At 37.0% G+C, this 141219-nt stretch overlaps 14 protein-coding genes, 1 non-coding gene and 3 pseudogenes across 22 annotated transcripts; 15 read left to right on the top strand and 3 right to left on the bottom strand.

Annotated features, from left to right (window-relative positions):
* Positions 1 to 231, top strand: part of LOC106455037 — a 3101-nt pseudogene extending 2870 nt beyond the window's left edge.
* A 7791-nt stretch (positions 232 to 8022) lies between these two features.
* Positions 8023 to 15262, top strand: LOC106451717 (ATP-dependent DNA helicase Q-like 4A). Of its 4 annotated transcripts, XM_048766329.1 has the most exons (27): positions 8078 to 8279; positions 8498 to 8579; positions 8720 to 8808; positions 8896 to 9063; positions 9409 to 9466; positions 9659 to 10072; positions 10233 to 10406; positions 10483 to 10613; positions 10856 to 11222; positions 11299 to 11430; positions 11510 to 11596; positions 11687 to 11814; positions 11996 to 12116; positions 12192 to 12343; positions 12431 to 12566; positions 12655 to 12778; positions 12849 to 12919; positions 13003 to 13071; positions 13156 to 13278; positions 13359 to 13517; positions 13597 to 13677; positions 13785 to 13946; positions 14064 to 14119; positions 14237 to 14333; positions 14405 to 14499; positions 14580 to 14657; positions 14779 to 15262. In XM_048766329.1, the coding sequence occupies exons 4-27, from the start codon at positions 9053 to 9055 to the stop codon at positions 15128 to 15130; spliced, it is 3378 nt and encodes a 1125-aa protein (XP_048622286.1). In that variant the 5' UTR covers positions 8078 to 8279; positions 8498 to 8579; positions 8720 to 8808; positions 8896 to 9052; the 3' UTR covers positions 15131 to 15262. The 4 variants fall into 4 exon arrangements, with proteins under 4 accessions (XP_048622285.1, XP_048622284.1, XP_048622286.1 ...); XM_048766328.1 differs by lacking the exon at positions 8498 to 8579 and having other exon boundaries at positions 8023 to 8279; positions 8720 to 8813; positions 8899 to 9063; XM_048766327.1 differs by lacking the exon at positions 8498 to 8579 and having other exon boundaries at positions 8023 to 8279; positions 8720 to 8813.
* A 232-nt stretch (positions 15263 to 15494) lies between these two features.
* LOC111198275 lies at positions 15495 to 18604 on the top strand (annotated as a pseudogene).
* Positions 18605 to 22275: 3671 nt separating this feature from the next.
* Positions 22276 to 24213, top strand: LOC106455038. Of its 2 annotated transcripts, none has more exons than XM_048766332.1 (5): positions 22276 to 22908; positions 23029 to 23241; positions 23336 to 23461; positions 23561 to 23752; positions 23859 to 24213. In XM_048766332.1, exons 1-5 carry the CDS (start codon positions 22729 to 22731, stop codon positions 24051 to 24053), a joined length of 906 nt encoding a protein of 301 aa, XP_048622289.1. In that variant the 5' UTR covers positions 22276 to 22728; the 3' UTR covers positions 24054 to 24213. The 2 variants fall into 2 exon arrangements, with proteins under 2 accessions (XP_048622289.1, XP_048622288.1); XM_048766331.1 differs by having other exon boundaries at positions 23029 to 23247.
* Positions 24214 to 24725: 512 nt separating this feature from the next.
* LOC106403582 (branchpoint-bridging protein) lies at positions 24726 to 25698 on the top strand. The gene is made up of 3 exons (XM_013844396.3): positions 24726 to 24749; positions 24821 to 24896; positions 24990 to 25698. Exons 1-3 carry the CDS (start codon positions 24726 to 24728, stop codon positions 25409 to 25411), a joined length of 522 nt encoding a protein of 173 aa, XP_013699850.1. The 3' UTR covers positions 25412 to 25698.
* Positions 25699 to 25913: 215 nt separating this feature from the next.
* LOC106403580 (probable LRR receptor-like serine/threonine-protein kinase At1g51820) lies at positions 25914 to 35336 on the bottom strand. Of its 2 annotated transcripts, XM_013893686.3 has the most exons (14): positions 35098 to 35336; positions 29504 to 29823; positions 29295 to 29443; positions 28546 to 29021; positions 28281 to 28425; positions 28133 to 28204; positions 27955 to 28026; positions 27784 to 27855; positions 27512 to 27693; positions 27194 to 27432; positions 26963 to 27089; positions 26803 to 26868; positions 26526 to 26715; positions 25914 to 26437 (listed from the first exon to the last, which is right to left on the bottom strand). In XM_013893686.3, exons 1-14 carry the CDS (start codon positions 35168 to 35170, stop codon positions 26029 to 26031), a joined length of 2592 nt encoding a protein of 863 aa, XP_013749140.1. In that variant the 5' UTR covers positions 35171 to 35336; the 3' UTR covers positions 25914 to 26028. The 2 variants fall into 2 exon arrangements, with proteins under 2 accessions (XP_013749140.1, XP_013749139.1); XM_013893685.3 differs by having other exon boundaries at positions 29295 to 29823.
* Positions 35337 to 49161: 13825 nt separating this feature from the next.
* LOC106453806 lies at positions 49162 to 49751 on the top strand. Its single transcript, XM_013896011.1, has 2 exons — positions 49162 to 49302; positions 49350 to 49751. Exons 1-2 carry the CDS (start codon positions 49162 to 49164, stop codon positions 49749 to 49751), a joined length of 543 nt encoding a protein of 180 aa, XP_013751465.1.
* Positions 49752 to 53116: 3365 nt separating this feature from the next.
* LOC125592136 lies at positions 53117 to 53223 on the bottom strand. Its single transcript, XR_007327985.1, has one exon. It is a non-coding gene; the product is annotated as a small nucleolar RNA R71 (small nucleolar RNA).
* An 11011-nt stretch (positions 53224 to 64234) lies between these two features.
* Positions 64235 to 66605, top strand: LOC106412974. Its single transcript, XM_022714207.1, has 4 exons — positions 64235 to 65081; positions 65191 to 65426; positions 65621 to 65782; positions 65850 to 66605. The coding sequence occupies exons 1-4, from the start codon at positions 64235 to 64237 to the stop codon at positions 66603 to 66605; spliced, it is 2001 nt and encodes a 666-aa protein (XP_022569928.1).
* A 69-nt stretch (positions 66606 to 66674) lies between these two features.
* LOC111212635 lies at positions 66675 to 67271 on the top strand. The gene is made up of 2 exons (XM_022714208.1): positions 66675 to 66796; positions 66887 to 67271. The coding sequence occupies exons 1-2, from the start codon at positions 66675 to 66677 to the stop codon at positions 67269 to 67271; spliced, it is 507 nt and encodes a 168-aa protein (XP_022569929.1).
* A 206-nt stretch (positions 67272 to 67477) lies between these two features.
* LOC106413826 (eukaryotic translation initiation factor 3 subunit H) lies at positions 67478 to 70012 on the top strand. The gene is made up of 12 exons (XM_013854568.3): positions 67478 to 67662; positions 67748 to 67827; positions 67914 to 68030; positions 68106 to 68209; positions 68285 to 68348; positions 68498 to 68634; positions 68710 to 68758; positions 68899 to 68970; positions 69061 to 69162; positions 69257 to 69324; positions 69516 to 69668; positions 69747 to 70012. The coding sequence occupies exons 1-12, from the start codon at positions 67653 to 67655 to the stop codon at positions 69802 to 69804; spliced, it is 1014 nt and encodes a 337-aa protein (XP_013710022.1). The 5' UTR covers positions 67478 to 67652; the 3' UTR covers positions 69805 to 70012.
* A 247-nt stretch (positions 70013 to 70259) lies between these two features.
* On the top strand, positions 70260 to 81303 carry LOC111208541. 3 transcript variants are annotated; one of them, XR_007327792.1, is made up of 15 exons: positions 70260 to 70927; positions 71055 to 71253; positions 71621 to 71720; positions 72655 to 72711; positions 72903 to 72999; positions 73091 to 73173; positions 73267 to 73328; positions 73411 to 73507; positions 73618 to 73891; positions 74541 to 74780; positions 74877 to 75403; positions 75483 to 75652; positions 75727 to 75798; positions 80373 to 80786; positions 80921 to 81303. XR_007327792.1 is itself a non-coding variant. In XM_048766326.1 (9 exons), exons 2-9 carry the CDS (start codon positions 71108 to 71110, stop codon positions 73672 to 73674), a joined length of 699 nt encoding a protein of 232 aa, XP_048622283.1. In that variant the 5' UTR covers positions 70260 to 70927; positions 71055 to 71107; the 3' UTR covers positions 73675 to 74161. The 3 variants fall into 3 exon arrangements, 1 of the variants encoding a protein (XP_048622283.1); XR_007327791.1 differs by having other exon boundaries at positions 80373 to 81303; XM_048766326.1 differs by lacking the exons at positions 74541 to 74780; positions 74877 to 75403; positions 75483 to 75652; ... (1 more) ...; positions 80373 to 80786; positions 80921 to 81303 and having other exon boundaries at positions 73618 to 74161.
* A 3463-nt stretch (positions 81304 to 84766) lies between these two features.
* On the top strand, positions 84767 to 85887 carry LOC106415112 (annotated as a pseudogene).
* A 7814-nt stretch (positions 85888 to 93701) lies between these two features.
* LOC106415012 (alpha-glucan water dikinase 1, chloroplastic) lies at positions 93702 to 102375 on the top strand. Its single transcript, XM_013855607.3, has 34 exons — positions 93702 to 93956; positions 94068 to 94245; positions 94377 to 94632; positions 94723 to 94764; positions 94868 to 94968; positions 95045 to 95123; positions 95220 to 95311; positions 95384 to 95537; positions 95622 to 96017; positions 96126 to 96233; positions 96317 to 96412; positions 96501 to 96641; positions 96732 to 96820; positions 96999 to 97133; positions 97253 to 97415; positions 97566 to 97655; positions 97744 to 97929; positions 98004 to 98066; positions 98147 to 98209; positions 98307 to 98366; positions 98459 to 98611; positions 98729 to 98812; positions 99004 to 99180; positions 99263 to 99369; positions 99444 to 99657; positions 99747 to 99850; positions 99932 to 100067; positions 100176 to 100301; positions 100526 to 100636; positions 100734 to 100832; positions 100917 to 101090; positions 101590 to 101682; positions 101775 to 101890; positions 101982 to 102375. Exons 3-34 carry the CDS (start codon positions 94399 to 94401, stop codon positions 102184 to 102186), a joined length of 4191 nt encoding a protein of 1396 aa, XP_013711061.2. The 5' UTR covers positions 93702 to 93956; positions 94068 to 94245; positions 94377 to 94398; the 3' UTR covers positions 102187 to 102375.
* Positions 102376 to 108212: 5837 nt separating this feature from the next.
* On the bottom strand, positions 108213 to 108821 carry LOC125591945. Its single transcript, XM_048766877.1, has 3 exons — positions 108560 to 108821; positions 108335 to 108448; positions 108213 to 108226 (listed from the first exon to the last, which is right to left on the bottom strand). The coding sequence occupies exons 1-3, from the start codon at positions 108819 to 108821 to the stop codon at positions 108213 to 108215; spliced, it is 390 nt and encodes a 129-aa protein (XP_048622834.1).
* A 7379-nt stretch (positions 108822 to 116200) lies between these two features.
* On the top strand, positions 116201 to 118871 carry LOC111206328. The gene is made up of 6 exons (XM_048766876.1): positions 116201 to 116261; positions 116381 to 116424; positions 116698 to 116859; positions 117496 to 117663; positions 117810 to 117863; positions 118225 to 118871. Exons 1-6 carry the CDS (start codon positions 116201 to 116203, stop codon positions 118435 to 118437), a joined length of 702 nt encoding a protein of 233 aa, XP_048622833.1. The 3' UTR covers positions 118438 to 118871.
* A 1077-nt stretch (positions 118872 to 119948) lies between these two features.
* LOC125591689 lies at positions 119949 to 120590 on the top strand. The gene has a single exon (XM_048766325.1). It carries the CDS (start codon positions 119949 to 119951, stop codon positions 120588 to 120590), a length of 642 nt encoding a protein of 213 aa, XP_048622282.1.
* A 6972-nt stretch (positions 120591 to 127562) lies between these two features.
* On the top strand, positions 127563 to 130188 carry LOC106362428 (lipase-like). Its single transcript, XM_013802321.3, has 8 exons — positions 127563 to 128099; positions 128267 to 128361; positions 128427 to 128530; positions 128627 to 128727; positions 128813 to 128916; positions 129002 to 129439; positions 129635 to 129766; positions 129843 to 130188. The coding sequence occupies exons 1-8, from the start codon at positions 127857 to 127859 to the stop codon at positions 130018 to 130020; spliced, it is 1395 nt and encodes a 464-aa protein (XP_013657775.2). The 5' UTR covers positions 127563 to 127856; the 3' UTR covers positions 130021 to 130188.
* The last annotated feature ends 11031 nt before the right edge of the window (positions 130189 to 141219 follow it).

Genomic DNA, 141219 nt, shown 5'->3' with positions numbered 1-141219 from the left:
ATTGGAGGTTTTGGCTGGGGAGATGAAGAAGGGAAAGAAGACGAAGAGGTGGATGAAGAGGAGGTGGTGGAGGACGAGGAAGATGAGTATGACAAGACTGTAAAGCAAGTACACGCTAGTGGAGAAGTGAAAATCACTTGATTTTTCTTTGTGTTAAAAAAAAAGTTATCGTTGTTATAAAAGTAATGGGAAAGTCTATCTTTATTCATAACATAGATGTTCTTTATATAGGAGATTACACCGTCATAGATAGATGGAAAGATTATAAATCATAATCTCTTGGTTATGAGCCATCCACAATCTGGTTCATAACACTCCCCTTGGATGCCATAACCATTTAGAGCTTGTAATGTGCTTTAATGTTGCCTCATTAAACCCTTACCAGGAAAACCCAATTAGGACAAAACCATGGTGAAGGAAAAAGAGTATAACACACATTACTCCCCTTGATTTGGACATTACTAAAGGTCCCTTGGACCTCTCCAATTTTCTGCAATCCGTGGGTGATGAAAATCTTGGGCAGAATATGCTTCGTCCTCGAACATGATAGTTGGTTCTTCTTTACCATCGGCCATGCCACAATCTGATCGAACATATTGAGTCATCGACCTCAAATACACACACACACGAAATCTTGGATGATGTTGATGTGATATACGTGTATCACCATGTGTAAAACATAACATGTCTGAAAACAAATCAACAAAACCAAATAACCCCTCTTTGGGCTGGTTAGTATAAAATAAACCAAAAACAAAGGCTTCTTCATCGTCCTTCTTATGGACCACTCAGATCAGTGTCTAAAACAAGACTTTTGCATCGTCCATCTCAGGACTAAATGAACTTCTTTATCGTCCACCTTTGGACTGAATGGATCAGTGTCCAAAACAAGTGATTTCACGCCCATGTACTAGATAATGGGTGAGACTAGTCCATATTAAATCTCTTGAGTACCCTTTTCTGTATATACTATTTGATGCACAAGGATTTCATTGTTAATGTACTCAAGCTGTAATCCCAAACAAAACTTTGTTTTCCAAGATCTTTCATCTCAAACTCTTTCTTGAGATATTCAACTGTTTGGGAAATTGTATCCAGAGGTTCCTAAGATATTCAGATCATATACTTTGATGATTATCAATATTGTTATCGAGAACTTGTTGTACTTTCAGCTCAATACCCTCTAGTACTTTCATTATCCAGTGGACCATATAAATATGCACTCACTATATCAACTTGCTGCAAGTCTAATTTTCTCTCTTATATAGCCAGACTTATGAGAAATCTAAAAGTAGTTGCATCCACCACATGGGAGTATGTCTCCTCATAATCTATTACTGGTCTTTGTGAGAATCCTTGTGCAACATCATCTTTATATCTCACAATTTCTATTCCTCACAAGACCCATTTATATCCACTGGTTTTAACATTATATGACGTCTTAATCATATGACCAAATACACCTTTCTTCCTTAAACTATTTAACCCCACGTTTCCATTCAATCTAATATGTTCTACGAGTGTGCACTCTTATATTGACGTGGGTTCATGATCCTCGCTTATATTCATTAATTCAAGTGCTACCTTGTATGCAAATAAATCATCTTATGTCGACATTCCTTATTGGTTCCATTATGTTCCAAACATGATATAATCGATTGAGATTCATTATTATCAGGACCTTTAATACTTTGCAGCTTGGCGTCCCAAGCTACATTGTTTGGTACATGTACCTTAGAGCCGGCCGGCCTTATCTCCATGTCTGGGATGGTTTCCTTAGTAACCTCGGATTTGGATTTTGATTATCATTCTCTGCACCTTTCTTTTGTTTCCGAGGATTCTTATCTTTTGGAACCTATTTGGTCTACCACGTTTCATACGTTGTCTAGGCTCTGTAGCAACTTGACTGTGTCTCTTCTTGGACATCAAATTCGTTGGTGCTTTACAAGCTGGTTTATATATGACTTAGTCATTCTTTTTCGGGTCAGCAAATGTGTCTGGCATTTGATTAGCTAGCTTTGTAAATGTATAATCTTTGGACGTCTATTTCACATTCTTTAGTCTGAGGATCTTGCTAAGACATTGATGGTTGATTCCATTCTATTTCTTTTACCATTCTTTTACCAGCTTTATTATTATTTTTTCTCCTCCTGGTCTTAAAATAATCCGTGTACCTGGCCTCAAATATAATCACCCATAGTTGGCTCAAAGTACTTTATTATTGTGGGATAATCATATCCAACATATATCTTCATCCTCCTTTTGAGGTCCCATCTTAGTTCTCTGTGGTGGAGCAATTAGTACATAGACAACACATCCAAATGTCTTATGATGGGGTATGTTTGGCTCTTGACCCGTTAATAATTGTGATAGGGGATATCTATGCTCACTAAATGGCCTGATGCGTATTAACTTAGGTGCATGTAAATTTCGTGTGGTCCAAGCTGTGAATGGGAGTTTTGACCTCATAAGTTATGGTCTATCCGTTCTTGGTATGGACATGTATCACAGAATTGTCCACACTTACCCCCATGGACATACCATAATCATTTAAATGCTTGGCACATGTATTCACCAGTATTATCTAAACATATAGTCTTTATTATGAAAAAGGGGCTCGTAGCCGTTTTACTGGTGATGGCCTAATGAGTTTCCCTTGTATACATGCTACACACGTGAGATTCTTTGGGATAACTCTTCTTATCTTTTAATGTGTGTCTTTTGAATATCAATTTTCGCATCATGTTTGGACCAGGATGACCAATCCGGTCGTGCCATAAAGTGTATATTTTCGCAGGCTTTTAGCCTCTATTATACTGATCTATGCATAGTCTAGGTCAGTAGAGATGCAAGTATAGTCTTTAGGACTTATTATGGCCTTGGGCGATTTTATACATATATCTGAAGGAAGTCTTTGTTTCCTTCGCCCATTGTTTCAATATGGAAACCATTCATTCTTATATCTTTAAAACTCAATATGCTGCTCTTGCTCTTAGAGCTGGGTGAATATAAGGCATCACTGATTTCTAGATGCATACCATTAGGCAATAATATATTAGCTTAGCCATAGCTTTCTTTCAGACTGGTGATACCTGCTTTAGTACTTATATTGGCGTTTTTCAGTGTATTCATATAGAAAAATCATTCATTCAGTTAATCTAAGCAAACAATGTAATAGAAATAAATTCAAGGAGATAAAAATCAGAGAAATCATACAAGCAAAGCAATCACACAAGTTTGATGTCGAAATCAGATTATCAACTTGATTCTTTTAGGCAATAATAAGTCTCATATTCCATAATATCATCTTGATCATGTTCGAAATTATTTTCACCATCTTTATAGACCAAGTGGGTTTCATGATTCTTCCTTTTTAGACTCTCTTTGGGAGTCCTTCATATCTTAGCCCAATGGTTCCCATTCCATATCTATTGGACACTGATTGGGTCGAGCTTTGTGGTTTAAAGGATATACCATGGCCACTACCTTGACCATGGCTCAAATTGGGTTGATACCTACGGCCTCTGCCATAGTGATTCCCACGGCCAAATGTGTTATAGTGGTCATGGCCACATCCTTTCCACCCTCCACGGCCATGACCGCGTGTTCTATCATTCTGGACGTGGTTACCTTTTTTTTTTCTGCGGCCTTATTGGTATCAGATAATAGGGTTAATCCAGAAGGTCTCAATTCACTGTTTCTCATCAGTAATCCATTATTTTGCCCAGTTAGCAATAGACTCATCCACAGACTTATAGTCCTGGATTATGGGATTCTTCCAATCAAATAGGGCATTTGGTAATAACATCGTTCTTTGGTGATCATATCTCGATTTTTAACTCTGTCCAAAGGTCTAGAGGATTCTCTATAGTCAGATACTGATCTTTGAGACTCTTAATAAGATGATGGCTGATAATTAATATTGCCATGTATCAATCCTTCTCATTGGCATTATTGCCTTCTATGATACATTCACCAAGTCTTTTTGACTTTATGATAATCTTTGTATCCAATGCCCACCGTAAATAATTATCTCCAAAGAGATTTAGGGCAGCAAAATCCAGGTTGATTTTCGACATCTTCATATATCACTCAATATTTAGGTATTATTTTAATGCGGCCTTACTCATAAAAATAATCAATTCGGATTTTAATCTTGTGAGGACAATGAGACTATCAATCTTAAAGACATTTAATCAATCAGTCAATTTCTAGCAAGTCTCAGCAGTACTATTTCTATGTGCTCATAATATTATGGTTTATCAAGACTAGCAAAAACGGATTCAATTAATCATGCAGTTAGGGTTTAACAATCAATAGATTTTAGCAAGACTAGTAAAAAATTTTATTAATCACTCAATCAGTTTCAAGGCTGATTTTAGCAATACTATAATATAGATTTCAAGCATGAATTTCAATGAATCAATTTCAAGGCTGATTTTAGCAATACTAGAATATAGATTTCAAGCATGAATTTCAATGAATCAGTTTCAAGGCTGATTGGTATTTAGCATAAACCATGTGTAAATAATTTATCTAGTATCTGAATTTATCAAACCTCAAAAACATATAATCAAATCAATCAATTTAATCGAACTTAGCATACAATCTTAAACCTCAAGACATTACATTTTATCATGAATCTATCAACCTAGCATACGGATTCTCAATTCTTAAAGACATCCAAATCAGATCAATATAACCTATCATACGGATTATTTAGGGTTTCTATTTAAAACAAATCAGATTACAAAACTATCAATCCTAGCAGATGATATTAAACATCAAGAATCATGCAATCAGATCATTCGAATTTTAAACAAGTAAACCTCAATCAATCTATCAACCTATCGGATTTTATAAGCAAAACAAGCTAGCAACCTATCGGATTCAATCAATGTTTTAACATGCTGGTCGGTTTAAATTTTTTTTAAATCAGATGAACAATTAACCAAGCAGGATAAGAAAATAAATCTATAAATTTAATGGTCAAAAAATTCTAGCAACATAGCATCAGATTCAATCAGATTTAAAACCTCAATGATCAAAACCGAAAACAGTTTTGATTTCAAAATATTCGATTAAGGTTTTAATATGTGATTTGATAATTACTAAGTGTTTTCATGCACCATGTGCAGTGATAAATTTTTTAAAAGTTAAATTATATTTAAAATAAAATTTATTAATATTATATATTTTATTATTTTTCACTAATATTTAATATAAAGTTGATTATTTAAGCATAAAATTAAGAAAAATATAATTTTGTTTATTTTAAATTACATTTAATAATATATATGTAATATATTTAAAATTTGAATCTTAGATAATTTTTTTTCTATTTATTTTGGTTAAATGTATTAAATCAACTTGTATACAATTACTAAAAATCATATAAAAATTGTATAGTTATTAAAAATTATAACTAAACAATATTTATAAAATTTGTAGATATCTAAAAGAGACTAATGAAATTACGATTAACAATTTATTAATTTTTTAAAAAAGATGTAGAAAATTGTGAAAATATAAGTAATAAAATTGTATAATTATAAAAATACAATTAAATAATGTATTTCGAAATTTATAATGCATATTTCAATATATTTATTTTAGTGATGATTTATGAATTATTACCATATTTTAAGAAGTTTAACAAAAATATAAATCGACATTAAATGTAATGTATTAGTTATTGTCATATTCTATAAAATGTACCAAAAATATATGTCAGTAATAAATGTGATTGTCATTGTCATATTAACTATAAGCCATGTCATCAATCTTGTTAGCCGTGTCATCATTTTTTTGTGTAAAAATGATTGTATATATAACTTGTGGCAAAATCACTTCGCAAATATAGTTTAGGGGATAATATAATTAATTCTAATACTTATATTATTTAGGGTTTATAGATATAGGGTTAGGGTTTATCGGATTTTAACTTGTAAAAACCGTTTTGGGGTTTTAATCACGTAGGAACATGATTTAGGGTTTGGGGTATCGAACTTTCAGAGCTTCAATTTACTCAATTAGGATTTTTGATCTATTACGGTTTTGATTCATAAAGATTAGGGTTTTAGAGTTTCATTCTTTATCAATCAATCCATGTTCGATTATGGGTTCTTAGGTTTTGAATTACCTTTTAACCTTAGATGATTGTTGAATCGGACCACCAAAGAAGTTGAGCCGCGAGCTGGACACAAACTGGAATGGATCGAGTCGCTTCTATCGGATCGCGGACGTCCTTTGTTGCTTGATCGGGAACGCCTTGATCATCAGACGCGAGCTATTTGATGCTGTCGCGAGCGAGGAAGAGGTCGCGTGCTGGAGCTACCCTCGGATCGCGAACGTCTGAGCTAGGATCAGGAACGCTTTGGGCTGAAGCTGATCGGGGACGCGAGCTGGAACAGATGCGGGACCAAGAGACGCGATCGGGGTTTAGGGTTCGTCGGATCGCCGGCTAGGGTTAGGGTTTTAGGATTTTTCGATTTGGGTATTAGCTTAGGAATTTAAAGTTTCGTGCTGATAACGTGTTATAAAAGTAATGGGAAAGTCTATCTTTATTTATAACATAGAGGTTACTTATATATGAGATTACACCGTCATAGATAAATGGAAAGATTACAAATCATAATCTCTTAGTTATGAGCCATCCACGATCTAGTTCATAACAATCGTTGGTTCGTTGAAAAAACTAGAAGTCTCAGTTTTTGTGTTTGCCTTGGTGCATTGTGACTTCGAAATAAATATTTTGTAAATTATTATTTTAAAATTTTTTGGGAGAGGATTCGTCTATTTAGGGTCCGAATGGTAACTGCGGTTTTGATAATATAAGCAGTGCGAAATTAGAGTGCGGTACGGTGCAACTGCGGTTCATGCGGTTTGCGGGACAAGTGCGGATTTCATAAAAAAAATAGTGCGGGTTTGATAAAAAAAATAGTGCGGTTTTGATAAAAGTAGTGATGTTATGATAAAAGATAATGTAAGATAAACATATTAATATAATTAAAATTTTAATTTGTTTACTCTGTAATAATATCATAATATTTTTTAAAAAAACTGTAACCTGATATAAATAATATATTATACAATATATATATATTTTACATTTGAATTTAGAAATTAGTGATTAGAATTTATAGTTAAGTATTATAATGTAGGTTAGGTTTATGCATGGACAAAAAAAATGGGAATTGTTAAGTATTATAGTGTATGTTAGGTTTATGCATTAGAAAAAATGGGAAACAAAGAAATAACCGACACAAAACAGGAATGAAACCTTTACATACTCAAACGGTTCCTATATTATATATTTGAAATAATCGAACGGAAATCGAATCGAGAACCAAAAATATACCCGAATATATAAATAAAGCTGGATCACCTGTTTTACCGAATTTAACCGAATTATTTACCAATTTAACCGAGATATTACGTGTGTAAACTCTATTAAAATAAATAGTTTATACTAAAAATTATTAAAAAGATAATTTATAATAATTTTTTAATTAACATTTATGATACTAGATTACTAGATTAATTTGAATGAATATTTATTAATCTATATATAACATTATTTAATATATATGTTATATAAGTTATATAGATACAAATCATACTTTCAAAATACTTACAATGTTTTCTAAAGAAAAGAAAAGAAAAATGTTTTTCATGGACAAATAAGAAAAAGTGTTATAAATGTAACTATTACGTAAAATATAACTAAAAACATAATACTAGAAAGAAAATAATTTATTAATTACCATACAAAAGGCGTTTTTTTTAACCGCATGTTCTCGTCTGTGGACTGAAGTTGTAGTGCGTTTTTTAAATTTCATGTGTATTTGGTTGCCTCGAAGAACGTAAGCGGATTTGTAGTGCGTTTTTCTTAAAACCGTCTTTTTTAGTTTGTTAATTGTGATCGGTGACTGGAGTGTGGTTTTGTAAAATACGCACTCAATTCCGCAATTTATATGTTACCATTCATTACCTTAATTTATACATTTTCGTATTTGTTCCTTCCTAATCTCAATTTACCACCGTTATTTGTTTCCGAAAATGAAGAATCAAATATACGAATTGAAAACAATATTCAAAATTCAAAAATAATTTATTATCCTCTTTTCATTTGGGAACATGAGAGGGAAACTATCCCGCCATTAGCAAAACTGCATAAACTATCAAGCTCAATCGGCGGCGACTTTTGTATCCGACTTTCTCCGCCGGAGTGATACCGTGCCGCTGTAGAAGCAAATACCCCCAATTGATTCTCAAATGTATGTCCTTGGGTTTTCTCATTTCGCAATCAATTCTCAATTCTAGGGTTTTTCGTTTCGCAATCGTTCCTCACACAACACCGATGCAAAATTTCGCTGTGGTTATAACTACTTGCTGATTAGTTTTTCGATTTGGGTTTTCGTTGTTTGTTAGTAAAGTGAATCACTTTGGAGCTATGGGCTCGTTTTTTATTCACTTCGATTTCCTGTTTCTGTAGTGTTTCACCGTTTTTTCAACTGCTGAAATTGGTGGGTGAAGACTAGCGGATCCGTCTTTTGTCTCGCTTGAGTTTGTGTTTGGTATAGTATTCTTAGCTAAAAGTTTGCAGATTTGTGTTAAATTAGATTCGTAGTTAGTCAATTATGTGATAAATGTGCATTCTTTTTCGGCTTGTGTTTTATTAATCTGAATGCAACTTCTTATATGTTTCTTCATTAAGTGACGAAGTTGCGGTTGTCAAGGGAAGATTAAACTTTGGTGGAACATCTGCAGCATGTTTAAGAAAAACCTATGATTAATTCAAATCAAGTAAGGTAAGGATGATGTTCCAATATTTTCTGGTAGTTTCTTTCTTTTTGTTTGCTCTTCGTTATTCACTGCTAGAAAATTTGGCAGTAGGAGTCATCTCCCTGAAGTTGAGAAACCTAAAGGTCCTCAAACCAATTGGTCAGATCATGCAAATGCGCTCGAAGATCCATCTTCCAGGACTAAGCATTTGAGCTCCGGTTTCCTTTATGCAATAGAAAGTCAAAAGCCTAGAAAAAGCAGAGATATGGCGGCGAGGTATTATCGCTATATTCTTTTGTGAATAACCATCTTCTGCATTGTTCTTTGATTGTCTTTTACTTTGACCCACTACTGTCTGCTGTTTGGATTCGTTGAAGTAGAACTACTGAAAATTAAATATCAAACAAATTCATTGGTTTCAAGGATAGCTTTCCACCACATTGTAATATCTCCCTTTTCCAGCAAAATTGAGTGTGATACCACTATATTTCCCTATGATATCTCTTGTAAAAAATGTCAGCGATGGAAAAATTTGTGTGATTTGTTTAGCTTTCTTCGTGGATCTGTTTAAAACTATCTGATTCAAAAATATTTAACAAGCTTCCTTTTCTCTCTGTGTAGGTCAATTGCGTTTCCTAGTGTGAATGCGCATACTTTGGCGCACCCGCAAATTGCAAAGGTAATATTGTTGAAGAGAAACTGTTGTGGAAGTTATATGTTTATCTTTCTCTCTATCCATTTCTTTGAGTAAATAGTTTATCTCATTGTAGTTTTTATATTTCTCTACTTTCTGATTCAACTTCCCCTTTTTGATAGACCTCTTTTCATGAACTCTACATATATGTTATTTATTGGTATCCTATGTTGGCAGGCTTGGAGTGCTCTTTCAAGTCTCTCATTAAATAAGACCTACCTAAGACCTGGAATTACTCCCCCGGTTGATGATGGTGGCACCAATGGCTCGTATTCTGCAAGAGAGAGATCCACTGTGAAAGTTACATGTAGCACTGATGGTTCTTTTTATTCGAACAATCAACAAAATCAAAGTCAAATGGGTGTACCAGGAACTGGAAGAAACTTTCACAGCTTTCCTCCCCCTGTCCCTGGTGATGGTAAAATATTTGCTGAAAAGTTTCCACGGATAAATGATGAGGCCAGAGAACCAGAAACTAGTTCCGCGCATTTAAATGGTGTGGAGAAACCATTCAGGAGTTCTGCATTCGCAGCTGAGCAGTTGGGATCTGGAGAAGCATGTCTTGATGAGATTGATGATGACATACTTCAGGTAATGGTACCGGTTCAGTTACCACATAATTTTCCCTTATTTAGTACTCTATGCGAAGAAGCTAGTTTTATCAATTTCGTAAAGATCCGGAAGCATCTCTGCGTCACGGATTTGTGTTCAAAATATGTTAACTCAAGCGTGTTAACACTTTGTGATACAGAATATTGATGTCGACCAAATTATGATGGAACACTACCAATCAACAAGTACGCCTCCGCCATCTGTATCTAGTTTGCCATCGAGAGCTCCACCTGTGGATAGAAGTGCTTCCAGAAGAGAAGAAGAGAGTTGTCTGCCTCCTGAACTATGTTCTAACTGCAGTCATGGAATAAAGGTATGGATTCTGTTTTTCTCTCTTTTTAGTTTTTATTATGGTTGTCTCATTTTGTTTGACGTTGGTATCTTCTCAGCTAGGGCTTTGTCCAGAAGCTTCAACCCATTTGGAACAAATGAAGAACATGTTGATTGCAATATCAAATGAACTTCTTGACGATGATACTGATCTGAGTCCTGATCGTATTCAAGAGCTTCGTCAAGAGAGGTTTATATCCCAATCTTTTTTTTTCTGTTTTCTTGGCTGTTAAAATTTTCCGTTCCCTGGAGGCTGTGGTATATTACCCAGCAAAATTTATTGGGAATAGTGCAGCAAAAAGAGATTAGGCTTAAAGAAGTAATAGACAATGCATCTGTTTCTTGAGTCCGAGTATTTAAAGGTGTCGCAACTGTGTGTATGCCTTGAATTTGAGTGAGTTTCTAGTGAATCACAATTTGTGTTGTTGATAGGTTACTGCTGAAGAAGCAAATTCAGCAGCTCGAGGACCATACTCGAGATAAAGAAAAGCACAAGTCTCAGTTTTTGTCATCTACAGCTACTCGTGCTTCACAGTATGAAACACCTAAATCAACAAATCTAAGATTTGATCATCCACAAACTGATTCTCGAGCACATTTTAATGAGCAAGGAAGATATGCATCTGATAGCTGGAACATGCCAAAAGATTCTTCATTTTCTGTAGATAGGTACGGTCTTTCATCTGCTCCTGTAGAGAGAGAACAATACGTTCCGAGGATTATCGAGGTGACGTACACTGAAGGTTCAAACGACCAAAAGTGGAGCAGTCGTGATTTCCCTTGGACGAGAAAATTGGAGGTGATTTGCTGAGTTTCTATCTTTTACTTTGTTCACTTACATTCCATGTGCTCATGTGTTTGCTTGCAACGTTCAGGTCAGTAACAAAAAAGTGTTTGGAAATCACTCGTTTCGACCTAACCAGAGAGAAATCATCAACGCGACAATGAGTGGCTCTGATGTATTTGTGTTGATGCCAACAGGAGGAGGCAAGAGTTTGACGTATCAGGTCATTATACTTGAGACTTTACTTTTTTAATGTCACGTTGTTTTTCTCCAAACTGTTTTCTAACATCTTTGTTTTGCAGCTCCCTGCTCTGATCTGTCAAGGAATAACATTGGTCATTTCTCCACTCGTGTCACTTATTCAAGACCAGATAATGAACTTATTGCAGGTGAACATTTCAGAAACCCCCAGAGATTTCATTTGTATCTTCTGTTTCATTGATAAATTATTCATACAGAGGATCCTTTCTATTTAACAGGCAAATATACCCGCTGCTTCCTTAAGTGCCGGCATGGAATGGTCTGAACAACTGAAGATCTTTCAGGAGCTTTGTTCCGAGCATTCTAAGTACAAATTACTATACGTCACACCCGAAAAAGTGGCACAGTGAGTTGCTACTTCAATTCTATATAACTTTCTCTCTCTCTTTTTTATTTGTTTTGTATCATGGCCATAGGGTTCTTATAATTCTAGATTAGGTTGTGGACAAGTAGTGCAAGGGTCGCCAAAACTCTGAATGCTATTACTGGCAACACGTAGCTAAGCAGTATCTCTTTCTTGATTACAGAAGCGATTCTCTTTTGAGGCATCTAGACAACTTAAACTCTTGTGGTTTGCTTGCTCGATTTGTTATTGATGAAGCTCATTGTGTGAGCCAATGGGGGCATGACTTTCGACCAGACTACCAGGTTAGGCCATTATAAGCTTCAAACAAGGCACTCCCTTGCCTTTTTTACTCACCGAGAATATTGTGGAACATGCAGAGTCTTGGTATTCTGAAGCAGAAGTTTCCCAACATTCCCGTGTTAGCTTTAACAGCTACCGCAACAGCCAGTGTGAAAGAAGACGTTGTACAAGCCCTTGGCCTTGTTAACTGTGTTGTGTTCCGGCAAAGTTTTAATCGCCCAAATCTATTGTAAGTAAAAATACCTAAAAGCTAACATATATATATATATATATATATATATATATTTGAGAATGCTGCTTAACAAGAAATTTTTAGGTATTCCGTTGTTCCAAAGACGAAAAAGTGTCTGGAGGATATTGACAAATTTATAAAGGAAAACCATTTTGATGAATGTGGAATTATATATTGTCTTTCAAGAAATGACTGCGAGAAAGTTGCTCAAAAGTTACAGGTTGGTCATTTGTATATTAAAGCCTTATCATTGTCCTGTGCATACGACAAAATATCATGTTTAAACGTAGAATTGGATACAATTTCAGGAGTTCGGTCATAAAGCAGCATTCTACCATGGAAGCATAGAGCCTACTCAACGTGCTTTAGTACAGAAACAATGGAGCAAGGACGAAGTCAATATAATATGTGCTACTGTGGCCTTTGGAATGGGTACTTCTTTGTGCTTATGTTTGCTTTAATTGATGGAACTTTGCTGCCCATTAACATTGCACATTTACAGGAATCAACAAGCCTGATGTCCGGTTTGTTATTCATCACTCGCTCCCAAAGTCTATAGAAGGCTATCATCAGGTATTGTACATTCAATCATGATAACTTTGTTTAACAAATTGCACACAAAGATACTCACATAAGCTTTCTTTTTTAAAACCAAGGAATGTGGTCGTGCTGGCAGGGATGGCCAGCGAGCATCTTGTGTTTTGTATTACGGTTATGGCGACTATGTAAGTTGCATTATACTAAAGTAGTGTATATATTTTTCATCTTTCTACTCTTGGTTATGTTTATGAAACACAATATTGTTTCAGATACGAGTTAAGCATATGATTAGCCAAGTAGGAGTTGACCAAAGCCCCATGGCAAATGGTTATAATCGTGTAGCGAGTTCAGGGAGGTTACTTGAAACGAACACTGAAAACCTTCTCCGCATGGTACTTAACGTGCAGATTCCTATTATTTGCTTTTAAAGTTATATTTGCTGAAATATTTCTCCGAAATTTTATCGCTTCAGGTTAGATACTGTGAAAATGAGGTGGACTGCCGACGTTTCCTACAGCTAGTCCATTTTGGGGAAAAGTTTGACTCCACAAACTGCAAAAGGACGTGTGATAATTGTTCAAGTAGCCAGAGTTTGATTGACAAAGATGTCACTTTGATTACAAGGCAATTGGTATAGGAACTGTTTAAAGTTCATCATGTATATCTCACTTGTTGAATGTGTTGTTATTGATCACGTGTGCCTTGCGTAGGTTGAACTGGTGAAGCAAACAGGAGAAAGGTTTTCATCATCTCATATTCTTGAAGTCTACAGAGGTTCCTTAAACCAAATGGTATGCACAAATAAAAACAATCTTTAACTCTTTCATGGCTTCTCAATCCTGGCAATCCAATCAGTGTGGCTTGATCTCTTGAAAATAACTCAGTTCGCTGCGTGTAGGTGAAGAAACACAGACACGAGACGTTGCAGTTCCATGGAGCTGGAAAACATTTAACGAAACTTGAAGTCTCCCGTATCTTGCACTATCTCGTAACAGAGGACATTCTTGTGGAAGATGTTAGGAAGAGTGATATGTACGGATCCGTATCATCGTTGCTCAAGGTACTTAAATTGTTAATATTTTCCACTTCGCTTCTCCCTCTCATTAACTGTTAATATATGCACATAACGTCCATTCTTGAAGATGTTAACGTCTGTGTACCTATCTGCTGTATCTAGGTGAATAAATCAAAGGCTGCCTCACTCTTTTCTGGAAGCCAGACTATAATGATGAGGTTTGACTTTGTGCTTGTGATATATCTTTCTAGTAAAAGGTTCACATGAACTAGGATCAAGCAAATCATTGCTTGTTAAAGATAACTTTAGCTAAGACTTCCATGTTCTGTTTGCAGATTCCCTTCTTCTGTAAAAGTATTAAAGCCCTGTAAAGCTGCGCCAACCCCTGCAAAAGCTCCTTTAGTATCAGCAGATGCTCCTCCAGAAGATGTGGTATATCACTTTGTAGTTTAATCTCACTTTGAATTTGCTGAGTGGTTGGTTCATTGATCTTTTCTCTGTAGAATCTCTCCGCCATCATGTACACAGCCTTGAGGAAGCTTCGTACGCTTCTTGTCAAAGAAGCCCCTGACGGTGTCATGGCATATCATATATTTGGGTAATCCTCAAAACCATTCCTCTTCTCGTTTTCCATGATCTTCCAAGTTCTTTACTTAAACCTTTTATTTGTTGTGGCAGCAATGCAACACTTCAGCAGATGAGCAAGAAAATTCCAAGAACCAAAGAGGAACTCCTCGAGATAAATGGCCTTGGGAAGTAAGTTATCTTAGCCTTCAAAACCTGTAGTTGTGATCATTACAAAGGCAATGTGAAAGAAAAAAACATTCAAAAGAGTTTGATGATGACGTTGTGCATTTTTTTTTAATTTTTCTTTCAGGGCCAAAGTATTAAAGTACGGTGAACGGTTGTTGGAAACAATAGAGTCAACGGTGAACGAGTACTATGGAACCAGTAAGAAAGAAGAGTCCATGATTAGTCCGGATTCAGGGAAGAGGAGAAGAGACGAGAACATTAGTCCGAATGTAACCGAGGAGGATGATGATTTCGCAGAGAGCTCAAGCCAGTCTTGCAAGAAAACGGTGAGAAGCAAAAGCAGTGAGGTTCTTCATGGTGAATGTGTAGATGGAGGTGGAGTAGGTATGGTCATGGAGAAGCTAGATTTTGATTTTGATTTTGAAGACGAAGATGGGTCGGAGATACGACCTGAGGGGAGAGTATTACCCTGGTGAAGTAGTAACCATTGTGAAATGTTAAATTTAAATTGCTGTAAACTTCTATGGTCTAGGCGGTGGTGTACCTTAATGTTCAGTAGAATGTTGAATTGTCAGATTATTAAATTATATATCTACACATTTGAAGTAGTTGCATCTTTTACAATTTGTAATCTTGTTATGAGCAATTATTAATCATAATTGTAAAAGCATCATTCATGAGGAAGAGGATGCTTTCGTTTTTTCCTTCACCTGGAGCTTAAGGCAAAAGATAATTTAGGGCGTGATTTGTTTTTAGTTTTACCCAACAGTTTCATCTGTTTCAGACGTTCTTGTTCCTCTTCTGCCTTCTTCTTTGGCATTGCTTCTTCCGTTGCAGCTCCCTATAACGTTCTTCCTCCTTTCTTTGCCTCTCCATTGCTTCTTTTCTCTGAGCTTCTTCTACTTCCTTCCGGTTCTCCTCCTCTATTCTCGACATCTCTTCTCTACCTTGTTTCTCTCCTTCCTGCTGCAAACACCACACAACGCCCTGAAAAAAAAAAAAACAATTTATCAAAGTGCCAAGCATTAGGTTCTTTCAAATGATGAACTATGTGATAAGGACATCATAAGTTTAGCAAAGTGAAGAAGTGAATGACCGTTTCCACCTAGACCTTAATTATACTAAGTCCATATTTATCAAGTTTAAGACTGATCTTCCCTATACTAATGAGCTTCGTTTTTGCTGCATGAGTTTAATAATGATCTTCCTTATACTATCAAGTTTAATACTTAGTCCATATTTATCTGATCCTGTACTAATTAGTAATGAGCTTCGTTTTCCGCTGCATGAAAACACCTAATCCCGCAAATTTCATGCTTCTTTTTAACTTGACTAAATCACGTTTCCTCACACCATGCACGTCTAGCCATGTACATACATATAGACATGCCTAGTTTAGGAAAATACTAATTAATCCTGAATATGGATTTTGCGTTATCTTATTTTTTGTATTTGAACAAAATCAATCTAACGAATTAATAACCGTAGAACTGTATATACCAACGTCTTATTTTGTGACCAAACCTTTATTATTCAAAAATATTAGGTGATTTATCAATTCTTTGCAGTTTGTTTCACAAGTTTAATTTATCACTTTATTTATTTTTATTAGATATTAACTATTAAACATCTCAATATTTGGGAATAAAATAAGAATTTCTTTTAAAATAGATCATAAATCTATCATCAATGACTTATTATAAAACAAAAATTAGAAAATCTAATAAATTATTAAATAACTTAAATTTATTAATAGTATCTATATATATTATCATAAAATTTAATGATGTGATTTGTAGAAACAGATTTCAAAAATATTATTATAACAGTTTTTAGATAACTTTTTTATTTTAAAAATGTTTTTTCTATCTTCAAAGAATGAAATAAAAATTATTATTTAAAGAAAAAAACTTTTTAAAAAATAGTTGCACTAGTCATAATAATCTTATAGAGATACAATACAAGGCAAGAGCAAGCATTAGGAGTTGAATTACTACAAACCAAAAAAAATTATGAAGAAGAAAAACATCACAGCCATTGTTAAAGAACTGAACGTACGCATGAAGAAAGAGCCGATCACTCTCCGATACATTCACATCCTCGTCAGCGTTGTCTTCTTCTCCTCCACCGCATCTCTCCTCTTCCTCGTCTCTCTTAACTTCAACCAACAATTCCAAACATCACTATTCCTCGTCAAAGATTTCTCCTCCAACCCTCTCACTTCTCTTCCTCCTCCTCACAGCTCCGGTAATGACGTGGCGGACGAAGAATTGATGTGGCGAGTGGCGATGGCGTCAGGTGGCGTGGTGATGAATAAGACTAATCCAAAGGTGGCGTTCATGTTTCTGACGAGGTGGAATCTTCCTTTGTCCCCTCTTTGGGAGATGTTCTTCAAAGGGAACGAGGGTTTTTATTCCATTTATGTTCATTCATCGCCGGAGTTCACTGAGGAGCCACTGGAATCTTCAGTGTTTTACAAGAAACGTATACCAAGCAAGGTATGATTAATATATATATCCATTAGTAATGTTTTATTTTTATACTCCGATGTATTACTTTTTTTTTTGCTTTGTAAAACAATTTAAACCACAAATAAATTCAAGAATTTAGATATACAACATTCATCGATATACTTCTTGCTTGGTTGCTTTGTCCTCGTCCACTTTGTCTTCGGTCTCTCCTTTGATGCTTGTATCCACTTCATCTCTCATTTGTGTTTTTCAAAAATGTAACGTTACTTGAATGATTTTGATTGCCTTTTGTTTTCCTGTAAATTAATATTAAATTTTGTTCATTTCTGTAAAACCTCAACTTTCATTTCTTAAAATAATACTAACATTCTTAGAAGAAAAAACATTCATCCATAAATGTATAATATTGTGAAAATTTGCAGGCCGTTGAATGGGGAGAATCATCAATGATTGACGCCGAGAGGCGTCTTTTATCTCACGCGATTCTTGAACCTTCCAACGCACGTTTCGTTCTTCTCCGAGACTTGCATCCCTCTCTTCAACTTCACCACAGTCTACACTTACCTCATGCGCGCCACTTCCTCCTTCCTCGGCTCTTTCGACGATCCAAGGCCCATAGGCCGAGGTCGTTACAACCCTAGAATGTTCCCACATCTATCACTCTCTGATTGGCGGAAAGGAAACCAGTGGTTCGAGATCTCACGTAAAGTCGCTGCCGAGATAGTCTCCGATCATCGGTACTACGCTGTCTTCAAGGAACACTGTCGTCCGCCGTGTTACATGGACGAGCATTATCTTCCGACATTGGTTAACAAGATATGTCCGGAGATGAACTCGAACCGGACAGTGACGTGGGTGGATTGGTCAAGAGGTGGCTCCCATCCAGCGAGGTTTATGAAGGAGGATATACGGGTCGGGTTCTTGGATTGGATCCGGTTCGGGTCGAATTGTAGTTACGATGGTGAGGTGACGAACGTGTGTTTTCTTTTCGCGAGGAAGTTTCATGTGAGTACCCTGGAGCCTCTCATGCAGATTGCTCCATATTTGTATGGAATATAAAAACACTAATCATTTGTATGTTACATATTTGTATTTTTTTTCAACTAATCATTGCTATATAACATTATACTAAACTGATTTATTTAAATTTTTCGCTTCGAACCTGCCATTCTTCCAAACCACATGGACGATGGATAGAAGAGTATAAAAATTTGTTTTAAAATTAATTTAGAGTGCAAAGTAATCAATTTTCTTGGCCTACAAACCAAGTTCTAATATTTTGGGGGATTAATTTGGAGATATGGTAAGTTTATATCAAAATCCGGCTCATGTATGAAACTTTAGGTTATAAAATTAGGAGAATTTGCCAAAACTAACCCACAATTTGATTTTAACCCCAAACCTATACTCAAACTTGAATCAAATGCAAAACTAACCTAAAAGTTTTGTGAAATTACAGTCTAGCCCCTTGTGACCAAACAAAAAAACAGAAACCATTTTTACGAATATAGCCCTAGTAAGTCATTTGAGTCGTCTGAGATGTTGGAAGTCGTCTGGACGACTTTAAAGTAAGTCTTCTGGTGTAGCTGATCTTAAAAATAATTTATAAATTTTTTAAAAAAGATTTTGATAAGCGAAAAATTAAATCATGTAATTATAAACAATTTTAAGTGATATAAATTAAAATATAACAAAATTGAATTGTTATCAACATAGATGAGTGTAGGTAGTGAATCATGGTATTCTTTGGTCTAGGGTTTGGCAACATAGATGAGTGTAGGTAGTGAATCATGGTATTTTTTACCTATACATGTTTATTTTTGTGTATAATAAACACTTTTGAAGTTTAATTTGATTTTATGAAGTGTTTAGTTAGTTAATTAAGTTTAGGGGTTATGTTTAGGGTCTAGACGACTTACATTTCAGTCGTCTGGTGAAGAAATTAAAACAGACGACTTACATGTAAGTCGTCCAAATATTCCCGCCTAAAATTTTTAAAAAAATTATTTTCCCGCTTAAATAATTTAAACCAGACGACTTACTTGTAAGTCGTCTGAGAAGTCTTCTATTTTAGTTTCCCACTAAAAATATTTTAATTTCCCGCTAAAAATATTAAAGTGTTCTGGACGACTTACAAGTAAGTCGTCTGAATCAAAAATATTTAACCTAATTGGATTTTTTGTCTCCCTATATAAAGAAAAATTTACACATTCTCTCTCCTCCTCTCAAATGGCTGCAACAAAAATGTAATGTTCATCACTCTAAAACTCTTCAACCTCTCTCTAATCTCTTTGACTTGAAAACACCAAACTTTATATGAATTTTTCAGTTTTGTTTCATGTCTTTCTTACTAATCTATCTTTTTTTTTTGCAGGTTTTTAATGAGATGGTACTCATCTTCCACTTATTTAAAGGTAGATCTATTAATTTTAGATATGTATTTTTGTGTGTTCTATAAAGGTAGATTTATCTAATCTTCCACTCATTTTCTCTGTTTTTAAGTCATTTGAACGTTTTTGGATATGCAGGTTTTTCAGATCTGGATTTGATATGCAAGATTTTCAAATCTGGAAGACTTCTGGGACGACTTACATGTTAGTCGTCTAAAATATAATGCACTAGACGACTTACAGGAAGTCTTCCAGACGACTTCCATTTCAGTCGTCTGGACTTCCTGGAAGTCGTCTGGACTTCATGGAAGTCTTCTGACGAAGTCTCATTTTCATAATAGATCTGAGCGTTTTGGTAAGTTTTTATGTCTGATTTTTCTTCATTTGGTAACTTCTTGTTGTATAAAGTTCTTACTTTTTTCCCAAACTAAAACTCTTCAAACCCACTCTAGTCTCTTTGACTTGAAAACACCAAACTTTATATGAATTTTTCAGTTTTGTCTCATGTTTTTCTTACTAATCTATCCTTTTTGCAGGTTTTTAATCAGATGGTACTCATCTTCCACTCATTTAAAAGTAGATCTATTAACTTTAGATATGTATTTTTGTGTGTTCTATAAAGGTAGATTTTATCTAATCTTTCACTCATTTTTTCTGTTTTTTAAGCCATTTGAACTTTTTTGGATATGCAGGTTTTTCAGATCTGGATTTGATATGCAGGTTTTTCAGATCTGGAAGACTTCTGGGACGACTTACCTATTAGTCGTCTAAAATATAATGCACTAGACGACTTCCAGGAAGTCTTCCAGACGACTTCCATTTCAGTTGTCTAGACTTCCTGGAAGCCGTCTGGACTTCCTGGAAGTCTTCTGACAAAGTCTTCTTCCATATCAAGTGGAGTCCAAGCTTGTCTTTGTAGAGGAATGATCTATAATAGTTTTGTTTGTGGTCTGTTTTGTAAATTGCATGTCTACTCTTTTAGTTGTGAATTTTTTGTAAAATCAGTAATAATGTTTCCCAAGATGTAATACATGTGCTAACAATGTGTTTACACATTTACAAATCAATGAAATAATAAACTTCAGTAGCCTTTTTTTATCAATAATAAACAAATCAATGAAATAATAAACTTCAGTATCCCGTCTTCCGCTGATCCTCTCACCATTTCTTGCGCATATAACAATGCTCTGTATGAAGTGGTGTAATCAAGTGTCATGCCAAACATGTCTATCACTTGTAACATGAATAGGAGGAAGGTCTGGAGCCATCTATTGTAATGAGTAGGTTAACTCCACAGACTCTGTGTTCATGTCCAGGTTATAATCTTCTTGAGCCATTGCAACAAGATCAGCATGTGTCGAACCTTCACTCAAAATTAACATTCTCGCTCCTTTGAAATGATCAACCACAAAATTCCAACATCCATCTTTCAACAACCATTCTCCATACACTGCATGTAACTGACGCATCATCTGAAAAGGTAAAAAAAAAACACATTAGCAAACTTAGAACAAAGAAAACGAAAATTTATTAAAGATCGAAGCGGACGACTTCAATCTAAGTACTCCTGACGACTAAACTATACGTCGTCTGGTCAACGCAGAGGTTATTTTTGCAATTGACTTTGAAATCTGTTATTTCAGACGACTGAAAAATAAGTCGTCTACTTTTGTTTGGTTAAAAAAAAACTCCAAAAAATCAAGACGACTTACATTTCAGTCGTCATAGGTTAGTTTTGCATTTTACTGGATTATTTCAGAAGTTTGACTTTCCTGGACGACTTACATTTCAGTCGTCTCGTGAAAATTAAAATAATAATATTTTTTAAACTAGACGACTTACAATTAAGTCGTCATAGGTTAGTTTTGCAATTGAAAAAAAAAACTTCAATATTTAATCATACCCAGACGACTTACAATTCAGTCGTCCAGGATTTACGAGGTTTGACCAGAATCTCAGAATAAAATCCTGGATAACTTATATGTAAGTCGTCGGGCGGATGACTGAATTGTAAGTCGTTTGGGTATGATTAAATATTGAAGTTTTTTTTTCAATTGCAAAACTAACCTATGACGACTTAATTGTAAGTCGTCTAGTGTTAATGAAATATTGATATTTCAATTTTCACCAGACGACTGAAATGTAAGTCGTCCGGGAAAGTCAAACTTCTGAAATAATCCAGTCAAATGAAAAACAAACCTATGACGACTGAAATGTAAGTAGTCTAGGTTCTTTGGAGATTTTTTTGTAACCAAACAAAATCAGATGACTTAACTTTCAGTCGTCTCAGAAAACCGATTTCAAAGTCAATTGCAAAAATAACCTCTGCGTTGACCAGACGACTTCCAGGTAAGTCGTTTACAGCCAGATGACTTCCCATGTAAGTCGTCTAACGAACAGATCTGAAAAAAAACTCGATTTCATACCTTAAATTGGTGAGATAACTTTCTTAGCACACATAAGGCTTCTCCAAGCACACAGAATCTTAAACGAAAGTGACCCACCCAGAATCGTTAGCTTCTATGACTCTATGAACCATAAAAAATGTAGAATCAAAATCTTGGGTTTTTTTAGCTCATTGTGGAGAGAAAGTGAGAGATATGTTGTGTTTAGTTCACAAGAATGGAAAAAGAAGAAGGGTAACTCGATTTTGGGAGCATTAAGAGCTTCAAATTGGTTGTTCATGGTGGTTGGGATATTGATGACAATGACAATCTTGTAATTACTTGAAGATGATGAGGGTGAGAGAGTAAAAATGTCATTTTCGAAAGAAAAAAAATTGATGGCATTTTCGTGAATTATATGAACTTGTGGGGTGAATAGGGCAAAACCAATTTCCAAAAAAATGGGAAGTTAGTTTTGTGTTTGACTTTAAGTTGTACGTCAATTCTGCAAAAAGCACTTTGAAAATACAAACTATACATTGTGTAGAAAAGTTTATATCTTTCACTCGTCGTGTAGTGTTTCAAGTGCTGTTTATTTTAGTAATAGATAGCGCAGACGCCCCAACAGCATCTACTTGTTTAATATAAGTTGGCAAGATGGTCAACTATCTTTGCGTGCAAACCAAGTTACAAAAATACTTTTAATTATGTAGTGATGGAGTCTATATCAAAGTACTCTCAACCCTCCCTATTTTCAAACTCAGACAGTTGTAAACACTTTTCTAAAAACTTTTCTTGCAAGATCTAGCTTTATTTCTGCCAAGGCTATATGGAGGTCAAAAAAGCTAATAGAAAGAAAACTAATGGAAATGTAGGACCTCTGGATCTCAATGAACCCAAGAGTAGGAACCAATACAGCTTTTCGAAGTCGATAAAAGAGAATGAGACGATGGTAGAGGAGATGGAACAACAAATGCTTCAACTCCAAAGAAAAATTACAGAGAAAAAGGTATATACATGTTTTTTTTAGAAATCTACCTCTCTATTATCTTATATATATATATAGACCTTGTGGATCAAATTAATGAAGCTGGTGAATAACTTATGTTTTTTTTCTTTTTAAGTACAGATGTATCATGAAAAGGCCATCTCTACACTAAAAAACAACATGCGATTCGGAAGGATTTATAATGAAAAATGGGCACGGATCGAGGATGACCAATACTCTTTCCAATCAGATTGTCTTAAGAAGATGGAGCTAGACAAGATAACTTTTGCTAATAACGCATATCGTGACAAGAAAGCTGTTACATCATTCTCGTCTGGGAAACGAGAGATTAACGTCCATGTTAGAAAATCCTAATTCCTAAATTCCTCTTTTATTGATCATAAAAATGTTATACAAACGAAATCTGATATAAATATATGCTACGCAGAACCTAAACCATCGGATGTTACACGAGGCAAAAAGCATGGATGGTGAGCGAAGCCTCCTCAAGATGCTGAATCCAAGTAAAGATGACGACTCCTATCAGTTTTCTATTAACCAAATTGAAGATCAGGTTAAGTGTGACCACTTGTGTTGTTGTCATTGGTGTGTTTTTCATCTGTTTTTATCTTTCCTATATATGCCTTTTAATCTGTCTATTTCTCTAAAACAGATGTGGAACTTACAAAGGTGGATGAAATGGCCAGAATATTACAATAACCAAGGGACAATGGACAGAGAAGAATGTGAGAGAAAGGTAAAAGAACTTGAATGGGAGAAATATCAAGGATTTTTTAATGCTCCTTGTAAAGCTTCTCTATGGAATTCATTACCTTCTACCAAAGTCTTACGCAACCAGATTCAGGTCTAACCGATTTTAAGCGCATTTAAGTTTCTTGGTTACAGAGGACCGAAATTGATTCGGGTTAGGTAAGTAGGAGTTCTGATTTGCCCATTTTATGTTTTTGTAGGCTATGGAGACAAGAGATGAAGAAAAGAGGAAAATGGTTTTGGTAAGAAGAAAGAAGATAGAGTCCAAAGAAAGAAAGATAAAAAAGGCAGAGAAAGAGATCAAGTCTATGAATAAAATGGTGGAGATGATAAGCAACAGAAAGCAGAGAGCCTTGGAAGCCATTTCACACGAAAAAAAGTTGTGTAGTATTTGAAACTTAAAACCACAGCTCTCTGCTTGTTGACTCTCGCATTGTCAGGACTAAAACTGTTCAATATATTTACATTAAAAAAAACTAATAACTGAACATTGTAATGTTTTCAAAATGTTGATTGAGTAATGAAATCTTTTCACATGTTGATTGATTAATGTAACCTCTGTTCTTATGGTATTATATGAGGTGCCCTAATAATGGCCATTCGTTAAGATTGATTTGCGGCAGGATAGCGTAATCCCCAAGACCGTGAGCTCCCACAAATACTTCATGTTATTTTGTTTTCGATAATTTATAATGTGACTAATAAGGATTGAGCTGGGCTTAATACATTATCGGCTTCCGGTCCTACAATATTTTTTTTAATAAAAAAATGCCGTAATAAAACCAAAACCCTAAAATTTCTAGCTTTTGTAATAACGCTGCTCACATTCATCCATCTTCTCCCAACAGGTCTTCTTCTTCACCCCTGCTTTAATTTCTTTCATCTTTCACTTTTCAATTTTCCTTTGCTTAATTTCATCTTATCAAAACATCGTGGTTCTTCAAAAATTTCGTGAAACTTTGCAATTTTTCTCTGAGAAAGTGAGGTTTGCTACATGTTTCATAATGAATTTATTTATATATCATTTTTATTCTGTACAGAACAAAGAGAGTCTTGTATCTATATCGATGGAATCATCTTCTAAGCACATGGTATACATTGTCACATTAGTGTTATGTATTATGTGTGAATATTGTATCATCGTATATGGTGTTTTACACAGGTAAGTCTCTTGAAGATTGAATCTCCTACGTCCGGATGGGTGAAACCCTTGAAAGATTTGCTCAAAACCATTGATGGTTTCAAACTCTCTTTTGTTTCTCTCCTTTTTAGTTATTATTATCATTTTCTAAATATTAGTATATAGATTTATCATTTTTATATATACACAGGTGTTGCTTTCAAGATAGACAAACGAAGTAAAACGGTATACATATATGGGAAAACCAATCCAGAAATAATACTTGAAAAGATTGCAAAAGCAGGCCAAAAAGCTGAGATTGTATGGAGCGATCACAAACAACGCAAGAAACCTCTAGACAATCAAAGAGGACATCCGATGCAACAATGCAACAATTACCATCAACAGTATTACAATGGTCCTCCTCCTCCCTGGATGTATCAACAACCTCCACCGTATCAAAGTTATGCTCTTCCACCTCCATATCCACTTCAACTTAATCCCCCGCCGCCACTACCAGTACCAAGTGGTCCCCAGCCAAAGGAGCCTGCAGCTAAGAGTTTCCCGCCTACGCCACCTCCGCCTAAGAACTTTACTATGGGTGATTTACATCCAGGATGTGGGATCATGTGAAGCGTAATGGTTTTTTTTTGTTTATCATTCATAATCTAATTAGTCAAAAGAATCATAATGAGTTTTTTTTATCATTCATGAATTTTTTGTGTTCTTTTTAATATATACAAATCTTGTGTTGATTGCTTAAATATACTGCCAGATATAATGGTCAAGTTTCTTGAGATTCCATCGTGTAACCTGCAACTTCAGTAGATAAGATTCCATTGTTTGGGTGTTATAAATAGAGAGCCTTTATAATTTTTTAGTTTCATCCTGTAAGAATAGTTTCAATGATATTATTTTGTTTAGTCTGGTTAGTTAGTTTCTCAATGTTCTTACGTATACTATATATCTTACAGTTTACGTATAAAGCAATATTCATGAAACCTTGCAAAATAATATCATTGAAACTACACATTTCGGTTCAGATATGTTTTGTAACATCTAATCGGGTATTTTTAACATTTCGGACCCGGCTATGTAGCGGTTTTTTGGATCGGATTTTCTTCACGCCTATCAATAATAGAAGCTCGTAGCTCATTAATAAAGGTAACCCAATCAAAGTACGAGTCTGAGGATAGCGTCATCCAAAATAAAAACAGCAAACAGAAATTCATGTGATCACAAAATGTAATCTACCGAGCCGTTGGGCTCACTTCACTACCAAGGATCAAGCTCACTTCTATGGAACTCTTTGAATCCATGTCCCTACCCGCTCCTCCTCTTGAATTTTCATTTGCTAGACACTCGTTTAATCCAATAATAACTTCAGACATGGTAGGTCTTCTCGTTGAAGAAGGATTCACGCAAGACATTGCTAGCTCAAGAGCTTTCCAAACGGAACCAGAATCATAAAGTCCATTTAGACTTGGATCCATAATGCTTGTGATGTCTCCTTCTGTAAGCATTAACCCCACCCATTCTGCTATATGTGGCTTTTCACGGCTTTGGTCCATCACAGGTCGGTTTGTGATGATCTCCAATAGTACAATCCCAAAACTATAAACATCACTCTTCTCTGTCAACCAGTTTGTTCTATAGTATCTGGAAAATGAATTAAGTGGATATATATCTTATCAGTTATCCTTCTCACTGAAGAAAAGTGAGAATCTATTTAAGTGGTTCTACTTACTCAGGATCTAGATATCCAGGAGTACCAGCAACAACTGTTGACACATGAGTTTCACCTTCGGTAGGAAATGACCTTGAAAGCCCAAAATCAGCAAGTTTCGCCTCAAAGTGTTCATTCAACAATATATTTGTTGTTTTGACGTCTCTGTGAACCATTGGCGGTCTGCATCCATTATGCAAATACTCGAGTCCTATATCACAAAATCCAAAAGGTTCATCAACCAGATGAAAATCAAACAGAAAAAAAAACAATAGGAATATTCAATCTAGAAACCAACCATGTGCAGCTTCGATGACTATTTTTAGTCTAGTTCCCCAATTTAAAATAAAGCGGTTACGTGTCCCTGTGTTTTAAATGAAGAGATGGATATATGTCAGAGTCTTATGCTATCACCATAAAACTACAACAATACAAAATCAGTTGTGTTTGCTGCCTACCTGACATATGTTCTTTTAAATCTCCATTGGCCATGTATTCATAAATGAGAGTCAAGTTCTCTCCTTCGTCACAATATCCAACAAGACTGACCAAATTCTTGTGATGAACTCTAAGAAGAAGTTCTACCTAAAAACCAAAATCATAGTTCAAAAGCTTTTGGTATTAATTAATGAGAGTTCAATCGTTGACTATTTTGATTGAAGTAGCAAGTGACGATAGTGAGACTTTACCTCAGCTTTGAATTGCTTATATCCTTGAGATGATGAATGAGAAAGAATCTTAACAGCTACTTGTTCTGTACCGTTCACAAAACCATGATAAACAATTCCAAACCCTCCTTTACCAATGACTCTTTGGAAGTTATTTGTCATCGACATAACTTCTGAGTAAGTAAACCTTCTATTCTTCATCATTATTTCCGGTTGAGATGATCCACTATGTGACGCGTTCATATATGATGGTCTTCGCCCTAAGATTACAAGGCACAATTCTGGTTATGTTTGAGTATTCACATTTAATCTTGAACTTATTTACTGATTGATTGATACCTTCAACTTTTGCTGCCTTTTTCTTTTTGAGAACTAGGAATATGAAGATTGCAACTACAAGAACGGCTAGTGAGGAAATTGATGCAACCACTGGTACAACAATACTCTTTTTCGTATGTCCATTCTCTTCTTTGTTCACACATGAATCAGCTGCGCACAGAAGATGCGGGTTGTTGTCGACACTACAATATGCAAGAGTTGTTAAAGATTGCCAAATACACCATCAGTTAGTGTGATTGGACTCTTTAAGGGAAAAAATAAAAATAGCTTACTTTAACTCCATTCCTTTTTTCTGAAGAAGTGAGGGAGGAACCGAGCCAGTGAAATTATTACCAGTCAAGTCTCTGTTGGAATATATAGAGTCAAAACATAAGTAATCATTTTTAGGAAAAAAAATCTTAACCAAAAAACGTCTATATTGTTAGTGTCCATGAGAGTCTTACATGACCAAGAGTGATTTTATGTAAGCCAGAAATTCAGGTATTTCTCCAGTCAAATTGTTATTTGACAAGTTCCTAAAATTAACACAGAAGAAAAATCGACTCATCAAATATGGTTCTCCAACGGATAAATATTTTTTAAGGCTTGGAGCCTTGGACAGCCGTGCAGAGATATACTTACAATTTTTGAAGGTGAGAGAGATTTTCAATGGCTTGCGTGATGTTCCCGGTTAAATTACTTGAAGATAAGTCTCTGAAGACATGAACTATGAGATGTGTAGTTTGAAATTGACCTGATTAGAAAAAAATATATAGATTTCTTATCTTACAAGGAAGTGATTATTGGTGGCGACGAATTTTTTGAGTTGTCGCAGTTTAGGCCGTCCCACAAAAACTTTTCGGGGACACACGGATCTCCTTGCCAACTTATTCTACTCAATCCATAAGTATCTTGAATACTCTTTATGCCAGCAACTACCATTTTAAAGCTTAATGATATCAAGAATCAACACACAAAATGCAGAAAACATCTGTAGATAAGATCAAAGGTTTAAAATCTACATACTTTTACTACACAAAAAAAAATCTACATACCGTCATCGTCATTTGTCTCCATTTGGGGGAAATCAATCACAGTGAAAATCTCCATAGCATTAAGTAGAGGCGGAAGAGATGAGTTTAACGTCTTCACAAGCTGCAAAAGACATGCCCCTTCATCGCATTGCTGCTCTTCGGCTGTGATGGTTTGGGCTTCTAATGGTATGGGACTATAAGGTCCAGATAGATATTTTCCATTCAGCGTCATATTAAATTCCCTTGTATCGTTGGCCCTTAGAGTCTTAAGTTCTGCAAAGTACATGTAGATGTAAGACTTTGCAGTTGGAGGCTCAACGTCCCATGTCATGTTCAATGCGTCTTTCTCGTTTAGAGGTGTTGCGCCCGTTGCCATTACGCCATGTGGTAATTCATTACTTTTATCAACGTTTACTGTCAGATTCGTTGTTACTTCTGCCCATAACTCCTTATCGAAGTATGAATTCCATGTTCTGTCATAGATATCTTCTGGATACCTGCGACCATTATGCATTTAGACCACGTTACTAACGTAATATATTTCCTCTGTTTGTGTTTTGCATCTTACAAAAAATATAATTAAAAAAAAATTAGACACTGAGGTTCTTATTTGAAAGAAAACCATATAAATACGAAGGCAAACTGAAATTGACAAAACAAGTAAAATAATAAATATTGTGTTTGTTTTTCTTTCAGGAAAGCATATAAAACATAACGCATATAAACAATTATGTTTTATGCAACCTTAAATTTTTGTAATCAATTCTTACCGTATTCCAAAACCGGAATTGCTAAGATACACCCTGAATATAAGGTTCAACGACCCGCCCCTTGGTGTAACATAATCAGTTTTCGGCAATGGTCGTAGCTCCAAGACATTTATGAAAGGTACAGTTGCTCCTGTCCTAACAAGACATACCTGTAACGAATTGGATTTCGTCACATGGATGATCTCCTCTCTAGTATTATTACTACTCACCGTTACCCAAAAAATTGGACCGAAATAAAGGTCGAAGCTCGGGTCGTCATTAGCATTATCGTAATTCCCATATACGAATGTGGCCTTGATCATATAGTTGATGTCCCGGGTCACATTTAGATGGTAGCAGTTTCTTATTCCTTCTGGAAAATATCTGAGTGTCAAAATGGGCTCATCGTAGTCCGGTTCAAATTCTTTGGCGATTCTACCAGTTTTCCCACTGTTAACGAAATCGGTATCTGATGTATATGCTAAACCGGTCGTGGTTGTGTTGTAAGGAGATTCATAAGGGGGTAAACCGCAATCCACATTGATGAATCCTGATAAGATAATAGATGAAACTATTTAATAATCTCAGAAACCCTTGAAAAACACATACATATATATCTACTTCTACTCTATTAAGAATTTAAGATAGTCCTAAAAAAATCTACTGTTTAAAGGTGGTTGGACATATTCATAGGTAACTTAAGAAATTAGACTAAAGATATATCTCGACTATTACAATGTCATATGTTCTATTTTCTTTTTGTAATCCATTATTTATTGTCCTATTTTGTGGGGTTTTAACATTTGTATCTATCTACTCTACTGAAATAGAGTCCTAAAAAATTTTACTCTTTAAAGGTTGTTGGGAATATTCATCATTAACTTAAAAATTAGAATAAAGATACATCTAGACTATTAATATGTCATATGCTCTATTTTCTTTTCGTAATCCATTATTTATTGCCTTATATTTGTGGTTCTTTAAGATTTGTATATATTCTATTAATTTAAAGTCTTGTTTATAAATAAGACTAGGGCCGGCCCAAAAATTTAAAAACAATTTAAACAGTTAGAATGAATGTTTAATATAAATTTGTATCATATAAAAATATACATATTAGTTAAATATTGTACATGTTAATGTATTTGAATACTAAATAGACTATGAAGCTACCAATATTTGCTTTGATTAGGGATATTTGCTTGCTTTGATTAGTGTTAAATGAACTATGTAAATTAAATTGGTTGGTAAGCTGTTAGTACAAAATTATTTGTCATGTCTTGGGATTTTTGCTCTTATACCATCTTTTTTTGCAAAAAAACTCTTATACCATATTTTTTTTGAGGTTGGGACGTTCATCGGGTTTAGTTGTACGTGGTTGTTGTTTTGATTAAGTTATTTAAAGTAGTTTTCTTTTCATGGTTATATACATGCAGGTTTCCTTTTTCTTTATTTGGCCAAATATTGGAAATTATAAATATACCCTACCACTAAAAATATTTCTAAGTATATATAATTTTTTAAAAAATATTATTCAATGTTTATTCCGCCTTGATTAGGACAATAAGTTGAATATATCTTAGACCACAAATCATAAATATTCTCAGTCTTATACATTTTGTTCTTCAAGTTATTGTTACTTTTATTTCCTTTTATACATTTTTCTTAGTATTTATGTATGCATCCATAATATTTTTTAAAAAGGATTTTTTCATTAATTAATGTATTTATTGTAGTTTTAAATATATTATAGTTTTCGTGCACTTGATTAAATTTTTTTGGCGTTGGTGGTATTTGAAGTGGTTGAGAACCTGAATGAATATTTACTTTCATAAAGTTTTTGGTATATGTTTAAAAATAAAAATTTGTAAAGGCTTTTAAATCATATGAATATAATATTCAACACATTACTGTTGAATGTTTATATACTTAAAATTCTGACGTAAGTAATTGCAAATTTGCTGAACTCATAGATTCGTTGCTACTTTATAAATTATCGCAGGATGAGGTGCATAGGGTAAAGATTGCTTTGATGATAATATAACGTCCATATCGTAATGTGTGTTTTTTTTATCTACTATGTATTAAGAAATAATTAACACATTCAATAATATTAAAGAGTAAAAAGCTCTCTCAATTGTTCATAGTATAAGCCCAAAGTTAAACTCAAGCCCAACCAAAGAAATAAAATCCAGAAGACGGACACGTGTCGGCCTGTCAGAGAATGACTTTCCACGTGGCATCACAGGAGGGTCACCAACATAAATATTCTCAGCCTTATACATTTTGTTCTTCAAGTTATTGTTACTTTTATTTCCTTTTATACATTTCTCTTAATATTTATGTATGCATCCATAATATTTTTTAAAAAGGATATTTCATTAACTAATGTATTTATTGTAGTTTTAAATATATTATAGTTTTCGTGCACTTGATTAAATTTTTTGGCGTTGGTGGTATTTGAAGTGGTTGAGAACCTGAATGGATATTTACTTTCATAAAGTTTTTGGTGTATGTTTAAAAATAAAAATTTGTAAAGGCTTTTAAATCATATGAATATAATATTCAACACATTACTGTTGAATGTTTATATACTTAAAATTCTGACGTAAGTAATTGCAAATTTGCTGAACTCATAGATTCGCTGCTACTTTATAAATTATCGCAGGATGAGGTACATAGGGTAAAGATTGCTTTGATGATAATATAACGTCCATATCGTAATGTGTGTTTTTTTTATCTACTATTAAGAAATAATTAACACATTCAATAATATTAAAGAGTAAAAAGCCCTTTCAATTGTTTATAGTATAAACCCAAAGTTAAACTCAAGCCCAACCAAAGAAATAAAACCCAAAAAACGGACACGTGTCGGCCTGTCAGAGAATGACTTTCCACGTGGTATCAGAGGAGGGTCACCAACATATTTATATATATATATATATATATATATATATATATATATATTAGCTAATTTTAGTTTAAAAAGAATACAACTAACATTTATGTTTAATTTAAATCACTCATTAAAGATAAAACTATAATATCAAAATTAGTGTTAGCGTGAATTTTGGACCATTACATTTCATAATATCGTACGCATTAATAATATTTTAGAAATGCAAATGACTTCATAATACATTGATAGTGATTCATTATTTCATGTTTTCAGTTCCCTGGTCTATTATTTAGTCACTTAAGAGTTAAGAAGTATGATCTACTCCATTATTTTAGTCTTCTAAAACGTATGGAATTAAATAGAGTTATATACTGAAACGTTTTCACTTCAAACAATAGTTAAGCTTTTACATTACACATAATTTCATTTTGCTTTATATTATATGTTTAATAGACAATACGAACAAGATAGTATATGTGAATTGGCTTATGATGTCAAATGCTAATTTATTTATTCAACGATATCCTCCTATATGTCCTTTTGATTATGTGTCTTTAATAGGTTAAGTTTTGAAAAATATTAATAATTTGATTGGTTGCTAACATTTATCAGTTATTATTTTAATCAAATCTAAAACTAAAAGATAACTGTAGAATTAATTAATACAAATTACCAAATAACACAAATGATATTACAAATAATGATTTATGATACTAATTGTAGAATTAGAGAAAGAATATATATGCTTTATCAATTTCTTTATTTTTATCAATTAGTTATATATAATTAAATAAAATACTTTTCATTTTTATAGAAATAAATTTAATGGTTATATATTATTATATAAAAGAATTATATTTGTAGGTAAGGAATTATTATAACTTTTAGGGTTGTAAAGCCCACACAAAACCGTTTATAAAAGATCTTTCATGATAAAAGCTTCTGATCATTGTATTGGTCATATTGGAGTTACACGAAAAAATACACTCTTTTTTTTTTCTTGAGAGCTAGAGTATTTTTGGTTTTTCATGTGTTAAACAAAAATATAAAGTAATTCTACAACCAATTATCTGAATTAATTATAATATTTTTTTATGTAAGAAAAAGACTTTTAATGACTAAGGTTTATGTTTTTGAACTATTTCAAATCTCACATATCTTCTAAAAATATATACTGAAATTTTTTGATTATCCAAATATTTGAAATTAAAAATAAATTTTTAAATTTCTAATTATTATTCAAAAATTATAACAGTGTAAAGATAATATATATTTCTTTATATAATATAACTACCCGCAAAATTGCGGGCAAACACCTAGTTGTAAAATAATACGATTGACTACTATATTAAGGCGTAAAGGCATTCATTTGTTGGTGGCTTAAGAGTATTTACTAGCTAGGTGATTCTTTTGTACTCATGCACGTGTATAAATATTTATAAAATAAATATATTATAATAATTGATTAATATTTATTTATAATTTCAAATTAATTTTTAATTTATATGTATAACTTATATTAATAATATTATATTAATTTAATTAGACATAATTTTAGATATGTTAAATTTAGTCGGTTTTGTTGTTTTTTGTTGTCAACATTCGATTTGGTTACCTCTTGGCTATACTGAGTTGTATCTATTTATTTGAATTCAACTATAATATTTTTGTTTTAAATATACTAAAATTTTGATTAATTGCATTTAGGTTGTTTGTCGTCTTAGATATGTAAATATATTTGAATAAGATTCTGTATAATTTAATATATATTAGGCTTAGAATGAGATAAAAGAACTAAGTGTTTGACTCAAAATTACATAAATGGATATAACAATAATATTCTAAAGTCTCATGCATATATATAAATTTACAAAAAAAAACTGAATTATAACAATTGGTTAATGCTTTATTTTTCTACATTAATATGTTTTGAGTCATCTTGTAATTTATATATATAAAATAAAAAAATATTATTATACAATTATATGTTCTTGTGTAGTTAAATCTTTGATTTTGGATAGATTAGTCAAGTAACTCATTTTGTGAGTATCCTAAGTTGCATATATTCTTTCAAATTTAAACGAAAGTATAATTATTTTTTTTTATTTTAATAAAGTCAAATAAAATTAGTAAAATATTTTCGTTACTTTGAAATTATATTTTATGATGTTCAAAGATATGTTTTAAAGGAATATTAATATTTTGTGAACCTTTTTTTTTAATGAAATCATATTATAGATACATATATTTTCGATTTTAAATTTGTTTTAAAAATTTATAAATGCTTCCTTTTTATTATATATTGTTAATTGTAAAAAAACTAAAATTAAACAAAATTAACAATCTAGTAAACTGAAATTACTAAATAAAAAGTTAATAGCACTTAAATGTAATATTTTTTATTCATAAAAAGTACATTTGTAATTAACCGTTCTAAGAATTAATGTGGACGCGACACGTAGAAAATTGACTTTTTAAATAATATTATAAATTTTGATTAATTTTATTAATTGCATTTAGGTTGTTTGTCGTCTTAGAAATGTAAATAAATTTAGTAAGATTATATATAACTTAATATATATTAGGCTTAAAATAAAATAAAAAACGAACTAAAGTGTTTGACTCAAATTACATATGTCAAAATACATATTTTAAAAAACAATTCTGATAAAATTAGTAATAATTCATATAAAACTAGTGTTTAAAATTTAACATTTTAATATGCTGTTAGTTTTTTAAATAAACAAACAAAAAAGTAAAATTTGATCAAATTTACCAATATAAAATTTCAAATTAATATTATATACAGAAAACTAAAATTGATATAAAACATATATCTTTATAAAAAATTTAAAATAACTTTAAAATAAAAACATATCCGCGCGGATGTGCGGATTAAGCTTTTAAACATAATTTTGTACGTACCAGTTGTATCTTGAGCTTGAACAAGATAAATCATCATCACAGCAGTGGCAATGAACACACAGTGTCTCTCCATGTTTTGCCTTAATGTGTGCCAAGGCAAAGATAATGCCTTTTCTGAGATATCAAGCTATGCTTATGAGTTTATATGAGCCACTTCTCAAAAGTCCTAAGTCAACTTCTTATAAGTCTCCGTAGTGAATAGGATACAAAAATAAATTAATTGACGGTGGTGGTACGTTAAAGCAAGTTGAGATAAAAAGACAAGAGTTAAAGATAAGTGGTCCAAAACGCTCTCATTCCTTTTATTTTTTCGAACAACAAGCGCATTCTTTTTTGTAACACAATACTAGATTAATAAAGAAACCCCATCAGCCAAACTAAGCTAAGGGGACTGGGTAGCAGGAATACAATGCCGATTCGGCTAACTCGCACATTCAATAGACATTAAATTGTAAATGCAAAAACTAACTCACAGAGTAAAGCACAGAATACACCAGAGAATATCTCTACAAAGATATGTGTTATTACTAGTATTTTTTTAAATCGAACTTACAAGTATCTCTTTAAACAGAATTCGAACAAGATCAAGATCCTTCTTGACTTGTTCCCCTAGCCTCACACGTCCTAAGACCGAATACAAGATCTCTAGGACCTCTACTCCTTAGCCCTTAGTGTTATTCACTCGTTTCCAAGCTTAGTGAACTCCACTCTTATGCTAAGAATACAATTCTCTCGCCAACCCTAATCCACAGGTCGAATGTGACTATATATACAATACAACCAAGTCGGCTATCCACGCCTATCTACCCAATATTCCCTATCTACCCAAATATGGCAAGTTCCCTAAAACCTCTCCAAAGTCTTTTAGAAAACTTCCATCGTGAGATCTCCCTTCTCCAAGGTGAATCTCTTCAAGCTTGATCCCCAAGAAATATTCGTATCAACTTAGCCTTGATCCGCAATCCATTCTTCTAGTCGCAATCTTCATCTTGACTTGTTCATCCGCACGTACACTTCTCTGTTGCAGACTCTGCTCCATTCGCTGCTGTACTTGCGTCTATATCAGAACGTCCATCTGATCTTTGCATCTACAATCTCCCCCTTTTAGCTTTGGATGTCTCTCAAGTACCTGCACAGATCCGCTCAAACAACCACACATATTCGAACATATATATCATGAATAATACGTGCATAAAAAACTTGAAATTAAGGTTCAAAACATGCGAGTTCAAGAGTTAGAGATAAACATAAAACCAAAACACAAAAAACCAGGAACATTGTTTTATCTCTCACTCCCCAATAATAAAAAACCGAGAAAACTAAAAATTTTCTCCCCCATAATCTAGTTCCCCTGATCATCCTGCTGCTGCGGATTGTCTGTCTCTTCTTCTCCCCCTGCTTGAGAGCATACATAGTTAAAATTCATAAAGATCAGAGTAAATAAATAATTAGATAAAAGTCTTACTTGGAAACAACATGCTTGCAATCTGTCTCACGACGCTAGTCAGAGTCTGCATCGCGGTTGCAAGCTGTTGAATTGCTTCAGAGGCCGTTTCTAGAGCCATCTTTGCCTCTTCAGCATTGATCGGTTGTCCTGGAGCTGCAATCGATCCGAGGTGAATGATCTGGAGCTTTCCAGCAGCTCGTGGAGACTGTCTGTGGAAACCGAAATTCGCACTGTCGATTTCCGTTTAAATTAGGAAACTAGGAAAAACCTAATTTCCCAGAGGTCCCGGAGATCTGTTAATACCACACGCCAAGCAATCAGAACACGAGATAAAAACAACGAAGTATAAAAATCGTAAAAAAAGAGCAAAGAGAAGTCTTATTCCGAGTTTGCGTATCAGCGTTTACAACGAGATATAAGCCTAGGCTCGAGAGCTGTCGGCGAGATTCCTAGTTCTAGCAACCCTAAGACGGCTAAACCTAATTGAGTCACAACTCGAAATAACAAAAACGGAAAGTTGCCTAATTGCTCTAAGTGCTAAGTTTGCTCCGAAAAATCCCTCTCCAAGCCTCTCGCCTAGGACTCCTTATATACTGGCTCCTAGGTCGGTTTACGCTTTTCCTCTTCTGCCCTTAAGCCGTCATAGCATAAAAATGGAGATATTTCATTTTTTCCGATCTTCGTAATTATCTTCAAAATTTCGTATTTATCCGCGGAAACTTGACATTTTACTTTCCTTGCGAACCAAGTGTAAACCGTCATGCGGCTTACGGGCTATTGGTTAAGAAATCGTAAGTTGGGCCTCGAGTCATGTCCTAGGTCCCTTTGGGCCGTCTTCTGACTCGAAGCGTTTATTACGGCTTCTTTCGATAAAGAATGAACTTTCCGTGGTTTTTACCGTATAGTTTGATTGATGACTTAGAATGGCGGGAAACATGAAATGGATTCGCTATGGTCTTCGGGAGATAGCATCGAAGGGTAGACGAGAATGCATGGACTAATGTCGTATCGACGTTATATACTGGCTCCTAGGTCGGTTTACGCTTTTCCTCTTCTGCCCTTAAGCTGTCATAGCATAAAAATGGAGATATTTCATTTTTTCCGATCTTCGTAATTATCTTCAAAATTTCGTATTTATCCGCGGAAACTTGACATTTATCTTTCCTTGCGAACCAAGTGTAAACCGTCATGCGGCTTACGGGCTATTGGTTAAGAAATCGTAAGTTGGGCCTCGAGTCATGTCCTAGGTCCCTTTGGGCCGTCTTCTGACTCGAAGCGTTTATTACGGTTTCTTTCGATAAAGAATGAACTTTCCGTGGTTTTTACCGTATAGTTTGATTGATGACTTAGAATGGCGGGAAACATGAAATGGGTTCGCTACGGTCTTCGGGAGATAGCATCGAAGGGTAGACGAGAATGCATGGACTAATTTCGAAAGTTGCCTAATTGCTCTAAGTGCTAAGTTTGCTCCGAAAAATCCCTCTCCAAGCCTCTCGCCTAGGACTCCTTATATACTGGCTCCTAGGTCGGTTTACGCTTTTCCTCTTCTGCCCTTAAGCCGTCATAGCCAAAAAATGGAGATATTTCATTTTTTCCGATCTTCGTAATTATCTTCAAAATTTCGTATTTATCCGCGGAAACTTGACATTTATCTTTCCTTGCGAACCAAGTGTAAACCGTCATGCGGCTTACGGGCTATTGGTTAAGAAATCGTAATTTGGGCCTCGAGTCATGTCCTAGGTCCCTTTGGGCCGTCTTCTGACTCGAAGCGTTTATTACGGCTTCTTTCGATAAAGAATGAACTTTCCGTGGTTTTTACCGTATAGTTTGATTGATGACTTAGAATGGCGGGAAACATGAAATGGGTTCGCTACGGTCTTCGGGAGATAGCATCGAAGGGTAGACGAGAATGCATGGACTAATGTCGTATCGACGTTTCGGAAGAGCTCGGTCGCTACGTAGCGACCTTTTTTGAGCTCTTGTCCGAAGTCTCGTGTTTCCTCCGCAAATTTTTCGTAAGAAAGAATCTATTTCGAAAAAGTAATTGTCGAAGAAAGTTCTCGTTTTCTTCTTCGGACGTTTTGAATGTTAACTTTGTCGTAACCGTTTTTGACTCCAACACTGTCTCGGTGGCACATACCCAGAAGGAGCAGTCCTCTCAGATCGAGGTGTGCTTGGGGTTGGTCTAGAAGAAGGTGCTGCCATTGATGTTGATGCATTTTTCCCTTTCTTCTTAGCCTGCCTCTGAGCCTTCTTTGCAGCTTCTCGTTCTTCCTCTTGATTCTTGAGATAAATCTCCCCCAGACGAGCATCCTTCTTGTATGGGATTACAGGAGAAAGTTTCTCCCTTGGCTTTCTCTCCAACTTCGAATGAGTTTGAAGGACCCCAAAGATTGTGCGAGGAAGAATCAGCCAGCGCGTATCTTTCTTTCCTCCCTCTTTCTGAAGCACTGCTAGATTCAGGATCTGAGCATAGAACATCTCTCCAACATCAACTCTTATTTCGTGAAACATCTTGTAGATGAGTCGAGCACGATCAGCTGATACAACATTCTTGTGAGAGGATGGCACCTAGTTGTATACTGAGAGGATCACAAGCGCAGCCTTACACGGAGACAGATATCGCGTTGTAAGATTCCTGAGACTCAATGTGCCTTCTGTTAGGAATTCTGCCAAATCATCAATTGTGAGTTCATCAGCCGCCTCATCAGCTTTTACTTCTTCTTCCGATAGAGGCATGAGACTTACGTACTCATTGATCTTGGTTGGAGAGAATTCAAACCTACGGCCTTGAACAGTTACTTCTACCCTCTCCTTGGATGCTCTGGTAATTTCTCCAGGTAGTGCAGCATAGAACTTCTTCACAATTTCTGGAATGTACCCAACCAGACCTGAGACAGTTCTCTCTAGGCGATCTTTCTTGATGATATCAAGAGATCCCCAGGTATCTTCAGCATTCAAATCAACCGATCTTTCTGGTATGATTTCTCTAGAGGAGAAACTCTCATACCTCTGTTCAGCTACAAGATCTGCGTTCACTGATTTCCTTGTTACCCTTGTTGAAGATCCTTCTGCCATAATTGGTGGTGCAGCTATCTGAGTCTCCGCGACAGATGAGGTAGACTTTCTCGCTGTCTTTCTCACAGGGTTGTTTCTTTGAATCGATGTTGGAGCCTTCCTTTTCTTGCTTTTGGCCTGCTTTTTTATGTTGATCAACAGCTCCACATCCTCAACATCAACTTCTTCAACTTCTTCAACGTCTTCTGACTCAGTCTTCTCTGACTCATCTCCTTTTTCCGAGTCGTTCTCAGCGGGAGTCTCAACCTGAGTTGGTTCGATGATTGGTTCTGCATGTTCTTGTTTCTCTGTCATCTGTTCATCCTCGATGTGAGGCTCTGCTGGATCTAAGTCAGCGTCTGATTCTGTGTTGAGGTGCTCAGTTGCAGTTCTGAACACATCAGATCTAGACTGGGATGTTTGACTTCTCTGTGGAGTCGTCTGTTCTTCATCATCGGAATAATCAACAAGACTCAGCAGTGGTGGGTTTGAGGATTTTCCGGCGGCGGAGGTGTTCTTGTTCATCGACATGATTTCTTGAGAGAGAGAGAGAGAGAGAGAGAGTTTTTCTTTATTTTGGGACCTTTAAGCAAAGAGAATTGTGAGAGAAAAAAGTTGGCGTCTAGGGTTTATCAAGGGGTAATCATTTCCTTTTTGGTGCATTACCCCATGATCATTTCCTTTTTGGTGCATTACCCCATGACCTTTTTGGGATATTCGCCATATTTCCCACTCTCTCCAAAATGGAAGTTTTTCAAATTTCAAAAATTTGAAATCTTCCATTTAGGCTCACACGATCTCTCTTCCCTTTTCTCTGATGTCGACACGTATTGCCCACTTATGACTTGATCGGACTGAATCTTCACTGTTCCACTGTGACACTCGATGACATAGATTGGTAACATTTACTCAATGACTTTTGCTGACACAACCACTTAGGCAAATGAACCATTAGTACATTAAACAAGCAAGCAATGATAGAACATGTGTCACACAGGTTAATTTTTAATTTTTAAGTACTCAAACTTTTTGTTTTACCTTTTCCCGTTTGACAACTGTTCGTCGAGTGATCCAGAGGATGACATAGCTTCTGCTACATATGCACTCTTCTGCTCTACTAGATCATCATCTGATCAGCATACTTATTTCATGTCTAGCTTTCGCACAAATATGCCTTTATCATGTCCTGACTCAGTTTTCAACCTTTATTCGTCATGAAAGAGCTGGGAATTGTTACTTCTTTTCTTCTTCTTTTTTTTCTTGTCTTTTCTTTTTCTTTTTCTCTTTTCTTTTGTAAGAGTTTTCTTGTGCTCCCTTTTTGATGATGGGAGACATAAAACATCTTCTTCCCCTTGTTACTTGATTGCTCTCTCGATGCGAAACCTGTACTTTTTGAGATTATGACGGCATATTTGGCAGCTCTTTTCCACTACTCGCTTCTGATGTAAGACAAAATCTGAACTTTTGGTGCCTCTGCATCAGCTCTTCTGTTATCCCATGTACACTTTCACAAACTTGTTACATCTCACAAACCCCAATGGAGTTTCGAAGAGTAACAAAACGGTTAAGATCTAAAGGTTTAGTGAAAAGATCAGCTAGTTGTAATTTTGTGATAACGTGTTCAATCACTACCTGTTGTTCATCGACTAGTTCCCTGATAAAGTGATGTCGAATGTCAATGTGCTTGGTTCTTGAGTGTTGCACCAGATTCTTTGATATGTCAATTGCACTCTTGTTGTCACAGTAGACCAGAAATGATCCAATATCCATGCCATAGTCAGTAGACATTTGCTTCATCCACATCAGATATGTGCAACAACTCCCTATAGCAATGTACTCCGCCTCTGCGATAGACAATGATACAGAGTTCTGCTTCTTGCTTAACTAGGCAATCATGTTGTTTCCGAGAAAGAAACATCCTCCACTGGTACTCTTTATGTCGTCTACACTTCCTGCCCAATCTGCATCGCAGTATCCAGCAAGATTTCCATTTGATCCCTTTGAGTAGTAGATCCCAAGGTTAGTCGTGCCTTTGACATATCGAATGATTCTCTTAGTTGCCTCCTGATGAGACTTCTTTGGTTTTTCCTGATACCTAGCACATATCCCCACGCTCAGACTTAGATCTGGTCAACTAGCTGTAAGGTATAGTAAGCTCCCGATCATTCCTATGTACAGCTTCGTGTCTACTGGTTCACCCTCCTCATCTTTGCAACTCTTGTTTGTCGAGCTCATCGGAGTTTGTGCCTCCTTACAATGATCTAGTTGAAATCTCTTCAGTAGTGCTTTTGCATAGGTACTTTGTGAGATGAACACACCTTCCTCTGTCTGCTGTATTTGTAACCCGAGGAAATATTTCAACTCTCCCACCATGCTCATCTCAAACTCTTTGATCATGTCTCGAGTGAAACCATCTACAAGTTGTTTAGATGTTCCTCCAAAAATGATGTCATCAACATAGATCTGAACCACCAACATTCTTGTTTTGTTCTTCAGCACAAATAGTGTTTTATCAACACTTCCTCTGATGTAACCTTTGTCAACCAGAAAGTTGGTCAACCTTTCATACCATGCTCGAGGTGCTTGCTTCAACATGTATAGAGCTTTGTTGAGTTTGTATACGTACTCAGGATTAGTTGCGTCTTCAAAACCCTTTGGTTGATGCACATATACTTCTTCAGACAGTATCCCATTCAGAAATGCACTTTTGACATCCATTTGGTTAATTGTGAAGTTCATGATGCATGTCATTCCAATGAACAATCTGATAGACTCCAATCTAGCCACTGGAGCGAATGTTTCTTCAAAATCAACTCCCTCGATTTGCGAATACCCCTGAGCCACTAATCTTGCTTTGTTTCTGACCACAACTCCATTCTCATCAATCTTGTTCTTGAAGATCCACTTAGTCCCAACTATGTGACCATCAGATGACTTCTCCACCAACTCCCACACATCATTTCTGATGAACTGCTCTATTTCCTCCTGCATGGCTTGAATCCAGAACTCATCCGAAAGTGCTTTGGTGTGATCTTTTGGTTCAATGTTTGAGACAAAGCATGTTGAATGCACCATTTCTGAAGTTGATCTTCATACCTGTTGTTCTTCTCCCTTCATTCACATTCCCAATGAGATCGCTAGATGAGTGATTTTTGTGAATGTTTGGAGTGATTGTCTCCTGAGTCAGTTCTGAGGAAGTTGTTGTGTCATTCATTGATTCAGTTGATGGGTCCTTTGATGCATCTGTTGGCGTAGATTTCTTCTGTTCCTCATCGTTTTCCCATTCCACTGCTGTGACATCATCGAACACAAAATTTACTGACTTCATGATCATCACGAACCTCAAGTTGTAGACTCTGAAGTATGCGGTTCTTCCTTTCTACTACTCCATTTTGTTGAGGAGTTCTAGGGACAGCAAATTGTTGAACTATTCCGTGCTGTCCACAGAAATTACTCATGGCTTCATTCTGGAATTCTCCCTCATGATCACTGCGAATCTGCTTCAGTCGTCTCTTCCCATTTGTAACTTGAAGAGCCCAGATCTTGAATCTTTCCAGTGTATCAGACTTTTCACGAATGAATCTGACCCATGTAAACCTTGAGTAGTCATCAACCAGAACTAGAACATACCTCTTCCCTGCTATGCTCTCTATCTGCATAGGACCCATGAGATCCATGTGTACCATTTCAAGCATATAGTTTGACTGAATATCTTGAATCATCTTGTGTTGAACTTTGACCAGCTTTCCTTGATTGCACGGTCCGCATACAGTCTTCTCTGTTTCCTCCAGTTGAGGAATGCCTCTGACTGCACCTTTTCTGATGATGTTGGTCATATGCCTCATGTTCATGTGACCAAGTCTTTGATGCCACAGACTTGTTTCATCATGTGCAACAAAGCACTGTTGTGCACTCTGCCATACATAGCAATTGTTAGCAAATCGTACTCTATGGAGCGTGACTCTGCTTTCCTTATCCATGGCTTTGCACTCTCTCTTTGTAAAGTGAACTATCAACCCTTCATCGCACAATTGACTGATGCTGATTAGGTTTGATTTTAATCCCTTGACTAAGAACACATCCTTCAGAGGTGGTTTGGTTTCAACAGTCATTCCCTTGCCTTTGATTTCTCCTTGGCTTTCATCTCCAAATGTGACTCTACCTCCTTTCAACGGCTTTATCTCTCTGAGATTCTTGCGTGTTCCTGTCATATGACGAGAGCAACCACTGTCGAAGTACCATGGATTTTCATACTTGGATATCAATGCCACTGCTTCTGATACAAGTGTCATGCTGCATCTTGGACCTCTGTGATTAGATCGTTTAGTTGAGTTCACTGTTGTTCGTCCTAAGTCAGATTTTCTGACCCAGACTTGATTTCGTGAGCCATTCCACCAGTACCTTCCTTGTCTCAGAAACTGATTTACTTTTTCCTGAAAGTGATAGCATTTCTTCTTGATGTGACCCGGTTTTCCACAGTAGTAACATCCTCTCTCCTGCTAAATCTCTGATCGTCCCACCTTCTGGAGATTCTTAACTTTCTCAGCACCAGTCTTTGAGGTAGTACCTTCAGTTGTTGTTCTCCCTGTGGAGTTGGAGCTTGGCACAAATTTGATGGGTTCTGTATCACTCTTTTCATACCCAGTGTATCCTAGACCTCGAGAAGTCTGAACCTGTCTTCCCAGACTTAAGATTTTATCAAGTTCCTTGACCCAGTGAGCATTCTGACAGTTTTGTAATGATGTTCCAGCTTGGCATTTAAGTCTGATCATCGAGCCTTCTCGTCTTTCACTCGTTTCTCTAGTACCTCAATATGAACAGCAAGTCGTACATTCTCCTTTTTCAGATTTGAGGTACTTGCCTCCTTCTTTCTTTCATCATCAAGTTTTTTCCTGAGGTTTATCACCGTGTCTTCTAGCCAGCTTTTCTCCTTTTTGAGACATAGATTCTCCTTACCAATCTGTACTACCGTCTGACACAGTTCTTGATAGCTAATTCCATCATCACCATCTGCACTTGACTGATCATCATCAGTATCAGTTTCTCCTTCCACAAACTCTTTGATGCCAATGAATGCTACGAAGTTAGCCAGCTCCTCTTCATCACTGTCTTCTTCTGAGTCTATCTCATCAATTCCGATCATAGATTTTTCACGTCTCCTCTTCTGATCGTTGACACATTCCAGCTGAGTGTGTCCAATTCTTTTGCACTTGTAGCACTTGATTTCTCTCCTTCGAACAGTTGAACAATCAGTTTTGTAATGTCTATACCCCTTGCACTCATGACACTGAATCTCCGCTTTATGATCATTCTTTTCTGACTCAGATGTTCGTTTCTCACCTTCTGCAGCACGTTGTGATGTACTTCCTCTTCTCTGACCTGATTCAGCTCTACGAAGGACTCTGTCAAATCGCCTAACAAGCATACTTACTGGATCATTGTCATCTTCTCTGTCATCTGACTCTTGTGATACTAGTGCAACTCCCTTTCCTTTCTTTCCTCCGTCAATTTCCATTTCATGTGCTCTCAGCTTCCCTACTACTTCATCAAAGCTTATCTCATCTGTGTTCAGTTAAACTGACATAGCTGCCTTGTATGCGGTGTACTTAGATGGTAGACACCTTAGAAACTTCTTGACCAGCTTCTTATCCTTATATTTCTTTCCCAATACCAAGGATTCCTGAGCTATGCCACTGAGCTGTGAGCTGAATTCTTCAACTGATTCACTTTCTCCCATTTTGAGATTTTCAAACTTGGATGCTAGATAATCCAGTCGTGAGCTCTTCACTTTTGACGTTCCTTCGAAGTGAGTTTGCAGTATTTCCCATGCTTCCTTGGCGGTCTCACATCCTTGAATCAGCTCAAAGTGTTTCTTTGTAACACTGGCGTGTATGGCCGAAAGTGCTCTGGAGTTGTACTTTGCCATTTTGAGTTCTGTCTCGGTCCAAAGTTCCTCTTCTTTGTTGGATTCAACACCATTCTCGTCCTTAGCCTTTGGTTCTGACCATCCAGTTGTCACAAATTTCCACGCCATGGCATCAATCCCTCGAATGATAGACCTCATTCGTGACTTCCAAATTCCGTAGTTGGATCCATCCAACATCACCCTTGTGCTTGACACTAGCTCATGATAGTTCTCCATTTCTTCCGTAGGATCTCACATGTTATATAATCGGACGGGTGACTACTCTGATACCACTTGTAAATGCAATAACTAACTCACAGAGTGAAGCACATAGTACATCAGAGAATATCTCTACAAAGATATGTGTTATTACTAGTATTCTTTTAAAGCGAACTTACAAGTATCTCTTTAAACAAAACTCGAACAAGATCAAGACCCTTCTTGACTTGCTCCCCTAGCCTCACACGTCCTAAGATCGAATACACGATCTCTAGGACCTCTACCCCTTAGCCCTTAGTGTTATTCACTCGCTTCCAAGCTTAGTGAACTCCACTCTTATGCTAAGAATACAATTCTCTCGCCAACCCTAATCCACATGTCGAATGTGACTATATATACAATACAGCCAAGTCGGCTATCCACGCCTATGTACCCAATATTCCCTATCTACCCAAATATGGCAAGTTCCCTAAAACCTCTCCAAAGTCTTTTAGAAAACTTCCATTTTGAGATCTCCCTTCTCTAAGGTGAATGTGGGAACCGAAATTCGCACTGTCGATTTCCGTTTAAATAAGGAAACTAGGAAAAACCTAATTTCCCAGAGGTCCCGGATATCTGCTAATACCACACGCCAAGCAATCAGAACACAATAATGACAACGATAAAGTATAAGAAATCGAAAAGAGAGCAAAGTAGATCTTATTCCGAATTCGCGCTTGAGCGTTACAACAATGTAAGAGCCTGGGCTACGAGAGCTGTCGGCGAGATTTCTAGTTCTAAAACCCTAAGACGACAATGACCTAGTTGAGTCACAGCTCGGATAACAAAAACGGAAATATGCCTAATTGCTCTAAGTGCTAAGTTTTCTCTGAAAAAGTCCTCCTCCATGTCTCTCGCCTAGGACCCCTTATATACTGACTCCAAGGTCGGTTTACGCCTTTCCTCTTCTGCCCTTAAGCCGCCATAGCATAAAAATGGAGATATTCCATTTTTTCCGATCTTCGTAATTATCTTCAAAATTTCGTATTTATCCGCGGAAACTTGACATTTATCTTCCCTTGCGGACCAAGCGTAAACCGACATGCGGTTTACGGGCTGTTGGTTAAGAAATCGTAAGTTGGGCCACGAGTCGTGTCTTAGGTCCATTTGGGCCGTCTCTCGACTCGAAGCGTTTATTACGGCTTCTTTCGATAAAGAATGAACTTTCCGCGGTTTTTACAGTAAAGTTTGATTGATAACTTAGAAATGGCGGGGAACGTGAGATGGGTTCGCTACGGTATTCGAGAGATAGCATCGAAGGGTAGACGAGAATGCATGGACTGATGTCGTATCGACCGAGCGGAATGGGCGTTTGGTCGCTATGTAGCGACTGAGCTTTGGCTCGAACTCGGTCGCTACGTAGCGACCGAGCGGAGCACGCGTTTGGTCGCTGCGTAACGATCCTTCTCGAGCTCTTGTCCGATGATTTGCGTTTCTTCCGCAAAGGTTTTTCGTAAAGAAGAATCTATTTCGAAAATATATTTGTCGAAGAATTTTTCTACGTTTTTCTTCTTCGAGGATTTGGACGTTATCTTCTTCGTAACCATTTTTGACCCCAACAGTGAATCTCTTCAAGCTTGCTCCCCAAGAAATCTTTGTATCAACTTAGCCTTGATCCGCAATCCATTCTTCAAGTCGCAATCTTCATCTTGACTTGTTCATCCGCACGTACACTTCTCTGTTGTAGACTCTGTTTCATTCGCTGCTGTACTTGCGTCTGTATCAGAACGTCCATCTGATCTTTGCATCTACATAAATGTTCTCAGCTACAATAGATCTTGGACTCATCTTAGTTAACAACATCTCCAACAAGCATTTAAACATTCAAATTTTGATTTTTTTTTTCTTTAACAAGCTCTCCAATTCTAAGTAGAATTTTAAAAATAAAAATTTATGATATACAATCCGCACGTAATGCTGATAAAACTATAGTTTAAAGTAAGGAGAGACATTGTAATTTTCTCAATTGGTGTCTGGTTCCTCTTACCCCCTCCAATTATCGACCTTTCGTTTTGAACATGTTCCTTTTTGTTGAATGTTGAGTAATTTATAATTAGAAATACAACTATAAAAATACTTTTGGTATTTCATTTTGGAACACTCTGGTCCAACGAAATATGCAGTCCAACACGAACCCCCCAAGAGAGTATGCGTTCATTTAATTTTGGATTTATTTTGTTGGCTGCGTTGACTTCAACTTGACCATGAGGTTTTCGACTTTCGCCTAAAAGTTAACAGCCGTGTTCGTTTGTTAACCGCAAGACGCTCCCGCTGCGGCAAGAAAAAGCACGGTGGTGATGATCAAAATAATAGAATCTGAAGCTAAAGTAACCGCCAATTCCGGAGACACAAAAAACTTGACGCCGGTGCCGCTAGAATTTTCAGCGTCCCTTCTACTGCCCCTGCGTCATCGGTGTTGCGTGTTGTTAATTGCCGCTGCGGTCATGGGTGTTGTGTGTTGACATGATTCCCGTTTAATTTTTGGTCGCTGCCGCTTCGTCTTGCGGCTAAGAAACGAACACGGCTAACATAATACTTTTCGACAGAGATATTATCTTAAATTCTACAGTATAAATATGTATAATGAACTTTTCATTCATTAATTAGTTGGAATCAATAATGTTAACTTGTCAAGTTATGTTCACTTTGCAGAAAATCCAATCCAACAGATAAAAGCAAACCCAAAACACACAATATTTTCTAATGTTACAAAAATCGTTAGACGTCTGCTACGCGTTTTATAGAATTTTATAGAAGATGGTTGTTTAAATGAACACTTTGATCGGTTTTTGTATGTTTTAGACAGATTTAAAAAAAAAATCAATTTAGAGTTAAGTTAAAAACAAAAAAAAAAACGATTCAGAAAAATCGTGTCATGTCTGATTGGCTGTTTTATGCGCTTGTTTTATTATTTAAAACGTGTGGACTGGTTTCAGTGAAAACAAACAACGTGTTGACTGGTTAGTGGTTACTGTTACAGTGTTACCCAAATTATAGGTTATGTATGCAATGACCACACGGCATTAAATGTGTTCAATATATTTTGAGGAATAATATATGGTAACCAGTCAACATGGTATAGGTCGTTGATATTAATGGAAAAAAATGGCTAGGGTTTTCTCTCTGAGACGGCGACTTCCCTAGATCAATATCTACTCACCTAGCTTCATTCAGAGTGGATCTTTGATCCTTCTCTGCTCATTTTTCATCACGGTGTCGATGCTCATAGGGAGAAAGTGTTTCGAAGTGAAGGTTCAGTCTCTCCTAACAACTCGACAATCTCTCCAGATCTACTCTATTCGATAAATCTAGCTCACTAACTTCCTCCATAAATCGGTGCGAAGTTCTCATTAAACCTGTGTGGTTTCCTGCTCTATAAACGCCTCTGCATACAAGGATGTATCGACCGAAGAAGAAGAAAGAGATGTCCTTAATGAAGGAGTTGAAGGAGCGTAATCTTCTCGGCGAAGGAGAACCGGTGGACATCCCAGATCTAGAAAACAATGACCTTATTGAAGAAAATACTATGAGCGTCGTTGTAAGGTGTCCCAACCCGACAGTCCATAAGGTGGGGGACTTGTGAAGGCATTACCCCCGATTTGGGGTCTTGAGGACCGAGTTAAAGGTCGTGGAGTTGGAGACAACAGGGCGCAGTTCATCTTCCAGTGTGATAGAGACCTCAGATTTGTCTTGGAAAGGGGTCTGTGGTTTGTTAATGGCTGGATCGTCTCCATGGATCAGTGGACACCAAGCCCAGGGCCAGACTTCCTCAACCTCATTCCCTTCTGGATAAGGATATGTGGTATTCCGATTCACCTCCTCAAGAAGCAAGCTGTTGAAGGACTCATCTCACCATTGGGAAAAGTGGATAAAGTTGAGCTTCATGCAAAAAACTCAGACTCAGTGGAATATGTTAGAGCACACGCTTGGATTAAGGCTGATGCTCCTCTTCAGTTTCGAAATACTGCAAATTTCAAGACGGGATAAGCAATCTCCACTAAGCTTGAGTATGAAAAACTCTTCAAAGTCTGCTTTACCTGTAAAAGGTTGACGCATGACCGCAACATTTTCCCTCTGAGGATACATGCTAAAGACCAAGCAGTGGCTCTAGAAGAGGGACCAAGTAGAATGAGAAACTCCCACTCTTAGGCAAGTGAAAAAGACAAAGGCAAAGCAGTCATGGTGGAAGGAAAAGAAAAAGACTCCATCTTTGGGTCGCAGAACATCAAGAGACCCCACAAGGACCCCAAAAAGAAGAACATCAAGAGTTTCTCCCCATCGACCTTGAGGTTATGCTAAGAAGAGCAACTCGACACAAGAACTTGTCTGGAGGAAGAAGGAGACTCCTGAAGCTGCTAAAGCAACAGAAGGCGGCAGTTCCAACAGTGTGGGGGACTCTATTCAATCCTCCCTCCGAAAAACGAAATCTCATGAGAAAAAGGCTTCTGAGGAAGACCGATCAGCAGGCTTTTCCTCCAGGAATTTGACTGTTTCACCAACGGTTTTCCAAAGATTAGGCTCCTCACCTCACTCGAGCGAACTAGGTACTGGAAGTAAAGAAAAAAAGGAAGAAGAGGATCGTCAGAAGGAAAAAAAAAACTGATCTAGTGCTTTCTAAGGTGCGAGCCACAGAAGAAGGAATGTCCTCTGTCTTTGCTAGGCTGGGAGACCTCTCACCACCCCCTGAGATCGTTATCTCACGTGAGTCAAGTCAGCAAAAAAGAAGAAGAATAAGCCATCGGGATGACAGAAGACTCTTCCAGTGATGAACGAACCTCAAAAAAGCAAAGGAAGAGGCCAATCTCAGAGCGTTTGGAGGCTCCAAGCGTCTTTCACAGACTCGGTAGAGTATCCTCCAGCTCTGGTGCTCACTCAGAAGGTGAACATACTCATTCTGTCCATGTGACAGCTCACTCTGTCCAAGTGACAGACTATGTCCCAACTCACTCTACTTTGAAAAAGGCTGGTGCAAGTGGATAACTTTTGAAAGAAGGGTTGATGGTTAATACCAACCCTTTGAAATCTCAATGAGAATATTGAGTTGGAACTGTCAGGGGTGGGGAATATCCCTACAGTTCGACATCTAAGGGAAATACGTGGTTAGTATTTCCCGGAGATAATATTCCTCAATGAGACCAAGAATGGAAGAAAATATTTGGAGAATGTGGTTGGGCATCTGGGCTATCATGATCTACATATTGTGGAGCCAACCAGAAAAAGTGGAGGCTTAGCTTTGATGTGGAGGGAAATAGTTGATATTCCGTGTTTTTAACGGTTTTAAACTCGTTTTGGAGCAATTAAATGGTCGGTTTTAATTAATGTTTTGGTCTATTTGATGCGTTTTGGTGTTCTTAAGTGTAATATGCATGTTACTAGATAGCTTGCAAGAAAAGAACGCATTCGGGATTTATTCAGAAGCAAGATGGACCGAACAATGGACCGAATGAGAAGTATTGATCGCACAGGACATAGATCGACCGATCCATTGTCTGTGGATCGACCGATCCAGAGCTAAGCAGAACTTGTCGCAACGGTTTCATGCACTAGATCGACCGATCCGGTCCATGTGGATCGACCGATCCCACGCTCTACGGGCTCCACACGCACCAACGAGCTTTTCACTCCTTTTTACCCACTCCCCTCAATAATGGAAAAAAGGACTCGACTTTTGGGACTCAGAAAAGACCAGAGACGACCAAGAAGGAGATTTACAAGTTCTTGAGAGAGATTTGAGAGTTTTGTAACTTGTTTTGTGTGATTTGTGAAGATTTGTAAAGGAGTTCATCTCAAAACCATTTGGAGAAGATCTTCTGAACCTTTACTCTGTTTTAATACAATCTTATCATGTTTTCTTCATCAAAATCGTGTTGTTCTTGCTTAGTTATGTGTGAGTAGTCATCTAGTTGGGTTTAGGGGTTCTCATAGGGGATTTCTTGATGTTTTGATTCATAAAACGTGTGTAGACTAAGGGATTACGTTTTGGTTCTTCATCTAATGGATTTCTTACTGCTTGAACTGAATTGATCACTTAGTTCATGATATCAGATTGTTTGATGCACCGAAAGTGATTGTTTGAACTTCCGAAAATACTTTAGATGAGCAAAGTGTCCTTAACCCTCGGAAGTTGATGTTATTGCGCTTTGTGAACATATTGAACCTGTTCTTAATGCTTGTTTAGAAATTGAAACTCAGCGGAAGTTAGTGTGGAGATTTCTATAACATAGAGAATTAGCGCTACGGAAGTAGGTTAATTCTAATATCGTGTTTGAGTTCTAGACGGTTCTTAATATATCCCTGTGTCTGCCATTAATTGTATCTTGATTAAAAAGAAATCCCTGAGAATTCCCAATGCCCAACGTTTGTTTTAAAATAGTTTTCAAATCGTTTAAATCATCTTTTTACAGCTTGTTTATGTTTTGTGACACTAAAGAAAATTAAATAAAAAAACATCAAAAATATATCTTCGTTCGCTGTAGCTATTAACTTGTCTGCAACTCTACGTGTGATCATCGGTCCCTGTGGATTCGATCCCGCATTACTACTGCGTACTTTACTGTGCACTTGCAGTTAGATAATCGGGTTAAAACTCGACACATCAAGTTTTTGGCGCCGTTGCCGGGGACCATTTGGTCACCCTAGAGTTAATGATCAGTTTAAGACTATAGCATTTTTATTTTGTCTAATGTTTCTGTCTTTCTCTTTCTGTTTGTGTTTTCAGGTGAATGAGCGGATTTCATACTAGAAGCAAAGGATCATCGAATTTAATACCTTTGGAGTTAGAGCTCGGCCGCCTAGAGAGACAAGTGAAAAAGAAAAGACTTGAGTCCGCTGAAGAGGTTGAAATGGCTGAACACCAAGAAGACCAGTTTCAGGACAACCCGCAAAATCCAATTCCTGTAGATGAACGAGAAGGCAACAATGCTGGTGATAATCAGCAGGCTGGTGTAGCTGCAAGACAACAGGCTGGAGACTATGGCATGCCTAGGATGACGCTTGCACATTATGATACACCAGATGCATTCTATGCCGATCGTTCTGGGATTCGCCCACCTCCCATTGAGAGAAGAGACTTTGAGATCAAGACTGGTCTCATTAATTTGGTGGAGAAAAATCCGTTTCATGGAAACCCGTCTGAGGACCCGATGTATCACTTGGAGCATTTTGAGCGAGTCTGTGACACCAGCAGACATAATGGAGTTCCTCAAGGCGCTTTGAAATGCAGGTTGTTCCCGTTTTCCTTAGCTGATAAAGCTATCAGATGGTTAAAGTCCATCCCTCCAGGATCTCTTACTACATGGGAAGAGACAAGAGCTGCTTTTCTACAGCATTTCTTCACCAAGTCAAGGTCCACATATCTGAGAAGCAGAATTGGAAGCTTTCAGCAGCTTGATTCAGAAAGCTTTCATGAGGCTTGGGAGCGTTTCAAGGAGTACACACAGGACTGCCCTCACCATGGTTACACTGATGTGAGCTTGCTGAACATTTTCTATAATGGAGTTCATGAAGAGAGTCAAGATGCCATGGACACAGCAAGTAATGGTGATTTCATGACCAAGACTGTTGAAGAAGCTTACACCTTGCTGAACAACCTGTCATCCAGCAAAGCAAACCGCAAGTCAAGGTTTGACACCAGCCAGAAGGGTGTTGGTTATGAATCCAAGAAGATAGATGAGCTGAATGCCAAGATTGAGATGCTTCTCAAGAGAGATCAGAAATCTGTGAAATTTGTGGAGGAGCAAGGCTATCGTTCCTCACAAGAAACTGTTGGTGATGATTCAGATGATATGCAAGCTGATGTGAACTACATTGGTGGTCAAGGAAACTACAACAGAGGCTACAATCAGAACCTTGGATGGAGTCAAAATCAGCAAAATAATCTGTCTTACCGGAGCAACAATGTGGAGAATCCACAACATCAGTCCTACCCTCAGGCAGGAAACAGGCAGAACCAGAATCAGAACCAGAGTGTGTTCAACCAAGGATATCAGAACAGAAATCAATATCAGGGGAACAACTCGGGCAACTCAGGATTTCAGCAAAGGCAGCAGTACAACAACTACCAGAATCAAGGGAATGCCTCTTCGTCACAGTCTTCTCAGGATAACGAAATTAAGAAGATGCTGCAAATGGTGCTAGAAGGTCAGAAGAATAGCACTGCAGAGATAAACACCAAGGTGGATAACATGTATGGAGAGCTTAATGGGAAGTTTGAAGCTTTGAACACCCATTTGAAAGTTTTGGAAAAGCAAGTTGCTCAAACCGCCTCCAGCAGCAGAACAGCACCTGGATTTCTACCAGGGAAGTCAGAGACGAATCCCAAGGAGTTTGTGAATGCTGTAACACTTAGGAGTGGAAAAACGATTGAGGGATCGAATAAGAAAAAGATCGACCGATCTCAGGAACAGATCGACCGATCTAAGGGGACGGAGATCGACCGATCCGGTCCATGTGGATCGACCGATCCGGTCCATGTGGATCGACCGATCCGGTCCATGTGGATCGACCGATCCCGTGTCAACGAAGCCAAATTCCTCTGAACCTGAAGAGGTGTATGTGGCGCCTCCTGCTTATGTTCCTAAGGCTCCATACCCATCCAGACCAAGGCAGAAGATCAAAGAACGTGAGTACGAGAAGCTAAAGAACCTTGTTGGGGAGTTACATGTGAGATTGCCATTCGTTGAAGCGGTGAAGATGGTACCTTCTCTTAAAAGGTACATGAAGGAGATTCTTACCGATAAGATGAGCCTAGAGCGTGGTGTGTTGATGCTCAATGAGGAATGTAGCGCAGTTCTACAAAATGTCATGCCTAAAAAGCGTGAAGATCCCGGAGCATTTGTTCTACCATGCCGCATTGGATCACTTACCTTTGAGAGGAGTCTCTGCGATCTGGGTTCAGGAGTGAGCCTAATGCCTTTCTCTGTCTCTGAGAGGCTAGGCATGACGAACTACAAACCTACAAGGATCTCCTTGGTCCTTGCTGACCGATCAGTGCGAAGACCAGTCGGTGTACTAGAAAACATCCCTGTTGGTGTTGGAAAGGGATATGTGCTTACCGATTTTGTAGTTCTGGAGCTGGAAGAGGAACCTAAAGATCCTCTCATTTTGGGCAGACCGTTTTTAGCTACTGCTGGAGCCATGATTGATGTACAGAATGGGCATATAGACTTACGTCTAGGAGACATGGCGATGAGATACAATGTGGAGAAGGTGCTGAAAAATCCGACTATTGATGGACAGACTTTCTGGGTTGATACATTGACTGAACTGGTGGAGGAAATGGATGAAGAGTTGCACACTGATGATCCTCTACAAGTCGCATTGACCCAAAGGGAGAGTGAGTTCGGGTTCATGAACCAAGAAGTGGTTGGATTTTCTGAGATTTTGGATTCAGCCTCACCGATTGAGAAGCATGTCGCCTATGTCAGCCTTGAAGACTCAGGCACCGATAAAACCGTCAAACCGTCATCCTCCCAACCAGATTGGAGTGAGGAGAATGCTCCAAAGGTGGAACTTAAAGCCCTCCCAGCTGGGCTGAGGTATGCATTCTTGGGACCGAATTCCACATATCCTGTTATTATTTGTGCTAACCTGAATAATGTGGAGACCGCTTTGCTTCTTTCAAAATTGCGAAAGTATAGAAAAGCATTGGGGTACTCTTTGGATGATATTACAGGTATTTCTCCAGATCTTTGCATGCACAAGATTCACTTGGAGGATGAGTCAAAGACGTCCATAGAGCACCAGCGAAGACTGAATCCCAAACTGATGGAAGTTGTGAAAAAGGAGATTCTAAAGCTGTTGAGTGCAGGGGTGATCTACCCAATTTCAGACAGCACTTGGGTGAGCCCGGTTCATGTGGTTCCTAAGAAGGGTGGCATCACTGTCATCACAAATGAGAAGGCTGAGCTGATTCCTACCAGAACAGTCACAGGGCATAGGATGTGCATTGACTACAGGAAGCTAAACTCAGCCACAAGGAAGGACCACTTCCCACTTCCTTTCATTGACCAGATGCTGGAAAGACTAGCCAACCACCCCTACTACTGTTTTCTCGATGGCTACTCCGGGTTCTTTCAGATACCCATTCATCCAGAGGACCAAGAGAAGACAACATTCACCTGTCCATACGGTACTTTTGCCTACAGGAGAATGCCCTTCGGATTGTGCAATGCTCCTGCCACTTTCCAGAGATGCATGATGTCGATCTTTACTGATCTTATTGAGGACATTATGGAGGTTTTTATGGACGATTTCTCAGTCTACGGTTCTTCATTTACCGACTGCCTTGCTAATCTGTGCAAGGTGCTGGAAAGATGTGAGGAGAAGAACTTGGTGCTAAATTGGGAGAAGTGCCATTTCATGGTGAAAGATGGCATTGTTTTGGGTCACAGGATATCAGAGCAGGGTATCGAGGTTGACAAAGCAAAGATTGAAGTTATGACCAGCCTACAGCCTCCTAGGACAGTGAGGGATATTCGGAGTTTTCTGGGACATGCCGGTTTCTACAGGAGGTTTATCAAAGACTTCTCTATGATAGCGAGGCCACTCACCCGTCTGCTGTGCAAAGAAGCGAAGTTTGTTTTTGATGCTGACTGCCTCGCTGCGTTTCAGATTCTCAAGAAGTCTCTAGTCAGTGCTCCCATTGTGCAGCCACCAGATTGGGACTTGCCATTTGAAATAATGTGTGACGCAAGTGATTACGCGATTGGAGCTGTTTTGGGGCAGAGAAAAGACAAGAAACTCCATGTGATCTATTATGCCAGCCGAACGCTTGATGATGCTCAAATCAAGTATGCTACCACTGAGAAGGAGTTGCTGGCAGTAGTTTATGCTTTCGAGAAGTTCAGGTCCTATTTGGTGGGCTCGAAAGTAATTGTGCACACAGATCATGCAGCCTTGAAGTACCTGATGACGAAAAAAGATGCTAAACCGAGACTCTTAAGGTGGATCTTACTGCTACAGGAGTTTGATATTGAGATCAGAGACAAGAGAGGAGCAGAAAATGGAGTGGCAGATCATCTTTCCCGAATGAGAGTGGAAGCTGAAACACCACTGGATGATACATTACCCGAGGAGAATGTCTATGTGATCACCTTGCTGGAGGATGAGTATTTGGATCAGGCTGATTGCTGTGTCATGAGACAAATTCAGGATGATCTCCCATGGTTTGCAGACTTTGCAAACTACCTATGTGCTGGAATTGAACCACCGAACCTGAAGGGGTATGAGAGGAAGAAGTTCATGAGAGATGTGAACCACTACTACTGGGATGATCCCTTCCTCTACAAGAGATGCTCAGATGGTTTATTCAGGAGATGTGTTCTGGAGAATGAGATGCAAGGGATTCTTTTCCACTGCCACAGTTCAGAATACGCAGGCCATTTTGCAACATTCAAGACGGTTTCTAAGGTCCTGCAGGCTGGTTACTGGTGGCCTACACTTTTCAGAGACGCCCATGAGTTTGTCTCAAAGTGTGATGCATGTCAGCGGAAGGGCAACATCAGTAAGAGAAATGAGATGCCCCAAAATTTCATCCTTGAAGTTGAAGTTTTTGATGTATGGGGAATTGATTTTATGGGCCCTTTCCCATCTTCTTATGGAAATGAGTACATCCTGGTTGCGGTTGATTATGTCTCCAAGTGGGTGGAAGCAGTAGCCAGCAAGACAAATGACTCTAGTGTTGTCAAGAAAATGTTCAAGACAGTCATTTTTCCAAGATTCGGGATCCCGAGAGTGGTTATTAGTGATGGAGGCTCTCACTTCATCAACAAGACGTTCGATAAACTGCTGAAGAAACATGGAGTAAAGCATAAGGTAGCTACACCTTATCATCCTCAGACAAGTGGGCAGGTTGAAATATCGAACCGAGAAATCAAGGGGATTTTGGAGAAGGCTGTAGGCAAAACAAGGAAAGACTGGGCTGTGAAGCTTGATGACGCCTTATGGGCGTATAGAACCGCCTACAAGACTCCCTTGGGCACCACTCCTTTTAATCTGGTCTATGGAAAGTCTTGTCACCTACCTGTGGAATTGGAGTACAGTGGTTTTTGGGCAACGAAGTTGATGAACTTCGACATTAAAACCGCTGCAGAAAGGAGGATGGTTCAGTTGAACGAGCTGGACGAGATTCGGTTGAACGCCTATGAGAACACCAAAATCTACAAGGAAAGAACTAAGGCGTGGCATGACAGAAAGATAATCCCGAGAGACTTCGCTGCTGGAGACAAAGTCCTTCTGTTCAACTCTAGACTCAAGCTATTTCCTGGAAAGCTTAAGTCTCGTTGGTCCGGACCTTTCACCATCACAGAGGTTAGACCTTATGGAGCTGTTGTCTTGGAAGAGAATGGGAGGAAGTTCACAGTCAATGGGCAGAGGCTAAAACCTTACTTCACAGATGCAAAACCCGAAGAAGAAACCAACATTCCTTTATCGGAACCTGATCTCGCCTAAGGAGAGCAAAATAGTCAGGCTCGCGACTTTAAACAAGCGCTGAGTGGGAGGCAACCCACATGGTTTGATTTTCTTTCTCTTTTGTGATTATGTTTTCTTGTATGAATTGATTTTTGGTTGTGTTTTTAGATGATTTTCAGGCATGTATCACGATCAGGCAGAGATCGATCGATCCTAAAGAAACAGAACGGGCGATCCATGTAAGAGATCGCTCGATCCGGGTGAGGTAGAGCGGTCGATCTCAGGAGAAGATCGGTCGATCTAAGGTAAGTATTGCCCGGTTTGATTTCACTTAATTTAAACCGGAAAACACCCACAAAACACCCAACTCGCGAAAATATCAATCAAAACACATATCATTTCATCTTCCTCTCCTCTCAAACTCTCTCAAACCTCTCAAGAACACCAAATTCGATTTCCATCATCTCTCATCCGATTTTTGTAATTCTTGGTGCTAAACTCATTAGTTTTTCAAGCTCTATCCGTTTCTACCATCAGTTTTCATCAAGACACAGGTATGACTCTCTAATTTTGGAATCTAAAATCGCCCTAGGGTTTGATGTTGGGGAATCTCCGAATTCTAAATGGAATGGCATCTAGGATGGTTTATTTGTGATGATTATACTCATGGGTTACCTTGATTGCCAATTTCGTGGGTTGAATTGAGATTTTAGAGAAATAATTTCCAATGGTCATAATGTTGATAAAAGTTCAAATTAAAACTGAAATTCTAATTGTTTGAATGAAATGCTTGAATATTCATGATGATTAACACTTTGCAGCATGATTTCTTTAAGCAATTATGAATTTGGAACTGAAAAATAAAAATTTTAATTTTGGAGTTTAATTGAAAAACGAAAATTGGAATGGAGTGTGATGTGTTATCTTGAGTTTTGAGAAGAGATGTGTGCTAAATTTTTACATGTTTAGGGGATTGATCAGAATTGATTTTATAAGAGTGTTTTTCTATTTGTCTCTTACTTGGGTTTTGATGAATTAATTTTGCAGATAATGCCTAAGAGACAGAAGAAGCAGGGTGAGCGTGGGAGTTCCTCGGTACAGACTGCTAGGCTCAGCACAAGGGCAATTTCCGAAAGACGGATAGGTCTCATCCTGCGAATCGAGAGATAACCCAGCAGTGGGATATACATGATGATGATTTCTACGAGCAGATGAGGGGAGTGGAAATATGTCCGTCGCGCTTCGCTCACAGAGACACTACAGATGCATTGGGGATAACCGAGGATATTGAAGCCTTGTTCGAGAAGATTGGCCTGGGGAACATCTTCGATCTTCACTGTGATTGCTATGCTGATTTGACCAGGCAGTTCCTCGCATCAGCCCGCCTCTACCATCCTGACGAGGACAACCCGGTAGCTGATAAGGCAATGTTCTCCTTCATTGTGAACAGGCAGTTCCACTCCATGACCATCTTTCAGCTGTGCGACGTCTTTGGGTTCGGGAAAGGACGTCAATCTTGTGTTCCTGACTTCCCGGAACACAATGATTTCTGGAAATTCATCGCTTCAGGAAACTTCATCTCTCGAGAGGCCAAGCAAGCTAGAATTCGTAGCCCTGTTCTGCGATATGCAGTGAGAGTGATCAGCAGTGTTATCTATGGAAAGACAGAACCCGCTGCAGTGACAAAAGATGAGCTAGCTCTTCTGTTCATCGGGGCTGGACACCTATGGCCTCAGGGCGCAGACATTACCTATGTTAGCGGGAAGGACATAAACATAGGAGCTGTGATCGCGGAGAAGCTTGCGTACTTCAAAGTTTCAGACACGAAGAGATGTGGGTTTGGAGCGGTTATCACACGGATCTTAAGGCAATGTGGAGTGTTTCTTCCACCTTTTGACAGAGTGGTGGATAAGAAGGGGATGCATCAGAACTTTTTCGACATGAGAGCACTCATTAGCAGCCACTACCTCACCGGCCCTTGGCGAGGTAGCATCGACAAGTCAGCCCCTCATATCTACCAGTTCCATGACCCACAAGGGAGAGAGCAATTTGTCAAACTACCCTATACCGCCATCACCGAGCTGACTGATCCAGGTGCTCTCATATTTCTACCACCGCCTGCATTTCTCTGCGCCAGACCCGCGACACTGAAGAAGAAAGGAGTCGCATCATCATCGACACACCAGCAGGCACCACATGATGATATAGAGGAGGAGCCTGAAGATGAGGAAAGTCTTTTCCCCACGGATTTCACTCCGTATATGCTGCCACCAGCACCTCCCGCTACTGCATCCGCTGCTGAGATCAACGCTTGGTCCATCAAGAGCCATCAAACCAACAACTCCATACTGCTGAAGATGTGGAAGGGAATCTGCAACATTAAGAAGGGATGCGCATCACAGCCAGCTGTTTCTGGAGATAGCGATGACGACTCAGGCGCTCACGACACCGCTGCTGGACCTGAGGCAGCGGAGGACTCTGATGATGATGGAGCATTGGAGAGGCGCTCGAAGAGGCGCACTGACCGCAACGCCTGATCGGTAATCTCTCTTGGAATTATTTTCACACCGAGACGGTGTGAAGTAAGTCTGGGGGAGGATGCTACTTATGTACCATATTGCTATTATTTCTTTTATTTTCTTAGTTTATCGGATTTGCTTGTGTTTTAAAAAACTCTCTACGTATTTTTATCAGACCCTGTGATGATTATTAGACTATTTCCTTGTGTGTTGTGCATTACATTTCATATTGGCCATTTTTCAGGACTGTTAGCGCAGACAAACCGAGGAACCACTTGACCAAAAACCTCTCCTTAAATCTTTTATACAGTCTCGGTGAATTGTAATCGACTCAACTATTTTTGACCATTAATGAATTTAATTTCTTTTGATCAGGAATCAACATCAGGAAACGGTACACCATATACACATTCAGGATTTTCTTTACCACATTTTACCACTCTTTAATAATCCTGAATGGCCAGACTCATCAATAGTTTGGTACCACACCTACACCTTACCCTTTTATTTCATCTCCATGCATTCTTACACACTGATCATATGTGCATACATGTGCAAAAACAATGGAGAGATTAGGGTAGACATGGTTCATCCGACTGCTTAGGTAGGATCGGAACATTTAGGTGGTTAGACACGGACCTGTGTGTCTAGAGGTGTAAATAGAAAAATTGGGTGTTGTAAGTGTGTGATTGCATCGCAGTGTATATATTCGATTTCGGTTTGTATAAGTTTTCGTTCTGAAATATAAAAAAAAAAAAAAAAAAAAGTTCATGTTTATATCTCATTCAGTAGATTTGATTTAGACATTTTATTTTTATTTTGTGTACCAGAGATGATGCGTTGTTTAAATTTGGGGTTAGAGTTTGAGATTTGTTGGGTTTTGATCATTTGAGACTTGAGCAGTTCGAAAACGTCGTTATCAATATACTCGGTTTCTCCAGCGATTTTGCATAATGTTTTGCATTTTTTGTTATCGCTGATACCCACAAACACTTGAGCCTCACCTAATTAAACACTAAAACAGCCTCCCAAACACCGAGCCCGTTATACCTGATGGAGATATCTTTGGTGGAAAGGTCACGCCCTTTTTAATGAATGTAAAGAGTTGATTACTTGAAACTGAGACTTGCAGGTCTGAAATATGGAAAGGTTTGCGCGGTCTTGGTGGGGATTTGGAATGAATGCCTTGACAGTCTCTGATTTAAGTGGTTAGCGAAATCACAAGGTAAGGTCTACTGAGGGTTAGTGAGCTCCCAAATTTTAATCCTCTTTACTTGAGGACAAGCAAAGATTCAAGTCTGGGGGAGTTGATATTCCGTGTTTTTAACGGTTTTAAACTCGTTTTGGAGCAATTAAATGGTCGGTTTTAATTAATGTTTTGGTCTATTTGATGCGTTTTGGTGTTCTTAAGTGTAATATGCAGGTTACTAGATAGCTTGCAAGAAAAGAACGCATTCGGGATTTATTCAGAAGCAAGATGGACCGAACAATGGACCGAATGAGAAGTATTGATCGCACAGGACATAGATCGACCGATCCATTGTCTGTGGATCGACCGATCCAGAGCTAAGAAGAAAAGCAGAACTTGTCGCAACGGTTTCATGCACTAGATCGACCGATCCGGTCCATGTGGATCGACCGATCCCACGCTCTACGGGCTCCACACGCACCAACGAGCTTTTCACTCCTTTTTACCCACTCCCCTCAATAATGGAAAAAAGGACTCGACTTTTGGGACTCAGAAAAGACCAGAGACGACCAAGAAGGAGATTTACAAGTTCTTGAGAGAGATTTGAGAGTTTTGTAACTTGTTTTGTGTGATTTGTGAAGATTTGTAAAGGAGTTCATCTCAAAACCATTTGGAGAAGATCTTCTGAACCTTTACTCTGTTTTAATACAATCTTATCATGTTTTCTTCATCAAAATCGTGTTGTTCTTGCTTAGTTATGTGTGAGTAGTCATCTAGTTGGGTTTAGGGGTTCTCATAGGGGATTTCTTGATGTTTTGATTCATAAAACGTGTGTAGACTAAGGGATTACGTTTTGGTTCTTCATCTAATGGATTTCTTACTGCTTGAACTGAATTGATCACTTAGTTCATGATATCAGATTGTTTGATGCACCGAAAGTGATTGTTTGAACTTCCGAAAATACTTTAGATGAGCAAAGTGTCCTTAACCCTCGGAAGTTGATGTTATTGCGCTTTGTGAACATATTGAACCTGTTCTTAATGCTTGTTTAGAAATTGAAACTCAGCGGAAGTTAGTGTGGAGATTTCTATAACATAGAGAATTAGCGCTACGGAAGTAGGTTAATTCTAATATCGTGTTTGAGTTCTAGACGGCTCTTAATATATCCCTGTGTCTGCCATTAATTGTATCTTGATTAAAAAGAAATCCCTGAGAATTCTCAATGCCCAACGTTTGTTTTAAAATAGTTTTCAAATCGTTTAAATCATCTTTTTACAGCTTGTTTATGTTTTGTGACACTAAAGAAAATTAAATAAAAAAACATCAAAAATATATCTTCGTTCGCTGTAGCTATTAACTTGTCTGCAACTCTACGTGTGATCATCGGTCCCTGTGGATTCGATCCCGCATTACTACTGCGTACTTTACTGTGCACTTGCAGTTAGATAATCGGGTTAAAACTCGACACATCAACAGTGGAAGTCAAAATCCTCCAGTCGAATAAAAGAATGATAGATGCTCTTGTGCGCTGGGAAGACAAATAATTCTTCTTTACATGAGTCTATAGAGAACCAGTTAAGAACAATAGAAATGGAGTTTGGGAGAGGCTTATGAGGATTGGTGTAGCAAGAAACGGCCCGTGGATTTTGTCTGGTGATTTCAACGAGTTAGTTGACCTGCAAGAAAAGCTGGGAGGCAACAAGAGGACAGTTGAGGATAGTAAAGACTTTATCCAAATGCTGAAGGCCTGTGGAGTGTGGGAAATAAAACATATTGGCTATCAATTCTCATGGTATGGTCAAAGGAACAATGAGCTAGTCCAATGTCGGCTGGACATGTCAGTTGCAAATTAAGAGTGGATGAAAATGTTTGGCAGTGCCTCTGCAACTTATCTACATCGTGTTAGCTCAGACCACAGCCCTCTTATCACTTGTGCGATCGAGAATCATAATAAAGTCTAGTCCTCCTTCAAATACGACTAGAGGCTTATTGCCAAAGAAGAGTTTAAAGAGGAAATAGCCTCTAAATGGAGGGAAGCTAGAAAAGGATAAAGATCAACGGTCATGGACCTGATTAAGGATTGTCGCAAATCAATCTCACAGTGAAAAAAGAGGAACATACCAAACTCGGCGATACGCATTAGAGAGCTCCATCATCTGATTGATATGGTAACCAGAAGCAGTCCCCTCAACCTTGAAGAGCTGCATAGGCTAAAGAGTGAGTTGAACCGAGAGTACAAAAATGAGGAAGCCTACTGAAGATTGAAGAGTAGAGTCCTATAACTGCGGAATGGGGATAGAAACACCAGATTCTACCATGCTGCCACGAAAAATAGAAGAGCAAGTAATAGAATGCAAAAGCTTATTGATGAACAAAGAAGAGTGTGGCTGGTTCAAAAGGATCTGGGACGAGTGGCAGAGGAGTATTTCAAGAGATTATTCTCCTCAGAAGATGTGGGAGTGACAATAGAGGATGCTGAGATAAGTTTGGACTCCTTTCCAAAGATCTTGCATGAGCAAAATGAAGCACTCGTAGCACCGGTCTCTCGGGAAGAACTCTACAAAGCTGTCATGGACATAAACCTGCACAAGTGCCCTGGGCCAGACGGTATGAGCGGTTTCTTCTATCATCAGTTCTGGGACGTGATTGGAGAGGATGTATATCGTATGGTGGATCTATTCTTTCGCACTGGAGAGTTAGAAGCGGAGATCAACAAGAAAAATATTTGTCTTATACCAAAGAAAGTGAGTGCCAATGAAATGAAAGATTTCCGCCCAATCAACCTGAGCAACGTGGTCTACAAAATCATCGCAAAGATCATGGCTAAGCGTCTGCGGAAAGTCCTACCAGGATTAATCTTGGAATCACAGGCTGCTTTTGTTCATGACAGAATCATTCATGATAACATTCTTCTCGCACGTGAGATGTTGCACGCTCTTCGGTCCTCCAACAAAATTTCAGAAGATTTCATTGCCCTCAAGACGGATATCTCCAAGGCCTTTGATAGAGTGGAATGGACGTTTCTAGAGCGAGCTCTCAAGTCTCTTGGATTTGCACCAGCATGGATAAGCTTGATAATGACGTGTGTCTCCTCTGTCACTTATCAAGTTCTTATTAATGGCCAAGCTTATGGAAGCATAAAACCCACAAGGGGGATTAGACAAGGAGATCCTTTGTCTCTCTATCTCTTCATCATATGTACAGAGCTGCTTGTGAAGATGTTGAAGAAGGCGGAAGCTGAAAAAAAGATTACAGGACTTCAAGTAGCTCGAAAAGCTCCCCATGTCTCACATTTGTTTTTTTGCAGATGACAATATGTTTTACTGTAAGAAGAGTGATGAAGAGATCGATCATTTGGTAGCTATTCTGCGAAAGTACAGCTTGGCTACGGGGCAGAGAATTAATTACCAGAAATCCAACGTTTATTTTGGCAAGAACATACCAGAGGAGAGGAGACTACAAATCAAAGCCAAAACAAACATCTCCCAAGATGGAGGAAGCAGTATTTACTTAGGCCTACCAGAATCATTTGGACCATCTAAGGTCAACACTCTTTTCTTCATCAAGGATTTAGTGCAGAGCAAAGTGTTTGGGTGGCAAAATAAGTTCTTGTCTCCTGCCGGAAGGAAGTGCTGCTTAAAGCAGTTGCTATGGCACAACCAAACTTCTCAATGTCTTGCTTCTTACTGCCCAAGACTACCTATCAGCAAATTGAAACAGTGATGGCTGAATTCTAGTGGAGAAACTCTGGTGAATCCAAAGAAATGCATTGGAAGAGCTGGCAGCACTTGTGTAAACCGAAAAGCGAGGAAGGTTTGGGTTTTAAGGAGCTTGAAGCTTTCAATCTGGCTATGTTAGGAAAGCAAGTATGGAGAATGCTTACTAAATCGGAGACGCTGGTACAAAGGTCTTCAAAGCTAGATACTTTAAGAAAACCACCATACTAAACGCTGATCTTGGGTCCAGACCATCCTACGCTTGGAGAAGCCTCCATGCAGCCCTGAGGTTAATCAAGAAGGGTGCGAGAGTGGTCATTGGGAACGGCGACAACACGCTTGGGAGGATCCTTGGCTTGCTGACAATCCCGCTAGGCCCCTCTTATCCTCAAGATGGATCCCTTCACAGCAGAGACCTCAGCTGGCTAATTGTACTAAAACCAGCGACCTTATGCTTCAGGATAGAAGAAAGTGGAATGAAGATCTTATAAGAGAAGTGCTGAGTGAGGAAGACTGGAGGGAGATCCAGAAAATTAGACCCGGAGGACCAGCCTGCAAGGACTCCTACTGTTGGGACTTTACACGCTCGGGACACTACACGGTGAACTCTGGTTACTGGGTAGCAGCAAACCTTTTAAAAGCAAAGGAAGTTGAAGAAATACTTCAGCCAAGCCTAGATGGTCTGTTCCAGGCGGTTTGGAAGGCAGATACCAGTCCCAAAATTCACCACTTTATGTGGAGGAGCCTTAGCGACGCGTTATCACTGGGAGGAGTGATGAAACATCGACACTTAACACGAGATGGCTCGTGTCCTAGATGTCAGGCGGATGATGAATCAATAAACCACATCCTCTTCAATTATCATTATGCTAGGATTGTGTGGGCTCTGTCTTCTATTCCAGTGCCACCAGGAGGAGAATGGTCTGATTCCTATTTTGAAAATGTTGATAGGCTGCTTAGTATGGCTTCCGCAAATCTGCAGATCAACAATAACAGAAGAATATGACCATGGTTATTGTGGAGGCTATGGAAGAGTAGAAATGCTTTTTGTTTTCAAGGAATTGATTATTAGGCGATGAGCCTGGTGATTAAAGCACATGAGGACATGGAGGAATGGAACAGTCGGGAGGATCAAGAGGCTAAACCTATCAACGCAGGTCCTGGTGTGAAAGAGGTCGGAAAATGGCAAGCACCACCGTAAGACTGGTTGAAATGCAACAGTGATGGAGTTTGGGAAACATCAAATGAACACTGTGGTCTTGAGTGGGTACTAAGGGATCATAACAGGTCTGTGTTATGGATGGGAGCGAGAAGGTTAACTCGATTGAGATCACCTATTGAGGCGGAGGCTGAAGCACTTAGGTGGGCCATCATTTCCTTGGTGCGTCTCAACTACGAGAACATCATTTTCGAATCAGACTGCAAAGAGTTGATACATGCCCTGCAGGAAAAAAATTATCGCCCCAGCATACGAGCTTATACAGATGATATTCACCATATGCTGGACAAGATAAGGGCTCATCGAGTGATCTTTAAGAGTAAACAAACAAATAAAGTTGCAGATAGAGTAGCAAAGGAGGCATTCACATATGGGAGTAACTCCTCCGTTTTGTTTTCTATTATGCCATCTTGGATCAAATCTTATGTTGAGGCTGATAAGCGTATTATGTAATCAAACCTTGGTTTAATAATTAATATGAATGTTGAGTATATAAAAAAAAAAAAAAATATATATATATATATATATATATATATATATATATATATGGTATAGGCCTTTTACAAGTAAATAACATTATAGCTCCGTGGCCTGGGCCCATCCTTAATCTGTTCGTAACAGACGTAAAAACATTTAGGGTCCATCACGAATAAAATCTTAATTTCGAGGACTATTTTGTAAGTTTAGTTTACCCTATCAAAAAAACCACACACAGTCTCTTTCTCTCGCTCATCTCCGCCACCGGGAAACAAGTACCACGTCGTCAGGGTTTCACGGCGGAGAGTATCAGTACCTGATCGGAGAAGCGTCATCATCTCCTAAGTAGATTATTCAATGGCAACCAGTCAGTACACTTTCCCTTCTTCACGTGCATATATTTATCGCATCTGTATTTGACGATTTCTCTCAATCTCGTACTCTCTCCGCAGTGGCTAGGTCGTTTCTGCAGGCGATATCTAAGGACGAGGCGGTGGCTCCTCCGCTCAGAGTTGTTCAGATCGAAGGACTGGTAATGCCATCCTCATCCTCATACTCATCTCTCCTATTGCGAATTTTAGATTGCTGAGGGTTTTGGTATGTGTGTATATATGATAGGCTGTGTTAAAGATAATCAAACATTGCAAGGAGTTTGCTCCAACGCTCGTCACAGGGCAGCTTCTTGGACTTGATGTTGGTAGTGTGCTTGAAGTCACCAATTGTTTTCCTTTTCCAGTAAGTTTGAAGAATGCACATTGTGATATGAAGGTTATAGCTTGTCGAGTCTCTGATTTGATTTTATGAGACTAGGTGAGAGATGACGATGAAGAGATTGAAGCTGATGGTGCTAACTATCAGCTTGAGATGATGAGGTGTTTGAGGGAGGTTAATGTTGACAACAACACTGTTGGCTGGTAGGTTTCATTGTGAAGTTTTTCTGATTTGTTTTTGTGTGGAATAATAATAAGATTTGTATAATTTTTGTTCAGGTATCAATCCACAGTACTTGGATCTTATCAGACTGTAGAACTGATTGAGACCTTCATGAACTACCCAGGTACACTCCAGACTCCTTTTGGTCAATTACTTGATTGGAAACTGAGTCATTAGAAATATTTGCTGAATTTTTGTTTGCAATTCTGTTACAAATCCCTCTGTAAGATCATGAAATGAGCTTTTAGAAATGATTTCTTCTGCATCTACAGGAGAACATCAAGAGGTGTGTGTGTATTATATACGATCCCTCTAAAGCTGACTTAGGCGCCTTAGCTTTGAAGGCTTTGAAGCTTTCTGATTCCTTTATGGAGTTGTACAGGGGGGGAAACTTTACAGGCGAGAAGTATGTATCCTGATCTATTAGTAACTTAGGTTTTATGAGCCAAGTGAGATTATTGTAATCACTTTGTTTTAACAGGTTGAGAGAGAAAAATTTCTCCTGGATGGATATTTTTGAGGAAATACCTGTAAGTCCTTAGGGCATTTCTCTTCTATGTTGACGTCTTACTAACTATTCTTATAAATAACTATGTTAGAACTATTAGCGAATCATAGCTTACTTTGGAAAAATGGTTTGGTTTAATTGTCGATTACTTTGTTCTGACAGATCAAAGTTTCAAACTCTGCGCTCGTCAGTGCCTTTATGACCGAACTGGAGACTGATGCACCTGTCTCACAGGTACGACGTTTGTATTTGGATTGAGATTATCACTTTCTGTCAGTGTTCCAAGTTTTGGCCCTTAATTCTTTGAGATTTTCTCTTTTCTAGGGTGATTATGATCGTCTGCACTCATCAACAACTCCTTTCCTTGAGAACAATATGGAGTTTTTGATTAAATGCATGGATGATTTATCTATGGAACAGCAAAAGGTATCTTATTGCGATATCCTATTTATTCTTCGCTGTTGTTCAGTCCTCACCCTCAGAACTATCTTTAATGTAATATCTTATTTTATTTTTACAGTTTCAATATTACTACCGGAACCTGTCTCGTCAGCAAGCGCAACAACAAGCCTGGCTCCAAAAGAGAAGGTAGGTCACTTTGATGATCGGGTTCTGGTTCGATTTGTTCTGCTTACTCGTTTTTATACTGGATGGTGATACAGTTTTAATCACATGTGTTAGTGTCAAGAGTAGTGAATGACCTGTATATAACATTTGTCTTGGGCTTTTGCTTCTCTTGTTAATGTGCCAAGTAAATAACTGAGATGTTTGGTTGATAGGACGGAGAACATGGCTCGCAAATCAGCTGGAGAAGAGCCTTTACCGGAGGAGGATCCTTCAAACCCAATATTTAAGCCGATCCCTGAACCATCGAGGCTAGAGAGCTTCCTCATCACAAACCAAGTCTCAAACTTCTGTGGCCAAATCAACGGGTATGTTCCCTTGTTAACGCTTTACAACCATTTCAAGCTTTGTAAGAGACTGAAAACGAGTCGACCCATTGCTTGCAGAGTGGCTGGCCAGAACTTCAGCAGGCTCTACCTCACCAAGGCTTTGCACGATAATTGAGTACAATACTACTACCCAAGTTCTTTTTTTTTTAGTCGAGAAAGTGAAATATTTGGTGATAGAACGGATCCTGTATTTTTTTTTCCTGGAAGTTTTTTTCTTGTGAAATTAAAAAAATACTAGCCATATGAAAACATCATTCAACTCGTATGCATGGCTAATTGAGATGTTGAAAGATTTACTTGGAATCGAACTTCTGATTGGTACATATTTGTTTCTTAAAAAATAAAAAAAAGATACTATAGAACACACAAAACAGCAAGAAACGCATTAATATAAACTATTGTCTGATAAGCTGAAGATTCAGGATTTATTTTGACAAAGATTACACATAAAAACCAACACAATAATTAACACTGTTTAGAATATTTAGCTAAACCTTTTTGTGTGTATTATAAATGCCACTCAGATGTTATGGGGACTCTAATGACCACCACCACTAATAGAAGAAAATTTCATCTTTTGATGCTGGTTACAATGGAATAGTGAGCACTTTATTTTTAACAGATATGCAAAGATCTTGAATCAAATCTAGATTGATATGTAGAATCTAGATACTGATGCCTATATATCTCTAAAGCTACAAGGTCATTGGTCTATACTATTTTTTCTACTTATAGAAGTTTTACACTTCTATAAAAGCAAACAATTATATAAAAAAGAAAACCCATAAACCCAAAAGTGTTATAAATTGGGTTGAAAGAGAGTTTTAATTAACTTGTCTATTTTTTCATCACCAATAAAGCAAAGATAAATAAAATAAAAAGGCAGCAAAGGCATATATGAATACAACAAAACCAAAGTGCTGCACAAACAGAACCAAACAAGAACCAACACTTTGCTCCTACTTACTACTAAACTAAACTCCTCTCTCTCTCTCTCTCTCTCTCTCTCCTCGACTTTCTTCCATCGGGGTTCGCAATTTGCTGCGCCACTCTCTTAGCTTCTTTGCACATCGCTTCTTCTAATCTTCGTTCCTGCTGCTCGCCGGAGCATCTTGTGTCGTTTCCCAAAACCTAGTTGCACTCTTGTCGGTTGCATCTCAGATTGTGACACAACCGGTGCAGATCAGGGCTCTTATTGAGAATATCTATACCTTCCAGAGTGCTCTATCAACTCCAAGGTGAATTAACTCATCTCATGCTCCTCCAGCTGTTTTCCTTTTCAGGGCTTACTTTATCACTCTTGGTTTTCGTTTGCTTGAGTTTTGAAATGGCTAAAGTCCGACATCTTTGGGGGCATCCTTGTAGGTCGTAGCTCGAAGCAGTTTCAATAAAATATCCCTCTCTTAAGGATTATTTCAATGGAGAATCACTCTTTGCCGCCAAGCACTAGCACCACGTCCCTTGTGTTTCCATCTTTAGTGGCTGGAGGAGTCAAACCTGAAGCTGCTTTGGTCATGGATTGGTCAGTTGAGGAGCAGTATGTATTAGAGAACGGCCTTGCAAAGTAGGTATCCTCTTCTCCAACGTTTTGTGTGTTTGGATATTTTCCTTCCATTTGCTATTTCTTTAATCTTCAAATGCAATGTTTATTGTAAAGTCTTTACCTTTTTCGTACTATGATCCAAATTTTTCAAAACAATTTGAGAAGTTGTTTTATGATAAGTAGTGGGCACGTTATATTCTTCTCAATGATGGACTATTAAAAGTATGTTCCTTTGGAAATATAAAGTATTGCCTTTGTACTTCCATGTAATGTAAAACAAATACATACTTGTTATACTCATTAGCCATGTAGGTTACATGTCTAGAGTCTGTAGGTTGTTGCTTTGTTGGTTTTCATGCATGACATCTTTATTTTTTTCCGTTTGTAGGTTGAAAGATGAACCCAAGATCTCAAAGTATGTAAAGATCGCTGCAGCTCTACCAGATAAAACTGTAAGGGATGTAGCACTGAGGTGCAGATGGATGGCGGTAAGCTTCCTAATGCTCTCATGGTTTTGGTTATGTTTCCTTGAGCTGTGTGCATCTTCTTGTTGTTCAATGTGCTTTTTTGCTTATGTGAAGTAGAATTTATCACTGTAAGAGTCTAGACTTCTACCAAGGATAATTTTTACTGCTATAGAACTACTTTGCAGTTTCTAGTATTCTTTTTTTCTCAAATGGGATTTGGTTGTCAACTTGTCATGGAAGTAGTGATCCGAGGGATATTTCTATCACTGTTGTAAAAAAGCATATGCTGAATATGATTGAATCAGCACGATGATGCAACTTTGCATATGTGCTTTGCGGTAAAGATAAAGTCCTAGCAAAAAAAGCTATAGGTTTTATTGATGAAAAGACACCCTGCCATGCCATGTCCTAAAGATTGTGTAAAAGATGAGCAAAAAAAGAGAAATGACAAGTTTTGCTGACGCTATAGACCTGTCTTTATATTAGCTTTGGAGTCCATGATTGTGAAAGGGAATTGTTGGAAAAGGTAATAATAGGCCTAAAGTTTTTTGAAAAAATGATTTCTGAAAAGATATTGCTTTATGGGTGATGGCAGGGATCCCTATACTTTTTGGAGCCTAGGAAATTTCATGTTGGCATCTTTGATTAGAAGTTATTTAAAATTATTATTTTGCCCAATACATATGGCTGCATCATTCTACTAAATGTTTGCATAATAAAGTGAAACAAAATGAGTTGATAAAATATAATGTTTTGTCATCATTATATGGCCATCTCCGTCATGCATCTGTCCTGTGAGTCTTCAGTCATATGTTTGATGCAAGCAAACAATAAGTTTCTCTCCTCCTTTTTCTTCTATTCATTAGTGCTTGTTTGCCTTTTTTTAATCTTTTCATTAGATATATATCATTAATCTAAACGTGTTGGCTTAAGACGGGCATATCTATTCTCACAGAGAAAACGGAGAAAAAGAGAGGAAAACAGTGCTGGGAAGAACATTAGCAATAGAAAGGTATGCTTGCCCACCTAAACCTTTCATGTGTCTAATTTACTATCTAATAACTTTTTAGCATCAGTATCTAAAGTGTTTGGATGTTTATATTGGGATAAAGTCTATTATGTATTGTTTGGTTTGATATGTGTTTGGTTTGCTTTTGTTTTAACTTTGTTTTAAAAAAAAACCATGTGCTTCTTTATGGTAAGGTGGTGGATACATCCCCAGAACTGAACATGCTAGCCAATTTGCCACAACAAAATGCTTTATATGCCAACTACCACAGTACACACATGCCTTTTGAAGGTTTAGTGCTCTTCTCCTGTGTGTTTGTGGTCTTAAATAGAAAAAGATCAGTATTATTAGTTGGTTACCTTTATTGTACTCTTCGTCTCAGATATAAGCGATGCAGTATTGGATCTTGTACAGCAAAACGCTCAAGCTTTTAGTCAAATTTCATACAACCTCTCTGCATTCAAGGTAATTTAGAGAAGATTGATCCTGTTTAGTCACGTTTCCTTGTTGTCCCTTTGTAATGGAACTCACACACATATCTTAACTTTGTGTATACAGCTGCAGGATAACATCAGTCTCCTTTATCAGGCAAGAAATAACATCAGCGCCATTCTCAATGAGTATGTGCATCTAATATAAGTAAACATCAGTTTTCACAATTGAGACGTGTCATTGCCAATGACTCTTTCTTTCTGCGTGCAGCATGAAGGAGATGCCTGGTATCATGAGTCGGATGCCGCCTCTACCTGTTTCAATTAACGATGATCTTGCAAGCCGTTTATTGCCGAGTACAACACAGGTAAAACAAATGAGTCGAAATGAGTCAAAACCAGGAATCTTTAGTGTCCTTTAGTTTAACACTCTCAGCATTTCTCTTGATGTTGTGGATTCTTTTTACTTGTCTCGCAGCCAATATCGTACACCATGCAACCAAACATCCACATGAAGCAAGAGCCGAGAAGTTGATTGAGGAAAAATGGATTTTGACCAATGCTATAAAGAAAATAGCACAAGTACTTGGTTAAGTGGCAATGTTTCCGTGATGATCGACATGACATAGACACACAAGGGTTTATCAACTGCAGACACTGCTCCAGAACAAAGACGAGATCTGACACTCGGCACTGGTAGAACAGTTGAGCTCTCGGGTAGTTTGACTGAGAAGACTGAACTACAAGCAAAGGTAAAAAAAACTCTTTGGCCTTCAGTAGAAACATATGATTCCTTTGAAAGTCATAACAGAGTTCCGGCATGGGTTGATGGAGCGCTGATGTAATCTTGTTGATGCTTAAATTAGTATAGTGAACATTAAGTTCTTTTGAGTTCTTGAAAGGCTGCTTTTGTGTAATACACATAAATAGTCCTTGCCTTGTTGCACTCAATATGAGACCTTCGGTCCTAAAGAGAGACTTCCTTAAAAAAAGTTTTTATATTCCCGAATCTGTATTTTATATTGGACCGGGTCTGCTATTTAACCTCACAATCTCAGTATGGTGGCCGGGTCTCATCTGGGCCACCTTGTTTTACTTTGGTATCCTAAACTCTTAAAAAATTATTTAATCCACTAAAAACAAGTCAAACCTACGATTTATTTACATTTAATTACACTAACCAAATAAAAAGAGATTAAACGCAAAACGCTCATCACCAACAATTTAAAAAAAAAAACAAAAACTTCATGCAGAAAACTTCTTCGGTTGATTTTTTCTCAGCTAAACTGAACATATTTAAATAAAATAAATGGCGGGCCGCGACACTTTGCAGCTACATGTTTGTGGCTGTCGTGGTATCTGTCGCCGTATTAATCTTTATTTTCTTCGGTCAAGTTGCAGAGGCATCACGTATGATGAACTTGTGTTCTCACACGGCATATCCATCTCTCTGCCAACCTTTGGTGAAGCGCATCACGAATCCAAGCCGAGCCACACACCGAACCATCCAAGCCTTGGAGTCTAAGACCAAGCTGGCTCTAGCTGATGCGGCTTGTGAAGGATGTAGATTGATCGTTTTGAGCTAGTCAGATTAACCTAGTCTAGTACACAAGGGATTTAACGAGTTCCTGGCCTCGACCAGTACGTGTGGGATCTCTTGCCAACAAACTTCACTAGAATCAAATAGGAGTTTACAAGCACTAATAGATCTCTCTGTCTGCTATGTCTCAATCTCAGGTGTTCAAGCACAACCTCAAGATAGAGCTGCAGCCAACAACAACAAGAAATAAAACGTAAGAGAACCCTAGGAGCTACAACATGTATTTATATGACTTGCTCCTTCGACTTGTTCTCTACGTTTGCGAGTGGGCCTTTATGCACCGAAGCCCATCACTCTATTCTGTTGCTTGTGATCTGTTGCTTGTAGCAGGCTGGATAGTATGGGTTTGGGCCGAGTCACTTAGCTCACAATCTCCACTTTGACTCACCAAACCCTGACGGGAAAGACGCCATGGCAGCTCCTTTCTCTATCGCAATCTTCAAACAGCCTCCGACACCTTCGTTCCTCGGCTTTTGTCGATCGTTCCTATCCAGATCAACCGGAGAACCAGCTTCGTTCCCCTGATCAATTACCGTCGATCTCCCTCCTTCTTCTATGTGCTCTAGTGAAGCTCCGAACATCCGCCTCCAATGGCGTGTGCTCATCTTTTCATCAATTAACTTTTCGTTTAGCCACTCCGTATAGAATCTGCTTCCAATCACAGGTACAATCAGTTTCAGAACCTTATTGCGCATTTCGATCTGCACAACTGAATTTCTAGCTTTTTATTCTTTTATGCGTAGATCCAAAATTGAGTCCAAACATCAAGAAGTAGCTTCTCGTCTCTTCTATACGACCGCTCAACTCAAGTCGTAAAATCTCCAGAGCTTTGTTCAATGGTGTCTTCTTCAGTCGAGTCTGAGAAACAACCCGGTCCTTGAACCATATCTGTCTACAACTCCAATTGATTCGTGTAAGACACCGTGTCTTACCTTTATTTAACTTTTGCTGTGTGTTCTGCATTAACACAAGTTCCTCTTTCTTTAGAATTCATCAAGAGAACCTCTCAGCCAAGTCAATCTCCAGTGACTAAGCTCCAAGCTTCTGATAATCCGACAGGTAAAGCATTCCTGCTAGATATATTACCCGTCTTCCTTTCCTTAGATTCCATCCGAGAACCCTGTAACTGTGATAGGTCCAACCTTCACTTACTTATTCTCTTGACTGCATAACCATGAATATTTCCACTAGAGTAGCAAATTCCGGTTAAGAAACTTCGTACATTGTGTAGATGTTTTTTTTTTTTCACCGTACTGTCTCTGAATCTTGTTGATTAGTTCTAGCTTGTCTTCTCAAAAAAAACGTCACGAACTAACTCAAACTCTTCTATCCCTTTTGTTGTATTCAAACTGCTTCCTTGTTCAGTTACGGCCACATAACCAATGAGCCTCAACCACTGACCAAACACTTCAAGATAACAACTTTCCAAACAGATTTATTACTTGATTCCGTTCTCCTTCGATCAATAAATTGATCTGACGATTTCCATCTTCTGTCCTTATCTGCGAGGTTCTCAAACGTCATCAAAACGGAACCTGCAAGGACCACTATCTCCTTAGGCGATTTTCAGAAGCTCCAGGCATTCCCGGAACTTATTACCTGGTAAACTTTTTGTCAAAAAATCTGCTGGATTCTTAGATGTATGTATCTTTTCAGCAACAACATCTCCTTGAGCAATTACATCTCGTATGAAATGCAATCGAGTGTCTATATGCTTGGTCCTTTCATGGAAACCTCCATTTTTGGCCAAGTGTATAGCGCTCTGCGAATCACAAAACACTTTAACATTCTCTTGCTGATACCCCAAATCACCGCAAAATCCTTTCAACCATATAGCTTCCTTAACAGCCTCTGTCAAAGCCATATATTCTGATTATGTAGTAGATAAAGCAACTATATGTTGAAGCCCTGATCTCCAGCTTATAGCATTTCCTCCACTTGAAAAACATATCCAGTGACCGATCTTCTCCTATCTAGATCCCTCGCATAGTCAGCATCACAAAAGCTCTCCACTCTGAAGTTAGAGTTCTTAGTAAAATTTAGGCAAAAACTCGACGTTCCTGCTAGATATTTCATAATCCATTTAACAGCTTCCCAGTGGATTCTTCTTGGATTACCCATATATCTACTGACTAAACCCACTGCATATCCCAAGTCGGGCCATGATCCCACCATTGCATACATTAGAGAACCGACTGCGCTTGCATGTGGAATCTCGCTCAACAATTCTTTTTCTGTTCTTAGCTCTTCTTCATTTAGACTTCGTAGCTTATATTGAGCTCCAATTGGTGTGACCACTGCTTTGGCTTCAGACATGTTAAACGTTCTTAGAACTTGTTCCAAGTACTTCTCTGACATAGCTTTACCCATCCGTTCTTTCTATCTCGGATAATATCCATCCCAAGAATTCTACTTGCAGCTCCCAAATCTTTCATCTCAAAACGATTTTTCAGATTCTCTTTCAGCTCTTTGATCTTACATAAATCCTTTGAAGCAATTAGCATATCATCCACGTAGATAAGCAAGTAGATCATATGTGAAACCTCTGATCCTTTTATGTAGACGCATGGGTCATATAAGCTTCTGCGAAAATCTTGAGTCTTCATAAATTCATCAAATTTCTTGTTCCACTGTCTCGGGGATTGTTTTAGTCCATATAAAGCCTTCTTTAACAGACACACTTTCCTTTCCTTCCCCTTCTCCACGAATCCCTCTGGCTGGTTCATGAAAAATTATTCCTCTAACTCTCCGTTCAAGAAGGCAGTCTTAACGTCAAGCTGTTCAAGCTCAAAATCTTCATTTGCTACCAATGAAAGCATGATCCTAATCGAAACATGTTTCACTACTGGTGCAAAAACCTCTGTGTAATCAATACCTTCAACTTGCGAGAAACCCTGAGCAACAAGTCTAGCTTTAAATCTAGGTTCCTCCACGCCTGGTATTCCTTCTTTGAACTTGAAAACCCACTTGCATCCAATGATCTTTTTCTTTTCTGGCTTCTCAACGGTTTGCCATGTACCAGTCTTATCAAGAGAACTCATTTCCTCTTCCATAGCTTTCAGCCACTACTTCCAGTACTTCGACCTCTTAGCCTCTTCAATTGTCTTAGGCTCGTCAATATCTAGGTCTTCCGCTGCGGCTAAAGCATACACGACCAAATCATAGTCATCAAACTTTGATGGTAGTTTGATCTCCCTTCGAACCCTGTCTCTGGCCAGAACATAGTTTTCCAGGTCAACTTGTTCTTCCTGAGTTTCTGAAGCTTCGTTTTCTTTAGGTTTAGAGTCTGACTTGGCTTCAATATCAGAAGTTACTCCACTTTGAGCTGGATTCCCTACACTCGTAATCCTTCCTGGAGGTCCTTGAATTAATTCTGGATTGAATGTAACTCGTTTAACCTTCTTTCCTGGAGCTTCTTCATCTTGTTCTCTACTTTCTTGAACTGTATCTTTCAAGTCTCTGAACAATTCGTCCTCATTAAATATCACATTCCGACTTATGGTACATCTTTCTTCTTCAGGCAACCAGATTCTAAAACCTTTAGTTCCTTGAGGAAATCCCACAAAGCTGCCTTTCACTGCTCTAGGGCTTGTCTTGCTTTGTCTCACGTGTACATAGGATGTACATCCGAATCTCTTCAGATTGCTCAAATCTGGTTTAACTCCTGGCCAAATTTCCTCAGGTAATCTGAAATTTACTGAGGAATTTGGCGATCTATTTATCAAATATACTGCAGTTGATGCAGCCTCAGCCCAAAAGCTTTCCTCCATTCCACTTTCAGACAACATGCACCTAAATTTTTCCATAATGGTTATGTTCATTCTCTCTGACACACCATTTTGTTGTGGTGTGTACGTGCATGTCTTATGTCGCTTAATGCCAGCTTCCTTGCATAGAGTGTCGAACTGTGAATTACAATACTCTAGTCCATTGTCAGTCCTTAAGTACTTAATACTTTTCTTAGTCTGATTTTCAACGCTTGCCTTCCATTCTTTAAACCTTTGAAAAGCACCATCCTTTGTCTTTAAGAAGAATATCCACATCTTTCGAGAATAGTCATCAATGAAGGTGATGAAGTACTGACAGCCTGCTAAGCTTGGTGTTACTGATGGTGATCCCCAAAGATCAAAGTGTATATACTCTAGTGTCTCCTTTGACGTGTGTTTTCCTTTTGGGAAGCTTAGTTTATGAGTTTTTCCAAAAACACAGTTCTCACAAAAACTCAGAGTCTGAATATCCTTCTTAGTTAAGTATCCTTCTTTTACCAACACGTCCATATTCTTCTGACTCATATGACCAAGTCTAGAGTGCCACACTTTCGTCAAATCAGTGTCGAGTTTAGCCACTACAACTTCTGACTTTGAAACTATTTCATCCAAGTAATACAAACCATCCTTGTATTTTCCAGCAAACACCTTCTGATATCCTTTATAAAACTGAATCATTCCATCCTTTCCTTCGTAATGACATCCAGCTTTATCCAAACACCCATATGAGATCAAGTTTTGACTCATAGATGGCATATACCTGAATTCTGAGAGAATAATCACTGAGCCGTCTGAATTCAGAACCTTGATCTTCCCCATGCCTTGAACATCACATTGAGTGTTGTTTCCCATAAACACCTTACCTCCCTTGAACTCTTCTAAGTCGAATAGTAGTTCTTTGTTTGGAGTAATGTGAAAGCTCACTCCTGAATCCAACACCCATTCATCTTTTACATGTTGAACGCTTGCAGTGAGTATCAACGGCTCCTTGAATTCTGTGACTACATTTGCAGAATCCTCCACCTTCAGGCCTTGGCGATCTGGGCAATCTCTCTTCCAGTGTCCATCTTTGCCACGTGAGAAACATCCCTTCTTCTTAAACTTTGATTGGGATTTCCTCTACTCTATGATCTGCCTTTTGCATAGCCACTGTTAGACCTCCTATCAGACCTTCCTCTTTGTCCTACGAATAGACCTTCAGATGCTGTCTTGGCCTTGTTTAACTGTCCTGCTTCCTTTAACTCAACTTCTTTAGAGTATGCAGATTCAGTTACTTCTTCAACAGTGATGGTGTCTTTTCCCTTTCCGTATTTCAGGGAGTGAGCCATCTGCTCATACGCCTTAGGCAGACTGTTAAGCAAGAAGATCGCTTGATCTTCTTCTGAGATATTAACCTGGACGCTTGCTAGGTCTGAGACTAGCTTCAAGAAAACGTCCATATTCTCATCTAAGCTCTTGCTTTCCTCCATCTTGAAACAATAGAATCTCTGCTTCATATAGATTTGGTTTGGCAAAGACTTGGTTTGATAGCTTCTCTCCAAAGCCTTCCACATGTCAAGAGCTGTCTTCTCCTTCATTACTTTCCTAAGAATCTTATCCCCAAGGCTCATAGTCAGGAGACTTCTCACCCTCCTGTTCTTCTCAGCAGCCTTTGGATCCGGCTTAGACTCTTTTTCATTACCCTTATCAGTAGATTCATCCTCCTCATCTTCAGCCTTAGTTGAATCTGATGTAGAAACCTCATCGTCAGTTAGAACCGAGTCAAGTTCCACAAACCAAAATCTCCTGTACCATCAAATTTTTCAACTACAAATTTTCCAGATACTGGTTCCATGTCTGACTTGTCTTGATCTTGTTTTATTTTAGGTAACAATTCAAGGACCTTCAGAACTCAGAACGTGCGATCCGGACTTCCTTACTTCTCGCAAAAAGATAAGTATCAAACTTGCATTCTCTCCTTCTGACTTGTCTAGTAACTGGAACTTTATCAAACCCTGTTTGTAGACTTCTGATATGCTCTTAACCAGCGCTCTGATACCACTTGTGAAGGATATAGATTGATCGTTTTGAGCTAGTCAGATTAACCTAGTCTAGTACACAAGGGATTTAACGAGTTCCTGGCCTCGACCAGTACGTGTGGGATCTCTTGCCCACAAACTTCACTAGAATCAAACAGGAGTTTACAAACACTAATAGATCTCTCTCTGCTATGTCTCAATCTCATGTGTTCAAGCACAACCTCAAGATAGAGCTGCAGCCAACAACAAGAAGAAATAAAACGTAAGAGAATCCTAGGAGCTACAACATGTATTTATATGACTTACTCCTTCGACTTGTTCTCTACGTTTGCGAGTGGGCCTTTGTGCACCGAAGCCCATCACTCTATTCTGTTGTTTTTGATCTGTTGCTTGTAGCGGGCTGGATAGTATGGGTTTGGGCCGAGTCACTTAGCTCACACGGCTAGGTTCAAAAACGGTAACCAAGCGATCGCTACGTGTTACGCGACGCTTAGTGACGTTATAATCTAGCTAGCGCGAGGAAAAGCATAAGGAAACGTGACGTAATGGCGTTGAATATGTTTTTAACTGCGGCTGTGTCTGATTATGGTGCATGTGTCGAAGGGTTTATTATGCGAACCAAGTTAATACGGTTCAGAATGTAGCGGTTGATTTGAGAAAAATTAGTAGTAATTGCTTGACGTTGCCTACTTTGATTTAGATGATTGAATTACAAATTACATTTATTCATTTTTTCTCAAAACAATAGAAAAAAAAAACTAATCGTTCAATTGATGTGATTGATAACCATTCTATTTCTTATTTTGATTACAAGTTGAGAGGTCATGCTCACGTTTGTAGTTCCAGTGAGACCGGACAAATCGATTGAATATCATGTTTATGGTTTAATTCTTTACTAGACTCTGATCAGCGCGGATTTGAATTTTCAGTTTTTAGTTATTTATTTAACAAAATAATGTATTTGTAATATTTGATGTATTATATTCACCAAGTAAATAATTTTTTTGGCATCTTAAACCATCTATTTACGATGAATATTCGATATCATATAAAAAATTGAACAAATTGACGTAATTAGAGAATGGTAGACGATATATAAAAATAATGGTTATTAATGTAAAATATGAAGAAATATTATATTATGACTTAGTATGACATAAAAGATTATAAATTAGTTATACATGTTTAAAGAAAATAAAATGATTTTTAAACTTCTATGAAAAATTTAACATATAAAAAAAGGCGATGAATTAATCATCAAATTGTAAATAATTTCATAATTTTATTAATAATAAATTAATTATAGTCTTTGTTTTTTGTCAAGATAATTATTAAATGTCCATAACATTAATATGTTAAAAGACCATATTATGAAAGCCCATATTGTAACCGTTTTTTTCCGGGAAGTGTAACAAAAAAAATTACATTTAACTCTTCGTTTTGTTTAAGTTTGTGTCGGTAAAAGATTAAAAAAAATCTCTCTATCTTTTTCAATGTTCAATTTGAAGCTTATTATGCGGAAATTATACGCAAATATAGGCAATTAGTTGGAATCTCTATATCTTTATATTTTTATAAATTTTAAATTTATTGTTTCCTCTTCTGCAAGCAAATCAATTACCGAAGTAATAGATCAATTGGTTGGAATCAAATCTATTCTTATAATTAGTGTAATTATGGTTACAGTTTCTATATTTAATAGGTACATTAAAGATACGACATTGAAGATATTCTGTTCTGATTAATAGAAGATATTGGATTTTGAGTTTGTATTTATTGATTTGTTTTTGTATAAAGCTTAGAAAATTAATTGGATGATTGGTTGGTTGATACATCCTATAAAGAAAACGAAAACTATAGGTGGTTTGGATATTGTACAACGATCGATGCATGATGTAAGTTGACTATATAAAACTTGAACATGATCATTTCAAACTAAAGTATAGGTAGGTTATATGCATTTGTTATATTATAGTTAATATATTTTAAATATTACATAAGTCAAGTTATTCACGTTTTCGTAAAAATAAAATTCAAGTTCATTATTGGGCCGTACTCGTACGTAATAAGCTACGTTAAATATGACGTATTTTTAGGTTCATTTAATGACACTAAGTTTAAATTTGATTAAGGAAAACTCATTAATTTAACTGGAAAAGACAAGCATTAAAATAGGTAGGTTTATTTAATGACATTAAGTTTAAATTTGATTAAGGAAAACTCATTAATTTAACTGGAAAATACAAGCATTAAAATAGGTAGTTTAATTTAATTCTCAGTGGCATGGAAGTGTAAATAAGTTAGAAAACTTAGGGGTATTTTTTAATGGGTACTTCTCTTTTAATAATAGAGATTAGTAACTTGCTTTATTTCGATTGAAAACTACTGGACCATGTAGACACACAATTTGGGTACTGTTATAAATCATGGAGTGGATTGTCATTAATCAGGCCCGGACCGAGACCGGTCCAATACCTAGAAGATGGAGAGACGGCCGAAGCCCTAAAGAGAGGAGAGAGAGAGCCGAATTTAGGAGAGAGAGAGAGACGGCCACAAAGCTTGGAGAAAAGGAAACCTTTTCCTTTTTCTAGTAGATGTAATCTTTCCATTATTATGTATTAGTATTTTTCCTAATCCTAGTGTGTTTAAGTTTTGGATACTTTCCATTTATCTTCATCTTATAATCCTTATTTAAAGGAACCCCCTTGATCATTAATAAGAACACACATAAATATTCAGTCTCTAAACACTCTATTTACAACACGTTATCAGCACGATAGACTCCAAAACACTGAGACAAAACCTAACCTAAAATCCGTCACACATAAACCCTAATCCAAGCGTAACTTAAAATCAATCTATCTCTCAAACCCCGAAGTACCAGACGATGAGCCACATACAAAATTGAAGCTCTTGACGAGAAGAATCTATCAGCGCAAACCGTTCGTCAATCCGATCTCAGACGCGCCCACACTCGCAGAAAAAATACGCGGCACCGTCTTGATCTTTTGGAACCCTAATCCCGAAGAACCCTAAATTGTTCTTGCTTGCGTTCCGGCTTGCAAACTCCGATTAAGCTCAGCTTCAGACGTTCCCTATCCGTGATCAACGTCCTCAGCCTCAGCTCAGCTTGCGTCCAGCTCAGACCAAATCCCCGACCAGACGCAACCGTCCGCGAGAAGAAACAAGCTCGCGATAGCTCTCGGCAATGCGACCCGATAGGAGCCGTCCCGCGTCCGTTCATCTCAGCTCGTCTCTGATCTTTGGTGGTCTGGTTCAGACCTGCAAAACAAAGGTAATCCTAATTATGAGAATATGAATCGAACCTGGTTGTTTTGTAAAGATTGAAACCCTAAAATCAGAACTCTAAAGATGAAAGCCATAGGAAAAATAGATCAAATCCTAAAGAGTAAATCGAAGCTCGAATAAGTCCGATCTCCTAAACCCTAATTCGAGATTGATCCAATTATCAATTTAAATCAAAGTCTTAATGATTTTGAATCTCAAATCAAATTCCCTTGATCAAAGATCAAAGTTTCGAAAACCCTAAAACCCTAAATTGGAAAATCGGTTTTAATTGTTTGATTTGAAACTTGATTGTTTTATTTGATCACCTAGAAAGATTGCTAGGATTGTTTAAACTCGAATCTGAATTGCTTGACTTGTTTAAACTAAAAAAAAACTTGATAAGCCCTTGATTATATCATCTCGTGGCCGTGTGGTCTTATTGCCTTCATACTCGAACTTGATCACTACTGATTGATTGCAATTGAACTTAGATCTAATTCCAGGGATGATGAATTGAACTAAAATAGCCGTGTGGCTCATCTTGGCCGTAAGGCATTGCTTGAATGTTTAAATGTTTAAATGTTTAAAAACACTTAATCTCGATTTATATTCCTAAAGGCTTTGAAACCTTAATCTTAAAATTGAATCCTACTAATGTTTAAACCGAAACCCTAGAATTGATTAAGATTATTTGCATACATATGAAACTGAATATTGATTGCATTCATACTGTTTAAAAGGAATCGACCAGCATGTAGTTTATAAAATCCTGAAACTGTTTGCATTAAGTAGAACTACATGGCCATGTGGCTTGATGATTGTTTCGCACCATGGTCGATTAGATTGCTTGATTTTCATAAATGCGTAAGACATGTTTGTGGCCGAGCTTTTCGTTTATCTTGCGGCCACATGATCACATTGTGAGACTTAATTTTGAATGATGATGTGATTCAGATGTCAAAAATCTCAAACAGAGACTATGCAGCCCTTAATCTCTCCGGAGATAACTACTTGCAGTGGGCGCTAGATACAAAGATCAGTCTAAGGTCAAAGGGACTTGGTGATACTATCATCAAGGGCAACAATGAGACCGATAAGAATCGGTACATGGCTATAAGTATTATACGCCATCACCTCATTGAATGTCTAAAAGATCAGTACATCACGATGGAAAATCCACTAGAACTTTGGGATGCTTTACAGCATAGATATGATCACCAGAAAACGGTGTTACTTCCAAATGCTAGAAACGACTGGAAGAATCTTAGATTCTTGGATTATAAGTCGGTGGATGAGTACAATTCAGTCTTATTTAAGACGGTCTCGATGCTGAGATTTTGTGGTGAAGTAGTAACCGAATAAGAGTTACTTGAGAAGACTTACTCTACATTCCATTCATCGAATGTGATACTGCAACAGCAGTACAAAATGAAAGGCTTCGCCACATATACTGATCTGATCTCGTACCTGCTTCTGGCCGAGGCAAACAATGAGCTCCTGATGAAGAACAGTGAAGCTAGACCTGTTGGAACAGCACCATTACCGGAAGCTAATGAGGTTGAAGAGAAAGAACCCAACGAGTGTAATTACGTCCAAAACAATAAGAGATCACACGGCAATGGCCGTGGTGGTTACAAGGGGCGTGGCAGCGACAATTACTCGAACAGCCGAGACAACTACTCGACCGGCCGGAAAAGAAACCACAATAACTGTGGTCGTGGTTCCAATTATGGCCGTGGCCGAGGTAGTTATGGCCGTGGTTGAGGCGGCATATCCAAACCGTCTTACTCGACCAAATCCGTTTGTCACAGATGTGGAATGGGAAACCATTGGGCCAAGAACTGTAGAACCCCTAAGAACTTATGTGAGCTCTACCAAGAAAGTCTAAAGAACAAGAACCCGGAGGCTCACATGGTTCACGATTCCGGATATGAGGCCGATAATGATTCTGACATTGCTAAAGATGAACATATGGACTTTGAGACTTCTGATTGTCTCAAGGACTAAATTTCGATACGACTTGTCTTATTGCTTTATGATTTGCTTTGATGTTTCACGATTTTATATATATATATATAATAAGAATTGATTTTGAATTCATTATCTTGTCTGATCTTACTTGAACATATGAATGTTTTAAAGAGTTGCCTAAAGGGCATAAAACCAAGTAAAGAAATCATGAATGGGTATAGTTAGCATAGTAAAAAAACTATGGCTAAGGCATTGCCTTAAAAGGCATTATACACATCCAAAAGAACATGTGACCCATTGAAGTTATATTGTATGGTTTCCAAGTAGAAACAATGGGTAAGGAAGGAAACGAGTTCCTTTAGACTTTAAGAAAAATAAAACACCTAAGACCTCATAAGTGGTTGAGACTATACCTATGATCTCTACTGATTTAAAACTATGCTATAAGATCAGTATGATAAGAGGCAAGAGAAGTGGTGACTATACTGATATATCCCACGAAATTTTACACTATATGGCATGATAGGATTAGCCATCATAAAGTCTAAACCTGATGCAAAGATTGAAAAGGCACAGAGTTATCCCGTAAAAGATCTCACGTTGTGAAACATGTACACAAAGGGAAACTCATTAGGCTTAATTGTCTCATGCACCACGACCTTATAGTATGGTCATGAGGGGGAGAGAGGATAAACCAATGATCAATACTACAAGTTCGTGTACCACTATGGTCTAAGACCATGTTATATGGCTCGGTCATTACTCGGCCATAAATGACCATTCCTCGGCCGTAGAGGCCATGATACAAATGGCCAAACCATAAAGGCCATTACTTGGCCATGTTATAAATGGCTCGGCCACAAAGGCCATAACCGGCCAAAGAGGCCATCACCTATAAAGATTCGGCCATGTAAGCCATTATCTATAAGACTAAGATTCTAAATTCTATAAGCTTGGAGACATTATGTTTTACATGTAAAGAATGATAATATGCATCAGGCCATATAAGTGAGCATAGATATTCCCATCTCATATTGAATAACGGGTCATAAAACCAGACATACACCATCTTAAGAGATTTTGAATAAACCACCACATACATACATGTGCCGTCTAAGATGGAACCTCAGAAGAGGATTGGGAATATATAAGAATAAGATCTTCTCCACGAATTCAAAGGACCGTGAGCCAAAACATGGGTGATTAAAATAGTGGCCAGGTACGGATTGCATGAAACAAATGAATCCGGATATTCAATATCATAAAGAGAAAGATTATAAGCTGGATAAAGAATGTTAAAAGTACGAATGGTTTTAACCATCATTGTCTTGGCAAAGATCCTCGGACTAGAGATTATGATTTAAGACGTCCAAAGAAAGATTATATAAAGCTAGCTAATTGAGAAGCTAATCGAAATGCCAGACACTGACCCGAGAAATGACTAACCAGCTTAGCACCAAATGAATGTCCTAGAAGAGACATAATCAAGTTGCTATAGAGTCTATAACGATAGACCAAGTGTTCCATAAGATAAAAGAATTTCGGATAGAAAAGAATGGTGCATAGAATACAGATCCGAGATTATAAGAGAAACCATACCAGACATTGAGAAAAGGCTGCGCAGCTACACATCTAAGGTACCAAACCATGTAGTCTTGGGACGCCAAGCTACTAGGTAATAAGGTCCTGGATAATAAGATCTCAATTTTATAGATCATGTTTGGAACATAATGGAACCACATGAAAGTGTCGACACACACACATATTTGTATAAAGATACATAAAGTTATAGCACTTGAACATAAAGAGATGAACGAGGATCATGAACCCACGAAAGAGTACTCATACAATCATAAAAGATCATAGAGATTAGAAAAGATAAAACGTGGAGGTTCAAAGTATCTAAAAGAGAGATGAGCGTATTGGCCATATACATATATAGAAATGCCATCTGATAAACCAGTGAAATAGATGGATCTTGTGAGAAGTAAAGAAACCGTGAGAGATGTACATGATGTAAAGGTGTTCATGTTTTCCTACTAACAGCATTCGATTATAGCTTGTTACACAAGGTACTCACAGAGATCAAAGGAACATATTATAAGGAGATGAACTCCTATGTGGTGGTTGCTGCTACAGATTTTCGAAATTGAAAATGGTCTGGTCTTAAGAATGAAATTAGATACAAATGATGTAGTAAGCAGCATATGGATCACTGGATAAGATGAAAGAACAGCTTCGTTCCTAAGTTGATTCATGGACTGAAACATAAAGCAGCTGCATATAGTATGTAAAAGAAATTGATCACGCATGATCATTAATCTTGGAGTTGTATAAAAGACAAACCAGTACAGTCCATATATTTGAAATTCCTTGTGATTATACTAAACCTAAAAGAGGTTAGTAGGCATAGAATAAATCTATGTGGGTGTCCGACCAAAAGCGTCCGGCCCCGGCCATTCAAACTAAAGATGTCCGACTCTTTCCGTCTAAAGGCGTCCGGCTCTTCAGCAAAGAACGTCTGGCTATTCTACTAGACGCGTCCGGCTTTTAAGACTAAAAGGCGTCTAGCCCTTCTTCTTGATCACGGGCTAGTAGAGACAAATGATCAACCGGATACAAATGTATTGTAGTCCATAAGCTTGTGAAAGCCAAGATTCATGACCTAATAATATATACTTAGCGTGTGATATGATCCACAGCAACTAAGGTCATGAGACGCCATCATTAAGATAGGAATGCAAAATGAATACGGCATTACCTAAGGCAAATAAATCGATGTCCACATCCATGAGAGTGTTCGGCCGCAGAGCCATAATAAGAGATTATAAACTCACAGCAATGATCATTGATCTTGAACACTCTTGAGACAAGTAGTGGACATGTATAGACGAGGTCTATGACCCAGATATGGATCGGCCAGATCGAGACATAGGTTCATGATAACCATGTCTAGTACATTGTCCATAAGTACTTATTTTGTCCGATTAAAGTAAAGAGTTAACAGTAGACGATCACGTCTAGACTATGGACACATGCAAACACGATTTGCAAACACCCAATAGTGATCTCCGAGAACAATATGGTTCACATTATTTAGCACATATGCTTTACCGGGACACTCGATGTCAAGAGACATGAGAAACGACCTAAGAGGTCAAAGTGGTCTAGATACGGCTTAGAAATGAACTTGGCCGATTACTCCTTTCCTACATATACATGAAAGATCACGCACCAGATGCGTAGAATGTAGAAACCTACACTGAGGTTCACATCAGGGGGAGTAGTACGTGTTGTACTATTTTTCCTTCATCATGGTTTTGTCCCACTGGGTTTTTCTAATAAGGTTTTAATGAGGCAACATGAAGCGTACTACAAATCCTGTATAGTTATGGCATCCAAGGGGGAGTGTTATAAATCATGGAGTGGATTGCCATTAACCAGGCCCGGAGCGAGACCGGTCCAATACCTAGAAGATGGAGAGACGGCCGAAGCCCTAGAGAGAGGAGAGAGAGAGAGCCGAATTTAGGAGAGAGAGACGGCCACAAAGCTTGGAGAAAAGGAAACTCTTTCCTTTTCCTAGTAGATGTAATCTTTTCATTATTATGTATTAGTATTTTTCCTAATCCTAGTGTGTTTAGGTTTTGGATACTTTCCATTTATCTTCATCTTGTAATCCTTATATAAAGAAACCCCCTTAATCATTAATAAGAACACACAGAAATATTCAGTCTCTAAACACTCTATTTACAACAGGTACGATCATTTCTCAAAAGTTAGAGTCACAGAACTATTAATTAAATATCGGTTCTTTACCTAAAATAAATAAATTTTGAAGAAGATTATTTTCACGGTCGTTGCAAAGAAAACACAGTGATGTATAAACTTTTCATTATCTCTTAATTAGTCCACGAAACTTAAGACACTATCATGATCAGAACCAGGTTTTGGTGTAAATAGTAGGGTCAGAAACCAGGTTTGATTCAAGTAGGGTATATGAATCGGAAGAGTTCTAAAATCCAAACATAAATCTTAAAACACGTTTCAGAAAAGAAGAAGCTCACAACACAAAATAAAACACGTAACGTTTCATGCCAAGTTGCCAACGTAACATAGCTAAAAGATATCCACATTTATCTTTTTCTCTCTAACCATTTTTTTTTAATTTTTATTTTTTTGTGTGCACATCTCTATAACCATTATAGTTGTTGGGTTTTTGTCGTTGCAAAAATCATACACTACCATGCATTATAGAAAATTATCCCTTTGCTAGTTAACATGTAGTCTTTTCACGATGTGTAAAGCCTTTGTAGAAACACCTCACACAAAATGCCATATAATGCAACATGATTGAACAAGTTGGCTTTGGACGCTAATTAACAAAGATAAAGAACCCAAAAAATCTTCTGTAGTTCGTGGTTTGTGATTAGAAAAAAATGATTAGAAAAAACAAACAAGTCGACCAAAGAAAAAAAAGGGAAATTGGGGGCTATACACATGAAAAAAATGTAATTCACAAACTAGCGGTTTTACCTAACGGATATACACAACCTCATATATACATAATAATACTGTCACACCCCTGTCAATTGACCGGCTCATCTGCTAGAAGATAAATAAATCAAAAATAAAAGTTTTACTGCCCAAAGTAAATCGTGTCTTCTCCCATTCCACACAACTTCTCCTTCTCACTTTCTTCGTCGGTAGTTTCTGGAATTCGAAAGGACCTTGCCGCTGATCTGCTCCAACGGCTCGCCTCTGAATGCAATCAACTTTTCATCTCCGTCGTCCTCCCTTGTAATCGTCTTCGGTTTTACAGGCGTCGGTGGTTTTGTTTTGCGTTACGGTTTCGGCGGAGGGGAGTAACACCGCCGGCATCTCCAACTTCACAGAGTAGCGGTTTTCTCAGATCTTTGACAACGCTGTAAGTTATTTTGCTTTCTGATTCATCTCTGTTTCTCTGATTTTATTTTTTCGATCTTGTCAAAATTATGGTTTTTAATTGTTAAGTATGTATCATTGTTCCTGTTGGAAACCATTGTTTCGGTTACAAAATTCCATCGTCGCAGATCGGACTTTCTCAAATTTATTTAGGGTTCGAGTTTTCCCAGGTTGTGTGAGGGTTTCTTGAATTTGAATGGTTTCATATCGATGATGCAAACTATGTGGTGTAGTAATTTATACAAAGATGTATAGAATATCATTGCTTAGAATTGGCCTGTCAGTACACATAGTATGAAATTTCAGATCTGGTTTCCATTTGGAATGTAATAGTATTCGTATCCCATTCAATCATTCCATGTAGGATAGTATCACTTGCGATAATGTTTGATATGCTGCACTTTGTGTTTGGGTGTGGTTCAGTCTGATGTTCTTAATCTAAGTTATGCTTTATTTGGGGTTTTTGTCTCTGTGGTCCATAGTTCATGGTGTAGAAATATCGATTATTTTGTGGAATGCAATCTGCAACACATATATGTTACGTCTATGACCGCATCTGTATATTTCGTTGCTATGTGTCATAACAAGTGGAATAGTATGCGGTTCATATTATTCAATTTCACATGGAATCGTACATTCACATGATATGATGTTCCATTCGGTTGTCGGTTCTTACTCTGTTTAACTCATTATTCATTTCTATATTGCATATGACATTGTGAACCATCTTCACTCTTTGCCTCTCTTACTTTTCATTCTTCAGGTTTTGTATGGACAAGTTAGAGCTTCCGAGTGAAAATATCTTGGTAAATCGGGAGGTGTATGTGGCATCCTCCTACTCTTTCATATGTAATAGATGTCATCAACTTGTGTTAGGTGTTTAATGTCAAGTGTAGTTTTACCACTCCCCCATTAGATTTGTATCCAAGTAACATAGTATATGTTATATGGAATGGAACATTTAAAATAATAAATACATAGCACAATTATATGGAATAACATAATCGCATGAGATTGTACCTACGTTTCCCACTGCATATTCCATGTGGCTCATGAGGTTTATATTTTCATAAGATTTGGGTTCCCTATGTATTGGGGTTTATATTTCCCTAACTTGGGTGTAGTCTTTACTATCAAGTGTTCTATTACCAATACCATTAGCTTTGTATTTCGTGTTGGTCATGAGGAATATAAATACATGTTCCCAATAGTATGACATGTGGATTTAATTTCACAAAGAGCTCGGTTACCTATGTATGGGGGTTTATATTTCCTTAACTTGGGTTTAGTGTTTACTCTCAAATGTTCTATTACCATTCCCATTAGCTTTGTATTTCATGTGGCTAATGAAGAATGTAAATACATGTCCCTTGTATTATTGCACGTGGATTTAGTTTACCGAAGATTTCGGTTGCCTATGATGGATTGGGGTTTATATTTTCCTATCTTGGGTTTAGTGTTTGATGTCAAGTGTTCTATTATCATACCCATTAGTTTTGTATTTCATGTTGCTCATGAAGAATTTAAATATATTTCTCCACTATTATGGCAGGTGGATTTAATTTCAAAAAGATCTTGGTTCGGTTGCCTATGTATTGGGGTTTACGTTTCTCTAACTTGGGTTTAGTGATTACTATCAATTGTTCTATTACCATCCCCATTAGTTTTTTATTTCATGTGGCTCATTAGGAATGTAAATACATGTCTCCAATCTCCTATTAAATTACTTAAATATATACAGGATATACTATGCAACTAGTATATAATTAACATGGTAAATGTTACATGGAATAGTAGTTCTCAGGTAAATAACATAGTACATACTATTTGAAATATAACTTCTCACGTAATAGACGTTGTAAACCGTTCAGCAAACACAATGTGTGTCACTGACCCAAGCTCCAACAACCAGTAAAATCTAATTTCCACCACTCGTTCAACCAAAAACTTTGAATGAAACAACATGCTATAAATCATCCATTTTATATGAGGGTAGTTTCCATTCGACATGACTAAAATAGAATAGAATCTCTGTTTGTAATTTACTAATATAATCACGAACAAAGACGGTGAAGTGTGCAGTTAATATAATCATGAACAAAGACGGTGAAGTGTGCAGTTGGGGAGAGGCGATGATGTATTTAGTGCAATAAATTTGCAATTATGGGTTACAGCTCTTCTGTATTAAAGAGTAGGAGAAAGCCACATACAAAGGTAGATTTACTGAAGATATTTTTACTGTGGAGAGGTAAACGAGTGGTGAAAATTAGTACCGGTAATCTTAAATGATGTATTCAAAGCAAAACATAAATGATGTATTCCATATAATAATCATTGTAAATATATGTGAAGAAACTCAGAAGCAACAAAGTGAAAGAAGATAAAGATTCACTGTCTTGAAGAAAGGAGGAGGTAATTTCGTGTGAGAATATTCTAATAAACCGAGTTTCATAGGAAATTTACTCTTTTGATAGAATAATACTATTCTGAATCTGTAATGAAATACATTTTGAAATATAAATGGTTTCAATTGGAACTATATTTGTATTTATATTCTATCTAAAATACATAGTATGAAACTACAATTCTTAAATTCTTCGTTTGTTTAATATTGTTTCTTTTACACTTACGATTTTCATCTACTCCTCTCTCAGGATCTTTTCCTTCCTTTGATTTTGACTACGGTTCTTCGACGCGCTTCCTAAATTCTCTTATTGTTACTATGAGACACAAAACCACCACGTTGTTTGCTTTATGTGTTGGAACCGGTAACATGTTACTTAGAAGAGTATAGCCGGGTGGAATAAAGGCAAAAAAATAGTGGATAGATTATGTCAAAATCATGTCCATTTTTTCAATTTTTCACCGAAATGTGGTTATTACGCCAATTAGCCCGAAAAAAATATCAAAACAAAATGACAAAAGAAACAGAAAGAAAGAAATTAAAATATATGAAAAAGCAAAAATCAGTTCTGTAGTAAAATAGTACATAGTAATGAAAATATCTCAGAATCCCACGAGACTGGACTCTCTCTCTCTCTCATCCCTGATTACCGTTCCTCCTACGAACTGGAATCACAAAGCACCACGTGGCGTAATGGCAGGAGATAAAGTGCCCCCCGTCTTACTTAGATTACACGTGATTGTGTGAAGAAGAAGAAAAAGAGGCAAAGAGCGAAAGAAACTCACTCCCACTTTCAAAAAGATCTTTCTTTTGTGATTCACTCAACAGGTAAAACTGTTTTTCTTTTGAAATTTCACATTTCAATTTCGTTAGATTCTGCTAGTTTATCGGTGCTTCCGTTTTTTTTTAATTTTTTTTTAAATTTTGTGTTGATTGAAGTTGCTAATTGCGATTGCTCTGTACAAAGTTGTTCTCTTTGGTGACTCTCGTGTTGTTCGGCTTTGTTTTGATTTACGAAAGACGATTCCTTTCTTCTGTGTGTTATACTGCACTTGTTCCCATTAGCTCATCAAGCAACTACCATTACTGTAATTGTCAGTCAAAAAGAAACAAAAGTGTAAGTCTCTGTCTGATTCTTCCTTTTGTTAGTATAACAACTTGTTTCTTTAATCTATCTATTTATTGCAAAGCTTGATTCTTTTCTTGTTATTCTATCGTTTTTATATAAACCAAAACTTTAATTATCAGATCAAAGTGTGACAAGAAAGCAATGAGTAACTCCCTAGTAAATAACTTACTTAACCGGGCTTTGATTCGTCCTCCACATCATACCAAGCTCAACTCTTCTTGCCTTCCTGCTGTGGGGAAGATTGGCAGATCTAATCTGAGTACACAGTTATTCGGGAAAGGTCTTCATAAGTCTGCACAGAGGCTGCTCACTGATATAGGAAGGCCTGTCTCCTTTGTTACACGAGCTGTTCTTGCCATGGATCCTGCTTCTCAGGTAAAATTCTTTCTTGCCAACAGATGTTGAAATGCTTGTACATTGATTGAATCCATTATATGCTAAAAAAATGTTTCATCCTTTGAACAGGCAGTAGAGAAATTTAATCTTGACGGAAACATTGACTTACTGGTAAGTGTAACCTTTTTACAAACAATGGCTATTATCTTCTTGGCATTTGCATAGCCATAAAAAATTATTTGGTGTTAATTTTTATGAATGTAATTCACAATAGGTCGAAGTCAGTTCTACAAATGTTAGAGAAGTAAATATCCAAATAGCTCATACAAGCGACTCGTTGCTTCTACACTGGGGTGGAATACGTGACAACAAAGAGTATGTTCTCGTCAAATGATGTTCAACTTGCCTAGCTAATTGTTTTTGTTAACTTTCTTTCTTATTTTCTTTTTAGAAAATGGGTTTTACCTTCTCGCTCTCCGGATAGAACTATAAACTACAAGAACAGAGCGCTTAGAACTCCGTTTGTGAAAGTGAGTTTTTAAAATTCATTCCTCCACACACATTATTACACTGCTACTTGTGTAACTTAAAGATTTAAAAATGTTGCTTTGGGTTCTCATTCACAGTCCGGTGACAACTCTTACCTCAAACTAGAGATAGATGATCACGCCATACAAGCTATTGAGTTTCTTATATTTGACGAGAGTCGCAACAAATGGTGAGCTTGCTATTTAAACTAGAACATAGAGCTACCTAATTTTTTCATAATCCTAAGTCTTAACATATGCAGGTACAAAAACAACGGTCAAAATTTTCATATAAACTTACCAATGGGAAAGAATGTGGAGCACAACGTTTCTGTTCCTGAAGATCTTGTACAGATCCAAGCATATATTAGATGGGAACGTAATGGTAAACAAAATTACTCCCCTGAGAAAGAGAAGGTATGACTTTGTACCTATACAACTAAGGATATTTTTCTTTGTGCTTTTATAGTTAAGCGAGTAATTAGCCTCTGGTCTTTATAGGAGGAGTATGAAGCTGCTCGTGCGGAGCTAAGGGAGGAAATGATGAGAGGTGCTTCAGCGGAAGATCTTCGAAGGAAGCTGCTGAAGAAAGATGACACTAGTGACTCTCCGGAGTCTAAGGAGACTTCATCCAGTGAACAGAAGTCAGAGAAAAAAGTTTCCAAGCAACCGAAGCAGAAAAAACATTTCAGCACTGAGAAGATTCAGCGCAAAGGAAGGGACCTGAATAAGCTTATATGCAAGCACGCTGCTGATTCTGTTGAATCAAAATCCAAATCCTCAAGTGAACCACGGGCCTTAACGACTTTGGAGATGTATGCTAAAGCAAAGGAGGAACAAGAAAGTACTCCGGTCTTTAGCAAGAAATCGTTCAAGCTTGAAGGCAGCATGATCTTGGTCAGTTGAGAGTATCTATCTTGCGCTCTCTCTTTCTATTTCTGTTCGGTTTAGATATAAATCCAACAATCATGTTCTAATTGCAAGTCATTGTTCCCTTTTATTCAGGTTCTTGTCACTAAACTTTCCGGAAAGACTAAAATTCATCTGGCAACTGATTACAAAGAGAAGATTACTCTTCACTGGGCTTTATCTCAAAAGGGTGGAGAGTGGTTGGTAAGATTTTTCTTGTTTTTGTTTTAATTTCTCAATCATACTTATAAAGCATTTCTGGTTTGGTGTCTATTTTGACACTGTAGGACCCACCTTCAGATATACTGCCACCAAACTCTTTGCCAGTACGTGGTGCTGTTGATACACAACTCACCATTGCTTCAACAGATCTTCCTAGTCCGGTAATGACTATTGCAATCTATTATATCCTATAAGCCTAATAGCATTTGAATCCAGAGATGATATGTAAAAGCCTCATGTTAACCGTAGGTGCAAACTTTTGAGGTGGAAATAGAAGGAGACAGTTACAAGGGCATGCCATTTGTACTCAAGGCTGGTGAAAGATGGATCAAAAATAGTGGCAGAGACTTTTATGTGGACTTTGCTAAAGAAGAGAAACATGTTCAGAAGGTTCCTCTTCCTTCTCGGTCTTCTGAAAATCACTTTTAATTGGGTCTGTTGTCTTCTAGATACTTAATTTTAGTTTTTTCCATTTGAAAGGATTATGGTGATGGAAAAGGTACAGCCAAGAATTTACTGGATAGAATCGCAAATCTGGAGAGTGAGGCTCAAAAGTCTTTCATGCATCGGTCAGTTTTATGGTCAAAGCATTCTGGTTCTTAATATTTTCTGCTTACTTTCCACAATGACTAAATTTATATTCTCAGTCATACATCTCTTTTGTGCATGAAGTGATATGCAACTTCAGGAAAACACTCTCGACTTTAATGATGGGTCAATCTTGTTTTTTTTTTGTTGTATTCTTAGATTCAACATTGCAGCAGATCTTGTGAACGAAGCAAAAAATGCTGGTCAACTGGGCTTTGCAGGGATCCTAGTCTGGATGAGGTTTATGGCTACAAGACAGCTTGTATGGAACAAAAACTATAATGTTAAGCCAAGGTACAGTTCAAAGAATGTGATTAGTAATCTAATTTCTAGATTCTGTCCACATTTGCAAAAGATATCTTCATTTTTACAGCGTCCTTCAGCAAATTACACAACTCACTATTTTATTGCAGGGAGATAAGCAAAGCGCAGGATAGGTTGACTGATGTTCTACAGGAAGTTTATGCAAGTTATCCAGAGTACAGAGAACTTTTGCGGATGATAATGTCTACCGTTGGTCGAGGCGGTGAAGGAGATGTTGGGCAACGAATCCGAGACGAAATTCTAGTCATCCAGGTTGGTCTTTATAATCTTTTCAAAAAGATATTTAAGGTAATAAGATGAAAAGTTTGGCATATCAAGATGGGATGGGATGAGTTTTTTATTTATTTGAAAAATGATTAGTAAACTTTTTAGTTGTTGAGTGAGTGAAGTTCCTGTTTGCAGAGGAATAATGACTGCGCGGGTGGAATGATGGAGGAATGGCATCAGAAGTTGCATAACAACACTAGTCCAGATGATGTTGTCATCTGTCAGGTATTTGACGTTTAATTAACAATAATAGTTCATGATTCCAGTTCTACAGTCTCTGTCTTTTTTTTTTTTGACACTTTTATTGATGTAGGCTTTGATGGATTATGTGAAAAGTGACTTTGACATGAGTGTTTACTGGAAGACTTTGAACGAAAATGGCATAACCAAAGAGCGACTCTTGAGTTATGATCGTGCCATACACTCTGAACCAAGTTTTAGAAGAGAACAAAAAGATGGTCTTCTCCGTGATCTTGGACACTACATGAGGACTTTAAAGGTTGATTCCCCAATTTTCTTGCACCTTTCTTCTAAAAACTTGGTCTAATTTGTGGTCTTTTTTATATTGTTTAGGCTGTTCATTCAGGGGCAGACCTGGAATCAGCTATACAAAATTGCATGGGCTACCAAGATGATGTAATGCTGTTATACTGAAACTTTATAGTTAATGATTCTTCTTGGAAATTGGCAACTGAAACATTTGTGTTGTCCTTCAGGGAGAAGGTTTCATGGTTGGGGTGCAGATAAATCCTGTATCAGGATTGCCTTCTGGATATCCAGTACACCTTTCTTCTCATCTTCCTTACACATTTCAAGAATTTAAAATGCCTGTTCAAATCAGTACAACTTACACTTTGTTGGCATGTTCTTCAACAGGACTTGCTTCGTTTCGTCCTACAACATGTTGAAGAAAAGAATGTTGAGCCACTTCTTGAGGTGTTATGTTTTCTTATCTACCATGTCGATTATTATTTTACTACTAATTTGGCCTCTTCGTATACTTACCATGAGAAGGAATATTGGTGTAGGGCTTGCTCGAAGCTCGTCAAGAGCTAAGGCCACTTCTGCTGAAGTCTCATGACCGCCTCAAGGATCTATTATTCTTGGACCTGGCTCTCGATTCTACTGTCAGAACAGCTATTGAAAGAGGATATGAGCAATTGAATGATGCTGGACCTGAGGTAAATGGATTCATTCTTCTTTCATGATAAAATTGTTCTTGCACATAATGTTTCAACAGTTTCATATGCTTCTTTTTCACTATTCTGCTTTTATTATATAATGCTTTTGTGTTGCAGAAAATTATGTACTTCATCAGCCTCGTTCTTGAAAATCTTGCCCTTTCGTCAGATGACAATGAAGATCTTATCTACTGCTTGAAGGTGAGTTATTCAGTGACTTTGCCCATGTTTGCTATAGAACATTATCTATAGACTGGTTTCATCAAGATCTTGCATTCTTGGCTTCCTTATATAGTCTATGTTACCTAGTTCTTCCTAATGACTAAAGGTCCATGGTCCAAAATGTGAAGAATTTAGAAAAGATGCATGATTATGTTCTACTGGTTTTGCAGGGATGGCAATTTGCCCTCAACATGTTCAAGAGCAAAAAAGATCATTGGGCACTGTATGCAAAATCTGTTCTTGACAGAAGCCGACTGGCACTTCAAAGCAAAGCTGAGAGGTACCTTGAAATTTTGCAACCATCGGCTGAGTATCTTGGATCTTGTCTTGGAGTCGATCAATGGGCTGTAAGCTACACTTCCTGTGACTAAAACCATCCTTCTTTCTCATCCATTATTTTATATATTTCCCTCGAACCATTGTAAACAGGTTAGCATATTTACTGAAGAGATCATTCGAGCCGGATCTGCTGCAGCGTTGTCATCACTTGTTAACCGACTCGACCCAGTTCTTAGGAAGACTGCCAACTTGGGAAGGTTAGATGGCCAAACAGTTATCTGACTGATTAGAAAATTGTAATCTAATGTACATTCGTTTTCTCTTTGATCAGTTGGCAGGTTATAAGTCCTGTAGAGGTCGTTGGATACGTCACTGTTGTGGATGAATTGCTCACTGTACAGAACAAAACCTACGACAGACCTACGATCATAGTTGCGAAAAGAGTGAGAGGAGAGGAGGAGATTCCTGATGGTGCTGTTGCAGTACTGACACCTGACATGCCTGATGTACTATCTCATGTCTCTGTCCGAGCAAGAAATGGAAAGGTTAAAAAAAAATGTCACCATGTTGTTACCAAATTGTTATTGATGCTTGTTGTTTTGTTCATTCAACTTTGTCTGGATTCCACTTGCAGATCTGCTTTGCCACATGTTTTGATTCTGGGATCTTATCTGATCTCCAAGCAATGGATGGGAAAGTGCTGAGCCTAAAGCCAACCTCTGCAGATGTGGTCTATAGGTGATTATACTTGTGCTTGATAGTGTTATTATGTTGAACTCTTTTAATTTTATTCTTTTGCTTGTTTTTGGCTCTACTCAGAGAGGTGAATGATAGTGAAGTTTCGAGTCAAAGTTCAGACAACTTAGAAGATGTCCCTCCTCCAAGCATTTCCTTGGTCAAGAAGCAGTTTGTGGGTAGATATGCTATATCGTCTGAGGAGTTCACTAATGACTTGGTTAGTGTGTAAAACGTTATTGGATTTTTACTTTCCTCATCTTTGTATCTTTTTATTATATTTTGGTCTTTGTATAGTAACGATACACTTCCCTTTATCTTTTTCTAGGTTGGTGCTAAATCAAGGAATATTGGATACCTGAAAGGGAAAGTTCCTTCTTGGGTTGGTATCCCAACTTCAGTTGCGCTGCCATTTGGTGTTTTTGAGAAGGTTCTCTCCGAAAAGGCGAATCAGGTACGGTTGCATAGTTCCAATGCTTCTTAGGATTTCTAGGGAATTTCTTAGAATGTTTCTTTTATGAGGTCCTCTCCACAAGCTATGGTGCATTGGTGTGCATGACTAATGAGTATCATGAAGTTGTCGCTGTTAAGACCAAATATATCTTGAGACTCTTATTTTTCATGATTATCTCAACCTACTTCCGAGTCACTCTCTCTCTCTCCCTCTTCATGTGGCAGGCGGTGAGCGAGAAATTGCAAGTATTGAAGAAAAGTCTTGATGAGGGAGACCAAGGTGCTCTTGGAGAAATCCGTAAGACAGTGTTGGGACTAGTCGCACCCTCAGAACTGGTATGTCATATTGTTTCTTTTTGTTAGAACCGTGGGACACAATTAACTATATTCATTGCTAAGAGAAGTGTGCCTATGTAATGGTTATGGTGCTCAGGTTGAGGAACTGAAAAGAACTATGAAAAGTTCTGACATGCCATGGCCGGGTGATGAAGGTGAACAGAGATGGGAGCAAGCTTGGTCAGCCATTAAAAAGGTCAAATCTTAGTATAAGCTACATTACATTGCTGCTTAACCTTAAATATGTCAAATCTCACTAACCGGCTATTTAAAATCTCAGGTATGGGCTTCAAAATGGAACGAGAGAGCGTACTTCAGCACAAAGAAAGTAAAACTGGATCATGACTATCTCTGCATGGCTGTTTTGGTCCAAGAAGTCATCAATGCTGACTACGCATTCGTCATTCACACAACCAACCCATCTTCTGGAGACTCATCAGAGATTTACGCTGAGGTAAAAAAATCTTTATTTCCCCTTCATCTTTACTCCTAAACCTAGGCCTGAGATTTTGAACCAAACGAACCAAAATTTCGGTTAGTTCGGTTTGATTCGGTAAGTGTTTTTTATAAAATCGGTTTTCGTTTCGGTTTGGTTTGGTTACTCTGGTTTTCTTCTTTAAAAATATTTATATCCAAACCATACAAAAACCCCAACCGAACTAAGCAAATTTCAAACCGAGATAACCGAAATTAGCTAAATTTATTCGAAGTTTTAACAAAATTAAACTAAAATCTAGCCGAAATCAAAAACTTCGGTAGGATTTTCAAAACTGAATAAACCACCAATCCGAACCAAACTTTATTTCGGGTTAATTAGATAAGATTTATGTTGAACCGAACTAAGTGAAAGCCGAACCAAATAACCTGAACTAACCAAAATTGCAGGCCTACCTAAACCCTTGCGAACCGGTGCTTTGTCCAACTTCGCCTGACTGTTACTTTTTTGGTTTCAGGTTGTCAAAGGCCTTGGTGAAACTCTTGTAGGAGCATATCCGGGTCGGTCTCTGAGTTTCATCTGCAAGAAAAACAACCTTGATTCGCCTCTGGTACTAAAACCTAACCACTGTTTTTTATAATGTGTGCAAACTGTGTCCTCTTAAAATGATTCAAGCTGATGAGGTTTAAAACATCATTCCAGTTGCTAGGTTACCCAAGCAAACCCATTGGACTGTTCATAAGACGCTCCATCATCTTCAGATCCGATTCTAACGGAGAAGATCTCGAAGGCTATGCAGGTGCAGGTCTCTACGACAGGTAACTAAACCTCTTGTCATTGTCTTGGTTTCATCATTGTAGAAATACTTGAGTAGCAATGAACCTTCTTCTTCCTGGTTTTTTTGGGCAGTGTACCAATGGACGAGGAAGACAAAGTCGTGCTCGATTACACAACGGATCCTCTCATCACTGACGAGAGCTTCCAAAAAAAGATCCTCTCAGACATTGCACGCGCAGGAGATGCCATCGAGAAACTGTATGGAACTCCACAGGATATTGAAGGTGTGATCAGACACGGGAAGCTCTATGTCGTCCAGACACGACCACAAGTGTGATCAAATTCTCTGACCATCTCAATGTGTACGTTACGTTATTTGTCCAGTGAACTTCTTTACTCTATAAGCAAAGAGTGTAAAGCATAAAAGCGTATAGATTAAGAAATGTGTAGCACAAAAACATTATTTGGCATTACCATTAAGATGTAAGCAAAAAAACTGTAATTGGAGTTGAAAACTTCTTCGGCTTTTGCTTTCTCGTAGTTTCTTCAAGCTTAGTACTACTCAAAACTGCTTATCGTTTCAGTGGTCGGGCGAGAGACTACTTGAAGTTTGCATATATGGGTTAGTTACTCCAAGTGTTATTCCGATTCCAGATATATTATACGACATAATTAATAAAGAAAGTTGTATAAAATGCAAAATTTATTTTATTTTCTTCCCGGATATTTAAGGTTACATGACCGCAATTTGGCAACGTCCACGAAATATTTTTGAAGATGATCAAATAAAGACGGAATTAGTATCATCATATGAATGTAAAATAAACATAATCGTATATTTGAAAATTGTGGTATTCACGTTAAATATGAGGTAATAACTTAGGCTAATGACTAACTGAGTTAGGCATGTGCACTATTACTTGATACCCGGCTTATTGATACCCGGCTTATACTTGCTACTTGACTCGGTTCAGTTTGAAAAAACCAGTATTTGCTACAATCAAGTCGAGTAACAAGTAAATAGATTCTATTACAAGTCAAGTAACAAATATATTTTTATTTTTAGCTACTTGGCTTGTTACTTGACTTGTTAGTATCCTCTACTTGTTCCTTTACTTGTTATATATTATTTAGTTTATTAAATATTTGATATCTATTTTATTAGTTAATTAAAATTTGATGTATTATATATGTCTATCAAAACTAAAAGAATTGTGTTTAAATATCAATACCCAACATTACTAAACTATTGGGGTAGTACTAACCGATTTAGCCCAACGTAAATCTGATGTTTATGTATAGAGCTGTAAAAGTAAAACTATGTGTTTTAACTTCAAATAGTCAAGAAAAATAGATTAAGTAATCGAAAAGATCAAGTTTCAAATTAAGTCAAATAAAAGATAAAATCAAGTAATAAACCAAATCAAATAATTTACAAGTATTAATTTTTTTTTGCAGGTACTTGATACATCGAGTACTTGTTCAGAACAAGTCAAATACAAGTAACAAATACAACTACTTGAACAAACCAAGTCGGGTAACAAGTACCTAAAAAATACCGGGTACTTGACCCGTGCCCAGGCCTAAACTGAGTTGGTTTTGAATCTTACGCAAAACAAAAGAAGGATTAGTATGAATTATCGTTTGTTCTTGCTCAATGCGTAACTACTGTACGCTTATGTACTACCCACAGTTATATCCATTAATTGCGGATAGTAATTATGTCCATCAATATTAGACATACATTAAGATTGTCTACCATGTAATCAACGAAAAAGTACTAAAGATGATGAAACACTTAACTATATACTCCCTCTGGTTCTAATCCTAAGTAGTTTTGCTTAAAAGCACGAATATTTAGAAAATTGTTATTTAAAAGAATATATCATTTAACCAATTAATTCAACCAATTATTAAAAACCTAACATTATTTCATTGGTCACACAATATCCAATAAATGAAAAAGATGCATTTAAATATGTAAACTATTTATATTGTGAAACAAACTCTTTTTGCTAAAATTACTTACATTTAGAAACGGAGGAAGTATGTATCACTTACTCCCTCTGTATCATTTTAGTTGGTGTTTAAGGTTTTTATATAAAGATTAAGAAAGTACAAAGTAGTTTATCTTGGTTACATAAAAATAACATTAAATAAAATAAGTTTAACCAATAAGAAAAAATACAATATTTTATAATTGGTCACAACTTTTTAATGACATTAAATTTTATCTAGAATAATGAGAACATCGTATAATATGAAACAAAATTAAAATCCCTAAACACTACTTAAAGTGATACGGAGGAAGTATATACGTATTCATATTAATTTTTTTAATTATGTACCATTTAGTTCCATGTAACAATATACTACTACGGAAACATAGATAATTGTTGTAAACGAATGGGAAATTTTTCTGTGTATTATTAATGAACAATAGAGGTTCCTTATATAAGGATTACAAAGTATAGAAAAAAAAGAAATTATCCAAAACCTAATACAACATGAAATAGGAAAAGATCTAAAACAGATAAATGGAAATCGTCCTAAGACTAAAGTCGGCCAAGAGCCGACTCTCTCTCCTCCGGACGACCGCCTCTCTCTCTCCTCCTTTGGCCACGGATTGGGCCTTGTCTTGGTCATTGGTTATGGGCCATCCACTCTAATGATTTATAACACTCCTCCTTGGATGTCATAACCATATGGGTTTGTATCATGCACTACGTTGCCTCATTAAAACCTCTCTAGGAAAACCAAAAACCCAAGGTGGGAAAAAATGGAAACCGTAGACAGGAAAAAGAGTACAACACATGACACTCCCCCTGATGAAGGCATCACTGAAGATCCTTCAACTGGCGCATTCCTATCTGATGAACCAGCTTCCTGAACGTTGAGGTTGGCAAAGACTTAGTGAACAGATCGGCCGAATTATCACTGGACCGTACCTGAACCACTTCAACTTCTTTAGCCTTCTGCAGGTCGTGGATGAAGAAGAACTTGGGCAAGATGTGTTTCGTTCTATCTCCCTTAACGTATCCATCTTTGAGCTGAGCTATACAAGCTGCATTGTCCTCATAGATGATCGTTGGTTCTTCCTTTTCTTTTCCCACGGCCAGGCCACTCTCTTTAAGGATATGGCCGGTCATGTTCCTCAACCACACAAGCTCTCGGCTTGCTTCATACATGGCTATGATCTAGGCATGATTAGATGATGTTGCCACTAAGGTTTGTTTTGTGGACCGCCAACTTACTGCAGCCCCACTGTGTATAAACACATAATATGTCTGAGATCTAGCATTGTGTGGGTCAGATAAGTACCCAGCATCTGCATACCCGACCAAGCTATCTCATGGTCGGCTCATATAGAACAATCCGAGGCCGGTTGTTCCTTGCAGATATCTGAACAGATGTTTTATTTCGTTCCAGTGCCTAAGTGTTGGACATGAACTGAATCTAGACAGTAAACTCACGGCAAAACTGATGTCCGGTCTAGTATGACTAGCCAAGTACATTAAGGCTCCAATGGCACTTAGATAAGACACTTCCGGCCCGAGCATTTCCTCGTCCGGCTTCTTTGGTCCGAATGGGTCCTTTTCAAGGTCTAAGGACCTCATGACCATAGGACTTGACAAGGAATGAGCCTTGTCCATATTAAAGTGCTTGAGTATCTTTTATGTATATGTCTTTTGATGCACAAGGATTCCATTATCCACATACTCAAATTGCAGTCCCAAACAGAACTTAGTTTTTCCTAAGTCTTTCATTTTGAATTCTTTCTTTAGACATTCGACCGTTTGGGAAATCTCTCCAGGGGTTCCAATTACATTCAGGTCGTCCACATAGACAGACATAATCACGAAGCCCTTGCTGTCAAATCTCTTTATAAAAATACATGGACTTATTGGATCGTTCTTATAACCTTCTTTCATTAGGTACTCTGATAATCGGTTGTACCACATTCGACCTGATTGTTTCAAACCGTACAAGGCTTTATTCAGCTTAATACAATGTTGTTCTCGAGAACCTTTCTTATCTTTGAGCTCAATACCCTCTGGAACTCTCATATGAATTTTATTATCCAGTGGACCGTACAGATACGCAGTTACTACATCCATTAGGCGCAGATCAAGCTTCTCTTTCACGGCCAGACTGATCAAGTATCGTAATGTAGTTGCATCCACCACAGGGGAATAAGTTTCCTCATAATCTATTCCTGGTCTCTGTGAGAATCCTTGTGCTACAAGCCGTGCTTTGTATCTCACTACTTCTCCTTTCTCATTTCTCTTTCTCACAAAGACCCATTTGTATCCCACTAGTTTGACATCTCTATGTGTCACGGTTATAGGGCCAAAAACGCCTCTTTTCTTTAATGATTCTAACTCCACGTTTATAGCTTCTTTCCATTTAATCCAATCTGATCTTTGCATGCATTCATATATGGATGTGGGTTCTAGATCCTCATCTTTTTCCATGATCTCAAGTGCTACTTTATAAGCAAAAATATCATCGACGTTGATATCATTTATGTTCCATTTCGTTCCAGACATTATATAGTTTATAGAGATCTCTTGATTGTCCGGCCCTGTTGTCCCATGAAGTTTGGCGTCCCGAACCCCATCATTTGGAACGGTCGGATCATTTGGTATGGCCGGCTCACTTGGCACAACCGTCTGGGTCGGCTTGGCCGGTCCATTAATGTTCTGAACGGTTTCCTTGATGCTCTCGGATCCAGCACCTCTCTTGGACTTCTGAGGCTGTTTATCTTTGGAACCAATAGGTCTACCACGTTTGAGACGTTTTTTAGACTCTGTAGCCACTTGACCTTGTCCCTTCTGGACATCTATTCGTATTGGTGCATTACAAGCCGGGATATACGATTTTGTCACTCTATTTGGGTCAGCAAATGAATCTGGCAATTGATTAGCTAGCTTTTGAAGATGTATAATCTTTTGGACTTCCATATCACATTCTTTAGTCCGAGGATCTTGCCAAGATATTGATGGTCGAGACCATTCGATTTCTTTGCTCAACCGGCCGTTATCTCCCCCTAAGGTCGGATATGTGGACTCATCAAATTGTGAGTCTGCGTATCTGGCCTTAAAAAAATCACGTGTTGTTGGCTCAAGATACTTTATAATGCTTGGGGAGTCATATCCTACGTATATTCCCATCCTCCTTTGTGGTCCCATTTTCGTTCTCTGTGGTGGAGCAATTGGAACGTAGACGGGACATCCAAATGTTTTGATGTGGGACACGTCTGGCTCATGACCCGTGAGTAACTGGGATGGTGAATATCTATTCTCACTAGATGGCCTGATGCGAATCAGTTCTGCTGCATGTAATACGGCATGTCCCCACGCTGATACCGGGAGCTGAGACCGCATGAGCAATGGTCTGGCTATCAGCTGGATACGTTTAATGAATGACTCGGCCAAGCCGGTCTGTGTATGTACATGTGCCATGGAGTGTTCTACACTTACCCCCATGGACATACAATAGTCATTAAACGTCTGGGACGTAAACTCACCAGCATTGTCTAGACGTATAGTCTATAAAGGAAAGTCTGGAAAGTGTGCTCTCAGTCTTATTATCTGAGCAAACAGGCGTGCAAATGCCAAGTTCCGTGTGGACAGTAGACAGACATGCGACCATCTAGTCGATGCATCAATCAGGACCATGAAATACCGAAACGTCCCACTAGGTGGGTGTATTGGTCCACATATGTCTCCCTGTATCCTTTCTAGAAAATTTATGATCTCTTTATTAACTTTGGCTGGTGACGGCCTAGTTATGAGTTTCCCTTGTTCACATGCTGCACATGTGAGATTGTATGGGACAACTCCTTTGAACGTGTGCCCTTGTGAGTTTATCATCAACTTTCGCATCATGTTAGTATCGGGATGGCCAAGCCGGTTATGCCATAAGGTGAAATTGTCGCAGACATTAGCCTCGATCATACTGACCTTTGCATAGTATAGGCCAGTAGACATTGCAGGTAAGGTTTCTAGGATCCTTTTATAGCCTTTGGTGATCGAAATTATGTTAAGGAATTCTTTATTTCCTTCTTCCCATGTTTCAAGATGGAAACCGTTCAATCTTATGTCTTTGAAACTCAATAGGCTCCTTTTAGAGCTTGGGGAATACAAGGCATTTTTAATCTCTAGATGAGTGCCCTTAGGCATCAATACATAAGCCTGGCCGTGACCTTCAATCAGGCCGGCTACACCTACAATGGTGTGTACGTTTGCTCTTTGCATTGTGAGATTTAAGAAATATCTTTTATCTCTAAGTATTGTATGACTTGTGCCACTATCCACTACGAGTATGCTCATCTCGTCATTCATTTCTATAAATAAGATTTCATTTCTCAGAGACTTCAAAAGTTTCATTTATTAAAGTTGAAGAACACCAAAAGAATAAAAACACCAAATCAATCATAAAGCAATAAAACAAGTCGTATCGAAAATTTTAGTCTTTGAGACAATCAGAAGTCTCAAAGTCCATAAGGTCGTCATTAGCAACATCGGATTCTTTATCAGCCTCATATCCGGAATCATGGACCATATGAGCCTCCGGGTTCTTGTCCTTAAGAATTTCTTGGTAGAGCTCACATAAGTGCTTAGGAGTTCTACAATTCTTGGCCCAATGGTTGCTCATCCCACATCTGTGACAAACGGATTTGGTCGAGTAAGACGGTTTGGATATACCGCCTCGACCTCGGCCATAACTGTCTCGGCCACGGCCGGGATTGGAACCACGACCACGGTTATTGTGGTTTCCTTTCCGGCCGGCCAAGTACCTATCTCGACCGTTCGAGTAATTGTCACGGTTTCTGTATCCACCACGGCCTTTGCCATGTGATCTCTTATCATTCTGGATGTAATTGCACTCGTTGGGATTTTTCTTTTCAACTTCATTGGACTTTGGTAATGGGGCAGATCCGACAGGTCTAGCTTCACTGTTCTTCATCAGGAGCTCATTGTTTGCCTCGGCCAGTAGCAGGCACGAGATCAGATCAGTGTATGTGGCGAAGCCTTTCATTCGGTACTGCTGCTGCAGAATTATGTTTGAGGAATGAAACGTAGAGAATGTTTTCTCGAGTAACTCTTCTTCGGTTACTACTTCACCACAAAGTCTCAGCATCGAGACCGTCTTGAATAAGACCGAATTGTACTCATCCACTGACTTATAATCCATGAATCTTAGATTCTTCCAGTCATTTCTAGCCTTTGGGAGTAACACCGTTTTCTGGTGATCATATCTATGCTGTAAAGCATCCCAAAGCTCTAGTGGATTTTCCATCGTAATGTACTGATCTTTTAGACCTTCAATGAGGTGATGGCGTATAATACTTATAGCCCTGTACCGATTCTTATCGGTCTCATTGTTGCCCTTGATGATTGTATCACCAAGTCCTTTTGACCTTAAGCTGATCTTTGTATCTAGCGCCCACTGCAAGTAGTTATCTCCGGAGAGATTAAGGGCTGCGTAGTCTCTATTTGAGATTTTCGACATCTGAATCACATCATTATTTCAATTTAGGTTCACAATGTGATCATGTGGCCGCATGGTATAACAAGCTCGGCCACAAACTTGTCTTACGCATCTATGAGAAAACAATCAATCTAATCGACCATGGTGCGAACAAACAAGCCACACGGCCATGTAGTCAAGCAATAGGACCGGACATGTAAAACTAATTGACCATGGTGCGAACAATCCTAATATTTGATTCTACATGTTCCAGAGAGATTAAGGCCACACGGCCATATGTATTTTCAATGCAATCAGATTCGAATTCGTATGTTTCTACATGCTGGTCGATTTTATTAAACAATACACATGCAATTCAATTCAGATTTATATGTAATGCAAACAACCTTAGCAATTTAATTTATGAATTTAGGGTTTTAACTTTAAAACTAAGGCTGCCGGTTTTAATTAAAGGTTTCAAGGCCTTTAGGATTCAAGTTCTAGATTAGATTACTTCAATCAATCTAACAATCCTAAAACCTCAAATCAACAAAAACAATTCAATCAATTAAAATCGAAATCAGTCCTTTAGGGTTTAGGGTTTCGATTCCAAAATTTAGGGTTTCTCAAAATCAAATCAGGAACAATCAATTTAAGTTCTAAGGAATCGATTTCTATATTTCTAGTTTAAAAAGATTGTCGATTTTAATCTTGTAGGTTTTAGGGTTTTGATCAAGATCAAAGTTTCCATAATTATGGATTAGGGTTTCTGATCAATCTAGGTTCTCAGATTAAGTTATACCTTTGTTTTGTAGGGGATTTAGAACCGGACCACCTTTAGAGAGAGAGAGGACGAACGGATGCAATCGGGTCGCGAAACGGGACGATCGCGGGCTGGAGGCGTCTCGGCTGCGAGCTGCGCGGAGATCGGGTCGTCTCGGGTGCGATCGCGTCTTCGGGTGTTGATCGCGAGCTGGACGGTTCTTCTGAGCTGAGAACGTGATCTGAGAATGTCTAGGATTCAAGAGGGATCTTCTGAGTTCTTGGATGAACTAAGAACATGATTAGGGTTTTAGGTGTGGTCGCCGGTTTTGGCTTTTAGGGTTGAGAGGTTTCGATTTGTCTCAGGGATCTAGAGACGATCGTGCTGATAACGTGTTGTAAACGAATGGGGAATTTTTCTGTGTATTATTAATGAACAATAGATGTTCCTTATATAAGGATTACAAAGTATAGGAAAAAGGAAATTATCCAAAACCTAATACAACATGAAATAGGAAAAGATCTAAAACAGATAAATAGAAATTGTCCTAAGACTAAAGTCGGCCAAGAGCCGACTCTCTCTCCTCCGGACGACCGCCTCTCTCTCTTCTCCTTTGGCCACGGATTGGGCTTTGTCTTGGTCATTGGTTATGGGCTATCCAATGATTTATAACAATAATGATAATTTGGTGGAAATAGATTAAGGAGGGCGTGCATGGGTCCCCAACATACGCATTCCAGCATGCACTGCTAATATACCCAGCCGCGCGTGCCAATTAATAACTGTTTTATTGTTTTTTTCTTTTGTAAACTTGTTTTATTGTATGCATATGCTAATGAATACACTTTTATGCACTCTTGCTACATCAACGCCATTTAAAAATACATTTTTATGCCACAGAAGTTTCATTTATCCGTAGAATTGTTTCAGTAGAGTGGTTCATAACTCATAAAATTTATTGTTTTCGATACATATTTATAGTTCTGGGCATAATATCCGTAACCCGAAATCCGAACCAAACCCGAACCGAAAAACTCGATCCGTATCCGGTCCGAAATGTAAAAAATATTCGATTGGGTCTTGTAAGGTGGTACAAAACATATCCGAACCCGAAGTGTTATTAACCGAACTCGAACGGATAACCCGAAAAATCGAAAAACCCGAAAAATCGGAAAAAAATATCCGAATAAACCGATCTGATGTCCAAAATAATATACAATATAATTATATGAAACATGAATATATACTTCAAATATCTAATTTCATATTTATTTTGATATGTTATCTAACAATAAGTATTTAAAATTTAAATAACTACCTTAAATATTTAATTATATATAAATAAATATATATTTCTTATGTTTTACATTTAAATTTTAGATTTTATTTCGGGTATATCCGAACCGATCCGATATAACCCGAATCCGAATGATATATGATTACTTTATGGGTTCTATGATGTGATACAAAACCGATCAGAACCCGATGTGTTATATCCGAACCCGATCTGTACTTGCAAATTTACTAGAATGGGACCTAGGAGGTGTTATAAAAGAGAACCGAAATCCAAAAAACCCGATCCAAACGCCAAAGGATACCCAAACGTCTAGGCCTACATATTTATAAAAGAAAAAAAAATATCAAAGAGTATTGACAGAAGGAACAAATAGGGAAGAGAGCAAATAGAAAAATAACTTTAAGAATCAACAATAACAAATTAAAAAGTAAAGTATTTGGAAATCCTCTTTTTGTCTCTTAAAATATACTAGAATGTTAAAAAAAAAAAAAAAAGAGAACACAAACTAACAGAAAGTAAAACAACAAGAAGAAGAACACATAATTGTAACTGTCTTTATCATAAGGAACATAGGAAACACAAGACTTCCCTTTATTTTGGCTATATACATATTTTCACACACAAAAACATACAATGTTTCAGGCTTTGTATTGCTGCTTGGGAACACTTCCTCTCCAGTCTCCCCCCTCCCCCCATTTTTTTTCCTTTATGACCTACTTATATAAATTTGATTTCATGTATTACTAAGATGAGATTGTTTTTTTTGTAGAGCTAATAATAATAACATAATACATATTAAATTGTATACAGAGTGCTAATGTGTTTTTCCTTCAGTGAGATTTATAGAAAATAATACAATAGAGACAAAGAAAGCAGAGCATCCTAAGGTCCAAACTAAGGATAAAATCTAATATTAGGATATGGCCCCTGTTTACGCATTATTTTACTGTCATAAAACTGACGTTCTAACGGATTTTTAGGATAGTTTGAATTTCATAGTCCAGAAAATTAGATTCAAGAAGCAAAGTACATACAACATAAAATTAAATAAAAATATGCTGTCACATTAATTAACGAGACACTGATACTAAGTAATTTCTTATCCTGTGTCAGCAAGATAATTTTGAACAAGCTTATTCTAATCTAATAGGTGGTCAAGGAAGAACTGTGCATACTCATTTTCTCCAGCCCATGGACCAAAATAAAAAGCATCTTACTTAGATTTTGCTTAGTCACTTTATGTCAGTGTGCTTTTGTGATTGTCATTTTTTTTGGTTCCTTAATATTGCTGGAGGTTAAAGAAGACAAAGAAACAAAAACATGAACATTTCATCACTACCCAAAGTATTTATAAACACAAAACACATATAAACACTTAGAATATTACTTAAAGACCCGACAATTCCATAAACTCCTTTTAATACTCGCTCTCCTCTAGTTCTCTCTATTTCTTTTATTGACATAAGACCCTAAGACGACAATGAGAATGTTCTTGATTCGTTATTTGGGTGGAGATGAATAAATTTCGCTTCAATAGCTTTGAAAATGGTGAGGGTTTGAGAATATTATAAAAATCTTAAGATTTTTGTCTTTTTTTGTTCACTTAATCTTTTGATGGGAGGTGTGTTCGTGTTGAGGAAACCCAGAAACGACCATAAATGCCGTCGTTTTGATCGATGCAAGACAATGAGACAAACAGAAGCAAAGTTGTTCTCAGAAGAAACAAGAATGAGAACAAGAGAAAGAAGACGAGGACGAAGAAGAAGAATAAGAGGAAGCTTCTTCTCAGACGTGATCCTTTTGTTTCGTCCTTGTTTCTCCAACATTCTCTTCCTCTATCTTCTTCTCTTGTCTTCATCTTCTTCCTCCGTCTTGTCGTCGGAAACAGAGCATCTCTCACTGAGAAACCAAACTCTCCGGCCACTCGAGGAGCTTAATAAGCTCAAAGCCATTAAGCAGCATCTCAGAAAGATCAATAAACCTTCTGTCAAAACAATTTACGTAAGTGAAATTTATAAAAAAAACACTCTTCTTACACCGTTTCTTGTTTTTATGCTCTGTTTCAGAAACACATTGACACGTTTTTTTCTCTTCCTTCTCTGTTTTCTGAGTCATGGTCCCATTGTTGTTGCAGAGTTTTTTTTTTTTTTTTTTTTTTTTTTTTTTTTGAATTTCATCGATTACCTCTCTCTCTCCAAACGAGACATTGTTTCAAAAAGTTAGTACAAGTAAAAAATGAAAAACTTAAACAAAGACAGCAGCGCTGGTAAGGAAGCTAAATGAAACCCATTCGCAGCATCAAAAGGAGTTGAACGACCTACGGTTGGAAATATCGGAACCAATGTTGAAGATATGTAACGCTGTCTGTAGAGATGGATTGAGTGGTAGGCCGAAGAAGATAATCTTTTCTGTCCATACCAAGAAGTTTTGCTCTTAGGATTAAATGCAGCTCTTTCAGTAAAGAATTAACAGACCTAGAGACAGAATTATGGATTCTTGAGTTTCTCTCTTTCCAAAGGAGATATACCACTGCCTGAAAAATTATCTTAAAAATAATCTTGAGCTTTGCATCGGCAGAAACAGACCTGAACCATATAAGGCAGTGTTCAAATGTACTTGGAGGTGAATGCGGGGCAGTAGCAAACGCTCTGTTCCAGAAATCCAGTGAAAACATGCACGTGAAAAATAGATGCTCCCGACGTTCATCAGCAGAATCACACAGGGGGCAAACAGAAGAGACCTGAATTCCCCACCTTCTCAGCTTATCACGGGTTGGCATTCTATCACGAGCAGCTACCCAAGTGATAAAAGAATGTTTTGGAATGTTACGTTGGAACCAAACCGATGAATACCAATCAACAGCCGGAGGAGTTGGATGAAGGGTATTCCAAGTCATAGATGATAAGAAGACAGTAGAAGGCGTGTTAGGGGTATTACGCCATAAGTAAATGTCTGGTAGAGAAGAGTTCAGATCAGCAGGCATCTCGGGCAGACATGCGCGCAGCAGGAGTAAGATGGGATGTCTACCTCTAGGAACAGACCAGGCACCCTTTGAAGCAGCTTGATTAACCGTAAGCTCAATGGATAATCCAGAAACTCTCGAACCATTAGCCCCTGTAAGGTGTATCAGAGGTCCAAGACCGGTCCAATTATCATGCCAAAAAGAAGCCAAATTCCCCGAGCGAACTTGGCATATCAAGAAAGGCCTCGCCAAATCTCTAAGTTTAACCAACCTTCTCCATATCCAAGAACCTATTCCCGTGAAGTCTGTGGTCCAAAAAGGTCTCCCTTCAATTACATAAGATTTTACCCACGCCACCCAAAGAGATCCCGTTCCAGCAAATAAGAGCCAAATGAGCTTTAAAGAGAAGACCTGATTAGCATACTGCAGTCTTCTCAAGCCAAGTCCTCCAACCTTTTTAGGGGTGCATACTGAATCCCATGAAACCTTAGCACTCCTAGCTGAAGATGAAGCACCACTCCATAGATAAGCATTGCAAATTTGCTCTAGACAATCAATACACCCCTGTGGTAAAGGAAACACAGCAGCCCAAAAATTGAAGATACTATATAAGACTGACTTTATCAGCTCAAGTCTTCCCGCGAAGGAGAGATGTCTATTTGTCCAAGAAGAAATCCTCTTAATAACCTTGTCAATCAATGGCTGATAGTCGCGTCGATTCATCTTATTCGGTATCAAAGGCAACCCCAAGTATTTTACCGGTAGAGAACCGGAAGCTAGACCAAACCTGTCAGCCATCTGCTTTAAAATTTCTGCATTCCCACCATCCAGAAACAAAGACGATTTGGCCAAATTCAACCCCAGCCCAGAGTTAAGATAAAAGGATTGAAGTATTCTGAGAATTCCCTCCAATGAATCTGAGTCGCCATTAAAAAATATCAGCATATCATCAGCGAAGCTTAAATGAGTCACTAAGGGATCAATAGCTTTGGGATGGGGAATGAACTAGTGAGCTAAGGCAGCACGATCCAGTTGCTTTGACAGCAGATCCATCACAATAACAAATAGGGAAGAAGAAATGAGATCTCCCTGTCGAAGCCCTTTCTTTCCCGGGAAAAAACCAGCCAATTCTCCATTCAACGCTATCGAATAGTGAGGAGATGAGACACATACCCGAACCCAATTCCGAAGATTTTGAGGTAGTTCAAGGGCCTCCAAGACATTAAACAGAAACCTCCAATCTACATTGTCGTAAGCTTTTGTAATATCAATTTGCAAACAACCTCTAGTAACAGTCCCTTCCTTATTAAAGTCTGAGACGAGCTCCGAAGCTAACAGGACGTTCTCACTGAGGATTCTGCCTTTAACAAAGCCAACCTGATTTCTCTGAACAATATCAGGAGTTAAATCCTGCAGTCTAGAGGCGATGATCTTGGAAATCACTTTGTATACGGTGTTACACAAGGAAATAGGCCGAAAATCTGAGAGTTTATCCGCCCCCGGAACTTTTGGTATCAATGAAATGACTGTGGCATTAACTTGACGAGGCAACACTGATGTAGTAAAGAAACTTTTGACAGCAGAGATGACGTCTTTACCAACCAAATCCCATGCTGATGTGAAAAACTCAACAGAAAAACCATCGGGCCCTGGAGCTTTATTTTTAGGCAAAGAGAAAAGCGTTGATCGAATTTCCTCATCAGTAGGGATTGCCGAAAGCTTGACACTAGCAGAGGCCTCACATCTAAAAGGATGTAATTGCTGAATCTGATCCACCGTCATCGGAGTAACTGAACCATTCTCTACACCCAAAAGATCAGAATAAAACTGCACCACCATGTCTTTTAAGATACATGGGTCATAAATCTTGGAGCCCTCCTCTGTCTGAAGATAGTGAATTACATTCCTGCAGAGGTTCGCTTTTACAGACTTATGAAAAACCCTTGTGTTGGCATCTCCCTCACTTAGCCAACGGACCCTCGACTTTTGCTTGAAAAAAGACTCCTCTGCTGCTGAAAAAAATAACCATGCAGATCTCGCTGCCTCTTCTTCCGCAAATAACTCTGAAGTAGGCGAGGTAAGGACTGAATGCTGCACTGCCTGCAGATGAGAGAAAGCTTCTTTTGTTCTTGCAGTAATATTACTGAAGCATCTTCGGTTTAAAGCTTTGCAGAGTTCTGACGGTGACATCATAGATTGCGTTTTATTACATCACCAGCCAGCATTTGATCATCCCAGATTAAGAGGGCATAAGCCACTGGTGCACATTCATATGTTTAAATCTTAATTACAGTCATTAGACACGTTAATGAAAAACTAATTTATCTGTGTGATTGGTTGGTTACTGAAGGATCCCCCTGAGAGGCCAAGAGGGCATAATAAGAGGAGAGGACTGAGACCAAAGAGCTTCCAGTTATGGAGAATGGAGGGAGGGGCATGTCCTGAGGAACAGTCCCTATCAGAAGAACAAAAGAAGAGGACATTCTCAGAGCAAACTCTGTTTCTAGTTTTGGCAAGAAACTCAAACATTTCAAAAGAGATACTAGCAGCAATGGCCATGAAGTAAGCTTATCTATTTTGGTCGAGTAGCAAAGTCTAAAGAAAAATATTTATTCTGCCTGGTTTATAAATTTAAAATTTAACTTCTTACTTGTTTGGAAATGTAAGATGTTGAAATCAATTGAATTTTATCTTTTACTATCTTTGGTAAGAAGAAAATGTGGTCGAGGAATTTGGAAAGTGTTTTCGGTTTCATTCCTTTTAATCATTCTTTAGCAGTTTCATTTTTTTAGATTTGTAGAAAAATAGAAGAATAGACAAGCCTGTCGAAAAAAAAGAAAAAGAAAAAGAGAGTATTGTATTACACTACAAAAAAAAATTATTTTGATTAATGATTAATCCTTTTGTACACTATGCTTCTTAGTTTTTAGATTGGGAAAACACAAACTCTTAAAGCTCTGTCATGGTTCTACTAAATCTATTTCATTTGAATGACATAAGCTGCATAGTCAGGAAATAACATAACTATAATCTCACGTTATTAATATGCAAAACTGTCGTAAAAAAAATGCAAAACAAGCATCGGCATTGGAAAAAGGATTACACTAAATAATGGTTGATTTGTGGTAATTAATTACTTTGGTTGTAGCATGCAGTGGGATACTTGAGCGGAGAAAAATACTACTATGGAGCAAAAGCAAGTATAAATGTGTGGGCCCCGCAGGTGCAGAATCAATACGAGTTTAGTTTATCTCAGATTTGGATTATCTCTGGTTCCTTTGGTAATGATCTCAACACCATTGAAGCTGGCTGGCAGGTGATTTGTTTTTAATGGTTCTATTTAGAAATCATATTTTCACCAATATAGTAGACCAATAGGTTAGTTTTTAATTCACCAATTTATACTCTTCTAGATGAAAAAATATATCAGCTGCTAATTGTACATAATTTATCTGCCATTAGGTGAGTCCGGAGCTCTATGGAGATAATTACCCAAGATTCTTTACTTACTGGACTGTAAGTAATTCCAATGCTAAACATTATAAATAATAATCCCTCTGTTCTTTAATATTACATATTCTAGGAAAAAAATTTGTTTTAAAAAGATCCATTTTTTTACATTTTCAAGACATGTTTTATTAACTAATTGCAAATTTCAAAAAACTTAATTGCACTTACTGAATTGTTATTGGCTTAAAATTATGAAACAAAGATAAACACAAAAAAATATGCAAATTTAATGTGTTTTATTAAAATACGTGAAAAATCTAGAATATGTAACATTAAAAAATAGAAGGAGTATGTGTTATAGTGTATTATATACTGCATATAAGTTTAAGTCTATAACTACTTAGCTCATATGTTTATTTGGAGACAGAACGATGCATATCAAGCAACAGGCTGCTACAATCTCTTGTGTTCTGGTTTTGTCCAAACCAACAGTCAGGTTGCGATTGGAGCTGCAATCTCTCCCTCCTCTTCATTCAAGGGTGGACAATTCGATATTACTCTCCTAATTTGGAAGGTACAATTGCGATATTACCCTTCTAACCACACTTTAATTGCAACGTTCATTCATTCGTTGATTTAAAATTGCAATTTTTTAAAATTTTTGGATAAAATAAAACCAATGTACTGCATTTTAATTAGAAGTTGCTCTTTTCTTTCTCCTTTATATCATTTTTTCAAAAAAGAAGAGAAGTCTACTTGAGTATCATACCACTTATTACATACACTCTTTACTTTTGTTAGAAGTTATTAATCTTTTTCGTTTTTGATACATTTGTCCCCAAATAACTCAAAATACTTACTACGCAATCCTAGGGCATGGCTCATGAGTTATCAAAAAAAATAGTACTATCTTTTTTTTTCTAGCCTCACACGTGTCATAATAATTAAAGGCATGTTTTCGCATTTAAGTGACAACACGCAGATTAAAACCCTATATTCTTTACTTTGTGGTGCATCATGTAATTTTTAAGTTTTAAAAACCATAGACTACTATAAATTTATATGGACTACACATTAAAAGTAAGAAATTCTTGGGTTCACCCCCTAGGTGAACCTCTAGATTCACCAACCAATAGTGTTTGAGTATTTGATATTTGATATCTTTTAAAAAAGGAAACAAAATTGAATTTCCAAATAAGATTATATTTTTGAAATAAAACAATAAAAATACATAAAAATAGTTACAAAAAATAAATAAATAAATATTGATAAACTTTTAGCAAAATACTAAATCCTATACCCTAAATCCTAAACTCCAAACTCTAAATTATAAACCTTAAATCTTGGATAAACCGTAAACCATTAGAAAATTTTAAATTCTAAATCATACATTAAAAACTAAATCTTAATAACACTAAACCCTAAACCCTAATCACTAAACCCTAAACCCTTGGATAAACCCTGAACCCTTGGATAAATCATAAACTCTAAATCAAAAATATTTAAAATTAAACCCTAGAGTTTATGATTTATCCAAGGGTTCAGAGTTTACCCAAGGGTTTAGGGTTTACCCAAGGGTTTAGGGTTTACCCAAGGGTTTAGGGTTTAGTGATTAGGATTTAGGGTTTAGTGTTAGTAAAATTTAGTTTTTAATGTATGATTTAGGGTTTAAGATTTTCCAACGGTTTAGAGTTTATCCAAAGTTTAAGGTTTAACGTTTAGGGTTTAGGGTTTAGGATTTAGGGTATAGGGTTTAGTATTTTGCTGAAGATTTAACAATATTAATTAATTTATTTTTTGTAGCTATTTTTATGTATTTTTATTATTTTATTTTAAAAATATAATCTAATTTGGATATTCAATTTTATTTCCTTTTTTAAAAGATATCAAATATCAAATACTCAAACACTATTGGTTGGTGAATCTAAAGGTTCACCCTAGGGGGTGAACCCAAGAATTTCTCTTAAAAGTATATTTAAGAATTAGCTATGTTTTTTTAATATTTCAAAACATAGGGTTAACACTTGTTTAATTGTTAAAACTATTTTTCAGGATCCAAAGCATGGGAACTGGTGGTTGGAGTTCGGGTCAGGTATTCTAGTCGGATATTGGCCTTCGTTCTTGTTCACACACCTGAAGGAGCACGCGAGCATGGTCCAATACGGTGGTGAAGTTGTGAATTCAAGTCCATTTGGGACTCACACTTCGACACAAATGGGGAGTGGACATTTTGCAGAGGAAGGCTTCACAAAATCTTCTTATTTCAGAAACATCCAAGTAGTTGATTGGGACAATAATTTGGTCTCTTCTCCAAACCTCCAAGTACTCGCGAATCATCCAAATTGTTACGATATTCAAGGTGGATCTAATAAAGCATGGTGTAGTTATTTTTATTATGGAGGACCTGGCAAGAATCATCCAAATTGTTACGATATTCAAGGTGGATCTCGATCCTCTCCCACTCTCTCACCCCCCCTTCATCAAAAAACCCTTACTCTGTCTGCTCTTTCTTCTTACCCCTCAGAAATTACAAAACCTGCAACTACCACTCGATCCTCAGGAGTTGCAGGCCCTGACTCTTTTACTCCTAACCACACTATCCTTACATCACCTGCACCCTCTTCTAACCTCTCAAAAACTTCTAATCTTGCAACTACCACTCTTTCTTCAGGAGTTGCAGGTCCTGATTCTACTCTCCCTAACCATATTCCCCAAATTTCTGATCCTAACCTTTCATGTCCTTTTTCCATTGGTTCTCTCCACTCTAATGGGGGACCAAATTTTTCTTCCTAATGAGTGTAAAACTCTTTTTTTGGAATGTCCGAGGTTTAAATGATTCGGAAAAGCATCGGCCTTTTGTCAGCTGGCTTAATAGTCAACATGTTTATTTTGGAGCTTTATTAGAAACACATATCAAAGAACTTACCCTGCCCCATATCATGTCCTCCATCTGTCCAAGATGGAACTATGCTTCCAACAACCAAGATGATGATGATGGAAGGGTGATCCTCATTTGGCGAGACCCACTGTCAGTCTCGATCATTTCCCAATCTCGGCAATCAGTTACTTGTGAAATCAAAATCCCGGGTCTTCCAGCCTTCATTTACACTGCTGTTTATGCTGCTAATACGAGCCAGGAGCGGACAAACCTCTAGGCTGAGCTAACCCATCTTCATTATGTCTTCGACCTCGACTCTAAGCCTTGGATGATGGGAGGTGACTTTAATCAGATCATTCACTCTACAGAGCAGTCCGTACCCTTTGATTACAACAACTCTTCTGACATGTACCAATTCAGAGATACTCTTTTGCAAGTGGGGTTGTTTGACTCAAGATTTCAAGGGCCCAGTTTCTCCTGGTCAAATAAACAGCATGCACTCCCCATTGCTAAGAAACTTGACAGGATGCTCCTCAACTATGCATCTATTCAGTCCTTCCCTCATGCTACTTCCTTCTTCCAAGCCCTTATGATATCTGATCACTCCCCCTGTCTCACTGACTTAGCCTTCCCCTTACCCAAAGCTGGAACCCAACCTTTTAAGTTCCTTAACTATCTCACCAAACACACAAATTTTCACCAAGTGGTTCAGGATGCGTGGATTCAGGCTGGAAGTTTGTGCATGGACCTTGCAAGTTTGTGCTGGAAACTAAAAAACATAAAGAGGGACCTCAGAACCTTAAACAAAGAAAATTTTTCAAATATTCAAGAGAGGGTTAAGGAAGCTTACCGTTTGCTTCAAATTTTGCAGGTTCAATCACTAGACTCTCCATCGGCAGAGACATTCCTTCAAGAGTCTATCTTAAGTAAAAAATGGCACTTCCTGCGACAGATTAAGGAAAGTTACTTCAAACAGAAGTCAAGAATTAACTGGTTAAGCATAGGAGATCAAAATACTACCTTCTTTCAAAGGATGTGTCAGGCGAGAGCAAGCTACAATGCGATCCGGTCGTTCTTATTGGCTTCGGGAGAAATTATTGTTGACCCACTTGAGATGAGTCACCTTGTTGTAGGCCATTTCAAGTCAGTGCTAGGTCCTGAAGGTTCAGTTCTGAGGCGTCAATTCACCCCTCTCGCTTGGTTTCACTCGCTTACTCCTTTCAGATGCTCGGTGGCTCAGCAGAATCAGATGATAGTGCTCCCAACTTCAGAAGAGATAACCAGAATTATGTTCAAGTTAAACCCCAATAAGGCGCCAGGGCCAGATGGTCTCTCTTCTGGTTTCTTCAAGGCTGCTTGGGGTATTTTGGGAGAGGAAGTTGTTGGTTCTATTCATCAATTCTTTCACTCGTCATTCCTGCCAGCTACTGCAAACTCCACGATCCTAACCTTAGTCCCAAAGTTCCCCGGAGCCTCCTGTATCATTGACTACAGGCCAATCGCGTGCCTCAATACCCTCTATAAAGTGATCTCACGGTTGCTTGTCTCTCGACTGAAACCTATTTTGCAGGGTCTCATTGTACCAAATCAAACATCATTTGTCAAAGATAGGCTTTTAGTTGAGAATACAGTTCTTGCAAGTGAGCTAGTCAACGGTTACCATAAGAACAAGGCCCCAAAGCGAATTACCTTGAAGGTAGATATTGCTAAAGCGTTTGATACTTTATCTTGGGACTTCCTCTTCTCTTGTTTAGATGCGCTGCAACTTCCTCCACGGTTCACCAGTTGGCTAAAAGCTTGCATCTGCACTACGAGTTTCACTGTGGGTTATAATGGAACAGTCAATAGCTATTTTAAGGGTAAGAGAGGCTTGAGACAAGGTGATCCTCTGTCTCCGTACCTATTTGTGATTGCTATGAACAGCTTATCCTTGATGCTTAACAAAGTTGCGGAGGAGGGGAAGCTCTCTTATCATCAAAACTGTCACCAAACAAAGCTCACACATCTCTCATTTGCTGATGATTTGTTGATTTTTATTGATGGATCAATAGAATCAGTGCAGACTGTGCTGAAGACCCTACATGAGTTTGAGCAGCGTTCGGGTTTGGCGGTAAGTTTCCAAAAAACTAGTTTCTTTGCATCAGGGTTGTCTGAAGAAGAAATTGCGACAATTCAAGCCTCAACTGGTATGTCGTGTGCCTCACTTCCAATGCGGTATCTTGGAGTCCCTCTCTCTTCGAAAAAGCTGTCTCTCCATAGCTGCCAGCCCCTGATCCAACAAGTTAAAGCAAAATTCAGTTCATGGACAGTTAAAACGTTGTCTTTTGCAGGTCGGCTTCTACTTATAAAGACAGTAATTTCAGGGATCACTACCTTTTGGTGCTCGTCTTTCATTCTTCCAATGGCTTGTGTTAAAGTTATTAACTCAATGTGTGGAGCTTTTGTTTGGACTGGAGGAATAGAGGGGAATCATTCAGCTCGGGTATCGTGGGATAAAGTTACAAACACTAAGGAGCAGGGTGGACTGGGAATTCGAGACTTGGCTACTTGGAACAAAGCGTGCATCCTAAAGCTTGTTTGGCTGCTTTTCTTCAGAGAAAACTCAGTGTGGGTTTCCTGGTTTAAGGAGGTCATCTTACGGGGGTCAATAAGCAACTACTGGACAGTCAAGCAAAACTCAAAATTTTCGTGGCTAGCAAATAAACTTATCAAAGCAAGGGATATGATTTTTCCGCTAATTAAATGTAGAGTTGGGAATGGTCTCACCATCAGGTTCTGGAATGATAATTGGTCTCCTTTTGGCAGCATCTACTCTTTCTTGAATGCAAGATCGTCTCGTCTAGGGATTCCGCAAAGAGCCACACTGGCCTCATTGTCTGATAATGGAAACTGGACCCTCCCGCCTGCTAGAACAGAGAACAAGATTGAGCTTCAAGCATATTTAACAACACTGGTGCTAACGGAAGAAGAAGATTGTTATGAATGGGAAATTGCGGGTAGAACAAGTAATGCTTTCTCTACTGGTGAAGTGTATACTTACTTAAGAGGGAGCATCGCAACTGTGAATTGGTCTCATCTGGTCTGGTCGTCGTTTGGAATCCCAAGACAAAGCTTCTTAACATGGCTGGTGATGCTTGATAGATGCCCAACTAAGGATAGAATGATAAGCTGGGGACTTGATGTTTCACCGACATGTCTCCTCTGTAACTCTCAGCCAGAATCCAGAAACCATATGTTCTTCGACTGCCCCTTCGCTTGTGTGATATGGTCTGCGATTGCCTCCCGAAGAAGACTCCATGCATTGCAAAACTGGGAAGCGACAGTACTTCAGTTGATGCAATTAACTGGTACCAAACAGAGTAAGCGTCTTACCCTTCTCTGTTGGCAGTCTACCATCTACTTCATCTGGCGTGAGCGTAATGATCGCCTCCACCGTGCCATCTTTAGATCACCAGAATTAATCATTCGAGGGATGGACAGGCTAATCAGAAACAGGATTCAGAGTATAAGAGTTGAAAACCCTCGATCATCTAGTGCTATGATGCAAGACTGGCTGGGATCAAACTGATTGAATCGGGACTGACTGTAAACGTCTCTCCGTTACGGAAGATGATCGTGCTCTCCACTTGGGCCAGTAATGGGCCAAAATGCTTTTAACTCAACTTTCACCTTATGGGTTATGGGTTAAGTTCTAATGATAGTGTTCACTTATAAAAACTCTATTGGGTCTGTTGACCATGATACACTAGCCATCTTGGTTTGTAACATTTTATTTCTTTTCTGCAATTTAAATTGAAAGCCTTTTTTACAAAAAAAAAAAAAAAAAAAATCCTAAATGCTCTTAAAAGTAAAATATAGTTAGGTTTTATAGGGATTTATATCTGGTCATAATTAGTCAGGGCCTCTTTCATCATTTTTTAACGCTTTTTATCATGTTCATTTATGTGTAAATGTATAAACTTATATTGGAGGAAATGTAGAATATATCGAAATTATTTGTTAACTGAAGCAAATACTATTATTCAAGTGATTTTACGTAACCAAACTGTTGTATATCTTGTATATATTACTTGATAAGCAAAACAAAAAAAAAAGGAGTTTTATTCTGTGAAAATTTACATGTTATGTCTGCCGTCCATATATATATTAGTTTTATATATGATCTCGATCTCTCGAACCTCCATCATCACACCTACACATCGATTTGAAATACACGCCATACTTTGTTTTCGAACAACACACAAACCATACTTCGCGATGAAAACAAGAAAAAAAAAAGAAAGAGACAATTGATATATGTGTAATTTATGAAAAAACTATACATACACCCATGCAACGCGGAAAGGGAGAGCGTGACTGTGCAGATTAGATCTATTTGTGAAGATTTCATGTTTTGGCTGTTTCAACGGACTTTCACCTGATTCTTGTTGAAAATTTAGTTAGGCAATTTAAGCTAAAACAATTTTATTAGGCAAAACAACAATTCACGATGATGTCTCTTGATTCTGGTCAGTTTTCCAAAATATTAATAATTAATGATTATTATTGAAATTGTCATTTCTGTGTTTGCATGTTTAGTTAATTATTAGTCAGCAAACCGACTGTCATATGCTGTCCAAACCCAGGGCTGGCCCTGGGAATTTGGAAGTCCAAGACCATTTAGTAAAGATTTTAAAATTTTGGGGACCTAAAATATTTTATTTTAAATTGAGGACCTATTTACATATAAAAAATTTCAAAAATTTTGGGGGTCCAAAGTGAATGTTTCATTGGGCTTGGCCCAGGGTCGGCCCTGTCCAAACCCGAACTTAAATTCTACGAACAGTCCAGTCACCTTGAACTCTTCTATAAATTATTCTCATATTATTGAGAAATCAATAAAAAAAGGTCTGGATATTGAGAAGCCTCTTTCTGTATGTTATCTTAAACTTGTTATAAATTAGTAAATTTGATGCATGTCATGAAATCGGCAAGGATGGTAATTCACAGCAACTGATTCATTATCCAGTTCCTATTATGAGAAAGAGAGATCACGTTTGACTTTCAGGATTACAGTTGGATTACTTGCCAATTATTAGTTTTTCACCAATTCTGGATTTTCAAGATTGTGAAATTTTGTTTTGACCATATACTCATATATATTGATACTTCTCACCCTAAAGAGATACGCCTGATTCTGAGTTATACTGTGCACTTAGAATAACAAGGCAGAGAAACAAAAAGGGAAGGGGGGGGGAAACTTAATGTTCACAGCACGTTATCTCCACACATAAATCAATGTGTATCATAAAGCATCGGTTAACGACCAACTTCAATGAGTTTTGCCACTAGAATATTATCTACTTCGTATTTTATTTAGACACAGTTAAAGATTCGCATTATTCTACTTCGCTGTAAATTGGAGATAGCTAGCTAACCTAGTGGAATCGACAAAACTTCAATGCTCTTGACTGGTGGTACCGTATAATAGGTTACAATAAGAAAGTTCATAACAAGTGGAAGTCCTCCACGGTCGCATAACTTTATTTTGAATCTCCTAAGAACATCTACGATGGGAGTTATTAAGGGAATCCTTACCGGGTGTGGAGTCTACTTTCTTAGAGTTTGTGCAAAAAAAAAATCCTTAAAATCCTTTGATAATGATTGATCCTTATACTGTTCTCGGATCCCATTGACTACGTGGCGGCCCGTGAATAGTCATCTTTTTTTTTTTTTTTTAAAATCCAAAATATCCAAGATTAATCCGAAATGCCTTTGTGCTAAAGACTCCAATGAATCTCACCATTGCGGATGATCTAATTTTATTGCGCGAACATGATTGTATCTTGCCGGAAAAGGAAAGAAAAGTTGGATATTATTATTACATACTACTTTTTGCTGAACGAATTAAATACTACTTTTATTTTCCGTGTTATTATTGCGAATATTGAGTTCTTTAAAAAAGAACCTACAAGCCATGTGCATTAGGGGGTGTTAAAAAAAAAGCCATGTGCATTAGTTCCTCAATAAATTCCACATTATACAGAACAAAACCTTATCTAACGCCAACAGAGTCCACAATTATACTTAACCTCCACAGGAGGCTACCTTCTTTTCTATTAAAAGCTTTTTCCCATTCTCCACATCAAACGCATAAAACACCAAAACACCTAAATAAATAAACATCATTTGGTGACTAAAGGCATCCATAACCCTACTTCATTTTCTATTTTAAAATAGATTAAAAGTGATCATGGAGTAAAAAATACTTTAATTCTACTATATTTTTTACCTCGTAATGAAGTTTATTTCATAAACCGAATAATCTGTTTTTTGTTTATTCATTATTCCATTATGGAGCGAGAAATGAATTAAGGTTATAACATTTTTACTTCATATTCTCTTTTATTCCATTTTAGAGATAATAGAATTTTACATTTATAGCGTTTATTAACAGTAGTCATATACATTGATGAGAGTGATTGTTTCATAATGTTATCCTTTTTCCTACTTAAAAGCTGTGGATATGTGATTAAATGTGAAACTTTTCTCACCCACAGGATTTAATTTCTAATTTTAGAAAGCTATAGTAAACTAAATTACCGCTTAAGCCTTAAACAGATGATACGTTATACATAGTTAACCGGATAAGGTTACACATCAAAGCAGAAGAAGCAGTTGGGAAATTATTAACCAACCTTCCAGCGCCGATCCAGCGAACTTCGCCGTTTGTCTTAACCAATCACAATTCACCAAAATAATAATGGTAATTAAAGCTGAGAATTTAATTTTATTACATATTTATTCTCAAAAAAACTATAGTGGGCCTTGAAATTACAATATTGCGGAAACTAGGAGAGGTCAAGACTCATATACAGATGGCGCGGTTGAGCTAAAAGAACTGAAAATTTGAAAGAACAAAAATCATATTCTATTGTTTGTATTGTCAGTAAATCATAATTTATTGTTTTGTAATGAAAATAAATAGTTGTTTGGTGAGAGGTGGGCAGATACAAGTGGATGACAAAGAATTTTCCAGAAAAAAAATTGTTCAATAAGAGAGAGAGAGACGACGCCACTTTCTCGGGAATATTCAAAGTTTTCTCATTTGATTTCTGGGTCCAAAGGATCATTCTTTCAATGTTCTTTTGAAGAAAGCTCACGAGGGTCTCTGTTTTTTATTCGTGTCTTGAGAGAAGAAGATGATGAAGTTGTGGATGGTGACTTCTCTTGAACTCGCTGAGCTCTTCGTGAGCGCTATGGTGCATTTGCTTTACGCGTTCTATATATTCAGCACCGCCGTCGCCGGAGATATATCTAAGAACGTTAATGATTACTTGTTCAAGTCAAATGTGGATGTCAACGACTACGATCAAAGTCAAAGCAATGTCGAAGGTCTGCCTCCTATTGTATTGGTTCATGGGATCTTTGGTTTTGGCAAAGGGGTAATAATGCAAAAACTCAAACTTTATTTCTTTTAATTAATTTATTTATTTTTGAATGAATGTTAAATTTATTCCATTCAAAACGTTTTTACAAGGAATGCAGCTCTAATTCTTTTAATTTATTTTATTAGATTCTTGGTTTTGAGGTTTGATCTTGTTGTGATCAGAGATTAGGAGGCTTATCATACTTTGCTGGTGCTGAGAAGAAAGATGAGAGGGTTCTTGTTCCTGATTTGGGATCCTTAACAAGCATCTATGATAGGTATGAGATCTTGATTTATATTTGATTTCTTATGCACATTTATTGATGATGACAATGGCTTCCAGGGCAAGGGAGTTATTCTATTACCTAAAAGGAGGAAGAGTTGATTTTGGAGAAGAGCATAGTGAAGCTTGTGGACATTCTCGGTTTGGTAGAGACTACAGAAAAGGTTAGGTTTTGATCTGAAACTTTCATTTTTTGTATTATTAATCCAAATGAAATGTATTATCTGACTTTGGCGTGTGTGTGTGTGTGTGTGTTTTAGGGCAATACCCTGAATGGGATGAGGATCATCCTATTCATTTTGTGGGGCATTCAGCTGGTGCGCAAGTCATACGTGTGTTGCAGCAAATGCTTGCAGATAAGGTTTGACGTTGAAGAATGTCTTCTTGGTTTCAAAAGCTCTGTTTAATGATTGATGCTAACACATGTCTCAAACTGTTATGGTTAGGCTTTTGAAGGGTTTGATGAAACTAATGAGAATTGGGTTCTGAGTGTGACATCATTGTCCGGAGCATTCAATGGTACTACCAGGACTTACTTAGATGGCATGAGGTCAGTTTCTACCTTTTGAGATAATTGTTTGATCTTGGAATCAAATGTGTATTCTCATCTCAAAATCTTGTTGTTACTATTACAGGACAGAAGATGGAATAGGCATGAAGCCAATATCTCTCTTGCAGCTATGTCGTATAGGCGTGATAATGTATGATTGGTTGGACATCTCATGGCTAAAGACTTACTACAGTTTTGGGTTCGATCACTTCAACATGTCTTGGAAGAAAACTGGGTTGAGAGGTTTAGTTGATTGCCTTGTGGGAAACACAGGTCCTTTTGCTACTGGTGATTGGGTCTTACCTGATCTAACGATCCAAGGCTCCACAAGTCTCAACTCCAATCTCCAGACGTTCCCAAACACTTACTACTTCAGCTATGCGACTAAGCGCACCCGCAGAATCATGGGCATGACTATTCCTTCAGGTGTTCTTGGCATCCACCCTATGCTCTTCCTCCGCGTCTTTCAGATGAGCCAATGGAGGTTCCCGCAAGATGTTTCTCCTCCCTATAAAGGCTACAGGTAAAAATACAACAAGACTCAAAAATGATTCAAACTTTAACATTCATTCTTGAAGTTCTTGATCAATCCTCTGTTTTCCTCTGTTTTTCCTCTGTTTTGCTCTGTTTTCCTGTGTTTTCCTCTGTTTTCGCTTTGCTTAAACACTGCAAAGTAGATAAACTGTTCTAAGAGAAGATAAAATGTTTCGATATGAAGGGATGAGGAATGGCAAGAGAACGATGGGGCAATGAACACAATATCAATGACGCATCCGAGGCTACCAGTGGAGCATCCAAGCCGGTTCATAAGAAGCGACTCTGAGTGCCAAACGTTACAACCTGGAATATGGTGAGCTAGTCATATTATAACATGTTACATAATACAGTGGAAATTGAATGGGAACCTTTTGTTTTGGTTATTTCAGGTACTATAAGATAGTGGAAGCAGATCACATAACGTTCATAGTGAATAGAGAGAGAGCTGGAGTGCAGTTTGATCTAATATACGACAGTATCTTCCAACGTTGCAGGAAACATGTTTTTAGAAAGATTCCTCAGACTCTTCCTAATCAATCTCCTCGTGCACCTCGCTCTCCTCGTTGATAGCCTAAAAATAGCAGCTTTGACTACATTGACGTTGAGCTTTAATTCTTTAGCAATTCATTAAATATTAGATATATATCCATTTTTCTTATTCTCTCTTGTTTTTCTATACTAGTGTAAACATATACATTTCAATTAAATTTTATAAATGCATCAGATTTTTTTCTACCTGTCTTTTATTCGTGTCAAATGATGATAATCTACTGTATAAAGTCTATGGTTAGGAATTCAAAATGCGTTTACTATAAACTCTCCTTTTATATTATTTATTTGTTGTGATTAAGTCAAGGGCTTTGGATCAAATAGTTACCACTAGGTGCGTTTTTTTTGTGTGTTACTGAACAAAGACTATGTATACTCGCTTTAAAATGATTTTAAAGAACAACAATTGTGTGAAGGTTGCGTTACATTCTTTGCTTTTTATATCACATTAAAACTAGGTGATTTGCCCGCACTTGCGGACCTAATAATCTTACAAATATTTATAAATAGATATATTATAAATTTTTTATATAGGATAAAGTTTTTTTATTTTAATAAAATATATTTTATTACATAAAATAAATTTGAAAACATTCATATATATAAAACTATATACATGGATTTATATTTATTTTAAAAATATTACGATGTAAAGTATTTTTAAATAGCATAATATAGAATCTTTTTAATTTATGGTAGTTATATATTAATAAATTAATCTAATATTATTATTTATTAAGGGTAATGAAGATTTTAAAAACTTTAACTTTCAACGTGAGAGGAAAAAAATCACTTCGTCAAAATATATAAATATTTTCGAATCTTTGCCAACTTTTGTCAAAAAAATATCAAAATGAGTGATTTTGATTGTCCTAATAAATTTATCTTAAAAGATAGATAATTCATTCGATCTTATATGATATATATACTAAAATTAGAAACGATTTAATATTACTAAACCAAATATAATGTAAACATATATATAATATTTTAATATTATTAAAGTAAATATAATATAAATTTAACTATGGTATTATTGTTACAATTTTTTAATTATTTTGAAGATAATTATAAATTATCAGCTAAATTACTAAAACAAATTATTAAAAGTAATAATTGAGCATAAAATATAGCTAAACCTAATCTAATGTGTATATCCTCATATCCATCGAATGAGAAATATATTTTAAGCAACTTAAGTAGAATCTGATTCACTAAATAGGTTTTAAAGAACTATTGGATTTAAGTTGCAAAAAAGAAGTATTGGATTTCCGCATTATTTTAAAATCATGAAGCGTTAACCTATAACTTTCTCCTTACATGTCCATATACAATTTGTTGATGGTCATCCAATCACTTTCATTCAATTCACTGGATATATTAAAACATCAACAAATTCCTTTTTTAATGCCATCAGCAATAGTCCTTTTTAATGTCTGATATATTTTCTCATCATGTACCATTAGAAAACAATCAATATTTCAAAACTTTATAATATAATAGTATAACTAACTATTAAACCTCAAGAGTCAATGAACATATCAATTCGTATTGCAAAATCAAGGGTTTTAAAAGTGTCAATGAACATCAATATGTATTGCAACATTAAAGGTTTCATTATGTCCATCAATGAACATAAATATGTATATACATGTATCTACTGACGCTAGCATCCGCCAAGACAAAATCAAGGGTTTCATTATGTCCCTTAACATGGTTAAACTTTTGTAATAGTTTAAAGCAGATTTTCCATATAAACTTAACGTCAAATATTATATAATCGGCAAAGTCAAACATTATGCATTTAGTTTACAATAAATAAAATAATATCAAATATATATAGATGATGATTTTTAAGTTTTAAATAGTAATATAGATCGATTATTTAAACTAATGATTCAATTAAATTAATTAAAATATGATAAATAAAAAAATTATGAACTAAAATTGTTGAAAACATGACAAATAAACAAAATATCTTAAAATTATGGAGAACATGATAAATAAGCTAACTCAATTTTCAAATAATAGTATAGATAGAAGTGGCTAATTATTGGACATCACATGGTTATATATTTTGAAATGCGTGGGCACTTGGTATGTGACTTTAGACACGTGGTTTGTTGGACAATAAATCATGTTCTTAATATTCATATTACTTGGTTGTTTTAGCTAAAAACATTTGAGCAATAATACAATCGTAGCTAGACTTGCTACTCTCATATAGGTCAAAGAGCTTAGTTTTCCTAGTTTGGAGTTTGGGCCAATTCTGTGAATGGAGGTGGGTTAATATCTCTTTGATAACAAGAATAAACACAAAAGTTTTTAGGAAAAAAATATTATTACTCTCTCAGAATAAATGAAGTAAATGCATAGATTAGTTTAGAAAATGTTTTGGCATCCATCTAACTGGCAAGTCAAATTTGTTTTGCTTGACTAGCAAAACCGCGAATAAACTAAATTATAATACTATATCCACATACATTCCGCTGAAATTTATGAGTAACTTCAAAACCGTGAATAAACGAAATTATAATAAAAATAATTCTCTTAAAAACATATTTTCCCTATATATAAATAACAAAATATTGAAATCAAACCGATTTGGAGTTGAGTAAAACCAAAACAAAACTGAACTAGAAACTTTACATCTCTGTATATGGCTGAAAACTTAAATTCGATAATAATAAACCCAAATTCAATTTAAAAATTCGGCTTAATTAGTTTGACAACAAAAAGAAAAAAAAAGAACTGTCACTATTTCATGTGATCATCTCTGTGCCGTTATAACTGCATATGGGCCTAGAGATTCTCCTTTGCAGAGTAATAACGTAGTATAATTGGCTGATTTCCCTATTACATGTGAACCTGTCTTTAATGTGTTACCAAGCAGTTGTCCGCGAATTCGCAGATATAAATATTGTATGAAAATATTATGTATACAATGTCATATAGTCTGAAACATTAAAAATATCATTTTTAACTTCGAATAGTTTGAAAATCAGTCATAAAATTTCTATAAATTTGATGTAAAAATAACTGATGAATATTTAGTAACAACAAATGCTTGTAAAATTATCTATATATAATTATCACATTAACTTCACCAACACATATTATGTATCTTCTTCGGCATCTTCTTATTTTTACCATTATTATTTCGTTCTTTTTATTAAATTTTGCTAATATTTTCCTCAATTTTTACATATTTTTTGCCAAATATTTATTTCTCTCTCTAAATAGTAATATAAAACATACAATCAATAAACCAAAAATTCTATTCAATCAACATTATTCTTTTCATTCATAATATTACCTCATTTACTAAATAATTTGACTTAAATGCAAAACATTTTTTAAATCGAAATTCTCGCATTTAAATATAATCCCTCAGACCCTAAGATGGTTATGTATTAACCAAGCCTGGTACAACAAATACGAGTATGGTCGGGTGTAATGTTCAAGATAAGAAGTATATGCATGGCACCACAGCTGCATGTTCAAGACAAGTCAGTAATAGAATAACTCCCTTGCCTTGGAATCCATTATATTGTCATCATCAATAAATGTGCATAAAATTAATATAAATCAAGATCTCATACCCCTATCATAGATGCTTGTTAAGGATCCCAAATCAGGAACAAGAACACTCTCATCTTTCTTCTCAGCACCCGCAAAGTATGACAAGCCTCCTAATCTTTGATCACAACAAGATTAACACAAGACTTATTCACTCAACAAATAAGTGAAATGAATCACCATTACATTATTGGATTTTTCTACATTAGAAAAAAAACTTCTGCAATGGGCCAATGGCAAATGCTTCGACCGAGATTATATATACACAAAAGTTTAAAACTCAAATTGGCCCAACCCAAGAAAATACTTGTTGACTGAATGTATACTCGCACCATGGAAGCTTAAACTTGAAGAGCAGAAGCTATGCATGGAACTAGCGAGGCTCAGTACTTCAAAAGGAGGTTTGTTCATAACCTCTTTCACTGTCAATCCACACGAATCCGTGATCCATAAATAGCTCAGACCTTCTGTGGGATCACCTGCAAACCAGAAAAGGCAAATACAAAGGTTTTTTCTGTAATGACTCGGTTTAGATTGAATCATAACAACATTTGTCTAATGGTTGTAAACTTTGTTGTCAAATCTTGAAACGTTTCCATGAACTCTTGGGGGGAATATGCCGTGTGTTACACATGCGCTTATTCCCGATGCTCCGTGTGCAGCTAAGACTTTCTGAAGGGGCACAAGAACGAGTGGTGAGTTATGAACGAAGTGAGAATTGGAGTTATACTTTTTGATAAGTTGAATCTTAGAGAACCTGGCATTCGTGCCACCCGACTGAACCAAATCATCGACGTGCCTTCCTTGAGCAAACAATCTGAATGACAAAGGGGGCTCTACAGGCTAACCATCGGTTAGAGTTTAATTTGTACGTAACTCCAAGCTCAAGGCCCAAAATGATAAGCCCAACCAATTGAACTTTTTAAAACCTTCAACAATAACTTTTTTTGATCAAAAACTGTTGTATACGCATCATCTGATATATATTTTTTATAAAAATTATCATTGAATTTATTTTATTTTTCGATTGACAGTAGAAAATAAATAAATAAATAAATAAATTTCAATCATATTATAAATTTTGGGATAAACAGAAAGTTTTTTTCATTTGGATATCTACTAAATTAGGTGCCTACCTACTTTAAAGTTACATAATGGGCTTTTTTTTTAATTCAGATTTTTCGAATGTATAGGAATTGTCTTGGCTGAAATATTCATGCATGACAAAAAAAAAATGGAAGCATACAAGGAACGCACAATTGCTTAAATAAACTACAAAAGAATATGTTTTGAATATGGTTCGTCCAAAAATATTATATTAAACACAAAAGATACAAAGTTGGATAAAAATAACGTTCTAGGCTTCTAGCCACATCTTATCTTCTTACAATTCTGTTTCATCTTCTTACAAAGCAGGTAATTGCAAAAGGCTGCCCAATAAGTTTAATGAATTTGTCTGCACTTTAGCCACATCTCCAAAGCCCAATTGCATTTTAATGAAGTTTATGGGATGGATTTTGCTTACATAATGAAACTATGCATTCTCTAAATAGCAATTGTTTGGTAAAATATACATGCATAACAAAAACAAAAATATGGAATCATACAAGGAACGCACAATTGCTTGAATAAAACAACAACGTACGACCATTGGTCATTTCACAAATTGTTTTTGTTCTTCTAAAGAATATTTATTTTAAACATAAAAAGCGATATAAAAGTATAACACAAACTCGGATAAAATCTAACGTTTTAGTAAAGCTTTTGAGTATGGTTATGGCTTAATTGAAGTACCAATAAAACTCGATTTAAATGATTGGATATGACCAAAAGATGCGGAACCAACCATTTTGCTTTGTATATGATCCATTTACTAAAAACTTTCAGAATGGCTAACACTTGCATTTACAAATGATACAACATACCTTTTATTTCTTTCAGAAATAACCAAACAAAAAAGCACAACTGTCATTTCAAACAAACATGAGAATCTAGCAACTTTATTTTTCCACGAGTGCGATGATGCAGCACCAAACTTTTAACGGCTTAAACCGAATCCTTTCTTTGACAAAAAAGGGAAGAAAGTGGGAAACTTTGAGTTGGACTATGACTTGGACCAAACATATAAAGATACCACATCATTATCCAATAGCCATCATCACCTCCACCTTCTAATAATTAAATCACCATCCGAGTATGTGCACGTATCTATATATAGTAGCCCTTGAAGATAGAGATTTCACCCACTAATCTTAAAAATATAAAAACCTCCATAAAGAAAAATTTCAAGGGAATGAGAAACATTTTCTTAGTCGGAGAGGCACCGCCTGATAAGATGCAGAAGAAGCCATTCAAGGAGGAGACAGAGAAACCTCAGTTTGAAATATTTCCTCAACGGTTTGTTTAGCTTTGGCCATGAGAAGCAAGGAGACAACAAAGAAGAAGTGCTTCTTATAATGGTAATGGCAAAAACGGCAAGTCATATATCGGCATCAGGCTCGTGTGTTTCGAGTTCTATTTTGATTTAATATCGGTTGTAATGTAGATCTTGAGTTTTTTAAGGTTTAGTTTCTACCGTATGAAATCATCCTTGATACTACTTTGTACCAGTAAGAAAGAGTATTGTGATATAGATCGTCTTGTGTGTGTCAGTGTGTTAGTGTGTGTTTCCTTCCAGTTTTTTTTTAAAATAAAAGCGGACAATGTTTGCTCATGAGTCTCTGTACTCCCTCCGTTTTATATTAAGTATCATTTTAACTTTTAAATTTTGTTTAATTTTATAAGTGTTGTTTTACATTTTGAAAGCATATTTTAAACAGATTTTTTCAAAATTTTCCCATATTTTTAATTCATTAAAACTAAACAACACTTAATATGAAACGGAGGGAGTACAAAGACAACACTAAAGATCACAGTATATAAAATATTTACCGAAAATTCAATATTTTTGTAGGGGTTAACACATAAATTTTGAGAAAAATTCAAAAATGTGAAAATACTTTTTAATGCATAGTTGCATCATTCACTAACATACGATGAATGTCAAAGAGGTTTGGAATTTTTGTTGTCTCCGTTTCTCTAGAAAATAACGATTTTATAGTGGTTAATCCACCAATTTAGGGAGTATTATGAAGTTTTACAAAATTAATTGACAAAAAATTAAAACTATGTCCATATACCATTAAAAAAAAGTTTAATATACACTAATACAAATGTAGAATGTGTTTAGAAATTTTAGAACAACACTAAAGATCATAGGCTTCAGTATATAGAATATTTACCGAAAAAATTAATATTTTAGTAGGGGTTAACACATAGGTTTTGAGAAAAGTTCAAAAATATGAAAATTCTGTTTTAATGCATAGTTGCATCCTTCACTAACATATGATGAAGGTCAAAGAGGTTTTGAACTTTTGTTATCCCCGTTTCTCTAGAAAATAGCGATTTATAGTGGTTAATCCACCAATTTAGGGAGTATTATGAAGTTTTACTAAATTAATTGACAAAAAATTAAAACGATGCTCATGTACCATGAAAGAGATTTTAATATACATTAATACAAATGTAGAATGTGTTTAGAAATTTTAAAACAACACTAAAAATCATAGGCATCAGTATATATCATTTACAAAAAAAAAATCAATATTTTTGTAGAGGTTAAGATATAGATTTTGAAAAAAAATCAAAAATATTAAAATATTGTTTTAATGCATATTTTCATCATTCACTAACATATGATGAAGGTCAAAGAGGTTTTAAATTTTTTTTTGTCTCCGTTTCCTTAGAAAATAGCGATTTTATAGTGGCTAATCCACTAATTTATGGAGTATTATGAAGTTTTACTAAATTAATTGACAAAAAGTTAAAATGGTGCCCATGTACCATGAAAGAGAGTTTAATATACATTAATAAAAATATTGAATGTTTTTAGAAATTTTAAAACAACACTAAAAATCATAGGCTTCAGTATATAGAGCATTTACCGAAAAATTCAATATTTTCGTCGGGATTAACACATTGATTTTGAGAAAAATTAAAAAATATGAAAATTATGTTTTAATGGATAGTTGCATTCTTCACTAACATATGATGAAGGTCAAAGAGGTTTGGAACATTTGTTGTCCCCGTTTCTCTAGAAAATAACGATTTTATAGTGGTTAGTCCACCAATTTAGGGAGTATTATGAATGAGTATTAAATATCCGAATGAGTATTAAATTATGAGATATTGGATATCCGAACCCGAACATATAATATCCGAACCTGAATGGATATCCGAAAATAACCGAACATATGTATAATTAACCTTATATTTCTAGTTTACATCTCTCATTTTATATAAAATAGTTATATTGATACTACACATACTTTAAATTCATATGATATACATACAATTACAGAGAAAATGAATTGCTACACACTTAAAATGCATGTCAAGCTTTTTATTTCAAGAGTTAATAAAAATTTACATCCAAAATTTAAAAGCAATAACCAAATTAATGTCTTTTTAGTTTCAAAATGTTATATCCATATCTATTACCCGTTAAATCTATTAAAAATAAAAAATTAGCAAAGTGAAAGTTATATTTTCAAATACAAAAAAAAAATTGAGAAATGAAAATTTAAATTTTTTTTTCAAAATCTAAATATCCGAACCCGATCCGAAATAATCGAATCCGAATTAAAAATACCCGAACCTGATCCGAAGTACAAAAATACCCGAACGAGTTCTACACCTCTACACCGAAATACCCGATCTGAACCCGAACGGCACCCGAATGCCCACCCCTAAATAAAAATGTAGAATGTGTTTAGAAATTTTAAGACAACATTAAAGATCATAGGCTTCAGTATATAGATCATTTACCGAAAATTCAATATTTTCGTAGGGACACACATATTTTGAGAAAAATTCAAAATTATGAAAATACTGTTTTAATGCATAGTTGCATCTTTCACTAAAATATGATGAAAGTGAAAGAGGTTTTGAACTTTTGTTGTCTCCGTTTCTCTAGAAAATAGCGATTTTATTGTGGTTAATCCACCAATTTAGGGAGTATTATGAAGTTTTACAAAATTAATTGACAAACAATTAAAACGATGCCCATGTACAATGAAAGAGAGTTTAATATACATTAATACAAATGTAGAATGTCTTTAGAAATTTTAAAACAACACTAAAGATCTATAGACTTCAGTATATAGAAAATTTTATGAAAAACTCAATATTTTTGTAGGGACACATAGATTTTGAGAAAAATTCAAAAATAAGAAAATACTGTTTTAATGCATAGTTGCATCATTCACTAACATATGATGAAGGTCAAAGAGGCTTAGAACCTTTGTTGTCTCCGTTTTGTTTAGAGAATAGCGATTTTATAGTGGTTAGTCCACCAATTTAGAGAGTATTATGAAGTTTTACTAAATTAATTGACAAAAAATTAAAACGATGCACATGTACCTTGAAAGAGAGTTTAATATACATTAATACAAATTTGAAATGTGTTTAAAATTTTTAAAACAACACTAAAGATCATAGGCTTCAGTATATAGAACGTTTACCGAAAAATTTAACACATAAATTTTGAGAAAATTCAAAAATATGAAAATACTTTTTTTAATGCATATTTGAATCATTCACTAGCATATGATGAAGGTCAAAGAGGTTTAAAATTTTTGTTGTCACAGTTTCTCTTGAAAATAGCGATTTTATAACGGTTAGTTCACCAATTTAGGGAGTATTATGAAGTTTTACTAAAATAATTGACAAAAAATTAAAACGATGTCCATGTACCATGAAAAAAAGTTTAATATATATTAATACAAATGTAGAATGTGTTTAGAAATTTTAGAACAACACTAAAGATCATAGGCTTCAGTATATAGAGCATTTACCGAAAAATTCAATATTTTTGTAAGGGGTTAACACATATATTTTGAGAAAAAATCAAAAATATGAAAATTATGTTTTAATGCATAGTTGCATCCTTCACTAACATATGATGAAGGTTAAAGAGGTTTGGAACTTTTGTTGTCCCCATTTCTCTAAAAATAGCGATTTTTATAGTGGTTAGTCCACCAATTTAGGGAGTATTATGAAGTTTTATTAAATTAATTGACAAAAAATTCAAACGATGCTCATATACCATGAAAGAGAGTTTAATATACATTAATACAAATAGGGGTGGGCACTTCACCCGATATCCGAAGCTGCACCGGAGACCGATCCGAAAAACCCGAACCGAAATCCGAACAGAATTAGCAAAATATCCGAATGGGTATTAAATTATGAGATATTGGATATCCGAACCCGAACGGATAATATCCGAACCTGAATGGATATCCGAAAATAACCGAACATATGTATAATTAACCTTATATTTCTAGTTTACATCTCTCATTTTATATAAAATAGTTATATTGATACTACACATACTTTAAATTCATATGATATACATACAATTACGGAGAAAATGAATTGCTACTCACTTAAAATGCATGTCAAGCTTTTTATTTCAAAAATTAATAAAAATTTACATCCAAAATTTAAAAACAATAACCAAATTAATGTCTTTTTAGTTTCAAAATGTTATATCCATATCTATTAACCATTCAATCTATTAAAAATAAAAAATTAGTTAAGTGAAAGTTATATTTTCAAATACAAAAGAAAAATTGAGAAATGAAAATTTAAATTTTTTTTTTCAAAATCTAAATATCCGAACCCGATCCGAAATAACCGAATCCGAATTAAAAATACCCGAACCTGATCCGAAGTACAAAAATACCCGAACGAGTTCTACACCTATATACCGAAATCCCCGAAAATCCGAAATACCCAATCCGAACCCGAACGGGTACCCGAATGCCCACCCCTAAATACAAATGTAGAATGTGTTTAGAAATTTTAAAACAACATTAAAGATCATAGGCTTCAGTATATAGATCATTTACCGAAAAATTCAATATTTTCGAAGGGACACATAGATTTTGAGAAAAAATCAAAATTATGAAAATACTGTTTTAATGCATAGTTGCATCTTTCACTAAAATATGATGAAGGTGAAAGAGGTTTTGAACTTTTGTTGTCTCCCCTTCTCTAGAAAATAACGATTTTATTGTGGTTAATCCACCAATTTAGGGAGTATTATGAAGTTTTACAAAATTAATTGACAAACAATTAAAACGATGCTCATGTACAATAAAAGAGAGTTTACTATACATTAATACAAATGTAGAATGTCTTTTAAATTTTAAAATAACACTAAAGACCTTAGACTTCAGTATATAGAACATTTTCTGAAAAACTCAATATTTTCGTAGGGACACATTGATTTTGAGAAAAAATCAAAAATACGAAAATACCGTTTTAATGCATAGTTACACCCTTCAATAACATATGATGAAGGTCAAAGAGGCTTAGAACCTTTGTTGTCTCCGTTTTTTCTAGAGAATAACGATTTTATAGTGGTTAGTCCACCAATTTAGGGAGTATTATGAAGTTTTACTAAATTAATTGACAAAAACATTAAAACGATGCCCATGTACCATGAAATAGAGTTTAATATACATTAATACAAATGTGGAATGTGTTTAGAAATAAAAAAAAAACACTAAAGATCATAGGATTCGGTATATA

Source organism: Brassica napus, chromosome C8, assembly GCF_020379485.1.
Source record: "Brassica napus cultivar Da-Ae chromosome C8, Da-Ae, whole genome shotgun sequence".
NCBI classification, from domain to species: Eukaryota; Viridiplantae; Streptophyta; class Magnoliopsida; order Brassicales; family Brassicaceae; genus Brassica; species Brassica napus.
Note: the sequence above shows the minus strand (reverse complement) of the source record. Positions and strands in the feature narration are given on the sequence as shown.

Bases quoted from the DNA above. Each gene is read 5' to 3' on its own strand.
- LOC106451717 (XM_048766327.1), top strand. From the start codon at position 8,791: ATGATTAATTCAAATCAAGTAAG. The intron at 13,947-14,063 runs GTACTTAAATTG...TGCTGTATCTAG, and splicing joins CCGTATCATCGTTGCTCAAG to GTGAATAAATCAAAGGCTGC. The intron at 14,500-14,579 runs GTAATCCTCAAA...TTGTTGTGGCAG, and splicing joins ATGGCATATCATATATTTGG to CAATGCAACACTTCAGCAGA.
- LOC106455038 (XM_048766331.1), top strand. From the start codon at position 22,729: ATGGAGGTCAAAAAAGCTAATAGAAAGAAAACTAATGGAAATGTAGGA. The intron at 23,462-23,560 runs GTTAAGTGTGAC...TCTCTAAAACAG, and splicing joins TTAACCAAATTGAAGATCAG to ATGTGGAACTTACAAAGGTG. The intron at 23,753-23,858 runs GTCTAACCGATT...ATGTTTTTGTAG, and splicing joins TCTTACGCAACCAGATTCAG to GCTATGGAGACAAGAGATGA.
- LOC106403582 (XM_013844396.3), top strand. From the start codon at position 24,726: ATGGAATCATCTTCTAAGCACATG. The intron at 24,750-24,820 runs GTATACATTGTC...TGTTTTACACAG, and splicing joins AATCATCTTCTAAGCACATG to GTAAGTCTCTTGAAGATTGA. The intron at 24,897-24,989 runs GTTTCAAACTCT...ATATATACACAG, and splicing joins TTTGCTCAAAACCATTGATG to GTGTTGCTTTCAAGATAGAC.
- LOC106403580 (XM_013893685.3), bottom strand. From the start codon at position 35,170: ATGGAGAGACACTGTGTGTTCATTGCCACTGCTGTGATGATGATTTAT. The intron at 27,694-27,783 runs GTAAGCTATTTT...TGCATATTGTAG, and splicing joins AAAAAAGGAATGGAGTTAAA to TGTCGACAACAACCCGCATC. The intron at 27,433-27,511 runs GTATCAATCAAT...TTGTAATCTTAG, and splicing joins AAAGGCAGCAAAAGTTGAAG to GGCGAAGACCATCATATATG.
- LOC106453806 (XM_013896011.1), top strand. From the start codon at position 49,162: ATGTATCGACCGAAGAAGAAGAAAGAGATGTCCTTAATGAAGGAGTTG. The intron at 49,303-49,349 runs GTAAGGTGTCCC...GGACTTGTGAAG, and splicing joins AAAATACTATGAGCGTCGTT to GCATTACCCCCGATTTGGGG.
- LOC106412974 (XM_022714207.1), top strand. From the start codon at position 64,235: ATGCAAAAGCTTATTGATGAACAAAGAAGAGTGTGGCTGGTTCAAAAG. The intron at 65,082-65,190 runs GTACAGAGCTGC...GTTTTTTTGCAG, and splicing joins TCTCTATCTCTTCATCATAT to ATGACAATATGTTTTACTGT. The intron at 65,783-65,849 runs GTACAAAGGTCT...TCTTGGGTCCAG, and splicing joins TTACTAAATCGGAGACGCTG to ACCATCCTACGCTTGGAGAA.
- LOC111212635 (XM_022714208.1), top strand. From the start codon at position 66,675: ATGAGCCTGGTGATTAAAGCACATGAGGACATGGAGGAATGGAACAGT. The intron at 66,797-66,886 runs GTAAGACTGGTT...GGATCATAACAG, and splicing joins GGAAAATGGCAAGCACCACC to GTCTGTGTTATGGATGGGAG.
- LOC106413826 (XM_013854568.3), top strand. The intron at 68,210-68,284 runs GTAGGTTTCATT...ATTTTTGTTCAG, and splicing joins GACAACAACACTGTTGGCTG to GTATCAATCCACAGTACTTG. The intron at 68,349-68,497 runs CCAGGTACACTC...CTTCTGCATCTA, and splicing joins TTGAGACCTTCATGAACTAC to CAGGAGAACATCAAGAGGTG.
- LOC111208541 (XM_048766326.1), top strand. From the start codon at position 71,108: ATGGAGAATCACTCTTTGCCGCCAAGCACTAGCACCACGTCCCTTGTG. The intron at 73,174-73,266 runs GTAATTTAGAGA...TTGTGTATACAG, and splicing joins ACAACCTCTCTGCATTCAAG to CTGCAGGATAACATCAGTCT. The intron at 73,329-73,410 runs GTATGTGCATCT...TTCTGCGTGCAG, and splicing joins ATCAGCGCCATTCTCAATGA to CATGAAGGAGATGCCTGGTA.
- LOC106415012 (XM_013855607.3), top strand. From the start codon at position 94,399: ATGAGTAACTCCCTAGTAAATAACTTACTTAACCGGGCTTTGATTCGT. The intron at 96,642-96,731 runs GTTCCTCTTCCT...TCCATTTGAAAG, and splicing joins AAGAGAAACATGTTCAGAAG to GATTATGGTGATGGAAAAGG. The intron at 101,683-101,774 runs GTACTAAAACCT...ACATCATTCCAG, and splicing joins ACAACCTTGATTCGCCTCTG to TTGCTAGGTTACCCAAGCAA.
- LOC125591945 (XM_048766877.1), bottom strand. From the start codon at position 108,821: ATGAAGAACAGTGAAGCTAGACCTGTCGGATCTGCCCCATTACCAAAG. The intron at 108,449-108,559 runs GTATATCCAAAC...AGCTCTACCAAG, and splicing joins TTATGGCCGAGGTCGAGGCG to AAATTCTTAAGGACAAGAAC.
- LOC111206328 (XM_048766876.1), top strand. From the start codon at position 116,201: ATGGGTCATAAATCTTGGAGCCCTCCTCTGTCTGAAGATAGTGAATTA. The intron at 117,664-117,809 runs GTGATTTGTTTT...ATCTGCCATTAG, and splicing joins CCATTGAAGCTGGCTGGCAG to GTGAGTCCGGAGCTCTATGG. The intron at 117,864-118,224 runs GTAAGTAATTCC...ATTTGGAGACAG, and splicing joins GATTCTTTACTTACTGGACT to AACGATGCATATCAAGCAAC.
- LOC125591689 (XM_048766325.1), top strand. From the start codon at position 119,949: ATGGTCCAATACGGTGGTGAAGTTGTGAATTCAAGTCCATTTGGGACT.
- LOC106362428 (XM_013802321.3), top strand. From the start codon at position 127,857: ATGATGAAGTTGTGGATGGTGACTTCTCTTGAACTCGCTGAGCTCTTC. The intron at 128,100-128,266 runs GTAATAATGCAA...TGTTGTGATCAG, and splicing joins TCTTTGGTTTTGGCAAAGGG to AGATTAGGAGGCTTATCATA. The intron at 129,440-129,634 runs GTAAAAATACAA...TTCGATATGAAG, and splicing joins CCTCCCTATAAAGGCTACAG to GGATGAGGAATGGCAAGAGA.